The sequence below is a fragment of the Polypterus senegalus genome, chromosome 6 (assembly GCF_016835505.1).
Source record: "Polypterus senegalus isolate Bchr_013 chromosome 6, ASM1683550v1, whole genome shotgun sequence".
NCBI lineage: Eukaryota > Metazoa > Chordata > Cladistia > Polypteriformes > Polypteridae > Polypterus > Polypterus senegalus.
The window spans coordinates 115,397,668-115,541,846 of record NC_053159.1 but is presented as its reverse complement, the minus strand read 5'-3'; the positions used below and the strand labels follow the sequence as shown (position 1 = coordinate 115,541,846).

General features: G+C 38.4%; 3 protein-coding genes across 4 annotated transcripts; 1 reads left to right on the top strand and 2 right to left on the bottom strand.

The window, feature by feature from the left end:
- Positions 1-24,063: 24,063 nt before the first annotated feature.
- On the top strand, positions 24,064-25,083 carry LOC120530657 (C3a anaphylatoxin chemotactic receptor-like). Its single transcript, XM_039755080.1, has one exon. The coding sequence runs from the start codon at positions 24,064-24,066 to the stop codon at positions 25,081-25,083; it is 1,020 nt and encodes a 339-aa protein (XP_039611014.1).
- Positions 25,084-25,824: 741 nt separating this feature from the next.
- zgc:162816 (uncharacterized protein LOC571260 homolog) lies at positions 25,825-55,437 on the bottom strand. Of its 2 annotated transcripts, XM_039756851.1 has the most exons (9): positions 55,406-55,437; positions 54,925-55,082; positions 52,842-52,990; positions 49,137-49,417; positions 42,682-42,862; positions 40,878-40,999; positions 38,515-38,704; positions 35,355-35,460; positions 25,825-26,724 (listed from the first exon to the last, which is right to left on the bottom strand). In XM_039756851.1, exons 3-9 carry the CDS (start codon positions 52,982-52,984, stop codon positions 26,635-26,637), a joined length of 1,113 nt encoding a protein of 370 aa, XP_039612785.1. In that variant the 5' UTR covers positions 52,985-52,990; positions 54,925-55,082; positions 55,406-55,437; the 3' UTR covers positions 25,825-26,634. The 2 variants fall into 2 exon arrangements, with proteins under 2 accessions (XP_039612785.1, XP_039612786.1); XM_039756852.1 differs by lacking the exons at positions 25,825-26,724; positions 35,355-35,460; positions 38,515-38,704 and adding an exon at positions 39,542-39,907.
- Positions 55,438-74,372: 18,935 nt separating this feature from the next.
- LOC120531432 (aldehyde oxidase-like) lies at positions 74,373-143,114 on the bottom strand. The gene is made up of 35 exons (XM_039756850.1): positions 142,965-143,114; positions 140,567-140,624; positions 137,277-137,373; positions 133,405-133,513; positions 132,093-132,219; positions 131,204-131,265; positions 130,197-130,274; positions 129,956-130,036; positions 127,953-128,097; positions 125,503-125,595; positions 125,006-125,157; positions 123,759-123,852; positions 119,473-119,582; positions 112,058-112,242; positions 109,457-109,619; positions 106,846-106,935; positions 103,616-103,785; positions 102,617-102,743; positions 102,414-102,536; positions 99,972-100,068; positions 98,793-98,917; positions 98,513-98,646; positions 97,932-98,019; positions 94,387-94,473; positions 89,509-89,700; positions 88,650-88,877; positions 84,632-84,727; positions 84,418-84,546; positions 83,651-83,725; positions 82,724-82,776; positions 80,775-80,889; positions 80,445-80,510; positions 80,047-80,235; positions 76,583-76,750; positions 74,373-74,644 (listed from the first exon to the last, which is right to left on the bottom strand). Exons 1-35 carry the CDS (start codon positions 143,016-143,018, stop codon positions 74,594-74,596), a joined length of 4,011 nt encoding a protein of 1,336 aa, XP_039612784.1. The 5' UTR covers positions 143,019-143,114; the 3' UTR covers positions 74,373-74,593.
- Between the last annotated feature and the right edge of the window lie 1,065 nt (positions 143,115-144,179).

Genomic DNA, 144,179 nt, shown 5'->3' with positions numbered 1-144,179 from the left:
CATTTGATGAATGAGACAGTAACAGTAATCTTATATCCACTGGGTATGGCATAAATAATATACAACACAACAAATATAATAATATAAAGAAATAAAATATTTAAAAAATGACACAATTCATGGAGTTAATGATTTTCATTAACAAAAGACAAATATTTCTGTGGGGAGACATACTTTTTTTTTAGTATAAAAGGTCCCTTCTCAAAAGGATATTTAATTTATGCATCTGACCACTTTATGCATATAAACATATACTCTATAAGACAGCAACTAATTTTTATTTACCCCATTTAGAAAAGAAATGACAGCTCCACAACTCCTTGCTGTGCGTCTTTCCTCTGATCCTTTCTGTAAGTTCAGGATGTGCTTTTGGGTCTTTGTAATAAGCACAGGGTGGCCTGTTTAGAGTTACCAACTCGTCAACCATCTCTCTTTTTAAGAATGTTCCAGCATTGAGTTTGTATTCACGATCACACCATTGGAATTTCATTCATGTTCTCATAACTATATCCCCGCTGTCAAGTTCTAAGACTGTCTATCTGCCTGTGCTTGAACGGACATCCTATAAAGAATATCACGGAATGCTGCCTTCACTTCACCAGGGATTTGGATAGCTTCTGACTAATGGGAGAGATCTGAGGAATGCCCTGTACGTAAACTGCAGCATAGCCAATGTACATCTGACTGCATCTTGTCTGTAAGGAGGATTACATCATTTAATGTTGTGTCTTTGTGAGTTTCCTGACATTACTTTTTATTCTTAAGGATTTAGTGCATTTAAATTTTTAAGACTACATATTGTCTTTAAAACAAATGCCAGGATACAGGATGAAGACTGATGCCTTAAGAACTCAAGCTTCCTGCCGTGTGTACCGTGGTGTCATAGAACTAAAGTTATAAGAAATGCACAACAGTAACACAATCCAGAATCACCACTGTGAAGGTGGGTCAATCAAGGCACAGAATCGTCAAACCTGATCTGCGTTATTCTGGGCGTGGGGTCGAAAGAAGGTGACAGGTTATCAAATACTAGTGACACCTCTACAATGGAAGCTGAGGGTAGGAAAAGAAGCAGAAAGAATGAGTGTGTAAGCCTGATCAAAGCCAGCAAGCTGCACAGAATCACAAGACCATATGGGTCAGATCCCACAGAGGCCGCAATAATGGAAGCTTTGAGAAATTCTGTAACAATTGCCATGATTGTACTGGCGGGCTCAGCTGACTTGCTGTATCTCGTTTATCACTAGGTTATTGATTTCTGTTCCAGCATCGAATACTGGACTGAAGCAACCAAGAAGGAGTAACTGAAGTGAGCTGCGCCCAAGTGCTGAGCCAGCACAAATGGCACAGGCAATGTGCTGATGGATTTGGTAATGTAAATGTGCTGGCCATTTACATGTTTATAGACAGACACAAGGCTACCAAAGGGAAGTGTATAAGGCCAAAAAGAACAATGTGGTGAGGGGGACAATACATTTGAAATGTCTAGTTCAAGAAGGCCTCAGTCATACAGTCGAACAGGATTCTGAGAAATCAATACATGTATTTATTTCTAGTAGGATTGACTACTGCAATGCGGTGTTCACTGGATGTTCAAACTGTTCTTTATACAGCCTCCAGTTAATCAAAAATGGTGAATTATTACAAGAACAAGAAAATACGAACCCATAACTCCAGTTCTTAAATCCTTACACTGGCTCCCAGTTAAGTTTAGGGCAGATTTCAAAATCCTCCTTTTAACATACAGTATAAAGCCTTGAATAGCCAAGGTATGGCTCACTATATCTGAACTTACCATGACTTAAAAACCATTAAGATCTCATGATCCCGGTCTGCTTATGATTACAAGGATTAATAAAATAACAGTGAGAGGTCTAGCTTTTAGTTACAAGGCCCCTAAACTGTGGAATGGTCTGCCTGCTACTGCAACAGATGCCCCTTCAGTCTCAGCTTTCTAATTCCGGCTAAAGAATCACTACTTCAGTTTAGCATGTCCTGACTGTTGCTGCTGATTAACTGTACAGACTGCATCTTTGTTGTTGGTCATTAGCACTAAAACATAAATCATATGATAGTTATAATTTGTTAGTAACTCTGTTTCTCTTTTTGGTACTCAAATGTGGAACTTGGTGCCACTGCCCACCTGCCACGTTGTTCTGCCTGCCTAAGGTAAAGTCATCTATGATGGAGGATTGCAGGAATCATTGGGTAGGGATCCTTTCATATGATTGGCTGGCCTGCTGTCTCAGCTGTGGAATGGCCAATAGGGGAAGCAGCTTGATGGCTGAGGTCTCCAGGACTCTAAACAAATCCAAATTGTATTATGTGATTTCATCTACTGTTAAATTCTGCTCTGTACTCGTAATATTTTTATTTTACTATTATATTGTATTGAGGATTGCTTGTGTCCTCTTCTGTGTATTGTGTTGTATATTCCCCCTTCTTTTAGACACCTACTGCACGCCCAACCTACCTGGAAAGGGGTCTTTCTCTGAACTGCCTTTCCCAAGGTTTCTTCCTTTTTTTCCCTACTAGGGTTTTTTGGGACTTTTTCCTTGTCTTCTTAGAGAGTCAAGGCTGGGGGGCTGTCAAAAGGCAGGGCCAGTTAAAGCCCATTGCAGCACTTTTTGTGCGATTTTGGGCTATATAAAAATAAGTTGTATTGTATCGTATTGTATTATATTATATTGTATTGTATTATATCCTGCTTCATACCATTAATGCCTCAGGCATCCATGTTGTTGTGTGACAGCAAAGCTCTGCCAATAGTGGTTATCAAAACTCTTTGAGGTAAGCTGAAAAAAAACTTTTATTGTAAGACAGACATTTTAGAAATTTAACTTATTGGGCACAGCTTTGTGAACTACCCCACCATAACGTATCATTTATGGGGGAGGAGTGAAAGCTTTAGATTCGTCAAAAATTTTGAGCTCCAGTTTTCGACATTTTAGTGTCCCCGTGATATCTCGATGATGGATATGTGTCCGTGTGTCACAGTTTCTTGAGGATGGCCTAGAGCTAAAACAGTTGGATGGAAAAATACCAAACTTGAAACTATAAGCCTATTATGAGATGAAAAAGTGCAGATTCGTTCCTGAGCCAAATCGTGCAAGAGAAAGAGGAACCCTCAAATACCGTAATTCAGCAATTTACTATAAATTCTTCTATTCATTTCCGGGTTTAATAAAGTATCTATCTATCTATCTATCTATCTATTGTACTGAACTATTTTATGATCAGGAAGACCAGCATCAGAACGGTTAATACTTACTGAAGTGGTATAGCATAGTTTGGGTAATGTGGTTCCTATGGCGCAAAGCCTACTGACGCTCACGTCCAAATTTTTCTATTACAAAACATGTTTAAAAAGTCATGTTGAAAGTAGCAATAAATGAGTGACTCAATAATGATTCCTGTCTGAAGTCTAATAGTTCTTCCTGATTTATTGCATGTATGTGTTCTTTCAGACTAATGGACATGCTGTTAAGTTACATGTCAGCAATGTAGATGATTATTACAGCTCATAAATATTTAATCTGCTTGGCGTTTCAAGGCAGCACAGGGCTTAGCAGCTACAGGCACCCTGGTTCACTTTCTCTATGGAGCTGGCATGTTCTCCACATGTCTGCATGGATTATGGAGTGCTGCAGTTTTCCTTCACATCCCACAACATGTGCACTTTAGGTTGAATTAGCAACTCTGAGTTAGTCAGGAGTGAGTACACAAGTGTGAGCGCGCCATGTTTAATGCTGCTGGGATATCCTCTCTCTCCACAAGCCTGCATCTGCTAAAGTGAATCCAAGCAATGAATTAATAATCGCCACGTCCACCTCCAGTGCAAATTAAAACATTTTCTTTTCTTCTGCATCTTTTAAATACTAACCATTTCTAAGCAGTGGATAGCCCTGCGGCCTTGCAGACCAACGTTGAAACCAGGCTCAGGCACTCTCTGCATGGAGTTTGCATATTGTCTGTATCTCAGTTTCTTTATGTTGATTATGGATTCTAAACCGGACCTGTTCAAATGAGGATGCAAGCGGTTCTGAGCTGTGATAGGCTGTGCTGCTCCTACAGTTTCTAACTGCCAAGAGCATGACGACATAGGGATTGGCTCTGGCCTGCCGTGCCTCTAAAACGGAACTAAGCAGGTTCAGAAAAGGAAATGTCTAAGTTATTCAAAATTTCATAGGGTGAAGGTGAGGAGGCTGCAATTTCACAAAAGTTAAGCGGACATGCGAGGGAGGATACACCTGGAATCTGATCTCATTTAACATGCTCAAAAAATTCAGACATCAAGACAAGTAACATGTGGCATCTGCGTGCCAAGTGATTAAAGATCCCCATAGCTGTCTCTCACGGCTATGAATATGGACACATATGTACACACTTGGGCCTGCTTCACCACGCTTCACCTCTGGCAGCAGCGTAACAACATAGAAATACAATTCAGAAACTGTAATAGTGACAAAATGCCAGGCAACGAGACGCAAGAAGCCTGATTCATATGCACAGTATGTGACTGAGGACCCCTGGGAGACATTAGGAAAGAATGTTTATAATGCTAACATAAGCAGAAATGGATTTGGTTTTCTGACAGATGTCAGTGCACCACACATTAAGGCACTCTTAGGTTTGATAGGAATTGTGTGGTCAGCTCCATCATGAACTCTCTGTGACATTCTCGCCAGATTTTACTGGAATGAGCTGTCAAGAGGAACAGGAGCAGCAATGAAGACCTAGCATCTGCGGTACTCTCCTGAGGAGGATGAAGAATTCACTAAATTAGCTGGACACAATTATTGGGCTTTTGCTCGAACATTGCAATTAAATTTTTAACTAAGTAGTCGACACCCCATAACTTGTGAAGAATACATTCCAATGTGTGCCATGGATGCCACTTACATCCTGAACTACTTCTTGCCCTTAACTAAGCTTGGCATTCTGTTAATTGACTTGTTTGAACAATCCTTCACACTCTAAAGAGAGAAAAAATAAGCCAAAAGGATTTGTATTTTCCTTGTTGGTTTTAATCCACATGTGGCTCTACTCTTGGGCTGCTTGTGTCACTCTCTAGCAACTTGTCTTAGTGAGGGTGACAGACCAAGCAGGTCATACCAGGCTTTCCAATCTTCAGCAAAATTTGATGGCGGAGTGTATTTCAAACACTCAGGTGTATCCTCAGTGGATGTGCAAACCATCTTAGAAGGGAGATCTATTTTGGAGATTTCAAAAGATTGTGAAGTTCCTCACCAAGCAAAAGCCCAGCAACCCTGTTCTTTATCCTTATTTTGGTCACTTATGCCTACTGTCTCACTTCCAAAAGTCCATGATTACAAAGGAGTTGCAAACCCATAACATCAAAGAAGACTAACTTCCTGGTTCAGTAGCATTTTATGGCCATCACTGCACTAGCGTGTGTGTTACTCTCATAATCTCTTCTGCCTTTTCTTGTGAGCAAAACCACAAGGCACTGCATCACCTCAACGGGAGGAGCTGCAATCGTACTTTTTCTCCTTACCCTAATATCCAGAACCTGCAGCCTCACATTCAATGATGCAAATACAAATTGCCGTAAGCCCAAAGTACTCCGGGTTTGTTAGGGAAATTCCATTATAATCCATCACTTGAATTTCCATTTAGGTAGGCCAATACAATGAATTTTGTCACCCTGATATTTCCATCATTCTCCTGTGACAGTGCGGGTTAGCTCCACTCTCCCAGCTGCTCTAGGGAGCCTCTTGAACCCGCTACCACCAATAACGTACCTGAGGGATGAGCTAGCAGATGAGGACACTCACACAGAGTAAGGGGTAGGTGCATAAAAGTACAAAAGCGCTTTTATGAAAAACAGTCAAAAACTAGAGTGTCCAAATAAATAATGCAGTGTACATCTTCAATAAATAGATAAATGATCCATAAAATCAAATAAATAATCCTTTAAAAGCGAAGTTAAAAGCATAGCAGGAATATACCCTTTAAAAATGCAGTCCATGGTGCATCCCTTTGAAAACGTACGGCTCCTCAGCTAACCCCAAGCGGGTCATTGCAGCCGAGGAGACAACTAACTGGCAGTTCAGCCCACCTTTTGCACCTGCTCCTAGGCTCTGACCCCTGCAGCCTTCTGTGGATCCAGCAGGGCACTACGCCAAGCATCCAACTCCCGCTGCCATGCTCACGCCCTTGCATTGCATGGCTCCACTGCAGGATGCCTCACTGAGGCTTATGCAGCGAGTTGCTCCACCAGCTCACAGTATTCTCACAGAGCATTGGCTGCACAATTCCCAAAATGACTTCTATCAAGTTGCCTGCCTTCTCTCTCTCATTCACCCACACCAGCTTCCTCTGTCTCCTGCCTTCTTCTCTCGTTTCTTTAACCTCCTTTCTCCCAGTCACTCTCGCTTATATGCCTCCATAGGTGCAGCATCTCAGTCACACACCGCAGAAAGCCTATGAAGCAAATGACAGACCATACTCTCACGTGTAGGTGCGTCTTGCCTCCACTACTTCACCATTCTCTCCTAGCTGTGTGAGCACACCCACCCACAGAGATCGAGCCAGCCATTCAACTTATTTATTTAAAATTGGCCACCTTTTCCAGAGCCGTGGACCCTCTATACCACATCTCCATGTAAACACTGATATTCCCTGAAGGACTACCAAGTCAGGAAATGGGGGTCTTCTGAGCACTCAATTCGCTGTCTTTTACAAAGACAGAATACTGTGTATGATTGCTGGCGTACACAAGCTGCAAAGTTTTCCTCCTTTCAAATTGAAGTGGCAGTCAGATGTCGGAGCCTTTCACTGATATAAGCCCCAACAATGCAGCACCCACCCGAGGGCTTTTGAATATTCCCACACATGCTTGTGGCCTCACTCATGGAACTGAGAAGAGAAAAAGCCATTCTTGACCATTAGGTCCATTTCTAGAGCCACTGTACTGCAAAGAGGTGAATTGACCATCTATAGCAGGAGTTCCCAAACTTTTTTTTGCCGCAGATCCCTTTACCAAAAACTTTTAAAACCATCGACCCCCTAGTCACATGCAACGGTTTTTCATGTCCACACTTGCTTTGATAAGTTTGTTAAGACAATGCAGAGACATGTTTGTGCTACATGTCTTTTCATGCATTCTTACGTTTGACTCTTTTAATGACACATTTTACCTTTTCATTCACAAGTTTGGTATGTAATGTGTTTTTATCAAAAAAGTGTTTTTTTGAATTATTTTGCTTCATAATTAGGTACCTATTGGAATCATTGATATTTTGAAGTAACAAACAAATAGCAGTAGTAAGGGGGTCTATTTTTGCTGTCGTCGACCCCCAAATTTTTTTATTGAAACTATCGACCCCTAGAAAGTTCAAATCGACCCCAGGGGGTCAATATCGACCACTTTGAGAAGCCTTGATCTATAGCCTGTGTGTTTCAATATCCCACATGTGCCCTGGCTCCTTCTCTGAAAGAGAAGCTGCATTTCATGTCCCATGAGGCAGTTTTCATTTTCAAGGTGTAAGAAAGGGTTGGCAGCCCTACATTGCCCCCCTTGAAAGTATTCTGTGGAATCAACCATGAAAAAAATAGAGGAAGTGGGAAGATTTTAGAGATAACCTCAAAAGCGAAACAATGATGATGATGTTCAAATGGTCACTCTTTAACAGAAGTACAAAAACATGGAGATGGAAGGGAATGGATAAAAAGGCTGTGTTACTAGTGCAGATGGTTGGATAAAGGAAGAAAGTATAAGGAAGACTGCGGAAGAGCTGGCCTCTTCAATTTTGATCCGGTTCCTTCTATAGTTATAGGAGATTATAGGCAGGACTCACTCTATAAAGCACAACATCAGCTTTTAGGGCTGTGGTGTGCATAAAGCCAAAATGGGTTTCACTGAAGTCGCTGGCATCTGTAACCTCTAGGAGTTGTACTCGTTCTCTTCCTAATATTCAAGTCCAGTGGCTCTATTGTCATACTATCCATGTACCCAAGGACCACATTGCAACATCTACATCAATACAGGAGAAGTGCAAGAAAACAGGTAAAGAACTGAACTATACTATACATAAATAACAAGGAACAGGTAAGTGAACTGACAGTAATAATTTGAGATCTCTCTATTATATAAAACAATCTTGGGACGAGACGAAACTTTTAAGAGAGACGAGACGTGACTTTCTCAGAGAGACACTTTCACGTCCCGCGAGACAAAGAGTAGATGACAAAGTAGAACGTTGTAAAGAATTCAAAAACGTTGGAGCGATACACATGCAGAGCAGGTTAGATATAATGGAAGTACCAAAATTCGAAAGTCTCCAAAAAATGATAGTAAAGATCGTATTAGCAAAAACAAATGGAAATTATTACTCTGTGAAATAACGGAACAGCGAAGAGAGATTGAATATATTGTTTGGATTTAAAGTTTAAGACGGAGACTTGTAGATCGTCTAATTTGTGTTGCCATCAGGGAAAAGTAGTGTTTCTTCCCAATGAAGAGGCGTTAAGAATTAAAAGATTAGTTGTTTGGTGAAAGTAAAATCCACGTATGCTATCACGCTTGGGTCACAGAGTTGTGCAGATACCCAGGAGATTTTAGCGACAGAAACGTTATTCAAACACTTCAAACATAAGTCTCTTTCAGGGAGGAGTCGAGCTTCGTGTGTAGTCGGAGGGGACAGCTCCGTCTCTCAATGAAAAAAACAGAATATCTTACTCTTCATAGGGGCGTGCCTCGGGAGTGGGACCCCCAACAGGAGTAGAGGATGTCTGGGGGAGAAGAGAGACAAGGCTGTGAGACAAAAGGACAGCTGCTGTACAGGCGTATTAATGTTTGAAGTGCTGTGTGAGATGTAGATCACATGGCACGGCACAGCAGCAAGCCAGCAGCTGATCGAGCAAAGAGGAGGTAAAAATAAAACTATATTTGTTTCCCATTGTATCACCATTTAAGAGGGGGTTTTGGAGGAGCGACCTTGTCTCCTTGGGGTGCGTTCATCCGCCCTGATCACAACACGAGCGGCAGAGACGCGAAGTGGCGGGCGCTTACCGCATGCCAGTGGGTGAAGTACTGTGGCCTAGAAGACAGGAATATTAAATAAGGTCCTCCCCTGGAAGCATCGGCAGCATGATGGCATTGTAAACAAACAGGTCATTCTGACATCAGATCCAGCAGACTCCAAGGGAGATATCATATGTCTTCATTAAATAAAGAGTACTCAACGTCCACGGATGTGGAACTGAAGTGACTAGCAGTTGTGGTTAGTTGGACCACTTATAACTGTCAAGGGAGGAAGAAAAGGCGGTATAAGTGCTTCAATAAAAGCAGAACATCTGCAGAAAGAAACATCCCATCTGTGCTGAGGAGCTGCAAGCGAGCTGAAAAGAGTGGGACAAGCCATAGAGGAAAAACAAGATGGAAAGGTAAGAGGGGGCTGATTCCCTATTCGCCCAAAACATCCTACAGGCATGTGAAGCCCAAGGCTCACAGGTCACCTCGGCTAACGTTCAGAGACAGGAATTTCAGGAGAATGCATGAGAGACTGTTGAGTGCTCTTGATTTGGGCACCTCTTTCAGTTAGCTGTGGCACATTTCAGCCAAATTTGCTTTTAACATTACAGAAGGTATGCATGCTGTGGAGAGTAATACCATTAACAGAAAAGGGGCCAGGTCTCTTGGGTATGAGGAACAACGTCTTCAGTGGGGCGAGAAATGTGTGTGTGATTCATGAAAGGAGTTCAAGACAACCCAGCCAACCAAGGTGTTCATTTTGTATATGACCGTTCACAGCACACACCCTCACACTCGGTGCAGCAAAAAGAAGAAGTGTGTCACCAAACTGCAAAGCAAAAATAAGAATATCTTTCTTTTCATGGGGTAATCTTAATATTTCCATCTTTCCAACTCTTCATTTCCTTCTCTCTGAAATACTGTGTCTTTGTCGTGAGGGTGGTGACTGGCATTACCTTGGCTCAGCTAATTCTTGACCATTTTAATCATAAGGGCACAATGCCATTGAGGCAAGTAAGGATGGAGGGGAAAGAGTGCAAGTGGAGGAGGACAAATAATGTGGCTGTCCAACAAGTGTCAGGCAGAACCAGTGTCCATCCAAGCAGACTCTACTGTATACACAATAGTTAGCTGCTAATAGTGAGGTAAGAAGAAACAAACAAAACCAGAGAGAGCATGCCAGCACCAAAGGGAGGACATTTCAATCAGGAAGTGAACTGGGGCCCAAGTTTAGCCACTTGCCTATGCCACATTACTCTTTGGCTATGGGAGTCAAATTTTTATATATCAACGCATGTCATGAAATGTCTTCAGCATCATGTACTCTGGGTACCCACTAGTGGTCTCCTGCCTCTGGCTTTGGCTCATTTTCGCTTACCCACATTTTCGCTATCTTTCTCTTTCTGAACACAACTTCTTCCTCTGCAGCATTTAAAGAACTCAACAGCGAGCCTCGTAATGCTGCAGTGGTTAGTAATTATTTGTCTCAGTGAAATCGATGATTTCGTTATTGTTAAAGTTTATTAACGATAAACAAATGGTGCTGAAGAAGACTGTCTGAAGGAAGTAAGAGTAAATAATGAATTCATATTGCATATGGTAATTAACCTTCTGTATGATTAGATGAAAATGGTGAAGTGCTCCTGTGTCATCTATAGGTTACCTTACATTTATATAAGAATACTTTAATTTAAATGGTGCATCAGAAGGGCATAGTAGTTAGTAGCACTCTGGGAGATGGCATTTAAATGCCAGGTAAGGACAGTCGGTGCCATGTTTGCCTCGTGTGTTTTTCTCTTGCATCACAAAGGCATGTGTGCTAGGTGGATTGGCGGCATTAAATGACATCTTTCAATTATTTATGAATATCTTTGTTATTGACGATAGTGTTGATGCAAGGCTCTAACAGAGGCAAGATTTACTAGTATTGTGCTGTTCTGTTTGGTTTAAAGCTCTTCATTTGTGATGGTCAATTGTATAACATTGCTCAGTAACACTGTTTCCAAACAGTCCCTGAGCTGCTTTGTAAGTCTCTTTGGATAGAAGTGTCTGTTAAGTAAATAAATGTAAGTCTAGTATACAGTATGTGAGTGCGACAGCGCTCTGCAATGGACTGGCGCCCAGGCCGTGGGTAGTCCTTGACTTAATTATGAATAAATAGATGGAATCTGCCGAGATGTGCTGGAGCACACGAGACTAAAAAGTCGCACAAGTTAAGCAGGAGATGAGGTTTTCTGCTGAAAGGCTTGATTAGCTATAAAATGATGTGGCGGAAATTTAGCTACTATTGATTTGCAACCACTTAACTGATCCCAGCTACAATTTCAGCCTTGTTAAAAAATGTGGCAACAGCTTCACATCAGTGAATACACTTTAACGTTTATATAGCACATGTGTGCATCTACTTTATAAAGATAAAAGTCATGGAAATTAATGTTTGAGGAATCCATGCACAGAGAATCACCCTGGGAGATAAACATGACCACAATGGCCTCTAATGGCCACCTCCCTGCTGTTTTTTTTTTTCTTTTTAACAACACAATATTAAAACGTTTAGGATTTTTTAAACAGCAACTGGGCTGGCTACTTTGAGCAGTTGTTCAAAGCTGATTCTCCGGCTAGGACATTGGATATCTCTGGGTCCACGGTTCTTGCAGCTGATCCTCCACTTAGCTGTGAACCACCCAGTCTCACTGAGATTGCACAAGTGGTGAACCAGCTGAGGGTAGGGAAGGCTGCAGGGATCTGTGGCATCCGGGGTAAACTTCTTCAAGCTGGTAATAAGGCTGTCCTCCTGGCATTGCAAGCAGTCTTTACTTCCATTTGGGAGACTGGCATCGTCCCAACTGACTGGAAGATGGGACTTGTCGTCTCTATCTGGAAAAGGGTGATCGCCTGGATTGCAGCAACTACAGGGGGATAACACTGCTCTCGGTGCCAGGTAAGGTCCTTGGTAGGGTCGTCCTCAATAGGATTCGTAATCACTTGCTCACCTACCGGCAACCGGAACAGTCTGGTTTAATGCCTAAGAAGCCTACCATCGACCACATCCTGGCACCGAGGGTTCTCATGAAGCGCAAACGCGAATATCTGCAGAGTTTTTTTGCAGCCTTTGTTGAGTTTCGCATAGTGTTCGACTAAGTTGATCGAGCTGCCCTGTGGGACATCTAGAGGGTTCGCGGGATCCCCTCGAGGTTGCTGGATATCATGGCCGGCCTGTACACTGGTACTGTGAGTGCTGTGCAGAGTGAAGGCAGGACCTCTCGGTTTTTCCCAGTTGATTCTGGGATTCATCAGGGGTGTGTTTCTGCTCCTACTCTGTTCAATGCTTGTAAGGACTGGGTGTTGGGCAAGGTCGTGGGGTCCAGCAGCTGTGGGGCATATGTTGGTGAAGAAAGATTCACGGATCTTGACTTTGCTGATGATGCTGTGATTTTCGCGGAGTCAATGGAGGCTCTGATCGGGGCGCTCAAGCAAGGAGTCTGAGTGTCTGGGCTTACGAGGGTCCTGGATAAAAACCAAGATCCAGGTCTTTAATGACCTCTTGGGCACAGCCATCAGCAGTGTGTTTGTTTGCGGAGAGATTGTTGACCTTGTTGAGAGGTTTACTTACCTTGGCAGTGACATTCATGCCTCTGGTGACTCTTCCTATGAAGTCAGTAGATGGACTGAGAGAGCATGGGGTGTCATGAGGTTGCTGGAAAGGGGTGTGTGGCGCTCCCGCTATCTATGCAAAAGAACGAAGGTCCAAGTCTTTACAGTCCCGATGCTTCCTGTCTTGCTATATGGTTGCGAGACATGGACGCTATCCAGTGACCTAAGACGAAGACTGGACTCCTTTGGTACTGTGTCTCTCCAGAAAATCCTTGGGTACCGTTGGTTTGACTTTGTGTCGAAATAGCGGTTGCTCATGGAGTTCCAAATGAGGCACATTACCTGCATCGTGAGGGAGCGTCAGTTACGGCACTACGGCCATGTGGCGCATTTCCCAGAGGGTGATCTGGCTCGTAAAATCCTAATGGTTGGGGACCCATGTGGCTGGACCAGGCCAAGGGGTCTTCCACGTAACACCTGGCTGCAGCAGATAGAGGGTCATTTCCCGAGGGTGGGACTGGACCGTGTGTCTGCCTGGGGGGCTGCAAACCAGGATCCCAAGTTGGTTCGTCATGTAGTGGGTGCGGCAACGCACTGTACCAGTGCATGCTCCCCAACTTGAAACAAAGTCTAAAGTACCAAAGCATTATAACATCTGGCTCATTAAGAGAAAAACAAAGATCTGGATGACTGGTGTAGTGTTTGAAACTACCATGCCAAGAGGTCCTGATTGAATTGGATTACTGATGGCTACCATTTTTTTTGCCCTAATCCAATCTGGCTTTACATTATATTGTACTTTTCATAGCACTGTATCCAGCAGGGGGCACTAGTGCCCTTGTTGGAATGAGTTCTTTTGTAATTGCGGCATGTTACATAACCCGAAACTATATAGATATAATATAAAAAGGCGATACCCTTCCATTAGTGATATGACGGTAAGAAATCACAGAGGAGAAATAACTTAGCTTTCATTAATGACGGTCTACGTGGCATAACAGACGAGGAAGCCATGACAAGACCTTCGGGTAGTGGGAGCCCGATGTGAAGAGTCTGCCATTTTCGTTGTTGTGTTGGAAAGATTTTCTGGATCGGATGACGCTATCGCCCATCCATCCATTGGCTTCAAAGGTGTGCCAGGCAATGTTCCAAGGCTTTATACTCTTTCTTTATGTACTTAAAATGTGTGCCCAGCAGTTCTAATTGATGAGCCCCTGCGCTAAATGTGTCAACTGTGCATGTGAGTAGAAGATGACAGATTTATAAAATATATTTGCACAGAGCACAGTGACATATTAAACGTGTACACTTATTACAAGCACCCAAAAGGTTTTCACAAATCATTATTACTAAACAACACACACCACAACCCCAAAACAAACAGTGTGCCTTGTATCCTTCCATTCATCATTGAAACTGCATAATCAGGTGCCCAGTTTCGTATTCTGGGAATATCAGGCAGCAGGGAGGAAGCAGCACTGGAGGGGCCACCATAATTTATCCCTGTTAATCTGGTTGTAAAGGGGCAGGGAGATGGAGCAAATTCCAGGCATTGTACTGTGTGTAAGGTGCTGTAAAACAGAGTAAAAATAACTACACACTACACTATACATTGGAGGTGTACATCTTACTAAACGTTATACTCAGATAATTGTACTGATTAATGCAATCACAGAATTCTTCTTTCATTTCCCAGTTTCAAGCAGCAATGGTCTCAGATCAGAAACTCTCCTTGGACTTTGCAGCAATCTGTCTCTGGAAGTACTCAGTATGCCGGGCCAAAGCTGAATGAGCTCAAGGATCAAGCATGCTGATATCGAATCCCATGACCTGGTGTTTGCCCGTTTGCATGTTTTCCTTGTGAGTCTGTGCGCTAAGTCCCCTAAGACGTTTAAGTTAGTTTAAGTGGTAACTTTACAATAGCTCTGTGTTTGTGCGCACACGAGGCACCCCTTTAGTGAACCAGTGTTTTGTCCCGAGTGGTTTTCAGCTTTGTGCCCAATGTTTGCTACATCCCAGCAACGCTGAATTTGACAAAGTGGGCATGAAAATGTGATGAAAGGACACGTCACTGTGTTGTGGTAAGTAAACTAGGCTAGGCAGAAAATAAAACAACAATGCGGAAACTCAGAGAACACGCAAATTCCATGCTGGCAGTGAATGGGTCAAGAACAGAATAAAGTGCAAATAAAAAAAATGGAAAATGGATGGATGAAATTTTAATCATAACAGCATTCTCAGTTTACCCACTAATGCCACTGAACAGACGATCTGCCAGATGTCTAGGTGAAAGTCACTCTTTTTTCACACTTATGTCTATAACATTTTTTATAAAAATTGTCGGAAAAATACCCAAACTCTACTATTGGGTTAGTTAACAGTTACCAATCAAACAATCCTGCATGTCTTGGAGATAAAACAAGAACTGGAGAAACGAGAAGAAATCCAGTCAGTACAAAGGGAGGATGTGTAGACTCCATATACTGTATATATACCTGGGCTCCTTGTCACCATGCGGCCCTCAGAGCTATTTAGCTAAACTTTCTTCCCATGAACATCTGTCAGGCAAGTAAACCCTTTATCTGTAAAATGCTTTAGGACAATAATCATAGTGAAAGGTACTGTATAGCCACTGACTAATGGATTAAAATGCTGATTCTATCTCACTTGCCTCATGCACACATTTCATCAAGAGGAAACAACTCTATCTGCTCGAAGAATTCCACCAAGTTACAAAATAACACAAGTTGCTGTACTCATTGAAATTAAACCCTCACAAAAACAATATAAATTAACAAAATGTGGATGATTTAACCTGTTGCATAATAACAATTTAAAAATGCTGCTCATCTGACAAAATTGTAAGCAAGAATACAAAACCACCAGCTCAGTCCATCAAGCTGGTTTTGTTACCTAATGATCCGGAAAAATCTAGTAAAATAACAACATTCAATAAACCTCTTTAATTGAATTCAGTGTTGTGCGAAGGCAGAATCTAGCCCAGCAGGCATGGACAAGAGGGAGAGTCCATCTCATGCATACAGAGTCACCCACGAGGCCAGTTGAGAATTGCACATTAACCTAACCTGCAAATGTTTTTGGATGTGAGAAGAAAGTATAATCCGACACAGGGAGAACGTGCTGCCGATAATTGAAGGCAAAATTCTAATCCTGGATAAAGGATCCAAGTGGTGGCAATGCAACCCATGGCACCATCTCTGACAGAAATGCATTAAACAAAATTACCACTGTAATAGACATGGCACCAAGACTGTAATAGTGATGAGCAATGCTGCAGGACTGTGGCGCGAGAAAGCAAATTAAAAAAACAAAACACAACACACTTCATCTAATTCACTTCTTTCTATAATGTTAACAAATTTTAATAAAATCTGCCAAAGTGTCGTTGAGATTTTGGGGTAGTTTTTTATTATTGGGGTAGATGTTTACCCCTAAATATTGATACTATATATCCTTTCTCAGCATTAGCCTACTACCCTAAATGTACCACCAGCCAAATTTCACCTTTTTAACTAAATAGGGAATAGAGTTTTTGTTGAAGAGTGAGTGAGCGTGCCAATAAACTTTGCATTATATACAGGATGGATGGATGGCTGGAGAGACAGCATGCAGTCTCCCTCTAAGCAGTATGCCAGGTGGGGATTCAACCCCAGGTCTCTATAACTTTGAGGCAGCAGTACTAAATAGTGTGCCAATACTTCAGCTTCTTCTTACTGAGAGGACTGCATGACACAGTGAAAGGAAGCAGAGGAGAGAGATCTGCATTAGCCGTCTTTCAGATTTATGTTTTGCAGCAGCTGCTTTCAAAATGATAGGAGAACCACTCTGGAAAGTGAAATGAAAGCTTAACGTCAGACTTTAAATATACAGGTTTGCACAGTAGGAGCCACACAATTTTGTAACATGAGCATGACGGAACAATAAAAACACCAGCATCTGGATATCTCTGTCCATTAATCACATGGAAGGAAGAAAGTCCTAGAGCTAAGCTTTAGTTAAAGGATAGGTTTGGTATTGCTTAATTCAAATGATTTTATATAACAATTTACCACATAATATTGTGTTCTAAAGTGAAGCATTTTTATAAATAAAAAAAAATACATATCCTCTTCTTTTTGCTTAGCCTAGTGTACAGTGTAGCTTGAATTTTAACAAAGAAGCCCTTGGGCAGGGGTCAAAATGTAGTCCAAGAAAAGCCTTAGAGCATACTGAATACATCCACTTTGAAGCAGCAAAGGTTTCGACTTAAGAAAATGTACCTTTCCCGTGTCAACAAATGTAAACTTGAAGAATAAATGCTATCACAGGATTCCTGGCACCATTTCTCTGAGTAAGAACACGTTTCTTGTTCGCTGGTCTACTCATTGTGCCTGCTGTGGATGGAGTTTTGATATTTCTCCACAGCTACATCACCAATTGGTACTGGTTTTCCTCCTTTAGTCTGTTCAGCTGTTTCACGAATAGTTATGTTCTGCCATGGCTTGTAATAAGTGATGATATGCATAAAAATGGGCCAAGTGTCTAATATAACAGAAAAACAGCCAGCATGCCATGAAATCATTTGATTTCAGTACGCATTTGCTGTCACCTACTGCAACAGAAAATGACTCAAAATATGGTCATGCCCAGCAGCACGTCTACTCAAATCAGATTTTATTCATATGCCACATGTACTAAAATCATAACTTTTATATGCAATGCTGGAACACACATTGAATCACATATAGAAACAATAATTCAATGGGAAATGAGCACTCTGGTCTAAAGATTATTTCTCCTGAATGGAAACAGTCAAGTCCTACATTACATTGGTCATTTTGGCTACAGCATCGGCCTAACCTGAGATGCTTGCTGTGTATTGACTGTGGCAAGGGCCGATTTTCTTCTGTTACATTCTATACTATTTTACATAGCTGAATATGCAACATTCACACCAAATGGCACCGTGATGCCTACTTGTAAAGCATGCACAAAGTTTCTATTGTACTTTGAACAAAACAATAAACAATTTACTACACTACATTACATTTTTTATCCAATCCTTAAATTTGTGAAAAGCCAAAGTCACCTGTTATCGATACAAAGTTCACAATGCCAATCAACACTGTGCAAGTCTCTGTCAAGTAACTGTGCAACCCTGGGGAATGAAAAGTGAGATTCTGAAATAGAACTTAACCATGATGGAACAGACTGACGCACCACAAAACAGTGACCAAATTTTGTTGCGCATGGCGAGTTGCTTTTGCCGAGAATGTGGTAGTAAGGTAAAGCTGAAGATAACATTTTTGTGTGATTAAAAGTAATTGGTAACTTCGCTGTTTCTTCTTGGTGTACAAAACACTCTCGCCCATATCTCTGCAGTCCAAGACTGAAATAACTGGTCTTCCAGAATCGACTATGACCTTCTTTATCACATGCAATGAAAGACTGTGAGTTACTATAAGTGTTACATTTCATTGATGATTATTGCCTAGTTGTCTACAGAACGGAGACAGTAATATTGATGTGCTAAAGGATAAGCATCCCCCGGAACAGAAAGGTTGCTACAGAGGAAGACGAATAGTAAAGTGAAGAGCACAGCTGCTCTCTCCTTTTAAAATGGCTGAATCTAACAAAAATGTTTAGCTTTTTATTCTGTCTAAAACAAACCTACCGGGAGGAGGCCCCGGGGAAGACCCAGGACACGCTGGAGGGACTATGTCTCTCGGCTGGCCTGGGAACGCCTTGGGATTCTCCCGGAAGAGCTGGAAGAAGTGGCCAGGGAGAGGGAAGTCTGGGCCTCTCTGCTTAAGCTGCTACCCCTGCGACCCGACCCCGGATAAGCGGAAGAGGATGGATGGATGGATAAAACAAACATGAATATGATGTTTTACAATATGTATGCAATCTCACCATACAGATCAGTAAAGGATAACGGCCACAACTTAGAAAATTCACATATCTAAGGATGTTTGTTGTTTTTCAAGTTGAAGTTCTCTTCACAATCATTGTATATGTTCATTTGCCACATGAAATTACAATGTAAAGTGAAGTTTATTTTATACATTCAAAAAAAATAACTAGCCTACTCTTGTATTTCATAATGAAGCTTATGGGTCCCAGGGTCCCATCATAAGAAAAGCCTTAAAACTTACCAAGCATGTAAATTTTTCAAGCAAAAATATTAAGGGTATTGATCTGTGCTTTAATATTACACACACATTGTAAAAAAAAAGCATATTAATGTCATTTTAAGAAGTAAAAAAACCAAAACATTTTTGTGATATTAAGCCATTTTAAAAGAAGAATGGCTGGGGATTCCACTTTGTTGCTCATCTTCCTTTGCAGCACCCTTTGGGACCAGGGGCGTGGATTCACCTTGGAAAATCATCGACTAGGGAAAGTCTTTGCCTAGCACTGTCTCTGTTCTGTAAACAACTAGACAATAACAACTGAAAAAATAACACTATATTCTTTCGTTATATGGAAATTATTTTTTCACAATGATTTTCCCTACTGCTGCTGGACTGAAAAATGTATCATATCATAGCTTTAAAGAATATCGAGAACACATGTAGAACGCGATCAAGTAGCAAAAACTGAAGAGGCATTAAAGGAATCCTTCTAGCCATTCATCCTCCTTCCTAACCTGCCTACTAAGGGCAGGGATGTTGGGCTACTGCAGCCAATCCCATCAAGCATTGGATGTAAGGCAGGTACAGTCCCTGAAAACCGTACTAGTCCATTACAGGGTGAACATACAAACAGACACACACACACACAAGGGTCAATTTAGTAATACCAATTCATTTTAGTTGGCTCATGTTGAATTTTAGCAAGTTTAGAGCATGTGTTTTTAACACAGGCAGACTGGTAGTGCAGAGCTGTCATTCCTGCCTCATAGTGCTAGGATTTGCACATTCTCCCACTGTATTTATGGGATGATTGACAGTAAGTGTCAGCGAGTAATCGGTAATTGGTCAATCTACTCTACCTCAAACTATGCTTTGTTCATTCCAAGTTTTGTTTTTATCATGTGTGTACATAGTACACCATGAAAAGTGTGATAAGCAGGTGGCTTAGCTTTTTCAAAAATCTAAGGCTTTTATTAAAAGTACAATGGAGTGCAATCAGTTCATTTCAAATTTACTATTGTATGCATAAGGTACAATGAAACTCATATGTGCGTGTAACAGGTGAAATGTAGGTGCCATTTACAAAAAATCGGGAGTGGTTTCCCTTAGGCCGGGTTTATACTTCACGTGATGCGACACATGCTGCCGCGGACGCTCCTGTTTATACTTGCGCGTGTACTTTACGTAAGGGCTCGTTTATACTTCACGCTCAGAACGCGTATGCGCCCGCATCTGTGGTATAGTGGGTCCACAGCTCGTTTAGCAAAGGCCATTTTAAATAAATAATCACCGCTCTCGTGGCGGCTTAGCAAGGGGGCGTTGGGCCATAGCAAGCCACGGGGCGATCTGCGGTGTGGGCGTTTCTCACCGAGTGCACAGGTGAGGGACTGCCCACATCCGTGATTGCTCCCATGGCTAATATGCTACAGCTGCTATGGACCCTCGCATTATAAAAAAGAAGTGCGAGTCAGATGGAGGGGAGAAAGGAGAAACTGAAAACGAACAGAAAAGGAAAGAAAGAACGGAGGTTAAAGGGAGAGAGGAAGTAGGTCGGTGCAAGAGAGAGAGACACCCGGTGCGTGTGTGGGGAAAGCGAGCGAACGAGCGCTTGTGGGCAGCTGCGAGGGCCTGGGTATTAGGCCTACACCCAGGGGTTGGAGTTGTTGTTGCTCCCGCTGAGCGACCAGGTAGCGGGAGTAACCAGAGAAGGATGGCTGGCCGCGTAAGGCCAAGAAGGCTGCAGTAGTCGGGAGGCTTGGGCGGTAAACTCCCTGGCCTTTAGCGTCCTGGTTTTCAGGGAAGCCAAGTAACTGAGGCTGGGATGAGTGCCAGACCGAAGCCAGGGATCGGGAGATCTCGTTGCAGGAGTTGAAGAGGGAGGTCTCGTTGCAGAAGTTGAAGAGGGCAGCTGCAGAGAGCGTCTCGCCTGCCATCGGAATTTAGTGGGTGTTCCAGGCAATTCACAACACAGCAAAGGCGAACCTGTTCTCACTGTGATAATATCTTGCACTGCCACCTGGTGGATTCCTCCACATTTACGTAAAGTAAGCGCGCAAGTATAAACAGTACAACACTTGCGTAGCAGGAGCGTCCGCTGCAGCATGCGTCGCGTGAAGTATAAACCCGGCCTTAGGCTTTCTTGTATATTCAGACATGGGGATGGATATTTGAGGAGTAAACCGCAAGAAAATGATTTTTATACATTATGTACATTAAAGAACCATCAACAACAAATCAAATTAATAATATATTGAACAATTATAATGAAAGTAAAGTTGAATAAATCGGACTCTGCAGCTGCATGAATAAAAGGTAAACTACCATTTCTGGTTAACAGAAATTTCCCAAAAGTTGACAGAAATCTACATTTAATACCTAATACTTAAAATTTGGTTGACCTAAGTAAAAGCATACTCATGTCATCGTGTTTACATACACACACACACACACACACACACAATTCCAAAAATTGTATTTTCAGACTCGGGGAGGTCTAAAACGTTGATATTCATCAAAATCTCGAAATTGAATCTCGTAATGGACAATTACAATAGTTTCCCTATACTTCGCATACGAGAAAGTTAAAAAAATAATCATACCATTTGAACATTATCTGTCTGCGATTAACATGCCATGACAGAACATAACTGCTAAAGAAATAGAAGCAAAAGTAGGATAATAAAAACAAAATAGCATAGCAAAGGAGATGTGTGAATGCCACAACTCCACTCATGGCAATTACTTCAAACAGAGGAAAAAGTTCTTACCTTGAGAAAATAGGTAAGAAACACAGAAAATATGTATTCTTACATCAATGCTTTTCTTATAATGGGATCCCGTTACCCATAAGTTCAATTATAAAATGGAAATGCAGGCTAGTTATTTTTCAAACATTTATAAAATACAGTATATGCCAATTTAGAGTACAATTTTATGTGGCAAATTAATAGATACCATGATTCTGAAAAAATAACTTCAACTTAAAAAATGACTTATGTTTTAAGTCTTTTTTTTTAGTTTAAACCTCTGCCCCACAACTTCAATTTTAAAACAAAAAAAATAGGCATTTTTAGGTATTTATTTTTTTTAATTCATTTCATGTCTCAAATATTATATATATATATATATATATATATATATATATATATATATATATATATATATATATATATATATATATATATATATATATATATATATATATATACATGACTGTGAAGAAATAACTGTACTGAAAGACACCACACTGTTCCTTCAAGCATTTTTCTTTTTTTCTTTTTCTTTTTTTTTTTTACACACAAGGTATTGGGATCCAGCCCACCTTGAGGCCAAGTTCTGACCTTACAGGTCTAGTAGATCTTAAATATAAGAACATGACATTCTATATTTCTCATTTTCTGTTTACATCCAGGTTACAAATCTGGAGTACAATATGCAGCGATTCATAGTCTTATTAGGTAAATAACCTAAATGCTAATTTTACGAACATGTAATACCAATACTCCTCAATGTCGGGTCAGTTTTGCTTTCATGCAATCCCTCTCCACTGTGGAGACTGTGCTGCTGCATTACCGTAACTGGAGCCATGTTAAAGTATGACAAAAGCAGGCTCTCATAAATGAAGAGTGAAGTTACAGAACCTGCCTTTCCCTCAGCTTTACTTTTATTGGTTTTAATGAAACTGGCAGATTATTTAATTTGTTTTTTCAATTTTATACACCATTCATCCATTTTCAATCTAATGTGGTGCACCCAGAGCACATTCTGGTGGCACTAGGCATAAAACTGGAACCAATGTGCATATTATGTTACCTGGTGTCAGCCCAATATAACTGTGTGTATGTGACTATGTTGTATGATCAAGTGGCCTTCTCCTCAAACCTCTGCTGCCATGAAAGGCTCTGTAATCCCACTATAGCTACAGCTTGGCTCCTGACAAGTGTATAGTCCACCAGGCATGTTCAGAAAAATCATCAATGCAGTGTGCCATCCACAGACCAGACATGAAAGAGAAACACTATTTAGGCGTCCAAAAACTGCAAGAAATGATCAGAGTCGCCAGCTATAATAACACACTTGTGCAGTGTGTTGGATGGAGGTATAAATGTTCCTTTCATGGAATTCAGCCATGTTTCTTTGATTTGATGAAGGCTCGTTAAGGTGTGCTTATTTCTGATATCTTTGTGTTTGTTAATCTTTTGCGCATCATTTCACCTTTTGTTTTCATGCATGCTCCATAAATGCATGAATGCATCATTGCCTGTTCTGCTTTTTGCTCCTGAACATTGTAGTGGTTAAGTGTGCATTTTGAGGTTAAAAGGGAAATACTTCAATTTTAGTGGGATGCTCTGCATTTGAAAGATGACAGTAAAGTTTGCTGAAGAGGTGTTGAACACTTTCCAAAAAGAATTCAGTTTTATCTTCAAACAAAATTAATATAGGTATCAAGTTGTTTTAGCATTAAATGTAAATTTTTAAAGAGACCTCATGAAATAAAATTGAGCAATTATAACTGTACAAATGAAAATTTTAATTCTTTTTTTCCTCTCACTTTGCTTCTCCACTATTTTAAAATTGGGAGGAAGTTAAATTTTCACAAGTGGGGCTATGATAGGAAGTTCCCAGAGTAAAAATTCTGGGATGAAAGGAAACAAAATGAAGGTAATAACAACTGCAACCTCAGAAAGCAGACTTAACATAGCACTGTGAAGGAGCAAAAAGCAGAGCAAGCGGCTAAAAAGACACAACTGATGGGCAAGAAAGCATTTAGCACAGAGAAAACATGAAATCATGTTTGTGCACAAGCATGAAGAGATCATTGCAATGAGTATCCAAGAACTGTACCTACATCTTTGAAGGTCACTTTTTAGTTCTGTTAAGATGTTATAAGGATGTCTACATTCTTTGTAATTGATTGTTCTGCATCACAGATACAGAAAAGCCTGGTTTAAGGAACAGTCTGATAAAAAAAAAAATGGCTAACAGATGCCACCTAGTGGTGCAATGCTGCACAATCAGTACTCTAAATTGATACGTGTATAATTACACTGCAATGAGCTTTAATACACTTACTGGGCAGCCCAAGAACAGGAAACAAGCAGTAATTTGATAAATGGCACTCAACACCCGCTAAGAAATTCTAAAATACACCATTTGCAGTCACTTTTCTCCAAATTTTTGGACACATTGGCCAAGCAATAAGCATATTATTTAAAATGTTGGCTACTCTAGAAAAGCATTCATGAATGTTCTATATAGTGCCTTTCACTGGAAGCAAACACCTGTTTTGGTGAGACAGTAAAGACTAAATTTTATTTTTTGTCTCTTAGAGGAAATATGTCTGCCATGAACCTTTCAAGTGGAATGGATGTCTACATCAACTTCAGCGAAGCCAAAAATGGCAGTATGACATTGAAGGAGTTTGTACCATGGATGGATGTCTGCTTGAATTTAGCTTTTTTCATCCTGGGAAGCTTGGGAAATGGCTTGGTCATTTATGTGCTAGGATTCCGAATGAAGAAGAGTGGATTCCTTACTTATGTTCTCAACTTGGCAGTGGCAGACTTTGGGTTCTGTGCCCTTCTCCTACTTCAGATTCCTGTCAATTTGGCCAAATACCATTATATGTATGGCCTGGCAGTTTGTAAAATGGAGCAATACCTGACTCGTGTATTCTTTTATGCTGGCTCTTTATTCATTGCCGCCATTTGTTTGGAGCGCTGCTTGGCTATCCTCCACCCTATATGGCACAAGTGTAAGAGGCCTGCCCGTACCACTCCTCTTGCCTGCACACTGATATGGGCTTTGTCCTGCTTCATTGCTTTACCAAACCTCATCAAATCAGATATCATCAGTTTTGGCAAAAGAGGTGATCGTTGCTTTGTGAATGACATTAACACAATCATCCTTATCTCCACTTCTGAACTGGTCCTGATATTTTTGCTCCCCCTGGCTGTGATCTTAACTTGTTCTGCTGTCATAATTAATAAGTTGAGAAAAAGGGGAAAAGGTCAGAGTCAAGTTAATCGAACAGTATGCCTGGTGGCTTTCTTATTCCTGCTGTGCTGGACTCCGTTTCAGATTGGCCAGTATATGCACCTCATCCAAATGTTCTTTCTCAAAGACGATCTGCAGTTTCAAAGTGTAGCCAGTACAATGGGCTACTACTGCGGATTTCTCCTGTACTTAAATAGCTGCCTGAACCCAGCAATTTACGTACTTATGGGCAGAGATATTAAACAGAGGGTTGTGAATTCACTGTCCTCCCTTATGGCCATTTTTGAAAAAGCATTTAGTGAATCAGAGAATTCAACGATGCTTAGCAGCTTGAAAACATCATCTAGCACTGTTCACTAGATCAGCCACCAACAAGCTTGCTTTAGTTTAGCAAGGAGCCAGTATTAGCTCATCATTATTTATTCCTTGAGGCACTTACTTATTTGACGTATTTATGAATTCATATTGTCTAATCTTGCATACAGTTCAATTCAAAGCAGACACATCCTCATTTGAGCTTCAGTATAACTTGTATTTGATTTTATGTGCCAAGATATTTTAAATAGGTTTAAAATAGAAAAGACAAATGTTATCAAGACTGGGAACTAAAATAGTAGGTACAACCCAATATGAGTCATATGTCAGTACAGATAAACCCATTTACAATAAAGTAAAGTTTAGCATCAACAAAAAGTAAAACATAGTGGGTACAATGTAGCCAATAGCTCAGTGCAAGAAGTGTGACTGAACACCAAGATGTGGCTATTAAAAGTACAAGGAGGAGGAAACTCCAATTAAATATTTGTGCTCTATTGAAGACCTACCTCTTTGGTGTAAAACCCTGAAAAGCACAGTGCTTCATGGGTGTCACTCACCTTCACGTGTGAACGGGGCCCTGAAGCAAAAGTTTTCATGTTTTAAGGAAAACAAGAATGGTCTCCAAGTTATTAGCACTATATCATAATACCTACAGTTGATGTTCTCCTCATGAGAATAGGGAATACTTCTGATGGGTAGGACCGCATACTCAGGTCAAACAGCAGAAGACAAATTATGAAACACAATGCTATAAAGGCAATTAAGAGGTTTTGCCATCAGAAATAAAATTCACATATCGTCATTTAATATCATTGCAGTTCAAATATGATTGATTTCAAGACACATAGTTTCATTTTATTACTAGTAGCAAAACAAGGATATGACCTTACCTTCAGTTTTTATTCCAAAAAATTATCTACAGCACTAACTAATAACAGCAGCCTTAGCATTTGAATTGTGATAGCCGTCTTTCATTTGTAGACCTACTGATTTTCAATTATAAAGAGAATTTAATAACCACAAAGCAGAGGTACAACTTAAGGCAGACCACAGCAGAACATCAGAAATTATGATCTGTGAAAATGCAGTTGATATCAATCATTTCAGTTCATGAAACAAAACCTGTGTTACTCTGTCTTTTTATAGTTTAAACATGATTGTATTGTAACTTCCCAGGTGATGCTTGCTTGCTTGCTTGCCTTTAGAGAAAATAGAAGAAAAACAAATAAAATCTTCATACTGGTTAATAACTATTTTTTACAAAATTGGAATAAAATGTGTGAAGTATAGACGTGTGAAGTATACATTTCACTTGCATTAACTGATTAATATTAATTTGCCTATCAGATGATTTTCTAATCAATACATAATTAGAACAAAACAGACTGTATACATTAGTTTTTATATTGCAAGTAAAAATGAAAAGCTGTCTCATACAGATTAAATTTTTAACTGAACAATAAATATGATACTTGTTACTTGATTTCCAAGTACAACACATCTGGCTGTTTTCGGCAGTGTCATCAAAACTGGAAGGTAAAACAGTAGCTGTAGGACACTAAGGCAACTCTGAGGTGATTTTAATTATTTCCTCTACCAACCACGGACTGGTTTCCATGTGGCAACGACTTTACCCTCTGAATGGACAAAATAGGTGGGATGCATGGCTGCAGCGGCACAGGACTGAAAGACAAAAAGAAAGACAAACTATAAATTGAACATTTTCAGAAGCTTATTTGTGAAGTAGTTATTAGGAATTGGAATTAGGAATACACACCTTGGTGCACTGTATAATTTGCATAAACATGGGAGAAACTTGTCTTCATTAAGACAGGGAGAGGTTTTCGAGGGTAAACATGCATTTAGACTAGCTACAGTATGCATTTGTTCATTTATTGCATCTGACATTCCCAAAGGTGGCAGTGATATTACATGAAGCTGATGATGACAACTGATTTATATAACAACTGTCAGTTTTCTGTAACTGGACTGAGATTAACTGGAATCTCCCTTTTTTTTACAAAACATTAAACCAGAAATGCACAATATATTTTTTTACATTTTCAAATAAAATTTACACTATTTACAGAAATTACACAATTAAGCTGCTTTCTAAAATTTTTATCTAAAAATATGTTATCTTATTAAATCAATGTCCTCATTCTGAATATATGTAAAAAACATTATCATTGGCTTTTTAGGACAACATGGTATTTACATCAGTGTCTGCTCTTCCTTAACTGCAACTTTAAAGGGAAATAATGTAGAATAAAATAAGGAAGCAAATTGTTAAGACAAAAACATCGAAAAGAAGCATTGGATAAAAACTTAAGTGGAACAAATACAAGCATATTTACAAAATAAGAAGGGAACGGAATGTCTCAGGAAGAAATAAACTGGGCCCTACGTTAATCTTTCTGGAACTAGATTCTAACAGTCACTTCAGATACAAGAAGTACACAAGTATTTTTGTCATTAAAAATATGCTTTACCTTTATCTCATATAAAATAATTAAAAATACTACAACAAAAAACAAAACCACACAGTAAATACAAATGAGTATGCTCTAGAAATAAAGGTCACATTCTAATGTGATAGGTCAAGACAAAATTAACTTCTTTAATTTTAAACAAAGAATGGTACACAGGACACAATACACATGAATAAAATCATAAAGAACATTAATAAGGTTTATCTTGCAAAATTTGATCTTAGTATTTTGCGGTCATAACCTTGCCATGAACGTAAATTTATTGAACTTCCATGTCATTTTTATTTTTTGATTTATTTATTTATTCTTTTATTTTTACAATTTACTGATACCTCATTTTCGGTTTATAGCATATCATGTAATGCGTGCCCAGCGGAATATGTGGGGCAGACATCAAAAACACTTGCTACACCTACACAGGAACATCGCAATGCGGTCAGAAGAAAGGACCCACAGTCTCAGATTTACACACATACAAGTTCGACCAGACACACATTTAAAATGGGACTCAGTGCAAGTAAAATTCAAGGCTAATACCAAAAAAATTCCAGAGAACAGGTTGAAACATGGCTATCTGATGAAAATGCATGGACATGAACCCATCATATGCAGGCTTGAAAAGAAGAACATGCAAATAAAAAAAATATGAGTTTCTGACCAACACCCACCAAAACCCAACTAATCAATCCCCCTCCAATCAATTTCCTCTGATGATGATTCTTGGTAGGAATCGAAAACGTAGGAATAAAAAACTATTTTAAGATACATGATTAATTTGCTCTCTTTGTGGATTTTCAGCTACTTCATTTACTATACCATATCATTATAAGTCATGCACTGCCATTTTGGGCTACAAATTATCTCCAGTTTTGTAGTTCACATACAATTTTTTAATCTGCAGTGTGAGGTTTTTGTCCTAGGACCACAAGTATCTTGACATTGTCACACCATTTGTATTTTCTAAAGCTTTTTACTCTTAGTGCAGTGAAACAATCTTTACATTTGAAGGAAATATAGCTCTCTTTTCTGACTAAGATTTTTGCCATGTTATTTTTGAATTTCTGCCAGACTCATGCTTCTTTTTTGGCTATTATACTGGTTTGTCCTTTTGTTCAGCTATATTTCCTGGTTCATCCTACTATTTGGGTGGCATGTTCATTTAATCAGTATTCCTTTAAAATGACGTGCAAACCTGTTTAAATGATACAGTACATGTGAGACAGAAGCTGTTTGTCACATGTGAATCGATCTGTGTAGACATATATATATACAGTATATGAAATATTTAATGGAATGCTGAATATTTTTCTCACTCACAGACTCACAACTAAAAATGAAAACATTTAATATTCTTTGATCACTTAGCAATGTTACTTCTGTTTTTGGGTCCAAAATATGACTGGATTTTCAGTGGTCTAAATGGCTTATTTCATAATACATGGAACAAATCAACTAAAAATAATTGATGTGCTTCTGTTCTTGGGCATGGTGAAGGCACTTTACACATAAATTAATTTACTACTGAAAATACAGTAAGGCACATGAGGATTTATAGTATCAGTAAAAAATAAACACTCAAATTTTGAAAATCCTTACAGAGAAAGCTGCAAAAAAAAAATGAACAGTTTCATCAAAAGGCAAACATGAACAATTTTTTTTTCCAAATGAAGGTAATGTTTAAATTTTAACGTTTCCAAAAAGTAATTGCGCAAGGAAGAGAAAAAAAAAATCAAGACGCTATCCCCAGTTTGACTATGTTAATTAATTTCAGATTTATCATAATTTATATAAGTGATGTTATTTCTCTTATTGCAATATGTTTATTGTTTACAAAAAAAATTCGTAATTTGAAAGTTTGCAAAAATAAAATAGTTGCTTACCTTTTTTGTGAACTAATACTGGAGCATTGCCAAAGTTATCTTATTTTTAACTCACACTCATTCTTTTGTTATAATTGTATACCATACTTTTAATATAAATCACTTCTAAAACTTATCCCAAGTGACAGCATATGACAGAAAATTACTTTAATCTCCTTTCTACATTACTTCAACATAGCATTAATCAGTAGGATTTTTGGTATTCCAAAATAATCCTAATAATCCAATGTAAAGTTAATTTGTTTACAACTCCATTCAGAATAATTTGGGATAAAAACGAAGACAAAAACGTTACATAAATAAGTCTTTTCCTGAAAGATAGAAAAACAAGCCAATGTGAACTGTAGGGCGTATGAGAACATGAGGGCAACCATTAAGAAGCCTATAAAGGAGGATAAAAGACAGTTGGAGAGGAACAAAACAGAAAAGAAAAGACAAGAGATTCTTTCAGTACTTTAGCAGTAAAAGAACACTCAAGGAGGAGGTGAAGTGCATCAAGAATAGTACAGAGGAATTAAAAAATAGAGACAGTGAAACAGCTGATGCTCGAAAATAAGCATTTTTCTGAGGTCTTCACAAGTAAGGAAGCAGATAACCTCCCAGCGGTAAATGGGACTACCAAGGAGATACTGAGTGATTTGGAAACTGTAGAAGGAGAAGTACTGATCAGATTAAATAGTCTAAAATCAAACAAATCTCCAGGACCCGATAATATTTACCCTCGAGTTCTTAAGAACGTTAGTGAGTACATATATAAACACTTGTACATATTTTTAGGAAGTCACTGTGCATGTAGGAAATTCCAAAACACTGGAAAATGGCAAATATTATCCCATTATATAAAAATGGTGGCCAGGCATATCCAAACAACTATAGGCCAGTAAGGTTAATGTGCATAACAGGAAAATTAATGGAAGGAATTATTAAGGATAAAATTGAACAGCACATGGCAAGTACAGGAGTTTTTCTGAACAGTCAGCACAGTTTCAGAGGAGGGAGGTCATGTTTTACTAACATGCTGGAATTCTATGAGGAAGCAACACAAGGGTATGATCAAAGTGGATGAATAGGATATTATTTATCTTAACTTTCAGAAAGCATTTGATAAGGTGCCACATGAGAGGTTGGGCATTGAACTAAAAGAAGTGGGGGTTCAGGGCGAAGTTTGGTGCAGAACTGGCTCAGACACAGGAAGCAATGGGTAATGTTGCGTGGGACCTCACCAGAATTGGCGAATGTTAAGAGTGGTGTTCCACAGGAGTCAGTGCTGGGGCTGCTGGTATTTTTAATATATAAATGATTTAGATAGGAATATAGGTAACAAGCTGGTTAAGTTTGCAGATGATACCAAGATAGGTAGATTGGCAGATAATCCGGAGTCCATTAAATCATTACAGAGGGACTTGGACAGCATATAGGTTTGGGCAGATTTGTGGCAGGTGAAGTTTAATGTCAGTAAATGTAAAGTATTACACATAGTCCATGGAGGTTATGCTCAAACTTTATAAAGGCACTGGTGAGGCGTCATCTTGAGTACTGTGTGCAGTTTTGGTCTCCAAACTACAAAAAGGTCTTAGCAACACTAGAAAAGGTCCAGAGAAGAGTGACTAGGCTGATTCCAGGGCTACCATTATGAGGAAAGATTAAAAGGGCTGAGCCTTTTCAGTTTAAGCAAAAGAAGTTTAAGAGGTGACAAGATCGAAGTGTTTAAAATCATGAAGGGAATCAGTACATTGGATCGAGACTGTTAAAATGAATTCATCAAGAACACGGGGACTTGTTAGGGTACATTTGGCACAAAGTTTCCCTTTACACAGAGAACTATAGACACTTGGAATAAACTGCCAAGTAGCCTAAGACTTTAGGGACTTTCAAAACTAGACCATGTTTTTGGAAGAGTTAAGTGGATAGGACTAGCAAGCTTTGTTGGGCTAAATTGCCTGTTCTTGTTCAGATTATTCTAATGTTCTAAAAAAGCCAAAGTTAAAAGAAAAATTAAGTTTGATTGTGGTATCAGTGAACACATCTGCAACAAAGACAGCAGTCAACTTGCTAGCCAAAACTCCCTGTAAGCAAAGCTTTGGCTAAATTAAAAAGCAAGAAAAACATTCTGGAATGAAAATTCAGACTAACCTAACAAGGGAACGTTGTTATTCTGTATGTATTTCACTCAATTTTGGCCTGTGAATGAGGCTAGAGCAAAACTGATTCTAAATGTGCATTGTAAACCAATTTCATTTTGGATGGTTTAACTACACTAGTTTCCCACCAGTTACAGAATTATTTATAAAGCTCCACCAATTACTTACATACCTGGCAATAGGAACATCTATTGTTCATAATGTTTTCAAAACCTACAAGACATTTAAGATCTTCTGCCTCTCGTCTACTTGATCAGGTGTTCTCAACGTCGGTCCTGGGGACCCAATGTGGCTGCAGGTTTTTGTTCCAACCAGCTTCTGTTTCTAATTGGAATCCTGGACTAATTAAGTGAACTGTTACTGCCCAGATTCTGTGTTTTGGGAACAATATATATATTTTAAAATGTACTAATCAGTTATATGGGAATAATGTATTTTTTTTTTCTTTTTAACAATATTTTCATCTTGATATCATTCTGTTTTTCCAGGTGTTCTAATGGTTTAATTAATCCACCATTTTCTAATTAGTGGGTCTGATGCTAAAGTAGTTGCAGCCTTTCAAGATTCAGTTTGCCTGGTTATCTGCTTGTTTTTAATTGTCATTATTAAGATACAATGAAGGGAGCAAACTGCACAGAGAAAAGGCAAAACATAATGAAAGCAACAAAAGTGAGTTAAGCATTTAAATCTATAGCAAAAATGGAAATATTTCTAAATGTAAAAATCATGCCTCTGTGCTTTCTTAATGTAGCATATGAGAAGAGAAAAAAAACAGCTAATTAATTGAGATCAGTGTTATCAGTTGTCTCTAATTATGAATCTGGTTGAAGAAAAAACCTGAAGTCACAGTGGGCCCCAGGACCAACTTTGAGAACCCCGTACTAAATGACGTCAGGTTTTTCTAAAAAAAAAAACAAAAAAAAAACTTAAGTGAACAACCTTTCTGATTTCGGTTTTTGGTCAATCATTACATTTAAATCAAGGCTTTCTTTAACTCTTCTTTTGACAAAATCATTCTGAATTGGACTCTGTCTTGTTTGACAGTATTACAGATTCTCTATGTTGAATTGTTTCTACAATGTAACATTTTCTGTTTTGGACAGCATGTTCTTTACAATTTTTGTAGTGGCTGCCCAAACTTGATGCTTGTATTTTTCTTAACTGTGCTTTAATTTTATTTGCTGTTTGATGTGCTTTGTCATGGTCTGTACAGTGCATGGCACTACTATATATGAAATAAAGACTGATTGAGTGATGGAATTGAATTGTTCTAAGTTACTAAGAATATTTTTGAAATTACACAAACTGCTAAAGCACTGTGGGTTAAAGTGTATTCTTTGAAAATGTATAATTCCATAATAATGTATTCAATTAATGCAGAATTGTGTCTAAACTGTTGCACAGAGCACTGTATAAAACATCCATGAAAAAACAGAATAATATGGACCAAGATATGCTTATAATAGTTGCATTTGCAAAAGTTAAAATAATGTTTTTGGTTTTTTTTTACTGTTCATCCTATTGTACTATTGCTATGTTCAGTTTTCACATTTTCTCAAGAATGTCACTGTGCTAGTGCTGCTGCTTCACAGCTTCAGAGACTTGGGATTGAATCATGCCCCAGGCATGGTTTGTTTGAACATTACCTTGGGGTCCACGTAAGCATCTTCTGGGTTACCTCTATTAACCTAATGAGGTGTATGTTACATTGATTTCTAATTATAATTGGCCCAGCGTTGAGTGATGTAGACAGGTGTCCAAGTATTCCCTACTATTGACTGCCATGAACCTATAGTACTGTACTTATGGTAGGATAAGCTCCAGTTCCTAAAAGCCCTATAATAGACAAGGCTTTTCTTTTTGACTTGGGTTGGACCTGTCTCTTTTTGTATGATTTATGCTTTCACTCTATCTCTTGATCCTCGCTCTTTAATTTTACTCACTACTTAACTTTTTACTTTTCTCATTTCCTTTAGCTTTACCTGAGGGTATACATCAGGCCCTCCACTTACCTGACTTATTAATTACATAATGTCAATAGCAAGTTTAATTTTCTTGTGCAAGAAGAAGCCCTTTATGCCCCAATAATGTATATCCAGAATCTCAATTGAACATAAAATATGGGTGTGTATGTGGGGGTACAGGTGTAGTATGGGGAAAGAGTTTAACTTGTGATTGTGTGACAATTACTGTGTTGTTTAAGCCATATTGTTAAGTGAAATTCTACACTTCAATGTGAACTGCCATAACACACTAAAATCATGTTGCATCAAACAATCCACATAAATTAAAACAACAGCTCAACATATTTAACTATTTATTAACTATGTTGGATAAGGAGTTAAGCTATTCCATCCCTTAAAAGCTTTCTTCATTTTAATTGTTTATAAAGACTTATGTTGACATTGCTTTAAAAGCTGGTGAGACTTTGCAGATGGAAAATTAAATGATCAAATCTTAAAACAAGACAATTTCAGATAAAAAAAAAAATTCTCCTCCAGTGAGAACAGAATATGATGCAAATAATCATTTGCTATCAAACTAGAACTGAAGATCCACCCCTCCCTCTCACACTGGTCAAGAATCCTGTCTTCAATTGAAAAGTGTGAAAGACCTTCCTATCTGTGGACTACTTTCATTACTCTGAGGTAAAGTAGTACCTTGGTACACGTTCGCTTTGGAATAATTCCAACTTGGTATACGTACTGTCTGGATGCAAAAAATTTTGCATGGTATACGACTTTTGTTTGGAATATGACTTGCATGCTAGAACACGGCGCGCTACCCTTGTTTACCTCTCTCGAGACAAAGCCACGATTGCCCATGAGTGTCAGTACGCCAGTTGCTAGCATTCAGTGAACAACACGCAATATAACTCTATGTGAATTTTCACGTGATTTTGTGTTTTTTTGCGTAAATTTTAATTGATTGTTGAAAAATATGACGGTGGCTTGCGTATCCAGCATATGGCTGCTGCATACCGTATGCCGAGAACGACCGTACCTACGATTGTGAAAAACAAAGACGTTATTAAAAAGTAAAGTGAGGTTAAATTTTCATTTATTTCATCTAATTGCATTTGTATTTATGTATTTTAGTATTAAGCAGTGTTTAAATTATTTTATACAACCCCATCAATGTATAATATGCCAAAAACAACAGGATTATTTTTCATGGGAATGGATTAATCATTTTCCCTTTATTTCTTATGGGAAAAATTTGTTTGGTATATGTCCTGTTTGGTATAAGTCAAAAGATCTGGAACAGATTAAGGATGTATACCGAGGTACCACTGTATTTATTTAGAAATATTTTAGCAAAAAATACATACCTTTTACACATTGTGAGCATACAAATGAATGACATGACAAGAGGATTACGCAACATGAGTAATTCAAGTTTTTTTCATGGAAATTTGTATAATATTTATGTCCTTTTGTCCATCGTAAGTCAACCTTGGCTCCAGTTCTATCAGAAATATTACTATGTCCCCTTCTCCATAAAATCGTAAAATTAAAACATTTTTTGTCCACTACTTCAAATTGCATGGGGTAAGTATCATATTCAAAAAATATAATTTCTGAGTGGAATATTCCTTTAAGGATGATGCTCCATGTAGAGTAAGTACAAAGAAAAGAAAGCTTGGGACATAAATTGTGAGGCAAGGTCAATGAATTCTAAGCTTGTGCTAAAATAAAGAAAGCATCCATATCTCTTTAACTTTACTTCTCAAAAATCCACTTTGGTTACAAGATAATCATTCAAATATTATCTAGGATACACATAAAATGGTCACTTACATGGTATGGAATGATTGACAACAAGGATCCCAATGGAAATTTTGCGTAATCAAGTTGCCCCGAAACTGGTTCAATTATTCCATGTTCCTGTGTCATTCCGAGTAATCTACAGAAGAGAGTATCACATATCACACATAAAGCAGTGAGTGAAAGATTGCACAGTAGAGAACAATAACTTTCAATATATTAATTAGCTGATGTCTTTAACTAAAGCAAGTTCAAAAATGATATGGATATAACCCTAATCTTTTTAATATAGCACTTGTCCTTTTCAGGTCAAGCGACTTTCCCCAAAGTCACAGATTTACAGTCGGAACTGAACCGGTAAGCTTTTGGTTACAATTCAATATTTTACTTAGTTGTCCACACCGCCTACAAGATTAATGCAGATTTGCAACATTAAGCCCTGGGGCCTCATGTATAAACGGTGCGTACGCACAGAAATGTTGCGTAAGAACTTTTCCACGTTCAAATCGCGATGTATAAAACCTACACTTGACGTAAAGCCACGCACTTTTCCACGGTACCTCATGCCTTGTCGTACGCAAGTTCTCTGCTCGGTTTTGCAAACTGGCGGCACCCAGCATCAAAGCAATGGTACTGTTCTTGTGTGATTACTCATTATTTTCATGACGCGGCTTTATAAATACACAGAAACTAACCGCATATTGTTTATTAGTGTAATGCATCTGATTGTAATTAACTCGTAACAATATAATGGTCCAGGGAACAGCCATAGTATTCCAAATACCATAACTGCTTTAGCGTTGTTACTCTCACTTCTCCTTCTTCTTCTTCTTTCAGCTCTTCCCGTTAGGAGTTGCCACAGCGGATCATCTTTTTCCATATTTCTCTCACTGCACGACTCGGAGTATTTATATCACTGTATCCGAGTGTGAATCAGAGCAGCAGCTGATCGGAAAGAGAATTATCGGTATACAGCTTTAAGGACACGCTGTCTCAGCCACTGCAAAACGTTTTAAAGCCTTTCCTGTACAGACCTCGCGGCTCAGAAACAGTTTAATCCCAAGAACTTTAAAAGCACTCAATCAATTGCTCCTTGTAGAACGGTTTGTACTTATAAGTACAATCACCCCACTGTAAACTTGCACTACAGTTATAATATCTCACAACCTGGGCCACTTTATAAGGCGCGTATTTACATATGATGACGATATCATTTTTAAGGTGAAATGCAGCAAAATATGTTTGTTAAATTATACACATAAAACTTTAACTTCATTTAAATAATCTATATTCTTCACTGGGAGTGTCGTGAAGGATAGAATAATTAAACATGTACTACGAAGATATTTCAATGTTCTTTAAACGTTTTGAAGAATCGGCGCTAAGCTTACAGATGGCTTAACGTCTATTACAGAGCTGATTGTGTGGCGATTGGTTACTTGGGGAAAGAAAAGCAAGGACTCTTAGGGCGGCCACGCCAATATATATTGAATATAAAACAGAAAGAGAAAATAACAACACAGCTAAAAACGCAGCGACAAATTTCGACAAAAGATAAATGCTTATCATGAGCACGAGGCTGCTGTGCAGTGTCCGCAACGGACGTGGCCATCCACCGTGATAAGCTACCTTACTGACATTGGCCGAAAGGAGCCACCGATTCTTCCTCTGCCCAGTGCCACCACAAGCCTAGAGCCGCCCTGAGTACTGCTGCAATAAATTATTTCATCGAAGTGAAACACATGTTTAATTACGTGCTTTAACTCCTATCATCATGAAAATTACATCACGTATACGTCTCAGTATTTTAGTTATTCAGAGAGCTGTAATATCACGAATGTAATGGACTCTGTGTCCAGTTGGAGGAAGAGAGCCAGTTTAAGAAGCAAGTAGTGATTCACACACATAGAGCACATACGAGTAGAAGATCAAATACAAAACAAAGCATTTAACGTGCTACTTTAATTACGATGTGATTTGAGAAACTAACTTTTTGGTTAATTAAACGATTTTAAGATGAAGTTTATAATGTTCTACTAAATGACAAAATAAACTACGTGATTAAAGTGGAAATGTCGAGATTGAAGTTGACATTTCGTGCTTTTTCCCCACCGTGTGCCTTTTTTCTCTGTACCCTAATAAACTTTCATATGACACTCAGACAGTGGGCTTACAACTCTTCTTTTCACGGCAACTTTGAAATGTGACTTCTTTTTTATTTCCGGCACTGTGTGATTTTGTGAATGTGAGCTTTCAAATTTCTCCAACACGCTATGTCACTCGATCAACTTCATTTTGTTGATTATACCACGGTTTATTTGAACAAATAGTATGTTTTTCCTTTGCCTCCACTTGGTATTCGCTGAAATTCTTATATTTTCCCCGTGCTTTTCCCATTGTCTTTTCACAGAAGGCTGCGCTTAAGGGCGATTTATATTGATTTGCATATTCAAATAGGCGTAATTCTGGGAGGATTTGGGGCGTTACATAATGCGCGTGCACGAGCGTTAGTTTTCACGCTGATCGGGATTTATGTAACGGAAGAACGTGGAAGTTGGAGTACGCACAGATTCCTGCATCTGGATTTTTCTGTGCATAAACACATTTCGGCTTTTGTGCTTACGCCATGTTATAGTGCGAGTTCTACGCACGGCGTTATACATGAGGCCCCTGGTCTTTTTTGAAATCAAACTTATCCACTGCAGGCTGCCACAACTGACAAAGCAAGAAACAAAATATACCTTTTTTTTGGTAAATAATTTTAATTATTTAAACAGAGAAGAAAGGTGAACAACTGGATTAGAAAAGTGCCATATTAAAAAGAGAATAAAGTTCCCATCCCATTTGTGCCCCACCAAACCCAATGTAACTCACTCCATTCAAAGACGGCTGGGAGGAAAAAAAAAAAAAAAGTGCAAGCAGCATCACCTACACATCTTGATTATAACACAATAAGGAACAGAACATTTTTATACTTGTCTATCACCTGACTAAACGGGATTGTCACTCTAAAATAACTGATCTCATACACCGAGTGTCAAAGAAAAAAAGGTACAAAACACATGAAGCGAAGGCAAGAACAAAATATAACTCATATCAGTTAAAGCTGTCCCAGAATTATGTTCTGTTAGATGTGGCTGCAGGGAGTCTTTCTTTCCTATCATTTAGTTTACTTAAAATCAAAGAAACTTACTTCAAATCTGGATGCCCATCAATCATTGCAAATCCTGTCTGCAGATGGCCAAGGCTGTGAAGACTGAGAGCAGTCCAACCACAATCAACTAACAGCTGGTTACGGTGTGGACAGTGGCCAACAACTCTTGTAAGCACACGTACTGCAACATCTTCCATCTTACAGGAGCCTAATAAATACTGCTGCAAATCTAAAAAAAATAAATAGCATTTTAACTTGAAGCCTACTTCTCTCTTTCTGGTGTGGTTAATGCGGGATATAAATAGCATCAGTATAGCAGATCATGTATGTAATATTAATTAGACTTTATCACTTTATGACATTTGCTGTAAAAGTTGCAAAATAAAATTATGCAGTATTAATAAACTCTTTTGACTGATTAAATTAAGTCTTACTTCCAAATGAAATTCAAAACCATTATAAAATTGCAGTCTGAGTAAGACTTGGAAGTATTTATGTAATTACTGTTCTTAAGATTTAGAAAATCTAAAATTTAAAACAACACATATACAGCTATTCAATAATGAGACGCAACTGATTTTTGTTTTTAAAAGCATGACAGAGATTGGAGGATGTTTTACAAAATTAGCAGGCAAAGAAGTATAGAAACATATCTTACAAACTAACGATCATGCAGCAGGGAAAATAAGTATTGAACGCGTTAATGGTTATCTCAGTAAATATATTTCTAATGGAGCTATTAACATGAAATTAATACCAGATGTCTGTAACAACCCAAGTAATCCACACATACAAAAAACTCAAAACAAATAAGTCCATACATAAAGTTATGTGTAATAAAGTGGAATGACACAGGGAATAAGTATTGAATATGCTTACTGAAATTTATTTCACATATTACGCATAACTTAATTTATGGACTTATTTGCTTTGATTTCTTTGTAGGTGTGGATTACTTGTGTTGATACAGACCTCTGGTATAAATTTCATGTCAATAGCCCAATTAGAAATATATTTACTGAGATAACCATTAACACGTTCAATACTTATTTTCCCTGCTAGATATGCATATCTAACGCAGAAATGAGCCCAGTGCAAATCCAAACACAGGCAACACATGTATGCAGCTTAATAGATCTAAAGTTGTAATCCCAAAAATGCTGTTAGTAAATTGTGACATTGGTAACAAGGACTCCAATGGAAAAAAAAAAAATCACAAGGCTATGAAATCACATTTCATGTAAGTAGAGAACAGATGCTGTATTTTCTGTTGACTCTTCTTTTAGGGTGACACGCCAAATTATGCCGATGAGGAGGTGGGGTGAGGGTGTAGCTTCTCTGCTGATCACAATTACAATACACTTGCTCTTGCACTTCAAGGGTTGTGTAGGTAGATCCCAGGAATCTTTGTAGGTTTCCTGATTTTCTTGATCTTTTAAAAGGAGAGATGAGACTTAAGTGCAGTACTTGTTAGAAGTACCACACAAGAGACAGAAATACAGAGAAGTTTGTACAACTCTTATACATTATAGAAAAATCTGTGCGCTGAGAAATGTTAGTCATTTGCAACTATAATTTAGGATGGCAAAAGGGGGGCGCATTTCAAGTCTCCCGTGTGCATAGATAAAAAAGTGAGAAAAATATGAAAAAATATTAATTGGAATAACATGAAAAAACTTTACTGGAGGTGTATGAAGCAAGGTTATTGTTTAATAGTGTTGCTAAGGCATTGCACTGCAAAATACAAGGTTGCTAACAAAATTGCCATTGTTCTAAATTAAACAAATATTTATGAAAAAAGGGAAGAAAGACTTTGAGGCAATGCTACAACAATTCCCTACCAGGTGTACTTTAAAATTCAATAGATGGTATAAAAAAAAGACATTTTACAAATGGAACCGTTTACTGTAAATCAAACATGAGCTGCATTTTAAAAGTGTGCTTCAAAACAGCAGTAGTCAGAAATATTCTGTTGGTGAACAAGTGGCAATATAAGCCTGGAGGTGGTCAATAAGCATGACAATCTACTGAGTTACAGCATGATTAGCTAGGACTTTGTGTCAATCAGTTAATGTAAAAAGCTAATCTGGTGCTAAACAGAGAAAAGCATGAGAGGAAATGTCCTTTAAGGCTGCTTATTTATTAATTCTTTATTTTGTTGTTTTTAAAACGTTGAGTATGATGAATACAATACAGGCATTTACTGTAAAAGCATCCATATGCTGTTATAGTGCAGGAGGAATATCTCCATTATAAAAAAGAAACAACTAGATTGTGCTCTGTGACTTGTACAAACCATATTTTAAATCAGATTTATACAGTTAAACAACAATGAAACCTTATGGGTTTTAAAGTACTTTCTGAACTATTGCAAGATTGCAAATCTACAACAATACACTTACCATAAAAGATGTAATTGCCAGGGTGAACCTCATTAAGTAAACCCATGTCTTCAACTGGAAGACTGCATGAGGGGGTGGACCCAGTAGTGAATTTTGGGCATGAGATACCAGCACTTTTTAACCTGTTAAAAAACACTTATTACTTAGTTTAAATGCAAAACTACTTTATGTAAGTGATTTAAATATACAGAACATATTCCTCTAGCTCGATTTTGGTAGTATAATGTTAACTGCAGCCACATCACTGAATGTCCTTATTTACAACAGTCATTACTTAGCTAAAATAATTTTCTAGATTTCTATTTATGGACTATGTGATACTGAAGTTGGTGCACTTCTCAATTTTTCATATGCAAGTCTCATTACAGCACTTCTTTTCTGTCTGTAGATATACTGTCCCTCACACCTACCTTTTAATCCTTTTGATGTACTATTATTAGAACATGTCATTTAAAAACATTACATTTATGTTGATGACACTAAACTGTCTTTACCAATAAAATCAATTAATATAACTGAAGAAGTATTGTTTAATTGCTTTAGTGAGTACAATAAGTAGATGGATAAAATGTTTAAATTTGGAAAAAAAATCAGATTTTATTAATAGGGAGCAGTTTTCCATAAAGCAAAGTAATACTGAAAAGTCTTATTCAAAAAGACTAAAACTACAGACACTCATTTAACTTTTAGTTATTACATTTCTGTCATTTTAAAACTATTTTTCTAGTCTACACATATCAAACAATTGTGGTAGTTACTTTATATGCAGTAATTAGCCATGCCTGGTCACTCATTTATACTAAAAATGATTTAATACTGTCATAACTTACTGTTATCTTGTTAAAATTTATTTAGAGTAGGACTCAAATTAAAATGAGGGCAGCAGTGATCATAGCATGAAGTAACAAGTAAGACCATACAACCCGAGTTCTTAAATTACTTCAAAGACTTATAGTTAAATTTGTACATTAATTTGTAATCTTGCATTCTACACTGAAAATCATTAATGGCTAATCCCCTTGTTACCTTATAAAAAAAATGAATGGCCTTTTTCTTGAGCATATACTCTGCAATCACAAGGTGCAGATCTACTTAATACTTTCCAGAAAAATACTACAAATGTATATCAACATTCAAATTATTGTTGTTATAGCTGAACCTGAAACCATATTAATTAACGGTGAATTAACTAGATAACGATTTTGGTCTGAGTCACACAATACAGTAAGTGATTACACCTTAGACACAATGACAGTTGTGGAACGTGAGTGATTAGGTAAGAGGAAATATGTTATCTTTTTAATGTTCAATTCAATGTCCTCATCTTAACAGTGTCTCTGTCTTCAAAAGTGACAGTAAAATTGAAAATACATATACACCAGTATGTGTTTTATTGTGAAATTAACTTTTAAACCATATGTGCAGTTTGCCTCCTTTCATTATTGTTCCTAGATTAAAATCATACTAACCACAGAGCATTTCATAATTTGTATATTGTGCAAATAGGTTACATCATTGATCCATGTAAAAAAGCATAATTACATATATTTTTCCTATCTTGCAGGATAATAATGTGGCAGGGCAGTGCTGTTAATTTAAACTCACTGCAATGTGTAAGCTTTCATAGTTCACTTAGTTTACCACAAGTGAATATTAACTTGAGCGCCTTCATACCAAACATAAATCACTAAAAAATGAGCTAATACTGTGCAAGCAGACAGATTTGAAAACATTAACACAAGAAATCAGAAAAAAGACAGAAGAATATCAAGAACTGATAGCAATCTAGGCTTAACTTACGTACTTTTCTCCAAAACTCAAAACAGCACTGATAGTTCTCTGGGCAACAGCCTGGATCTCCTGTGCCCCAGAACATTTGTACGTATTCCCACAATGTGCGTACACTCCACTAAGTTCTATACCACTGCTCTCGGATATAGCTTTGGCCAAGTCCACTGCTGCAGCCTCTGTATGTAAAACTCCAGCTAAATGAAATAAAAAGATTAGACAATCAGTCTTAATTTGACATAGGAGCTTAATGACTCACTGTGGGCAGAGCGGTGGCTCTGAGGCTACGGATCTGCACTGGTAATCGGAAGGTTGCTGGTTCAAATCCCGTAAAAGCCAAAAATGACTCTACTTCCTTGGGCCCCTGAGCTCTGTCCTGAGTATGACGTTAATCTGCATCCATCCCTGCATGTAGGCTTTCTAACCTGCAGGGAAAAACCTGGGGGTTGGTGGCAAAATTGTCACTTAGGCCACCATAAAAAAACCTCACACTGGTTCCATTCCATCTGAACTTGTGTGGTGCTGACGTGGCACCCGTTGCATGGCTGCACTCGGGTCCTAATCTGGATCCTGAGTTGGTTTGTCATGTGGTGGGTGCGGCAATGCGCTGTATCAGAATTTGCTCCTAACCACTCTCTCTCTTTGTATAACTGGGTAGGAAATCATTTTTAATAGGAAAATGTTGCCCCCGCTGACTGAATTCCAGGAGTAATTTATAAACAAACTGGCCATTTAACAGAATATACAAAATAACATTTACCTTATCAGAATAGTAAAAGCAATTATTTGGTTTCATCAATACCAGAAAAAAAATACAAATTAAGCACAGTATAGAATCAGTTGTCTTTATTTTTTATAAAAAGAAAACAAATAATTGATCCAATCATAGGCAAACATGTTTATGTAAGCAAGATGTACAAACTGAGGACTAATTTGGTAAAGTTATAGGTAAAGCTGACAATCTATGCCCAAAGTCATTTGTTAGCACAATCCCACATTACAATTACCATTATTCATTTTATTTTATTAATTTTACTAAAATTCTAATCAATTGAGTGTCCATAAAGGCTGGACTGGAGAAGGACTGATTTTGAACCAGTGTTGACCAATAGGAAGAAAGAAAAGGGAAGCAAACAGAAAAAGAGCAGGAGGTAACAGCACTGAAGTGAACATAGTTTCTCTATTGTAAGGGCATTCAAGTTTGGCCCATGAGGGCTGTAATGGCTGCACGATTTTGTTCCAACTCATATGCTTAATTATCCCAGTCCTTGCCAAAAACTAAAGAGCTTGTCATTTGATTTTATGTCTTTCTAGTGTTTTCAATATGCCAAGTGAGGTCTTAGGGTGACTTTTAAATAATTGCTCTCAAGTTGCTTTGCAAAGGGTTTGTTCTGTGTGTGTTTATTATATATAAATATATACACACACACACACACGTTTACATGCATATCTGAGTATTCGGAGCTCCATGCTGCGATGTTTCACTCTCGGACTTCACTGGGCTCGTGAATTTCCACGCAGTTCATTTGTTACTTTGTCTATTAAAAAAAGCAATTAAAGATAAACTATTTTTGTGAAAAAAGGAAGCAAACTAAATGTATAAAAAGTGTATCACTCCTATCTAAATGCAATTCAACCATATATATAGTGTTGGGCGGCCACAGTCATTACCTGGCTGGTATGCCAGCTGGATGGAAGGACTGGGGAGAGAGCATCGGAAGGCCACTACCTTACCCAGGACACTTGAGAGCAAATCTCCTGGGCAGCTATGGCACCATGGATTCAGCGCACACTGGAAGTTGGAGTGTGGAACAGCCCTGATGGTTTCTGTGGGGGCTGCCAGGGGGAGCTGCAGAACCCTACAGGGGGCCTTCACCACTCCTGGGGGTGATTCCAAGTCTGATTAATGCGCCACTTGGAACACTTCCATAGTCTGCTTAAAAGGAGTCGCCTCAATCCATTCAGAGAGGAAGAGAGACAAAGCTTGCCAAGAGAAGGAGTGGAGGCAGACGACAAGGAGAGAAGAAGAAGGGACCGTACTATTTTGGTGTTTGTACTGTGCTGCTGTAGGGAGCGAGGGAAAAGCGTTTCCTCACCAAAACAAATGTGTGTTATGTGGCAAACTTGACCCAAACTTAACTGACCCATCTGAGCAATTTAAAAGTAATTTTGTTCTGATAACGGCCCCCTTGTGGATCACTGGACTCTAGTGGATCAGACATTGAGAAGCTCTGATAAAACTTTCCAACCTGGTTTGCTAATATAGCATTGTATTAATGTTAGTCAATCTGTTAGACAGCTAAATTAACCCATTCATAAACCATCAACAGAGAGGAAACATCACGAACTGTATACAATCATGTGATAACTGATCAATTTATGTTACTGCTGTGGGAGGAAAACTTACCATGCCCTGCAATAAATACAACGGAGGTATTTTATCAGCATGTATTTCTATTTTTTGTGCTAGCGATGGTGTTGTTGTCCTTTGTTTTTGAAGTAGGGTTGGCAGAAGCCAGATAAAGCAGTCCATTTTATGATTGAGAGCGGTAACATCAGGACCCATCAAACAGATTTGACGACAAGCACATTTTCAAAGAACAATTACTTTTTAGGCTGTGCCAGGCCCTGCTATAATCACTCTTAATCAAACTCACATTACATATATAGCCAGAACCTCACTGAAGAGAAATTTAAAATAAATAAATAAATAAATAAATTCCAAAGCATGGACTTCTGATTCAGTAGACCACTGAAAAAAATCTGCATATTTTTGTTATTACTCTAGATGCCATTTAGGCTACAAATATGCTAAAAAAAAAAACCTTGACTGGCACAGTGGTTGGTATCTTAGTGTTTGTATGAGTTTTTCACCATATACTTTGGAAGTTCTCTTAAAACCAAACAGCTGCGTATTAATTTCATCAGAATGTCAAATATAAATTAGTCCTATATAAATTATTTTGGATTTCAGGATGTTCCCTGACCAGGCCTGATTTCTTTCTAGTGCCCAAAACTGCCATTACTAAATTAGAAAATCTGCATGCTAAAATTGTTGGATTTTAGGCTAAGCTTATTAAAAGTAATTATGTGCTTCAACTCTAATAAATGTTCATGATCATCTATTCCATTATTAATATGTGATCATTCAATGTCTGTAGTGAAAGCACTATCATAGCCACCACTCTAATATTCAGATAGTACTGTTGGTCCACACTATGCACCCTAGAAGAAATAACATATTTGGTAACTAGCTTAGGCTGCATTTGTTTCTGCAAAATCTGGCAATGACACTGTAATAAAGTAAGCACACCCCATCTTTCAGTTATTTTGTTTTACATATCACAACATCCAGTAATTAACAACCATATTATCCTCACTAGGCCTAGGTAAAAATACTGGATTTTCTGATAAATTGTTATTTTCCATTTAAACAATTTGATATTGATTCTTAAAGTATCAAGATCGATCTTGTGAATCTCTAGCCCACTCAAGTAATACAGTACATCTAGATTTTTCCTCATCTTTGTTTTTGGCATCTGAATCACTAATGCACCTGCTAAGGCAGGGGTCCCCAACTCCGGTCCTGGAAGGCCCCAGTGGCTGCAGGTTTTCATTCTAATCCTGTTAGGAGCAAAAATAGGTCACTGCACTAATTAACTTCTTTTCAATTAATTTTATCTGACTTTCTCTCGAAGACTCCCTTAATTGTTCATTTTTCCTAAATTAAATTAAATAGCCAAACAGTAATGAGACACAAAATAAACCAAAATATGACCAGCAAACTGTGTTGATCTTACAATATCTGAAGATAAAGAAAGGTGAAGGTCTCAGGAATGCTGATCTGCTGAGGCCCCCAAAACATTTCAACAGTGGTCATAGAAAAGAGAAAATCAACAATTTTGGAAATGTATACCTTTGCACTATGAGGGCAGCAATAGGCCATGGAATTAAAGAAAGGGTTTAATTAACATCAAGACTCAATGCCTAATTAAGCAACTCATTGGAGTTTCAGGCCCTGACTTAGTTGGTCTTCTGTTGGTTCACTCACTTCACATTTCATTTCTGTTTGGGTGCCATTTAAGGAAAGAAATGAAACAGTTCATAGAAACGATAAAGAAATTCAGGGGAACAAATCTTAAAAAACTAGTCAATTAAAATGAAAGGAAAAATGAGTTAATTAGCAGCAAAAGCAGTTCACTAATTAAGAAAAGGGTTGAAGTGAAAACCAGTAGCCACTGGGGCCCTCCAGGACTGGAGTTGCTGACCCCTGTGCTAAGGCTTTCTACAGAAAAAAAGCACTTTACTACCTCACATAAAATGGTGTGTCCTCCTCAACTTAAATTAGCACCTATGCTTAAATCAGATGTGTGGACTTACAATGGATTCAAACAGTGCATTAGTAAAGCTTGATAAAAGCAAAGCTGTATGTAAGGTCTGGAACTCAGAAGTTAATTAAGTATTGTTGTCACACAAATTCGAGAAACCATTTATTCCAACATCACCCATAAACAATCTCATTTGACATCCAAACAATTAGAGCCCAAATCTATATTGAAGATGGTGTTTAGCTCCACACTTCCATTTAATTCACCTCATGCCCAAAAAAATAACAGAATATAAAGTCGTTTTTATCTGTAAAGATAAGGAAACTTACACCATTGTTAAAAACAAGGTCTTCCAACAAATGTTACAGGTTTTGAAACTGTGATATGCTTTACCAACCACAAAGGAAATGAGTGAAGTTATTGTACTTAGGGTTTATGAAGATCTTAAGCAAAGCATCGCCACATCTCTAATGTCACTACATGAAAAACAACTGGGCACCTGTGGCGGGTGTGTTGCAGGCAAGAGTGCTGAATATCCAGTAAGGTTGCTCCATAGCTGAATGCCTGTCACATTGGGAACAGCCTTGCTGCTGAGATGGCTGGCTGTGGGTTGAAAAACCTTTCTAGCATTTCTAATGCCCTGTTCCACAGCAGGGCCACATCAATCCCAAGTTTGTGTGTTGGCAAGTCCAATAAACATTGCTTCTCTTGAAGCATGTGGCTAGCTCTACTGCTACAGTGGAAAAAGTTTGGAACGTTCCTCACCCTGCGAGTGTTGTATACAAAGCAGACAACGTAAAGTAGCTCCATAAGCTGTACTGCAAGGATCATACTAGCAGTGTTGTCAGTCACAATGGCTGGTTCTATGTCTTTTATGTCTGAGGAGGAACTGTGAGGACTCATTTTCGAGATGGATCAAATGAAGATGTGTAACCTGAAGGATTACAGAAAGACACAAGTCCTCCCACTTTATCTTTAATTTGTACTAATTCAAGATTATTTTAAAATGTCCAATACGTGACTAAATTTGGCTAACAATTTATTTGAAGGCGGCACGGTGGTGTAGTGGGTAGTGCTGCTGCCTCGCAGTTAGCAGACCCAGGTTCACTTCCCGGGTCCTCCCAACGTGGAGTTTGCATGTTCTCCCCATGTCTGCGTGGGCTTCCTCCGGATGCTCCGGTTTCCTCCCACAGTCCAAAGACATGCAGGTTAGGTGCACTGGCGATTCTAAATTGTCCCTAGTGTGTGCTTGGTGTGTGGATGTGTGCACTGCGGTGGACTGGTGCCCTGCCCGGGGTTTGTTTCCTGCCTTGCACCCTGGGATTGTCTCCCGTGACCCTGTAGTTAGGATATAGCGGGTTGGATGATGGATGGATTTATTTGAAGGGTATCTATGTGTAGAATCATAAGACACGAATAGGTAACTCAATAACATATTTATTGTTTAAGAAAAGATGAGAAAAAAATTTAGAAAATGCATGTATTATATTAACTGGTAACAGCAAATTAGCCTGGTGTAAGTGATTGTATGTGTGTGCAGACCTGAATTGAACTGTGCCCAAAACTACCAAAATAACTTCAACAGAGTTATTAGAATTGTAAAATGGATGAATGATTAAGGGCGGCACGGTGGCGCAGTGGTAGCGCTGCTGCCTCGCAGTTAGGAGACCTGGGTTCGCTTCCCGGGTCCACCCTGCGTGGAGTTTGCATGTTCTCCCCGTGTCTGCGTGGGTTTCCTGGGCTCCGGTTTCCTCCCACAATCCAAAGACATGCAGGTTAGGTGGATTGGTGATTCTAAATTGGCCCTAGTGTGTGCTTGGTGTGTGGGTGTGTTTGTGTGTGTCCTGCAGTGGGTTGGCACACTGCTCAGGATTGGTTCCTGCCTTGTGCCCTGTGTTGGCTGGGTTTGGCTCCAGCAGACCCCCGTGACCCTGTATTCGGATTCAGCGGGTTAGAAAATGGATGGATGAATGATTAATACTGTCTAACTAATGATTTGCAAAGATAACATGCACACTAATTAGATCATGAGGCGTATAAGCAAAAAACACATGAAAAAGCATAGATACAAAATTCTAGTAAATCTACTGGTAAAATTAAAAATAATTTTCCGGGGTGCAGAGGATGAATCTGCGTTACTTACCACGTCCATTTTCACAGTCCAGTTTGAGCCACACCCTCCACAATTTGCCTTCTTTCAAAGGTTTCTTCTTGAGAGCTTCAAGTACAGTCATATTGTCAAAGAGCACATGAAACAGATCCAGGCGCTCTGAAAGCTCTGCACATTTATCAATCTTGTCCAGTGACAATGAAAAGGCATATAGAATGTCATCAAAACCATGGTTTGCAAAAAAGAATGCTTCAGCTAATGTAGATACCACAATGCATCGACGTGTCCCTCCTGTCATTATATGTCCACATTCTCTAAAGAAGGAAATGACACTGGGTTACCAAGAATTTCACCTGACAACTGCACACAGGCCCCGTGACCCTGTAGTTCGGATATAGAGGGTTGGATAATGAATGGAACTGCACATAGGAATTCTGCCACTTATATTACTTGTAGTTTTTTTTAATGTTTACCTCTTGTTTAGCCAGACTGTTTCGAGGGATGGGATGGTGAAAGTAGCCAATAGAATTTGAAACTGCAACTCCCAGCAATCCCCGCAGTGGCTCGGATTGGTCTTCTGCTGAGGGTGCTGGGGCTGTTGGGGTCAAAGGATGTCAGAACAGCTTTTAAAAAGGGGGCCGGTGACCAAAAGCAAAAAAAAAAGTTTTTGTAATTTTTGTTTCAAGTTCCTGTCTGCCTTCTGTTGGGTTACCTGTACTTACTCATTTTGTCCTGAATTGTTTCATGGTTGGCGTCTGGATTGTCTGCCATCTGCCTGTGTACATGAGGACTGTAAGTGGATTCATTGCTATCCTGTGAAGAAAGGAGCGATCCTGAACCCGTCTTCACCATTTCAGGAACTAGCAGTAGGACAATCTTTACATTCCCATTCAACTGCAGATCTCTGGACTATCTATTTTCATCATTACATTTCATCCATTGTTGGTTTTCATGATTTACTGTGTGTGTTTTGTTTGTGCTTTGTTGTATTTAATGTGTAATCGCCGTAAGGGGAACAGGGCTGGTATCGTAGTTTTCATTTATTTCATTTGTTTTCATTACAATCTTTATTTGCTGTTTGATTACAGGTTTGCTTTGTTTTTGTCTCGGTTTGTGAGTGTGTGTGGGTCGGGCCAAGGCTGGGGGCGTCCCTGGAATCTCCACCATAAAAATAAATAAATCACCATCTTCTCAACGGTGTGAATTTTAGCAGCACCGGACCGGTCCAGCGTTATTCATTTCTCCTTGCTGCTGACCGACTGTGATGCATCTCCAAGTGAGTGTTCTTGTGTTTTCCATTTTGTTCCTCTTAACCCGTAAACTGCTACAACCGGCTATAGTCATTTCCCAGTGCCATTTGCGAGCACACAGCAGCTAATCTGTCAGTGCCGTACATTCATTGAGCAGCCAGCTCATGACCACTGCCAGCCCCTTGTGAGCAGGGGGGCTGAACGCACTCCTAGAAGACATGGACACTCCTCAAAAAACTCCTCTTAAAAAATGCTGATAGACTACCTTCACATTGCTCTCTTACTTACTAGGCTTACATGCAGCTGCTCTGTTGCGTGATATGCTTCTCGCACGATGCTACGCTTACTTAAAAGCCTGAACAGTACCGGTCCTTTTTGGCTGATTGCTTTGTTTGTCTCTCCTCCCCCAGACATTCTCTGCTCCTGTTGAGGGTTGTGCTCCCCTATGAGTTTGTCTATCCTTTAATCGAGAACTAACTGCATACTGAGTTCCTTTTACTTCTGAAAGAGACATGTTTGAAGTATTTGAATAAAGTTCCTGCCTCTACAATCTCCTGTGTTTCTGTGCAATTCTGTGACCCAAGCGTGACACCCTGCAGCCTCACTGTCTCTGGGATTGAGCCGCTGCACTAGACTAGCCTGCCAGCATCAGTGCTTACCACTGTGTGCTTGTGTGCAGCCAGTTCAAGCACAGTTGGCTCAGTGATTTACTGAGTTTCATCCATGGCGTCAGTTGCACCTTGTACATATTGTTCCAGTAGTTTTTAAAATAGTTTTTACAGTTCATTGGCAGCATGTAAAATGATCAGTGTTGCCGTAATTGTGATGCTCTTTGCATGGAAAAAAAAATGTGTTCCATTAAAATTTCACTTTTTCTTTGTGAACTGTGACATTTACTTAAAGTGCAGCAAAAAAGTGTTTGGCGTCCAGGGATGCATTAACCCCCAAGTATATGGCAGTTTAAGGGTTAAAGCCCCAAGATGCCATCGAAATGCCCTGTACCTTCTAAGGCTTCTGGCAATGAAAACACGCTTGCATGAATTACAGTACATATAGCGGTAACATCGGTATTTTACATTCTAGCACTGCGGGAGACATAGCAGTACAGTATGCAGGTTTGCCTTTACATTCTTTATTTTTAAGTAATGTATTAAGCTGAGTTTGAAATTAAAGTGTTTTGGGGGCATACTATAAAAATAGGCATTTTGTTAACCACGTCCAAAATTTGCGGTTTTTCACAATTCGCGGGTGCTCTAGGAACGTAACCCCTGTGAATTTTGGGAGTGTATGTATTCATTGTTCCATTATTTTGATGAACATGCACAATAAATGAATAATGGAATGGCCATCTCCATGCTATGAAGAATTTATTTGTTTTTTTATTTATCACCGTCTTAGACATTTGCATTTCCTATTAAGAATGTGCCATGTACTTGTTATAAAACTGCTCATCATGTCTTTATATAATTGCTCGGGAAAATAACAACATAACACTGTACTGTCTACAGTGATATTGATGTTTTACCAAATAATCAGAATGAGAGAATTTAGTCTCCAGTTCAACCCAAGTGAACCCATGACTGTACTCATCCACAACTTTGATAAGGGTGTGCCTGGCAATCTTCATCTGATCTAAATAATATAATGTAAATATAATGTGAATTTAAAATGTGTACTGTCAATATTTTTTAATAACAAAAGCTGCTGTCACTGTGTAGTGACAGGAATAAAGCAGAAATTTTCAGAAATACTGGCAAATGTTTCATCAACAATTTTGTAACATGAAATTATATATGTGTAAAAAATGAATGAATGGAAATATGGCTACCAATGGCTTTGCAGTCAAATGACTTCACCACCAAAACACAATCTCTGTCAAAATATAGTTTGAATGTGCCATTACGATTTTTTATACTAATACTTTTCCAAGTTCTGAATTTTCACAATTTTCTACCCTGTATAGCACAAGTCAGCAGCTCTGCTTCATTTATCTTAGAATCACTGCATAACATTAACAGCAGGAGAAAGACAGAGAATAGGCACCAATGTGTGAATTTATTAATTCATACTGTATGCTTGAAAGAAATGAAAAATCATGTTTTATCTTTGACCTTTTCCGATTTCACACTCAACATGTTTCCCTTATCTGATGAGGGCAGAAGCTGACCTGAAAACAGGGTAGCCATCTGATTTCCTTTGACAAATCAGCAGAGATTTAGCTCACTGATAATATATGACAGGTTTCAAAGTTCACATGTCTGTTATATGAGGGGAAAAGGCTGAACTGTTAAGAAATTAAAATATGGACTCTGCACCTAAATGGATTAAGTGTGTAAATTCTCCAGTCAGCATTTCCCTGACTCGAGCCCTCTTTAACTCTGCTTTGCTTTGATATTCAGCTTCTGTACTCTGATTCAATTTCATCTAAAACACTAAACAACTTGAAATTTATTTTCAACAGAGAAAACAATAAACATGACAGACTTACATGGTTTTGTGCGTTTTCATGTGAGGACGAAGTTGAACACCAAGTTTCTTGAAACGATCAATCATAACATTTGCATTTCTCTGAACTTTCTGAAGATCAACAATAAATGCTGGAGTCAGAAGTTCCTCTATTGAATTTGCCATGTCTCACTAAGGCAAGAGGGTGAGGAGGAAAAAAAAACCAACAAAGTAGTAATTTTAAATCAAAACTACAATATTTAGTATTCAAAATATATACATACAGTACACATCCAGAATTTTTCATATGGAGTTAAGGGTGAACATTTTAAAGTGGTTATATTGGAGAGAGTTTGCAAACTGGTTTTAATCATTTTACACTTTGCACATCCAAAGTTCAAAGTCCAGAATGATCCTTTAAGCTCGGCTTTCTGTTACAAGCTCTGTGTCTTGTATTGGGATGTACAGCTTCCACTGCAGTCCCCTATATGTACTATGCATTCACCAATGAAAGGTACGATCTTTATATATACAGAAATCCGCTACCGTGGCTGTCTGTTTGTCCGTCCAGGATTTTAAATCACCTGTAGCTAGCAAAACTGTTTGAACTATTGACCTGAAATTTGGTACACATATACTACGTGACGTCTACTACCCGCTTGCGGGGTGATGATTGACCTCCAAGGTTATTCCTCTTTTTATTTTATTTCATTATAGAATCAACTCTCGACAGCAACCAGCAGGGCGGCCACGTGGTGCACACGTACGGGCACCGTTCTCATCCCTACCACCTTCGCTGTCACTTCCCCTACCTCTTTATATCTTAAATCATTCTTGAAGCAGATTGAAGACTTAAGTGAAAAAATTAAGGAAAACGCACTAAGTAATTGCAACAAAAGCACTGACTTAATCAGTTTTAATGTGAAAAGATGCCAACGAAAGAAGAAAAGAAGTGGGTCGCTAGGGTGGAGAAAAGAACAGCTGCTCAGCAAGCAGCAGGCACATCAACTTCTGAGTGAATGAATGCTAAACAGAGACAGAGAAAGAGGATGAAAACTATGAATGCGCAAGTCAAGTGTATTCACTGCACGTTATCATACAGTGTGCCGTTACTGGTATAACATAAGGACTAATCTCAGATTAACATTTTGTCTCTATTTTTAAAGAATCTGTTTTATAAAACTTGTGATATGACTGCATGCACACCTACAGTAAGACCATGGGTTCAATAGTATTACATGTACACAAGACACTGAGATACTTACAGTATTTACATGTGGTAATCAACAAGCCACCACTCTTCACTGCCATGAACAGGTCTTGGCTTGAAAAATTACCTAATTATTAAATCTCACCTTTCTACTGTAAAATGTGCAAAACACTAAAAGTACAAAGTCAGAAATGTAGAAAGTATAAAAATGATACAAATAATAATACCATATATACTGTCAAAATGTGTCACTTGTGTGGTATGTCTTGAAGCATGGTCAAGTATACAATCCAACCTCACAGACGGATGTTCTTTCCAGGCTGATCAGCTTTTGAACATGCGCGATTGACACGAGCGTCACTTTCGGATTCATCAGAATCACTTTAGATTTCACTGTTCGTTTCATTTTCAATGCCTGAAGACTGATTCACTTCAAAATCACTGCTTGTATCACTGTAAAGAGCGTGCAACACCTGGGCTGCTGAAAAACATTTCTTACAAGACACCATTATGAGGCTAGCACAAGACGTGTCTGCACCATTGCCCGGGTAACACTCGGGCCTGTCGCTTACACAAGACACACCTTGGCACGAACATTGCTGCCACTTTTACAGCCCGAGTAATCCTCGGGTCCAATGCTTACATGGGTTGCGTCTATACAGTTGCCCAAGTGATGCTCGGGATTACTGCTTTTAGCACTGTTTTTACAGCCTGAGTGGTGCTCAGGTCTAACGCTAAGGAGGTTAATATACAGTTATGTGACATTCTAAGGTTTTACATATCAAGACATAACAAAAATGATCTTGTCCTCAATAAGTCCTACAATTTGATAATTCAAACTCTAGATGTCAAACAGCTTAGTGTGTAAAAGATTTTGTCATTACAACAAAACTAAGCTAACTCAGTATAGCCTCACCTGGTTCAGTCTTCCGGATGCTTTATGAGTTACAACCTTGGTTAGCACAACTTCAGGTATCAAGAAACCAGCTATCTGTGCGATAAATGCAGGAATATCACCAACCGTCTTCAGTCCATTCACTTCGTCTGACACTACATTTATGCTTTCACAGAAATCTGTACAACAATAATAATAATACTGCATTAGATTTATATAGTGCCTTTCCCATGCTCTAGGCGCTGGGAAAATTGGGTACATATATTTCTGCATTAAACACTAAACAGATAAATAAAAAAGACACAAACCATTAAATAGAATAAAAAACAATAAACCAGACTAAAATGCTAAAATCAATACTAAAAGCAAAGCTGGAACAAGTAACAGCATAGAGTCTCTCATCAGGCACTGCATTACAGTGTGGTAATCTGGCTGCACCTCACAGAACTGGAAGACCCTCCAGCGTATCGTCAAAATAGCTCAAAGAATCACTGGCACTCACCTATGACCACTGGAAGATATCTTCACTCCCTGCTGCAACAGAAAAGCAAAGAACATTTGTAGGGATCCAACACACCCCAGCCATAACATTTCCACATCTCTGCCCTCTGGCAGGCACTTCAGAGCCCTGCATGCCCGCACTACCAGGCTGAAGAACAGCTTTCAGCCCAAAGCAATCTGCCTATTAAATGAGCAGCGATCACTGTCCCTTCCACCACTGATTGAACTGAATTTCTGCATCAGCCACATATTGTCACACACTTTTACATGACCCACGACCATTGCATTGACTGTAATCTTCATCTATTTGTGACTTTAATTATTATTTATCGATTTTCCTTACATGTCTAACTTTACTTTTACACTGGCTACATCTAGAACTGTTAATAGTAACTGTGCTGCTCGTAGTTTAATGTTTATTTAGTTTATTGTCTACTCTTACATACTTTAATCTAGCTTGCTGCAAACGATATTTCATTGTATTGTACAGAGACAATAAAGGAATCTTGCATTAAACACCATGAAGCAAATCTATCTGGAAAACTGGGAGACTTCTAACCAGTATAACAACTGGCACCTACTTAACTCCAAAAGACTTAAAAGTTGCTATTGCTGCAAATACTAGCTTTAAAAATACTAAAATTATTGGCACTGAAGAGCAATGAAAACAGCGTATTTTTAAAACCACATTTCTACTTGCACAAACATAAAAAATGCATGCACAAATAACTAATTTCAAGGTGCAGTACTTTGAAAATAACTAAACATAGTGTAAGAATTATTATTTAATAAAAGTAACTAATTAGTCAAGGGTCGGAATACGTCTGCAAAGCACGGTATACATTAAATATTTAAAAGTGTAACACAAGTTGTTTTGATATTTAACAACTCATATAAATATTTTTGTTTTTTTCTTTAATTACCGATGCAAAAATATACACGACTCGCGTCAAGTGCATAGGTGCTCGGCATAATAATTAAAAAAAATTATTATTTTGCTTCCATCCAGTAGTTTCAAAATGAATACTCGTATCAGCCTCGTGATATTTGATATGATATGCAATCATTACATTATCATTGCTTTACTATAGCCCTTAACATCTGCGTTTATTTTAATCTACAATAATGATCATTAACAACGCAGAAGTTTTAAAACTTAAGTCGAGAAGAAAACGGCAAATTTGCCAGATTTGCCATAGCATATGCCCATCACGAAAATGCTGCAGTCAGTAATAAACTTGCAAAACTGATAATTAGAACTTTCTTATTAAGTGAGAGCAAAACAATTCTTAAACGGTTTGTCATGAAAAGTCACACTCAAAACAAGTTTTGATGAAAAGAACGTGAAGTTGCCTACTTGCCTGAAACGACAAAGTACCCCAACAGTAGTAGCAAGCCCACGAAAGCGGGTGTTTTCCTCCAGAGATCTCGTCAGTGGCACTTAACACCGCCCACTGTTGTTCCGCTTTCCACTGATTGGCCGTTCATGCTTTGGTCTCACGTGCACTGACAACGTGCACATGCTAAACTAAGTAGGATTGAAAAAGTGAGCCCCTCCTCAAGTACGTCACGTAATTCTATTGGACAAGGGGCGTGGAAACATCGTGTCCTTGTAATTGGTCAGTCGTTGTATGCAGTTTCGCTGAACCCTGGCGAATAATACAGTATATAGTATATACTATATACTATATACCATAGACATATACTGTATAGGTGGACGCCGCATTCACTGTTTTGCCCAGTCGACACGATACGTCAGCGCGCCCGCCCTATTGCGAGTGGCAAAAGTCTCATTTAAACTAATACAGGTAGACGTGGAAACCGGGTTTTCTGATGAAAAAACAATAACGTTTAAAACAGTATCGTGTACATACAACAGATTTTGGCGAATCGTTTAAATGCAATTATTTATATCCATTTATACACTAAAAATGGCAATTATTAAATAATAATTATTATTATCATTATAATTAAATAATTTCACCCATAAAAGTAACATTTCTCGGACTGCCATCTTCCATCTCCGAAACATTTCTAGACGTTCTGTTCTTACGCAACATAGTACTGAAGTATTGGTTAATGCCCTAGTCACCTCACTATTACAGTAAAGCTATTCTATCTGGCATCCCACAAAAACATATCCATCGCTTACAACTTCTTCAAAATTCTGCTGCCAGGATAATAACCTGTTCTAAATCCACTGAACATATCCTACCTATTCTCTCTCAACTTCACTGGCTGCCTGTTAACTACCGAATACAATACTAAATACCGCTCTTAACATTTAAAGCTCTCCACGACCTCACTGATCTCCTACAGACTGACACACCTCTCGCTCACTCAGATTCTCATCTGCAACTGTACTTTCTGTACCGCACATCAAACTCTGTGCTATGGGAGCTCGAGCGTCTCTCATAGTGCTCCTCAACTCGGGAATTCTATTGTCCCTCATATACATCAGTTCGATTCAATAACACATTTTAAAACTACCCTCAAAACTTATCTTTTCAAACTGGCATACCAATTGTGAATTTTGCACTGTTACTGCCAGTTATCTTTGTTTACTTGCTAATTATTGCTGTTTGATTTATCATTCTCTTGTTTTAATTTTACTAATGTTAATTTTATTGTAAGGTGACCTTGAGTGCTAAGATTATAAAACAGGATTTTCTAATGGCCAAATATAACCAAAACAATTGTTCAGCCTTAAATATGAAATGTAATCCCCCAGGATCTGGTTTGGAGCGTACAGCGGTTTGTACAATCCCAAGCAGCACATTATTCATTGCTTCACTCCACAGGAGTGCCACTTGCAATATGGCGGCGACGTTGACGTACGATGCTGCTAGTCATTCGGTGTCTAGTAATTCTCACCGGCAGCATCGTACGTCAACGTCGCCGCCATATTGCGAGTGGCACTGCTGTGGAGTGAAGTAATGGATAAAGATGCCTCACGCATTTGCTGCTTGGGATTGTACAACCAGCTGTACACTCCAAACCAGATCCCGGGGGATTACATTTCATAGGTAAGGCTGAACAGTGTTTTTAATATTTGACCATTAGAAAATCCTATTTTATAATCTTAACTTTAGCTACGCCCGGCTAAGATAGACAAGCTATGCATTTATGTGCTCAAGTGAGCCTCCAAACAACGTTCTGGCTAAACGTATTTAGGCACAAACTATCTAGATTGTTGTTAGCTGTTAACATTTCTCAAACTTTGAAGGTTTCCCAAAGAAATCCACGTCAGGAAGCAGAGGGAAGTAGCCCTTAGACGGGATTTTGAGAAAGCTGCCCTGAGATGTGTGCCGTGCTAGTTTGGTAACAGATGCTGTACCGGCATCATATGATCAAAGCTACCACTTGCTCACATTAAACAACAAAGGAGGTTTGATGATTCCTTCTGAGGGTACAGTCAAGGTGGTTAAAGTAGCTGAGCGTGTTATCCGACAGTCGACATTAGGGCAAGCTGTCAGTGTATCTTTGATCAATCAGTTTGTTCAGGCAGAGATTGGTTCAGATGATGCCTTTTTTTCTCAAGGAGCTCATTGAGGAAACGCAGTTTGAAATTGACAACCATCATTTTATGTTTTGGAGTGTCACGTTTCTAAAACAACTCAACGCCTCGTGAAGGCAGCGCTGAAAGTAGGGGCGGTCATTTTGAACTGCAAGAGCAATGATGCTCTGATTAACCTGGTCCGAGAAACAGACAGCAAGCTTCTGTTTACGACGGACTGTCTACTGTCGAAAAGGCTCTGACAAAAAATAAAACAACCTATTATATATATAAACGTGTGTCGAGTGTGCAGAGAGTTACTTCACATTTAAAAAAAACTTTCTGTAACATCAGATTATAAATTGGTATTCGACGGCATCAATGGACGAATGGTAAATGCGAACAATATGCTATCGCAGGTGCTTTGTGCACTCTCTGTTGTTCAGCATTACGACGATAGTGTAGAAGTCAATGTAAGCTTGAAAGAATTGGAAGCAGTATTCATGAAAATATGAACAGCAAAATATGCATTTTAAAGAGAGCTGGTAACGAAGAGCCACAGGAGATGCAGACTTCAGTACTCAAAATACCCAAATCAACAAATCCGCCTAACAACACCAGTAAAGCATGGTTAAGGCTGCACAGTGTCCACCTTATTGACTGCACATCTAAACGAGTAACTAAAGGAAGGTAACATTACTGTCTAACTGGGAATGCAAACGTGCCCTGCCAGAATATAGCCACAGCATTTTAACACATAGTATATATCCATAAAACCATAATGCTTATCTAAACTCTATTTGCTGTTGTAATGCCTTACAGTGATGCGATAGTCAAAATGACAGAAAGATATCAATCATAGCACACAGAAGTACTTCTCAGACAAGGAAGCCAAGTAGCTGTAGTGGTCTGTGTGTGTCTGTCTTCTCTGTTGCAGTGCTCATTACAACATACAAATTAATTATTAAGCTTTAGATACCTTGTGCTACTGAGCTCCTGAATGGATAACATTTTAGCTTTTTATTTTATCTCAGTGTCAAATCTTTTCTTCGGTATCTTTTTCTTCCTCTGAAACCCAACGGCAGATTAAAATGCACAGACTGGAGAAACTGGGGGTGAATGTTTTAGGAAATTCTATTGTCCCTCATATACATCAGTTCGATTCAATAACACATTTTAAAACTACCCTCAAAACTTATCTTTTCAAACTGGCATACCAATTGTGAATTTTGCACTGTTACTGCCAGTTATCTTTGTTTGCTTGCTAATTATTGCTGTTTGATTTATCATTCTCTTGTTTTAATTTTACTAATGTTAATTTTATTGTAAGGTGACCTTGAGTGCTAAGATTATAAAACAGGATTTTCTAATGGCCAAATATAACCATAACAATTGTTCAGCCTTACATATGAAATGTAATCCCCCAGGATCTGGTTTGGAGTGTACAGCGGTTTGTACAATCCCAAGCAGCACATTATTCATTGCTTCACTCCACAGGAGTGCCACTTGCAATATGGCGGCGACGTTGACGTACGATGCTGCTAGTCATGGGGTGTCTAGTAATTCTATGTCTATGCATCTAATTATTCCCACCCAATTTTAAGCAAACTGCACTTGTGGTTGTCTCCAGCCGTATATACCATAGACATAGAATTACTAGACGCCGCATCACCGGCAGCATCGTACGTCAACGTCGCCCCATATTGCGAGTGGCACTGCTGTGGAGTGAAGTAATGGATACCTTGTGCTACTGAGCTCCTGAATGGATAACATTTTAGCTTTTTATTTTATCTCAGTGTCAAATCTTTTCTTCGGTATCTTTTTCTTCCTCTGAAACCCAACGGCAGATTAAAATGCACAGACTGGAGAAACTGCGGGTGAATGTTTTAGGAAGAAGCCCTGTGGGCGTAGCCTTTGCCACTATTCACTACACACTCTTTTAACAAGTTGTCCACAGATGTTTATTCTCATTTGAGAATCACATCTGGCTCTGCGAGACCATTGTCAAATAACCTTCATGCCTGGATAATTTGACTGATTGTGCTTTCTTCAGGCAAAGAATTCCTCATATCTTATCATTCTGTGTGATCTCCTGTACCATAAGTTATAACTTTGTCTTTATCAAAAATAAAATGCTGAGTAACAACCAGAGCAAAGAGCAGGAAAACAAAACATATGAGAGTGTGGTGAGGGTGGAGAAAGAGCACCGCACTGTACCCAGGAATCCATTCATTTAACGGTGTGGAAACTGCACGTTCTTCTGGTGGCAGGGTTAGTTTTTTTATGGGTTTTGGGTATCTGTCAGGTTTTGCAAGTATGGTTGTTCTGTGAGGAGTTTTCCAACATCCCATGTTGTCTGTACATGACATGCTGCAATATAATGGTGGAATAGCCAAGCTTGGAAAATAAAGAAAGTAGACAGTTACATTTACTGGAAATCCAAAATAGGACTTGTGAGAGACTGACCCCTAGGATTAACTGGTGCCCATCCAAACTTGGATTCTTCCTTGCGACCTAAAATGATCCAGTCCTCTGTCGCTCTGAATTGAACTTGAAATGTTTAAGAATGATATAAACATATTCTATGTAAATCAAATTATAAAACACAACAGCAAGAAGACAAACAACTGGGGAATAAACAGCAAAACAAAAATATATTATCAAGAATGTTAAAGTACAATCAAGGCAATTTATCACATGCTAAACAACTTAACAAGGAAGAAGGTTAATCTTTTGTACTGGCACAGCGGATGTCATCATAGCCCCCATGAGATGGTGGGTCCTACAAACCCAAAAGGCCCACTCAACTGGGATCACATTTATAAATTTCATGTATGCAACTTTCCACACAAACCTTGTGATTTATAAAAGAAAATTTGAAAGAAGAACATGTGTATATTTCCAAGTATATACTATATGTCTATCGTTCAGGGCCTCCAACCTGGAGCTCCAGGTAGGTGAAGTTGTCGAAATTGGGCTGGCTAGATAGGTGGATTTGACTTCAATGGGCACCAACAGAGTCTAACTGCAGTCCTCCAGAATTCTGCCCAGCTACGCTATGGTTAAGATTAGAGTAGTGGTGAGTTTATCTGACTCTAATATAGAAGTACTGATGCATCTGTACACGACTTTTTGAAGAGACTGGAAAATTGGCAACACCCTTGATTAAGCAGGAAAATGCAGCCAAACCAGGTAAATGATGAGTCACACACATAATAAATCACATCACCAAGCTGTTATTATAATGTGCATTGACATGACAAACCTATAACACCTCAAAAGTGATTATTAATATCTTAGTTCCCTTTAAAGAGGCCCAATTCTGCATATTTGCACTGAATATTTGCAACTCTCAGGACTACCCAAAAAAGACATAAATCACTTGCAACGAGTGCAGAATGCAGCTGCTAGAATCCTAACTGGGAAAAGAAAATCCAAACACATCTCTCCAGTTTTGATGTCACTACGCTGGTTGCCTGTGTCATTCAGCATTGACTTTAAAATACTGCTTATGGTTTATAAAGCCTTAAATAATCTCGCCCCATCTTATATATCGGAATGTCTGACACCTTATATTCCAAATCGTAACCTTAGATCCTCAAATGAGTGTCTCCTTACAATTCCAAAAGCTAAACTTAAAAGAAGTGGTGAGGCGGCCTTCTGCTGCTATGCACCTAAAATCTGGAATAGCCTGCCAATAGGAATTCGCCAGGCAAATACAGTAGAGCACTTTAAAACACTGCTGAAAACACATTACTTTAACATGGCCTTCTCATAATTTCACTTTAACTTAATACTGATACTCTGTATGTTCAATTCTTCATAATAACTATTCATGGTGGTTCTAAAATCCGTACTGACCCCAACTCTCTTTTCTGTTTCTTTTTCCAGTTTCTTTGTGGTGGCGACCACCACTTACTCAAAGCATCATGATGCTCCAACATTGATGGACTGAAAGCCAGAAGTCTACGTGACCATCATCATCAAGTCCTTCCATGACCACCCTTAAATACAAAGAGGACTGTTTGACTTATGTTAGGTAGATTGCCCAGAGGGGACTGGGCGGTCTCTTGGTCTAGAATCCCTACAGATTTTATTTTTTTTCTCCAGCTTTGGAGTTTTTTGTTTTTTCTGTCCACCCTGGCCATCGGACCTTACTTATTCTATGTTAATTAATGTTGACTTATGTTTATTTTTTATTGTGTCTTCTATTTTTCTATTAATTTTGTAAAGCACTTTGAGCTACATTTTTTTGTATGAATATGTGCTATATAAATAAATGTTGATTGATTGATTGAATACATTTTTGGATTTTTGTCAGTTAATATAGGCCACCTGTTGTCACTTCCCAGGCAAATGGCTGTCAGGTCAGTAATATCTTAGCCAAGCTTTGCTCCATTAAGTCCACTATGCTAGAATCCATTAACAGTGTTGGTGCATATACCTAATTTGCAGCAGTGTCCAGTTTTCCTAACATAATCCGAGCACTTTACTGCAATCATATTGGGATAAAGGCAACTAGCAAGAACAAAGCTGCTTTTGTTAACCGTAAGTAGTTATTTGCCATTAACACACAGGTCACCTGTGATGCCAAGATGAGACTGACAAACATTGTGGCTTGGTGACCAGGGTCAACCAGTGATTCATTTATTTGGAGGCAAACTATCTTTGGCAGATGACTTGTTGATGGTGACATATGTGATGGCTGGCTTGTTAGTAAGAAACCTGAATGAACACTCAGTTTTTAATTTAGCCTGCAATATACATTATAACAGCAATAATGTCATTATATATGCCAAGCGATAGCGGCTACCTGCCAAGACGCTGGCGCCTTATGCCTTTTCATCATCCAGAGTTTGAATTTAATATGAATATGTCAGATGAATTGAGTACTGCGGCAAGTGTGACAGAAAATACTTCTTCCACTTTTTTGCCCAGCTCTTCCATTCCATACAACCACAATCTTATTTATAATGATGTGCAGAGCAGAGTGACAGCAACAGACCCAGGTGGAATTAAGAAAATGTAGTATTTGAATAGAAATGAGCAAAAAAAAAAAAATAACACTGAGCTCTTAAAATGTTTCATTATCTACAGTATATACTGTATATAATTTACTAATGCAAGACACCCATGGAAAGGCAAGACACCCATGGAAAACGGCGTGGATTCACTAAGCTGCCAATAAGTAAGACACCTACGGCGCACGCAGGGAGGAGCCACGCCCACCAACTCCAAGAACATTGGATACGACGACAACTCGCAGAGCCACGCCCACGAATTCGGACGCGACAACACAGAAAGAACAGCGTTATTTATATTCGTCTGTCTTGGAGGCCTCATGTACTTCCGAGCCACCTTTACTGTTCATAGAGGCATGTTTCTCGCGGAGGTGAGTCGCCATATGGAGCATGTAAAACAGTTTGCGAGGGGTATCCCATGGGATCCTTAAAACAATCCTTTACAACTGAGGTTAAAACACAATGAAGTAAGCAGTCTTTAAAAACCGACTTTTCGGTTACGACGCAAGACCTCGTGCACCATAGCAAACTGTTTTACACGCTACATACAGCAATTCGCATCCGCGACAAACATGCGTCTTCTTCACTCACGTACAATTATATGTTGCTCTCTCCAGAGTTCCATCTTTTTCTGTTGTATCCTCAAACCCTCCCTTTTTAGACAACTGTGTCTTTCCAGAAGTGTTCAACCATCAATAAATAATTATGCAGCGTTTGTTTTGCCGCGGGTTCACTTATTGTGTTGTATTTTGCTCTCTCCAGAGTTCCATCTTTTCATTCGCTTACTGTTGTATTCTCACACCAACCTGTTTTAGACAACCGTGTCTTTCCAAAAGTGTTTAGCATTCAATAAATAATTATGCATGACATTGAGAGTGTGTCTAACCGGTGTGGGTAAGCCGTTGAACCCCATTCGGGCTGCAAACCGTGGAATTCCCACTAAGTGTGACTCGTACGCTCCCACTGGTTGCGTCCCAACCCTTTGTGCACACCCCCCTCCCACCTCGCTACTACCGTGGTCGGATGTCTTGGTGGATTATATTTAGAAAAGCAGCCAAAACCGCACAGAGCAATGAAAAGTCTACGTCAAGCAGACTAGCATGACGGACGGAGCTGAATGGACGTCCTTCTCCTCTCCTCCCGTTCCAGACTCCGCCAATATCCCTCTGTCTGGCAGGAGAAGGTGCGAGGACGGTCCGCCAGTTTTCAGTCACGGACGATTGTGTGTTGGTTCGTTCCGCGCATTGTTACAATGTTGCTTTTCTTGCTGATTTATTACATTATCGATTTTTCAAATGTTAATTTTCTCCCTGTGCTTAAAAATCATTAAAAAACCGGCCTGATTATGCGGCGTATGGTACGCCGCGGATTGGCTAGTTATATGTTAATGTTACAGCAGTCTTGCTCCGAGCCACCAACAAATTGGCCAGACACAATGCCAGCTTAATTTAGACACTAAACATTCATTGGAACAGTTGGCAGAGAGGCAAATGAATTTGAAACTCAGTAGAACACCCATGTAGTGTTTTTTAGAGACTCACAGGAAGAAAACAGTGTTAAATGCAGAAAGATTTCTTAGGATCTTGTTAGTACAGTTCTGAGTTCACTGTGTTCCTGTTTTCAGGGTTTTTTCAATAGTTACCTTTAGTTTTAAAGGTTATTGTCCAGTTTGAAGTGCTCTGATTTGGCCTGTCTAATCTGTTGAATGATTATTGTCATTTTGGTTGTTTGTGATTGTTATACCTTTTCATGAACACAACCATGCTGGTGATAGTAACTGTTGTTGTTATAAACCACCATGTACAATCTTGCATTTGAGATTTAAAACGATGAAAGGCTCCATTTACACTGCAGCTCAATTCTCAAGCTCTGATTTTTACAGAAGTATGAGAAGTAAAAAATGTCATGGAATTAATAGTTTATAGAAAGTATATACACTGCACTGCGGTGGGCTGGCGCCCTGCCTGGGGTTGGGGTTTGTTTCCAGCCTTGCACCCTGTGTTGGCTGAGATTGGCTTCAGCAGACCCCCGTGACCCTGTAGTTAGGATTGGAAAATGGATGAATGGATATACACTGCACTTGTAACTACTGTTTTACCATCCAAACCATCCACATCACCATCTCCAGTCCTGTCTTTTGGGGAACTTGCTTCTATGAACAGAACACTGGCACAGACATGGACGCTCAAACCAACAGATCAAGGGCCTCATGCATAACGCCGTGTGTAGAAGTCACACTATAACATGGTATAAGCACAAAAGCGGAAATGTGCTTACGCACAAAAAAATCCAGATGCATAAATCTGTGCGTTCGCCCACTTCCACGTTCTTCTGCTACATAAATCCCGGTCAGTGTGAAAAGAAACGCGCGTGCATGCGCCTGCTGTCCCGCCCCGTCTCCTCCCAGAATTACACCTCTTTGAATATGCCAATCAATATATATATATATATAGACCTTAAGCTCAGTGTTCTGTGAAAAGGCAATGGAAAAAGCATGGGGGGGAAATAGAAGAAGTTCAGCGAATACTGAGTGGAGGCAAGGAAAAACATACTATTTGTTAGTTTAAACAGTGGTATAAAAAAGAAAAAGAAGTTGATCGAGTGACAGAGTGTCGGAGAAACTCGAAAGGTCAAGTTCACAAAGTCGCACATAAATAAAAAAGAAGTTGTCAGATATCAAAGTCACCATGAAAAGGAAAGTCGTAGCCCACCGTCTGAGTTTCATATGAAAGCTTATTAGGGTACAGAGAAAAAAAAATAGGCACACAGTGGGGAAAAAAACACGAAATGTCAACTTTAATCTCGAAATTTCCATTGTAATCATGTAGTTTATTTTGTCATTAAAGTAGAACATCATAAACTTCATTTTAAAATCGTTTAATTTACAAGTTTCTCAAATCCCATCGTAACTAAAGTAGCACGTTAAATGCTTTATTTTACATTTAATCTTCTATGTGCTCTATGTTTTTGAATCACTACGTGCTTCGGGGCTTTCTCTTCCTCCGACAAGACACAGAATCCATTACAATTGTAATATTACAGCTCTCTGAATAATTTAAAATACTGAGATGTATACTTGATATCATTTTCATGATGATAGGAGTTAAAGCATGTTATTAAACATGGGAACACGGTGGCACAGTGATTTTGCACGACCTTCGATGAAATAATTTATTGCAGCAGTACTGTCTCTTTCAAACATACTAACCCCCAATTCCTGTCCTTCCTTTTCTTTCTCCAAATACCCAATCGCCACACAATCAGCTCTATAATAGACGTTAAGCCATCTGTAAGCTTAGAACGCCATTTCTTAAAAACTTTTAAGGAACATTGAAATATCTTTGTAGTACATGTTTAATTATTCTATCCTTCAAGTGTCACGCCAGTCCCAGCAAGCATACAGCGCGAGGCAGGAACTTTCTGTGAACTAGCGCAGCGACACCGTGTCCTCACATGTTTAATTATTAACAATATAGATTATTGAAATGAAGTTAAACTTTTATTTGTATAATATAATAAACGTTTTGCTGAATTTTATCTTAAAAATGATAACGTCATCATATGTAAATACGCGCTTTATAAAGTGGCGCAGGTTGTGCAATATTATAACTGTAGTGAAAGTTTACAGTGAGGTAATTGTACTAATAAGTACAAACAGTTCTACAAGGAGCACTTGATGGACTGATTGAGTGCATTTAGAGTTCTTGGTTCTGAACCGCGAGGTCCGTACCGGAAAGGTTTTGGAGCATTCGCCGTGTGAGAGCAGTATATACCAATAATTCTCTTTCCGATCAGCTGCTCCGACTGGTGCAGTGAAAGTAATATGGAAAAAAGTGATCCGCTGTGGCAACCCCTAACGGGAGCAACTGAAAGAAGAAAAAGAAGGTGCAGTGAGAGTAACAATGCTAAAGAATAGTTTGGCCATTCCGTGGACCATTATATTGGTACAGGTTAATTACAATCAGATGCATTAAACTAATAAACAATATGCAGTTAATTTCAGTGTATTTATAAAGCCGCGTCAGGGATGTGGATCTAAAAAAGAAAGGGTAACCACACATGGGCAGTAGCACTGCTTTGACGCTGGGTGCTGCCAGTCTGCAAAACCAAGCACATAACTTGCGTATGCAAAGGTATGAGCTACCATGGAAATGTGCATGGCTTTATGCCAAGTTTAGGTTTTATACATCGCGATTTGAAAGTGGAAACAGGCTTACACAACATTTTTGTGCGTATGCACCATTTATACATGAAGCCACTGGTCTTTCATTTCTTGATTCCCTTCCTTGCCATCATGCGCTGACAAGTTCATGAGTCCTGCACTAAAATGATGTTAAGTAGAGCAGCAACCAACACCTTTTAGTTTGCATCTGTTTGACAAAGTTGCTTTATTTATTTTATGAATGCGGGGCTAAGAACAGTCAAAGATTCCTGCAATACAACTTCCCAAACATTTGTTTCCATCCATTTTCCAGACTTGGTCATGCTGAGCAGGGTCGAAATGGAGCTAATTAGATCAATGCTATTCAACAGAGAGGAGAATGTAAAGAAGTGCCACCTAAATGCTAATCCTTCAAAACACCTTAACAGAGGACCAGCTAGATTTTTTACAATATTAACTAATTCTTGCCAAATTCAATCATTTCTAATTTTAAGCAAAATAAGTCTTTTTGGACTCCACTATGGATGGTTCATCCAGTTGAGATAAGATGAAACAGTAGGGTGTATTATAACAGTTTTTTTTTTCATGAAAGAATGTTGTTCTATCAGGTGCTATAATGCTGTTGGTGGACTTGGATTATTTTTAAATCCAAAACTACTTTATAAATAAGCAGATTTTCCCCCCAAATATAATAAGTGCAATTGTTCCAATGAGGCAAGCACATCATGAAATCATTCACAATTCAGGCCTTAATCAGGATGGATAAAGTTAGTCAAGATACAGCAGATTCAAAAAATATTTTAATCCCTTTACTTTCTGCACACTTTGTGTAGATTTATTTTTAAATGAATAAATTTGCCACTCAATCAGTACTCTGTAACCCATAATAACAAAGTGAACACATGTTTTCAGAAAGGTTTGTAAATTTATTAAAAAATCAAAACCTGCAAGTCAGGTGCATTGTGTTTGCTTTAATGATTGTTGAGATGTGTCCAAAACCTGATTGCAAACTGAACTGATTTACACATTTTTTTACACATTTGAATGCAAAATTGAAAAGAAATGTAACTATAGTTTAACAAATTGCACCATTTATTCATGTATACAATGTTTTTCTAAATGAATTTGACATGAAAATATTTAGTCAAATCTCATCGTTTTAAAAATACTGTAAATGTAAAGACAACCACAATACATATTCATCAACTTACATTTAATTTTTCTAGTTTTTGTCAGTACTTAATCTTCTTGATCCAAAACTTCACTTGCTAGCTAATGGTTGGTACACGTTTTCTGGTGCATCTCTAGGAACCATCCTGTAGTAGTTCTGGTACCTTCTTTCCATGTCCGTAATATCCTGCTAGAATCTTTCAAGCTGTTCTTCACACCCTGCTCCCAAGATTTTCCAGAAAAAACTTAAAATGCGAATCCAAAAGGGAATTTTGAGACTCATCTTGCAACCCAATTTCTTAACCTTTTTTTAATTTTATTGATTTTATTTGAAGAAAACAACAATGTTCTATACACTCAAGACAAACTTAACACACCAGAATTCAACTCCTGCCCAAGAGAAAGACAGGACGGCCAACAACAGAGCAAATCATTAAAAACAACAAAGAAAGCAGAATGCCCTTTTCCTTGATATAAATGCTTATTCTAAGATTTGATTAATTAGAGTTTGCCATACTTTGAACAGATCTTTTAAGTGAGAATCTTATTTTTTTCCCCAATTTCATATAGTAAATAACATTAGTTACCCACTGATTTAAAAGTGGTGGGGTTGTATTGTTCCAGTTGAGTAAGAGAAGTCTACATGCTAGTAGTGTGGTGAAGGCAATTACAGTTTGTTTGTCCCTCTCCACTTTAAGCCCATTTTGAAATACACCAAACACAGCTGTTAATAATTATTTCCTCATCGTACCCTGGAATCTTTGAAAGGAAGTAACTTTGAAATGTTTTTATAAATTGTGGAGATACTGTCGGAGTCTTCAAGACTGATCAGTATTGCCTCTGGAATAGAAATTAGGGGGTGAGGAAAATTGGGCAGGTTCCTTTTAGCAAAGTTTCTGATTTGAAAGTAGAGGAAGAATTGCGTTGATGTGTCAATGTGGATGCCTTGGCCCTGGACCTTAAACTTCTCTCCTCTGACCCTATCAGCTTCCTCTCTGTTGCTGACCTTGTGGATTTTTACAACCAGTCCCTGAGCAGTCTCCTGGACTTCCACGCCCCTTAACATCCAGGTCCGTCTCATTCTCAGCACCTTGGTACACCTGCGAACTGCAAAAAATGAAGGCGGCTGGGCGTGTCCTTGAGTGGCGGCTCAAGGCCTCTGGGCTGACTGTCCACAAACAGGCTTACAGGGAACACAAGGGGGCGTATGCAGAAGCTCTAAAGGTTGCACGGTCCAGGTTCTATTCCACTATCATCAGCAACAGCTCCAGAAACCCCAAAAAACTTTTTTCAACTATAAATCACCTTTTCAAACCTCCTTCACCTGCCCACTCTGAGGCCACGGATGAGAGGTGCAATATGCACATCAATTTCTTCAAATAAAAAGTTGATAACATCCACTTACACCTCTCCACCACGGATATTCTGCCCCAACTGTCGACCTACTGTCTGAGACTGTCCAGCCCCTTTGCTCCTTCCCTGTTGCCACACGGGAAGAGGTAAAGGACGTCAACAGGAAAATGAAACTGTCTACCAGTTCCCTGGACCCTTTCCCCTCAGCTTTGCTGAGGGCCAATGTCTCTGCCGTCTCTCCACTTATCACCAGGTTCATAAACAGGTTCATAAACCAGTCCCTCTTGGCTGGCCGTATTCCTTCTTCACTAAAAACTGCTGTCATCAGACCTCTACTGAAAAAACCCACCCTGGATCCTGAAGTTCTCTCCAATTATAGGCCCATCTCCAATCTTCCATTTCTCTCTAAAGTTCTGGAAAAAACAGTTGCAACACAACTTCATGATCACCTCAAACTGAATAATCTGTTTGAAAAGTTTTAGTCTGGTTTCCGCCCTGGCCATAGCACCGAAACAGCCCTGGTCAGGGTCACCAATGATCTTCTGATAACAGCAGATACTGCTTCTCCTTCTTTACTCATCCTCCTTGACCTGACAGCTGCTTTTGACACAATAGACCACAACATTCTCCTTCATTGCCTGAAATACACCATTGGACTCTCAGGAAATGTTCACAATTGGTTCACATCTTACCTGACCGGCAGAACTGAGCATGTCGCCCTGTGCAGCGCAAAAGCTCATACCCACAACGTCACCTGTGGTGTCCCACAGGGCTCTGTGCTAGGCCCCATCCTTTTCACCATCTACATGCTCCCTCTTGGTAATGTAATTAGCAGTCATGGTTTATCTTTTCATTGCTATGCTGATGACACTCAGCTATATCTCAGGACTACCCCCACCTCCTCTACTGCTCCTCTGCCAATATCTACTACCTGCCAGGAGGAGATAGAGGCATGGATGAGGTTCAATTTTCTTCAGCTATACAGATCCAAAACAGAAGCCATCTTAGTTTGCACATCACACCATCTCCGCTCTTCTACCATCACCAGTATCACTTTCGCTGGCCAAAACATTCCCCTTTCCACATCTGTCACCAATTTGGGTGTTAAAATGGACCCTCAACTCACCTTTGACACCCACATCAAACACCTCTGTAAGTCTTCTTTCTACCATCTCAAGAACATCGCTAAACTCCGCCCAACTCTCACCCTGGCAGATGCAGAGAAGCTCATTCATGCCTTTGTCTCCTCCAGGCTGGATTACTGTAATGCGCTCCTCATCAGGATTCCTGGCAAGAGTATTCAGAGACTCCAGTATATTCAGAATTGCGCTGCCAGGATCCTGATGAAAGCATGATCATATCACTCCAATCCTGAAAATCCTTCACTGGCTTCCTGTCCCACTCAGAATAGAATACAAGGTCATTCTCCTCACCCATTAGTGCATTTATGGACATGCCCCCCTTTACTTACAGGAACTCCTTACCCCTCATACCTCCTCATGCACCCTCCGCTCTGTACACACTAACACTCTCCAAGTCCCTAGAACCAAGCTTCGCAGTATGGGTGATAGGGCTTTTTCATCTGTGGCGCCGAGACTGTGGAACGCCCTCCCTGACTACCTGAGAGCCCCACAGTCGACTGATGTTTTTAAACGGAATCTAAAAACTTATCTTTTTAGAAAGATATTTTGTTAAAGTATAAATAGATTTTCTTGTTTTATTATTTTTATTTTTACTCTGTAGCACTTTGGGATTGCTAAAATATAAAGTGCAATATAAATAAAATTTATTATTATTATTATTATTGATGGGAAGGTAAATTTGAAGATAATTATTCATAAGATGCAAAATAATTATGTATATACAGTTCTGGAAGTGTTTTAATACTGGATGTTTTCAAAATGTTAAATACTGTTTATGTTTGAGAGGGTAGAAAAAGGTAGTTATCATGTAGAGAGGCAACAGATAAAAGCTTCTCTGTCTTACACTGCTTCCTGCATTGTTTCTATATTCTGAGTGACTGATGGCTAATTGGATTATTAGTATATTGACGATAATTAGAATTAACTGGGGCACAGAACAGGGCATAAAAAGAAGTACAGCAAGACTTTTCTATTGCAGACCAGGCTTATGTACTGCATATTCATCGATCTGTGTCAATGTCCAGGAGCCTCATGTATAAATGGTGCGTATGCACAAAAATATTGTGTACACCTGTTTCCACACTCACATGTAAAACTAACCTTGCGGTAATGCTCCACACATTTTTACAGCAGCCTCAGACCATGCATACGCAGGTTTCTGCTCGGTTTTGTAAACAGGCAGCACCCAGTGTCAAAGCAGTGCTAATGTTTCTGTGAGTTTGCTCTTTTTCATATTCGCATCCATGACGCAGGCTTTATCAAATACACCTAAATTAATTGTATATCATTTATAAGTTTAATGCACTTGATTGCAATCATTCTGTAACAATATAATGGTGCATGGAATGGCCAAACTATTCCAACTACCATGGCTGCTTTAGCATTGTTAGAAGACATCACAAATGGAAGAATCAGAAGAGCACATATTTACAGATCATAATGACTTCTTGTTCCATGGTGATGACTGGCTTCTAAGTCAATTTAGATTTCCAAGAGCTAATCCCTTGGAGCTGTATGCTGTTAGAATGCTAGAATATATACTTGATATCATTTATATGATGAAATTGATTTTGAATGTATATATATAACATTTTACACATAAATCATTAACTTCATTTAATGAATGTACACTGTTAATAATTAAATATGTGGAGGCATGGTGGTGTAGCAGAAACGCTGCTGCCTCACAATAAGGGGGGTCACGTCTTGGGTACACCATACCTGGAGTTTGTACATTTTCCTGGTGGGCTTCCTCTGCGTGCTTCTGTTTCCTTCCAAAAGTATGCAGTATGCAGTATGTATGCCATTGTTCTATTTGTAAACTAATCTAACATTCCATACTTCTAACTCTATGCTCCTCACTGAATAATTTACACATTCTGTTATTTACAGAAATAGCTAAGAAGGTTCTATTACATGTTAGGTTACAAGAGGTAAAATGTTATGCCATTATCTAAGTAATTATGTCAAACTGATACTCTATTCAAATTAAGAAAACACTTCTGTGAATTTTAACATTAAAATTCACTTTCTAAGATTGGCTCTTACAGTCCATTTGGGCACATCCTTCCTCCAATGCAAACAGAAAGTTTTATTTTTTTCTTTTAAAGTTCTCTTGATCTGCGGTGGACTGGCGCCTTGCCTGGGGTTTGTTTCCTGCCTTGCGCCCTGTGTTGGCTGGGATTGGCTCCAGCAGACACCTGTGACCCTGTAGTTAGGATATGGTGGGTTGGATAATGGATGGATGGATGGATGGAAGCTCTCTTGATAAGATGCATTTTTTAAAAAACCATTTTGAACCTAAATGCTATGCTTCTTTAAATAAAAGTGGCAAAGTTAAAATAAAACTCATCAGCTATTTTGAGGTCACTTATGTTTCTAAAGATTATGAAAAGAGAGGACATCTGAAGTTCAGCATCAACAAAACCAGTAAGAAACCAAAATGAAAAGAAAGTAGCAACAGCTGACAAGGCTGTTCATGCTGGGGATCCCCATATCAACCTTAGTGGATACTGAATGATGGATACCAGCTGGACTGACAAATCTATTAAATGAGCCACAAAAGGCCCACTATTAAAAGAAATAATAGTCTGCAGCTCAAGACATGGTAACCAAACATCTCATTTTGTATAATAGCTTTATTGTCTGTATTGGGAATATATCTCTGGATTTGAGCTACTGGCACAGGGAAATACAAAAGGCATGTGACATTTCCAAACTGTTTTAGTAAAGCACCACATAAGCCATTTGGTTGTTAATGGAAGGAAGTTCATATTTCAGTGATTATTTATAACACATGAAACTGAAAGATTAGATTCAAATTCAGCATTTGTAATTTTCTGACTCATACATTGATGGCCCAGGGAATGAAGCTTCCTGGCTCAGGAGTAGGAACCTACAAAAGATAACAATAGAATGCCAAGGATTAGGAAATATGAATTGTTTTCCTGTACAAACTTGTCTCCTGTTCTCTTACAAAATACATAGTTGTTTGTCCTTTTTGGAAATAAAGTTTGCTGCAGATCCTGTCGTAAGGCAATTAGCAGTATAATGGAATTTGTTAAAGATTTTAGCTCTTTTAATTTTAACTATAATCCTAATTACTAATAGTGTAGTCTCAGTTATTGAAACAAAGATATACATTTTAAGAGTACTTGCCGATGCCACATAAATCTGATACTAGCCTTCTCACTCACACAAAGCCTTTTGTCAAGGTTTCTTCCCTATGTACCCTGTGACATGGAGCCTTCACATTGAGTGTGCACTAGAACTGCTCATAATGCAAAGCTTGCACTTTTCTTTCCTCTAGGTTTCAAAACTGGATATCCTACCCAAAAAGGTCAACTGCCTATCAGGATGTGACTGCACCCATTAAAGGCTAGAAAACTCTAAATGTGCAGTACATTCTCATGCTAATTCCATATAGAAAAACATGGATTAGAAAGATATTTTTAGTTCAGTATGTGTAGGGATCAAAGCAGAGCCTTCGACTTTTCTATACAGGAGCATTATAGAATGAAGGCTGGGAACATATTCTTAAGGAACCAAGTGAGCCGAGATGTAGGGAAATCCTCACAAAAAACAGAGGCATACCATGTCCTTTCTAAAACCTGCAGAGACCTTTGCCAACAGAAAAGGCTCACGTGGATTCAGATATCTTAGGAAATGTTAATAGAGAATTTTTTTTTTTTTAACATAACAGGGATTGTATAAAACTTCTTCACAACTAACTTTTCTGGTTTATTGAGTGCCCCCTTCAAGAGAACTCTGTGTGCAAACCTCCATGTTCATTCATTTACATTTGCTTAATTCTCCCCTTAGGTCTGTCTGTGAGCTACAGTGAGTTACAGTTCAAGTCACACATAAAACTTCATTTTTTTACTTATATTTTAAATCTAATAATTCTGTATTATAATTGAGATTTGCGATTAGAGTAAATTGACTCAAATCTCAGGTAAAGTCTATTAATTCTTCTTGAAGGATCACTCACTTGTAAATTCAATCTGTTCTTTTACATTATAATTTACTATTAGAACATTTGAAGATCCTCTCTTTACCCCAAAGCTACTCTAAACTGAAAAAAATGACTAGATCTCATTTATTGTATGTACTGTATATTAGTGAAAGCATTGACAATGGTTCCAATTTAAAGAGGCACAAAATTATGTAGTACAATGTTTCTTCAGGACTATACTACTTTCGTGTGGTCTTTAAATCATAGCCCTACAAGGATTTGAAGGAAATTAGGAAAGAATATGTTCCTTTAACACCTCTGTATGTCTACTTTTTAAGCAAATCATTTGCTAAAAGCAGGGGCAGCATAGTAGAATAGTGGTTAGCACTGCTGGCTTACGAGTCCAATCCTGTAGATTTGAAACCTTTGCCGGAGAAATTTTCCCTTATTTGTCTGCTTGTTTTTGTTCCTCTGGAAACTACAGTTTTCCTCCCACATGCCAAAGACAGGCACAATAGGATATCTGGTGATTCTAAGTTGATTCAAAATTTGAGTCTGAAATTTCTACAGATGTAGTTTTACAGAACTAGAAAAACAATTTGTAATTTCTACTCTTGCATTTTTATATTTAATAGTAAAAAACAAGACTGTTATTTGTCTTTTTGCTGCTGTAGAAATGATTTAATTGAGATATTAAGGAGGCCATGTAACTCAGTGAATTTTGCCCTCATGACAAGGATTTGTTTTTAAGATTGAATTTTAAAAAGCAATTTTCTATTTAACTGGACTCAGTGTTCCATCCCTTTAAATTAGTATATTTCCTAATTCAGTATCCCTACCACCATTTAAAAAGCAATACACTTAATAAACACATCTCACCATCTGTGTGAACTGATCAGCACATGCAAGACGAATCTTCTCGGGAGTTGCAGGAGAGTTCAGGGCAAAATTGTCATGCAATCCCACATCCTTTCTTGCTGCAGCAATTGCTTGTTTAATGGCAAAAAACACAGTGCATCCAAAAAACACAGTGGGTTCTCCAATCCCCTATATCAAATTAAGACAGGTAACAAATGTTAGATTAGTAACACAATGGTGCAACATAAATCTACTAGTTTCACGCGCTGAGCCAGTGCACCATTATGGATTCTTCTGCTACATAAATCCCGGTCAGCGTGAAAATTAACGCACGTGCACGAGCCTGCTGTCCCACCCCAACTCCTCCCAGAATTACGCCTCTTTGAATATGCAAATCAATATAAATAGCCCTTAAGCTCAATGTTCTGTGAAAAGGCAATGGCAAAAGCACGAGGGAAAATAGAATTTCAGTGAATACCAAGTGGAGGCAAGGAAAAACGTACTGGTTTAAACAGTGGTATAAACAACAAAATTAAGTTGATCAAGTGACATAGAATGTCGGAGAAACTCGAAAGCTCAAGTTCACAAAGTTGCACAGTGCCCGAAATAAAAAAAGAAGTTGTTAGACATCAAAGTCGCCATGAAAAGGAGAGTTGCAGCCCACCGTCTGAAAGTCATATGAAAGCTTATTAGGGTACAGAGAAAAAAAAAGGCACACAGTTAGGAAAAAAGCATGAAATGTCAACTTTAATCTCGAAATTTCCACTTTAATCACGTAGTTTATTTTGTCATTAAAGTAGAACATCATAAACTAGTTTCTCAAATCCCATTGTAACTAAAGTAACATTTTAATTGCTTTGTTTTGTATTTGATCTTCTATGTGCTCTATGTGTGTGAATCACTATGTGTTTCCGGGTTTTCTCTTCCTCCAACAGGACACAGAATCCATTACATTCATAATATTACAGCTTTCTGAATAATTAAAATACTGAGATGTATACGTGATATCATTTTCATGACGATAGGAGTTAAAGCATGTTATTAAACATGGGAACACGGTGGCGCAGTGATTATGCGTGACCTTCGATGAAATAATTTATTGCAGCAGTACTGTCTCTTTCAAACATACTAACCCCCAATTCCTGTCCTTCCTTTTCTTTCTCCAAATACCCATTCGCCACACAATCAGCTCTATAATAGAAGTTAAGCCATCTGTAAGCTTAGAACGCCGATTCTTCAAAACTTTTATGGAACATTGAAATATCTTCGTAGTACATGTTTAATTATTCTATCCTGTTGGGTGTCACGCCAGTCCCAGCAAGCATACAGCGTTAGGCAGGAACAATCCGTGAACTAGCGCAGCGACACCGTGTGCTCACATGTTTAATTATTAACAATATAGATTATTTAAATGAAGTTAAAGTTTTATCTGTATAATATAATAAACATATTTTGCTACATTTCATCTTAAAAATATCATCATCATATGTAAATACGCTCTTTATAAAGTGGCTCAGGTTGTGCAATATTATAACTGTAGTGCAAGTTTACAGTGAGGTGATTGTACTAATAAGTACAAACAGTTCTACAAGGAGCACTTGATGGACTGATTGAGTGCGTTTCTAGTTCTTGAGATGAAACTGTTTCTGTACCGCGAGGTCCATACAGGAAAGGTTTTGAAGCGTTTGCCATGTGAGAGCAGTTCAAATAGGCAGCATGATAAGCTGTGGCAACCCTTAATGGGAGCAGCTGAAAGAAGAGAAAGAAAGTGCAGTGAGAGTAACAACGCTAAAGCAGTTATGGTATTTGGAATAGTTTGACCATTCTGTGGACCATTATATTGTTACAGGTTAAATCTAAAAAAGAAAAGTAACCACACAGGAACAGTAGCACTGCTTTGACGCTGGGTGCCGCCAGACTGCAAAACCGAGCGCAGAACTTGCGTACGCCAGGGCATGAGCTACTGCGGAAATGCGCATGGCTTTACGCCAAGTTTAGGTTTTATACATCACGATTTCAATGCGGAAACGTTCTTACGCAATATTTTTGTGCGTACACACCGTTTATACATGAGGCCCCTGAACTTTTTTCATTTCTGTAAACTAAGTTTAAAAATAGGTACATAATTTCTTTTATGCTGCATTCTTCACCTAGCAAGTAGGTACCAATGGCAAGTACACTACAGTGTAGGGCAAAGTCCTATAGCTGACTTTCAAGCAAGAGAAAGAACCATACTGGCAGTAAGAGAGCACTTCAAAATGTCAGTGTGAGAATTATTGAAAACGATGGAAGAGTAAATCTTGTCATGCATGGTGCCCCAGAAGTGAATTATCTAAGCTACAAAAAAAGATACAGCAACACCCAGAGAGACAGCTGGCAATTGAGGCGGGTAGACATGGGTCATGTGGCAGTAGACCGCTCATAGCTTGAACAGGTGTGACTTTGCTTGCCAGGAATAAAACGTGAATATCCAGCTCTTTAAAGATTATTGAGAACTCAAGGGTGCAGGGATACCAGAGCAGCTAGGGGGAGTTCTAGAATGGTACCCTTCAAGTAAAATCAAGTATCCTGTCTGAGAAGGAGAAGTTGCCTTTTCCCAAGAACAACAGTTCTGAAATGATCAGAAGACAAATAGGTTGGCAAAAAAAATGGACAAAAAGCAGGCCAGAGGTCATTACAAGACTTAAAGCTAAGTGCAAAAAAGCCAAAAGAAATAATATAAAGATCAAAGAAAAAAAAAGGCAAAAAAGAGTCACAAGTAGTCATAGACAAAAAAATCAAAGATGGGTGCTGACTAAATCACACTGCCAACATTTTATACTGGCAGTGTCATGGCATTAGGAGTTATGTGACATGAAAAATATGTCTGGCAACCATGAACACATTTGGCATCACCCAGAAAGAATTACAAAAACATGATGACATCTATAAAATAATCAAGACAGCATTGAGACAAATTTAAAATAATAATGAATTAATTAAATAAGCAAAAATAAACCAAAATATCCCGAAGGACCACACGAGTAGGGCTGTTCTTGGTCCTATGAACAATTTCAGGGTTTGCCAATAATGAGGATGGGATTTAATGCCTCCTTAAACCAAACGTTTCTTGAGTTTAAATTTGGATGGAAAGTTGTGCTGCTGGTTTACTGATGAAAGAAAGAGAAGCCAAGTGGAAGCAAGAGACACAGGAAAGGACAGAGAGAGTGTTCTGGTGTAGAACTTGAAAATTGGTCAAGTGTGTGAATCTATACACTTAATAGATCGGAGCATCTTCTAGAGAAAGATCCACTAGAGCAACAAAAATGTCTTTCTCTTCATGTGGAGACACACAAGAAAAGTCCTTTTATGGTTGTTCAAAACCTTATACAGTAGTAAAACAGCCACTTCTAAAAGGTTAATGACTACACTGTAAAAACAATTGACCTTATTTTTGTCCAATGTAAAAAAAAAAAACATGCTTAACACACACTACTGAGCCTTGCCTTAGATGAATAGATGGCATGTGGATTTGAAGCATTTTGCAGGAGGGAAGTATTAATTTGTTCCGGAATATCACAAATTGTTGGGATCTTGTATTGGGATGGGCCCCTAGTTATCAGGACTCCACTTGGAGAAAACTTGAGCTCTTCTATGGTGTAGAGTCCCAGGCCCTGGACAAAACCACCTTCAATCTGAAAGGTTAAAAATAGCAGTTTAGCTGTAGATGACATATCAAAGTAAATTATTTGTTTTCAGTGGTAGCATTAGACATTAACTAAGGCTTGTTTATGTGTTTTATGGTTGATGCTTGGTGTGGATAGTAAAGGACTATACAGAAGTATTGTTTAACAACTGATTCCAGGATTCCCAGTGATAACTAAACATAGCACTGTGCACTTGCCTGTCCAATATCCAAAGCTGGGTTTAGACTTTGACCAACATCCATCACAATGTCTGTTCTTATATTCTGAAATTTACAAACAAAATCATTATTTTAGTTGCCGTTTTGCTGTTGTGTTAGGCTTTTATTTTTCTTTAATATAATAAAATTATTGACAAGCTGTTTTTGTTATACAGAAAACATTATGGGAATCAAATTATTTCATTGTGTGGGGTCTGATTGCCAGGAACTCAAACAAAAAAAACCCTGTTATATCTTATAAAATAGACACAATCTTTTTTGTAATAAGGGCAACACCATTCTCTGACACAGGACAGATTACTCCTGTACCTTGTGATCTCCAGTTAAGCAGTCAACTTCTACTTCAGAACAGCACACCCCAAACGTGAAATAGTAATAAGCTTTCCCTTCACTTCTTTCCCAGTCAACATCAGTATTAGGGCCCCTGTTAAAGAAAATTAAATAACAGATTAAAAATTAACCAGAATTCCTCCAGAATAATAATCATTTGGCTTGAGCTGAATTTTAATTAAGTTGGCAGGATGGTAAATGAGTTTGCACTATGATGCTTAGATTCTGATTCAGTTCTTGAGCAGGTAGCATTCTATGCAAATTTTGCCTGTGCTTCTCTTGTTGGTGTGGTTTACTTGGAAGTCTCTGATTTCCTTAACAATTGTCTAAAGATATACTGTGATTTTCAATGCTGACTTTGAACTGGCAAAAGATGAGTGGGTGAGTAAATCGGTGAGTGTAGGTGGGTGTTTGTGATGGCTTTGCTGTGGATTAGCTCATCCAGGGTTGATTCCCATCTTACATTCCCTTCCACTAGGATAGATGATACTTTAATTCAGGTTCGGTTCTGAAATTTCTTTCCAGTATAATGTTTATCATTCAATTATAAATAATTAGACACTCTCATCGGTGATTACAAAAGGATATAAAACTCCCTTATGATTAAACTTTTAATGAAATCTCTCTATATATATTCCTGGAATGGAAAAGCAAGGCGACGATATGTGATCTTCTCGGAAGTTCTCAAAAGACATTTTAAAGACCTGTGAGACAAAAAAGACTGGCCATGGAGCGTCTCGCAGGGACCGTAAACATGAGACTTGGTGCCAAGAGATTGTCTCAGGGCAGTCTCGCGGGGACGTGGAACATAAGATTCTTGCAAGACACACCCTTCTTATCAAATAAAAGCAAGGACAGCCAGCAAAACATTCAGTCATGTAAAGTCACGTGGCACACAGATCCTGTGCTCTCAGCAAAGAAGAAAGAGCAGTGCGGAGAAAAGAGACCCAAGGCGCAATGCATATGCAGAGAAAGGTACAGAATATGAAAGCAGTAGCAGTCGAAAATATTGTAGCTTCCCAGCCAAGCTGAAGCCTTTTTTGTTTTAAGTGACTGTTAGGTCCGAGGGAGGACAAGGTGCAGCACGGAAGACTGATAGCTGGGATCTTATTGATGCGGTAAGGGGGAGGCGAGACCCGTGGGAGGAGGTGTTGGAGAGGATGCTGGAAAGTTGTGTTTGGGGTTACGCAGTCGGCGATTGTTAAAGTAGAACTTTTGTGACACTTTATTATGTCAGTCACTACAGTATCAAAAAAAAAAAGATAGAAAAGATCGCATTACCGCAAAACAAACGGAAATTAGTTTAAGTCAGAGAATTTCAAAAACGGGGTTTAACTCATGTGCATGTATTGGTTACTTTGCAAAAATAAAATGATTAACTGCTGATGATGTGGATCGTTTTGTCTGTGCTGAAATTCCAAACAGAGAAACCTATCCTAAATTATGGTACAAAGTCATTAAACACAAGTCTCATAGACCTCATTTAAAAGACTCAGCATATTGGGACAGGAAAGATTCCAAATATTGTTTTTACAGAAGTTCTGAAATAAAAGTGAAACTAAGGAAATAGCAACAATTCAAAGAAAATAAAATCTTATAAGTGTGTATCCGGAAAACCAAACACAGGGGTTGGCGAGCGAAGTGAGCAGGGAGCAAAGCCCCCTAGTATATATTTAAAAAAATGTTAAACTGCTTCACTCAGTTATATCTCTCTGGACACAACAAAGACCAGGCTTTTTAAAAAATCAAATAAGCTTCAAAGCTCCATGCTATTCTATGTGTCAACTGCCACATGACCACAGTGAGGATGAAGAGATGCCAATTTATACAATACGGAAAGATTAGAATTCAAAGCTTATCAGAAGAAATTTATAACTGAAACCTCCCAATGCCACTTGAACTTCTACCATTGGCATCTCTTTACTTACCTGAAAAAGCCAGTGGAGGATAAGCTGATCCTTTGTATATAAGCCTCTTTGACCTAGGAAGACAACAGACCCAATAAGAGGTTTAGTTATGTAAGGGAACTTGATTGTTCTTTATGGCAACATAGAAAGCACACTGGATGTTCATCTAAAAACTATAATTTGGTCAGGCAAAAAATCCAGAAAAGTATTTGTATGGGGAAGGGTGAAAGGCTGATTGTCCTGAAATGGAGCATATATACCGGTTTAGTATACAATGCTGTACATTATGTCAAAATGAACCTTGTTTAATAATAATGTGAACAGAAAAATGTCATAAAGTAAAAGAGCAGAAGCAGAAAAACACTAACGTAATTTTCACAAGAATCAAAAAGACTGAGTCATGAAAAACAAAACATTAATTCAAATTCATTGTCTACATTTTTTACCAAGTCAATACTAAATAAAACTGTACTGCCTCTTTTTTTCCCCAAAGACTAATGTGCAGGACAATTGCATGTCTTTCCTTTGTTTTGATGCAAACTTTGAATGCGAGTATTTGTACACCAGCATCTCTTGTAACTTCACTGTGATAATGTCATGTATGGAGTCACCATGAATTCATATGGTTAGCTAGGGCTGATTTTGCCATCAACAATATGGAAGCACCCAGGTAAACCAATGCAGGACATAGAGGTAACCTAAGGATAAACATTAAACATAATGGTAAGCCACAATATCATAAAAATGACGTTAACACTATATCTGGACACTATGTGTTAACAATGAAAAGTTTCTCTTTGTTGACTTTCAATTCATTATTATAAAAACCTATGCCACTACCTGCCCCCTGTCTATAACCTTATTACTGGGGGTTGTCATGACCTGCACAGATACAGATGTGTGCAGGCATCATCACCACTTCAGACAGCAGAAGCTCACAAAACGCACCCAATATTCCCAGGACATCTTGGGGTGTTGCTCCATGATGGGCTGAAGGCGGTTCATCATGTTTTCACAGGCATCCTGACAATAAAAAGACAAGCAGCTGTGAAATCTCATCCCAGACCCAAGAACAAGACAGAGCTCACATCGATGAGAGGGTTCCTTTATTAATATTTAATGGCCAGCTTTAGACACCTGAAGGCTTCATTTTGATTTCACAACTAGGAAAAGTCTTCCCCTCCGTTTTCTTACTCAGTTATTCACTTCAGGGTCATGGGGAGCCGACACCTATATGAGGGGTGACCAACTCTGGATAGGGCATCGGTCCATCACAGGACACATTCATTGTTACTGGGCCAGTTTAGACTACCCACTTAGTAAATTCTACATATCTTTGGAACAAAGGAGAAGAAATGGAATTTGCAAGGCAGCCATACTAAAGTATGTGCTGCCATGCTGCACATTAGGATAGGTAGGGATTGTAAGTTGGCCCACTGTTTGTGAATAAAGCTATGCGCATGATAAGCTGGCACTCTGTCCTCTGGAGATTTAATAAAAGAATGGCTTAATGGATTCTTGGTGCAGCGGGTTCATTCATCTTTCTATGTTTAGTTCTAAATTTTGATTGTGTAAGAGTTCAACATTCTCACTGTAGACGTGCGATATAAAGCATTAAGGTATGTTTAAAATTCAGGTATGTGTAAAATTCTCACTCCTTACAGTCTGAATTGAACAGGATTCTCTCTGTAATGGCACTAAAAAGAGGCACTCACCTTAACAGCCATGCCTACTGCATCACTGCCAAAGGAAGCAGCAGAAGGTGCTGCATTTGGTACACTGGCTGTGCTGGTCTCGACAATATAGATGGAGGATTGCGGGATTTTCAGGATTCGACTGGCAATCTTAGAAAGCAAAAGAACAATTAAACTTCACGACTCATTTAAAAGCATTGCTTGGAGTTAGGAAGAGCATGAGATAAGCTCCAACCTGTATCATTTTGGTGTTGATCCCTTGGCCCATCTCTGTGCCACTATGACTGAGCAATACTGATCCATCTTTGTAGACATTGATAAGTGCTGCTCCCTATAGAGAAAGAATTTGGTAGACATCATTAGGCAGCATTACAATTATTTTTTTCTTTGTAAGAAAGAGATAACACATAATTTGTGACCCTCTGAATAAAGGACATCTCCAAAGGACAGGAATGTTTTGATTGGGAGCCAGGGGGGAAACTATTAAGTTATATTAAAGTATAGGGACAGGCAATAAAATGACAAGGATAATGGTAGGTTATGACTCTTCAGAGATGTCTGTGATCTGCTCGAAAAAATGGAAAAGATCTATTCATTACAAGTTCATGTAAAGATCTAAATATCTGTCTGAATCTTTAACATTGAGATTCATTCTGTGATCTCTCAGTGTATTCTTGTATTAAAGGGTGATCTTTTGATGCTTAAGTTTGGGTTTGAATTCAGTCCAAAGCAGTAAAGCAAAGCAAATGCACGAACAAACAGTTGTTTGAGCATTGTCAGAGCTTGATAAAATAAGATGCCACATGCACAGTAATATTTTTAAAGGAATTTTTGTCATTTATTAAATTCATGTTTGTTTACACATTCAGTTAAGTCACTTGTGTTTTGCTGATATCACTGTTGTGCATAAAATAGAAGAAGTGTTGTCATGTGTTATAATGTGGACATGTTATGGTAGCCTATCTTGAGAACTTCAAGCAAATAAATAAACCCAAAAAGCACTAGAACTAGACAAAACACTAGCAAAACTCTTGAAAAAATACATAATATGACTTAAACATTGTGGTAAAGGCCTAAGTTTTGCATTATTCGTAATAAGATCATTATCTCGGTTAGTTAGTTTTATGGAAGTAGTGATAAATAACTAATAGATCTGTTACAGCTGCCATCAGAAAACCCTAACATTAAATAGTTTAGACAGCAGTAAACAATTTTTAAAACCATCACAATGTCCTGTACAATTCATTTTACAGTATTCTCTGTTCTTTTTAATTTAAAAATAATCAAATACTTTTTAGATCACCCTTGGAAGAAAAGTTTTTCAATTATTGTAACAAACCTCTGCCTCTTAACTATACTGTACATTGGATGTTGGCATACTATGCATAAGATTAAATGATTTGCCTATTGTTTACATTTAGAAATGAAGGAAGAAAATTATTAATATGTACTGAAATGTCAGCCTGCACTCATATTCTTACTCCTTACTTTGCATCTTAAGGATCAACAGCAGATCCCACATTTTGAAAGCATAAAAGAAACATATAAAGCAGAAGATGAAAGAGTTTTGCTTGGTGCTACATGGGTATTCGTTTCTTTTTAAAACCACTGACATTATAAAAAACATTTTTATGGAGATGCAATGCCACCATTTGCTAATAGAATTTTGTAGATCACTTAGGAAAGAAGAATTTTTGAGTTAAATTATTAAAAATCCTAGAAACAAATATAACAGTAAGTGTATAATAAAGATATGGATATAATAAGGTTTGATATAATAAAGATGGAGGTCTCCTTTAAAGCATTAACGGTAACACACTTTCCTTATTCTTCTTAAGAATTAAAATTCTTCTGTTATACCTTTTCTTTGTCTCTGTTTGTATAATGTAAAAAAAAAGCTCAACTACTTCAGCCTTACCTCATCTCTCACATCCTGCTGTTCCACAAAGTCTTCAGTAGACTTTCTCTAGTACCATGATGCACTTTTTATTGATGAAAACTAAACCTACACAGATTATTGATCCCAAAGGAAAACTGCAATGTTATAGCAGCCAGCTCAGAAAAGCTACACAGAATACACTTGACACAAATCAGTAAGATAAAGTAAATACATACTGTATGTCCAAAATCAAATTAAAATTAACATATTAAATGTCGCTGGAAAAGGGTGGAGTGCCCTCTAAGGGTTGGGAGGGAGATTGGCAGGCGGATCGGTGCGGCGTCCGCAGTGATGTGGGCTCTACATCGGTCTGTCGTGGTGAAAAAGGAGCTGAGCCGTAAGGCAAATCTCTCAGTTTACCAGTCGATCTACGTTCCTACCCTCACCTATGGTCATGAGCTATGGGTAGTGACCGAAAGAACGAGATCGCGAATGCAAACGGCTGAAATGAGTTTCCTCCGCAGGGTGTCTGGGCTTTCCCTTAAAGATAGGGTGAGAAGCTCGATCATCCGGGAGGGGCTCAGAGTAGAGCCGGTGCTCCTCCGCATCGAGAGGAGTCAGATGAGGTGGCTCGGGCATCTGATCAGGATGCCTCCTGGACGCCTCCCTGGTGAGGTGTTCCAGGCACGTCTAACTGGGAGGAGGCCCTGGGGAAGACCCAAGACACGCTGGAAGGACTATGTCCCCCGGCTGGCCTGTGAACGCCTCGGGATTCCCCCGGAAGGGCTAGAAGAAGCGGCCGGGGAGAGGGAAGTCTGGGCATCTATGCTCAAGCTGTTGCCCCCGCGACCCGATCTCGGATAAGCGGAAGAGGATGGATGGAAGGATGGATATTAAATGTCATAACAGGTTTTTTAAGGTTTTATCAACTAATGACAGCTGGTACAAAATATCTGTGACAGCACTCCCTGATGCATAGTGGGAGAGTAAGGAGCTCCGCAAGTGGGTTACGGTGTCAAGCATAGAGTGGAGGGCATTGTTCATTAAAGTCAGCAACTTGGCCAACATCCAACTCTCTGCTGTCCCCAGGAAGTCTCAGAACTGAGTAGTGTTAAATAGTTTAAGTATATTCTCTCTTGACTTAAGCACCACACTAAATCTGCACTAAGCAGCATTATTTTATCTTGTACTTTAATTTCAAAATCTTACATTGTGTGAATATATTTATAAGATTTTCAATTCTGAATAATGAACTTTGCATACATAAAACATCCTTTCCACATTGTATAAGCACATATGCAGGTCTGAATGATTAAAGAACCCCCAGTTACATCTCACAATTTATTGAATTTTGTGTGGTCTCGAAAGCATAACTAGTTTGTTATGTTTGTTGTTATATTTACATTATTTTATTTACATTAAACAGCAAAGATCCATCTTTTTATTGTATGACCACTCTTTCACCATTTCCAAACTAAAAGATGTGCAATCATTTACAGAACATGGATAAAGAAGGTGTTTCTCCAGAAAACGGTAATCATTTTTATTTTTGTATATGAAGAGGACCTTTATGTAATCCTTTTTAATCATTAGGGATACAAAGTTGCTCCTTGGTTCACAGTATAAATTTACATTTCCGCATTACAGCTTTGTCCCAATGAGATTGATAATACAGAGGTGTACATCTCTCAAACACAAAAATCTACTATAGCTCTGTTTTAGTGAGATTCTAAAGTCTGTTGTGTCATTGTTTGGTTGAGCAAACACAGTTTTCCTTCTCTTTGCACCCTGGGATTCTGTTGCTTGTGTTTTAGCAGTATATCTTGGCTTATCTTATTCAAACCATGCTGAACATGAAGGAACATAATGATTGTTTTAAGCTAGTAGATGATTTTTGGCTCCTGTATAAAATTAACAGATATTGCTGAACTATTATATTACTTGTATGAACACACATTGGCTGCCCCTCAACATGTAGAAAGTGGAAATCTGATTTTGCATCTTAGTTTTAACGATTGTCTCCATTATTTTGTAATTATTACAATGTAATTTTCCTGTCTTCACATCTGTTCAGTCTGCTAAATGTTTTATATATGGCCACAATACTCAAATGTCTCAAATCCTAAAAAAATCTTTGTAATAAAGTCTGAAAAACAATGTAAAAGGCAATAAAAATACTTGTTAATGTAATAACTGTAAGACATACAATACAAATATTCCAAAGATACTTTTCTCTGGTACAAAACGAATAATGTTTTGGCACAGTTACATGTTCACCTTCTGTCTACCAATGACATGGGAAACAGACAGAATTAAGCATTGAGGACCAAACCTGGACTATATTAAGGACTTTAGAAAACATCATTTACTAGACCTGGTTATAGAACCCTTTAGAGAAGCCGATGCCAAACTTGATAGGCACTGCTGATATGCCACGCTTCTTCCACCGGTTCTGTTTGTTGAACTCCTCAATATTTTGCCTTCTCTGGTGGTAGACTGCTTTCTCCAAACATTCATTCCAGCAGCGCACCATATTGCTGGCATCAAAGGATTGCCTGAAATGGGTGTGCGATTCATTTTTGTACATGTTGATCTCCCGTACCTGAAATATAGCAAAACAATCATGAAGCAGAATAAAGTCAATTTTTCTGTGTCTATTTTGGACCTTTGACCCATTCAAAGCTATAATTTAGCCTGTGCCAATTCCTTTTTTGAACTGGTCTCACCTTTGCATCTTTGTACTATTCCATTGATGTTACTGCTATATCTTTTCTGTGAATTATTGTATATTGCATTGTTTCTACTGTAATACTAATTTTAATAAAAAGCATTTAGTGATAGTGTGCAGTGTTAAAGATCCATTGAATGAATTTGCTTGGATTCTTAGAGGCCCAAAATCTATCTTGGCAGCATTAAGCACAAGGAAAGAACTAACTCTGGATAAGTCACCAGCATAATTATACATGCTCATACAGGCCAAGTTAGAGCTGCCAATTAGTATAACTTTGACATATGAGAAAAAAAACAATACTTTACATGGAGATTGTGAAGAACTTGCAAATTCCATATTCAAATTTGTTGGTTGGGAATTGAATCCAGGTTCCTTAATCTATAAATCATCACCATGTTGCTAAACTACTATGTGAAAGATCACCGAACATGCAGTCTTACAGCACTGTGGTTTCTCTGTACAGACTAACTTAGTTTTAATGTAGCAGGATTTCCATACCCACCTCTTCTGCTGGAAGGCCACACTTGGCAGCCACCTCATTTATGACACTTTCAATCACCATGAGACCCTGCGGAGCACCAAATCCCCGAAAGGCAGTGTAGGATGGCAAGTAGGTTTTACACATGATGCCACGGCCTCGAAGATTTGGAATTTTGTAACAATTGTCCAGGTGTAGCAATGCTTTTTCAATGATCTGTGGAACATTGTTTCATAAAAAAATGAAGTGATCATTAGCACAAAAAGCACAAAAATCTCAAATGAAACATGAATATCAAGAGCAAGCACAAGTAAGTAGGAATAGCTTGTTTATTTAAAAGGTTCATTAATACATGTATAAATGATAAAGTAGGTTGACGTTGTCTGTATTGATACCAATTAGACAAGGACAAAGATAATAAAAAGCATAGGAATACAAAGACCAATTTTAATGAAGAAATGGTGTGCAACAACTGTTTAGATTTCAAAAGGACTCTGTACTTACAAGCATTAGCTTAGATTATTGGTTCATTTATTTTTGCCATTTTTTATATTTTAATTTATATTTCCATTCTTTGACTCTCACATACCACAGATATCCTTTTAACTGGAATATGTAAATATTATGAACACTCTGTCAAATAGTAAGGTGTCGAGTGCATAGCATAGAGATCAGAAAGAAAATGACCATATGATAGAAGAAGCAGCAAAAATCATAGTCTAATAACAGGCAGGAGTCAGAAGACCAAAAGAGATGAGAAGAACTGATATCCAAAGCCAGAAACACTGCACAAAGTCAAAATATTGTTGACTGAATTGAAATAAGGCAGGACTATCTGAGGAAGGAATAAGCAATAAAAAAAAAAAGTTTAGAGGGCGAAATCTAAAAATAGTCATTAAGACAGACACAAGTCCAAAACTCCAACAAAAAAAAAAAAACAAAACATGAAAATAAGAGACAAGACTCAAAATGAGCAGAAAAAATGTCCCTAATTGTTCGTTGAGCAGAGTATGAATCTTTGTCCAGAAGCTTGCACATTGTGCATTTGTGTGCTGCCATCTTATACAGTACATGAAGTTATATGCAACACGTCTTCAGATCATTAGGCCCACAAATCAGCTTAATCCCGAAAACAAGGAGAAACCAAATGATGTCACGTTAAAAATGATAAACAATGACAATGACAAATGAAATTAAATAATTATCTGAAACATAGCAAAGAAAAATGCTCAGTGTTAGAAAATGTTCAAATCCATCCATTATCTAACCCGCTATATCCTAACTACAGGGTCACGGGGGTCTGCTGGAGCCAATCCTAGCAACATAGGGTGCAAGGCAGGAAACAAACCCTGGGCAGGGCGCCAGCCCACTGCAGGGTGCACACACACACCCACACACAAAGCACACACTAGGGACAATTTAGAGTCACCAATGCACCAGACCTTCATGTCTTTGGACTGTGGGAGGAAACCCATGCAGACACGGGGAGAACATGCAAACTCCACGCAGGGAGGACCCGGGAAGCGAACCCGGGCCTCCTAACTGCAAGGCAGCAGCGTTACCCACTGTGCCACCGTGCCGCCCAATGTACAAATCAAAACACTTATTTGTTTTAAATCGACAATAACTGACACTAATAAATAATTTTATTTTCAGTGCAAATGAAATTGCCACCTTGTATAGACAGGATGGTATGACATAATATATAACTCTAGCATCATGTAACCAGCAGTAGGTGTAGCAACTGTAAATATACAAGTATATGTAATATAGCCCTGGCTATCCAAATAATCAATACAACATGGCAGCGACCATACCAAAACAAGAAACAAAATGGTATTGCCAGAGTAATGATAAAAGTAACAAACAAGACGAAACATGTCTATATGTCCAAATGTGAAACCAACTGAATAATAGGACACCAAAGCCCAGATTAATTCCAACACACACATGGATGTGTACCATCATCAGCATCATTTTATTGTTAACCTAGTAACTTTTAATTTGAAATGATCCGAATTGACTAAGAGAAGCTGAAATTAGACATTTTGTTAGAGCATCTAAAACAACTAAAATAAAAAAATAAACTGTTTATTACTTAAGTTGCTGCTAAATGCTGCTTCAGATTTCACATTTGGATTTTATTCCAGTGTTTTATTGCTGGTAATACATTCAGAGCTGAATTTTCAAACACAAAAACTTTAATATTACATATTGAAAATCAGTTTTTTTTTTTTTAAATAAAACTAGGGGGCTTCGCCCCCTGCTCAATTCGCTCACCAACCCCTGTGTTTGGTTATTTGGATATACAATTTATATTTTTTTTTCTTTGAAATTGTTTCAATTTCATTATTTGCACTTTTACTTAAAAGCTTTATTGAAAACAATAATTTTTTGGAGACACATTGTGACAACGCAATGTATAACAGCCTGTGAGTGACTATTGTTTCTGTTTCTCTAATAAATAATCCAACTTTTTCTAAGGTTTGTCCCTGTGATTTATTGATTGTCATAGCAAAATCTATTCTCACGGTACTCTGTAAACATTTTAATACGAATGGCATACCACGATTTCCTTTGGTGTGTAATGTTATTTGCGGAATATATACATTGCCTTTCTTTTTGCCTGTTAAAATTTGCATCGCTTCTCCATGATCATAAATATACATCTGACTGAATTGTGTATTCTTTGAAATTCAACTTGTCGTTGCTTTAACTGTTCCAGGACCACAGATTCTCATAGCGTATGGTCCATTATTGTGTAAATCCACGTTTTGTGCATTGAATGATGCGAATGCGAAAAGACTTTGTTGTCTACTCTTTGTCTTTTATTTCTGACCTCGATTTGTCCTGCTATTTTTTCAATTACACCTGGTTCTGATGATTAATCACCTTTTGTTTTGCAATCTTTTCTATCTTTTCTTTGATACTGTAGCGACTGACATGATAAAGTGTCACAGAAGTTTTACTTGAATAATTGCTGATTTCGTAAATGCAAACACAATTTTCTAGCACCCGCTCCAACCCCTCATCCCCCGCGTCTCACCCCCCCTTACCGCATCAATCAGTACCCCGCTATCAGTCTTCCGTGCTGTACTCCACCCTCCCTCAATCGGACCGAACAGTCACTTAAAACCAAAAAGGCCTTAACCTGGCTGGGACGCTACAATACTTTCGAATTTTACTACTTTCATATTCTGTACCTTTCTCTGCATGTGTATCACGCCATCATTTGTTTGAGCCTTTCGAATTCGACTGCTTTCATAATCTCTTATCTGCCTCTTTTTCTCTCCAATGCCTTTGGGTCTCTATTCTCTGTATTGTCCTTATACGCTTTATATGTGTGGAGAGCACAGGATCTGTGTGTACTATGTGCTTTTACTGCAACTGATTGTTTTTTGATGGGTGTGCTCTTATATGATATCTTTGGTAAGTAGGGTGTGTCTTTCAAGAATCTCATGTTCCACTTCCCTGCAAGACGGCCCTGGGACAATCTCTTGGCACCAAGTCTCAAGTTTACAGTCCCCGCGAGACGCTCTGTGGCAAGTCTCTTTTGTCTCACGGGTCTTTTAAATGCCTACCGAGAATTTCCGAGAAGATCACGTATCATCGCCTTGCTTTTGCTTTCCAGAATTTCTTTTTATAATAGAGAGATGTTATGAATGGAGTTTGAATCTGTGCCATTTCTGACATGTTTATACTCAAGAAATTGAATTATGTGGTTATTTTCTTGATTTACAACTTTGTTTAGGAGCTGACTTTATTTCAATGTCTTTATGAACGCCATTTTGTTTTAACAAAGGGTGCTGCCATTTTGTGGATTCAGTTATTAGGCAAGTACTGGATTCTAGGGGAGCGACATCTAGGGTAACAACATCATGGCCAATTGGCGAAGGGTTAAAAGCTTGCCTCGATGATGATTCTGTATTTGAGATTGCACAAAACTTAGCTACTGGCTATTCTTTTGATATTTTGTTACTGGTTCTAGAAATGAGTTCTGCTTTTTTACTTTGCTTTTTGATTTCTAGTTTGGCTTGGACATATCTCTTATATTCTTTTCTGACCTTGACCTTTGCTCTTCCCTTTACTCTGTTCTTCATCCTGATCTTCACTCTAAATTTTTGGAACTGTCTGCCTTTTCTGCAGTCAGTACAAAAGCAAAATAAAATAACTTGTTTTTACTATTTCTCCAACTTTCCAATCAGTTGGAGCAACATGTACATATTGTATTATTCCAAACAAAAACAAAAAAAATACACAATTTATCCAATTCCTATTTAATCCATGATTACATTAAGATGGTGGTCAATATGAAGGCTGATATTTAAATAAGATATTAATTTCAGGGTTAACCTGCTATGATCTACAAAGTACTATGTGTTTCTAATATCCAAGTTCCTGAGCTGATCAATTAAGTCATAATATTCCAGACTACAAATTCCATAATGCTTCCTACAGTCAACACATGTCTCAAGTTAAAATTATGAATGACATCTTTGCCACCACAGCAAAAATCTTTAAAAATCTGTCTAGCCATGGAGGTTTCAGTTGATTTATTAAGATCAGTAATTTGCTTGTAATTCAGTAATTTACACTCTTCTGATGATTAACAGGGTTAGGAGTTTGCTTTCCAAAGCTGAAATAACTTGCTACATTTTGTGATCTGTAATCAGTTATACTGAACTTAACCTACTTTGAGACTGGTGTATTTATGTGGCCTATCTGACAAAGTATCAAAGATCAGCATAAATCAGAACTGATCAACTCAGAAACTCAAAGGGCATAGGTCAGATTAGATCAGGTTAGATCCCAGTCCCCATATATCAGGTATCACCCGGGCACAATGTGTTATAATGAATGAAATTCAACTAAAGAAACAAAAGTGCTTGTTATTGTACTTACAAACTGGGACTCATCCAAGGTGTTGCCTGCATTACTGTAGTATGTCATATCAGCTGAAATTATTGTGCCATCATTCATAAACCCAACCTGACAAAAAAAAAAATTTTGGTTGTGAGCATCAGTAGGCTTTGTACCCTATGAACCAAGTTACCCAAACTATTCTGTAACATTTCAGTATTTATTTACCACTCTGATGCTGATCGTTCTGATTGTAAAATAGGTCATTACAATAGCAATTGACGAGAAGAATTCATAATTAATTGCAGAATTACGGTTTTTGAGGGTTCCTCTGGAGTGCCTCTTTCTCTTGTACAATTTGGCTCAAAAACTACTCGGTACATTTTCATCTCATAAAAGGCTTGAGTTTTGTATTTTTCGGTCCGGCCATTTTACATCTAGACCGTCCTCAACAAACTGACACATATACAGTACACACAGACATACACACATCAATCATCGAGATATTGATGTTTTCAGTATCAGGGGGACCCTAAAACATCAAGATCCATCGAAAACCAGAGATCGAAATTCTTGATGAATCTAAAGCTTTAACTCCTCCCCGAGGAATGGTAGGTTATGGCAGCATAGGGCACAAAGTAAAAATTGAGAATCTGTGTAATGCTTTCAGCAGGAGATTAAAATGAAAAAGTCTGTAACAATTTTGTCATTACAATCAAGGAAAACAGAAGATGTAAATTTACAAGTAATACTATGGGTGGCAAATCACTGACTGCTTCAAGGTGTTTGGTTCTTAACTCACAGCAGTAACCTGTGCTATCAGCTGAGCCTCCAGAACAAAATGCAACTTTTCACAGCAGAACATGAAAGTCAAATGAAGAGCTGTATAAGATACATCTCTCACAGTAGTGATCCAGCTAGAACTGTAAGCCAACTTTAACTTGGCGTGCACCTGCCCTTTTTGGAAGATGGTGAGTCTGGTTGCAGTCAGACAAGTATTGTGGGGTAATGTCAAGTGACATAGGAATATTTGGTGCAGACTGAAAAGACCATGTGATATGCTTACAACGTTTCATAATTTTTCAGTAAGTCATTGAAATACCAATTACTGCCAGTACTTAGAAGAAAGACTTTTTGGAAATGCTATAGCAGTCACGGTTTGAAATTCGGATTTGTTCTGCAAATGTTTTGTGAGCTAACTTTTCTGACCTTTACATCTTTTACAGTCCATACAGTGTGTTCTTATTGCCTTTTTAAATAAAATAAATCTACGTTTCCAAGGCTTTTTCTTATTAAACTGTTTGAGCCTAGTGACATTTATTTGTTTTTTCTTTCTAATTTCACTGCATTGCCATTTTGTTTTTAACTGGCGCCACCATTTTGAACACACTTTGCTATGAGACAGCAGTGGGTTGCTAAAGGATGTGTCACAGAAGTTGCATTACATGATGCCATTGGCACAAGAGTATTTTTTGCAATTTATGCAATTCTTCCAAGTTTATTGAAGCTCCTATAAACCCTTTTGCTAATGCTGTTTTTTAAATTTTCTGGTTAATGACTCTTTGGTTTTTATCTGATTTTTTTATTTTTTAGGGTGCACTGTTATTTGTATTCTTGGTTCTGAGCCTTGCTTTATTTAACAATACTTCATTTTCCGATCCATTCTTTTCTTGCAGTCTTACTAAGTCCTCGGTCTGCGTCAGTCCAATATTTTCATGCCGCTATTTAAATAAGTTTTCATTGTTGTAGTCAAATTATTCATAGCAACAATATCTTTTGATTGTCATGTATGACACAGGCATAGCTAGATATGACATCTTTGGGTTAACACTGTCTAAGATAGTGGCATGCTACAACTGACATCCAAATTTTGGATTACAAAAAGACCTTTTCTTGATTTTGTTAGCTTTATTTTCAGGTTTGAGGAAAGAACATATAGATTGAGAACATTAGCTTTGACTTTTTACCACATATTGTGCGTTGTTACTGATTTTGATAATTGATGATTAAAATTTATTTTGTTTAATGACTTGTCCTTGACTGCTTGACTGTTCATCTCTTGATCATACATTTCCAAGTTATGTCTTTTAGGACTGCCAATTTTTAGATCAGGTCGTAACATAAGCAGACCTGACACATGGAAGGCTCCTGTAAGTGATAATTTAACAAGCAATTAAGAATGAGTGAGCCTTCCATACTGAAACAAACTGAACAGCTATTGAGCAGGCTGCCCAGAAACAGAATTTACACTAACAAATATCTCAGAATTAAAACAAAGATAATTAGACAGATGACACAGTTTATGTGGCCTATTCGTTGTTACCATAAAAGTGGACCAAAAAGGTAAGCATATTTACCAGACTGAGGCAGAGGTCTCTTACAGGTAAACCAAGAAAAAGTGAATAGAGGACAGGACTGATTCACAAAAAAAATCTACAAAATCAGCAACTTAAACAAATGGACTAAATAAAAATGAAATAGAATTGAAAACAAACTCAAAAACAACCTTGAAAAAGAAATCTCTAGTGAAGCTAGTTTTCTCCAAATAAATAAAAAGTTTTCTCCCATGAGCACTTAGATAGAAGCAGGTGCTCACTGCTGTTATGGAGTCCAGAAAGTCCAGGAGACAGAAGAAAAAGGTTTTAGGAGAAAATACAGTCATGGTCAGGAAACAGATTAGGGTTGAAATAACCAAAATAAACCATCTGAACATTACAGGAAAACACAAAGTAAGGGAATAATAGTCATAATTATCACAAAGGTCCTAATGCTAGATTAGTTTCTTTAATCTTCCTGTCTTTTCCCTTTCTATGCCAAACAACCACCCAGTTGCTTCTGGGCATCCTAATAACATGTGACAGTTACTCATTATTTGGAACGATGCACTTGGAAGATCTGATGTAGTGTTTATCATCAAGAGTTGTAGCATCCACATATACTGATATACATGCTGCTGGGCACTGCCATCTTATATAGGCAGAATATAATGACACAGCATATAATGTGATCTTTATGTCACATAATTGGCAACTGACATAACAGGTATAAGAAATATGAAAATGGCCATGCAAAGATAGATACACAGTGACAGCAACCTTACAAAGAACAAGACATACAATGCCATTCCCAGAATAACTACATAGTATATGAATGCACAAAAATAAATATATAAAAAATGGCTTAACTAGACACAGAGATGTCACCCAACAGTATTTCCTTTTTTCAAAGAAAGTTCAGACAAGAAGAAAGCTTATGGAACAGCCTTAAAAGATGGCCGCCATGACATCATACACATACACATTTGCAGGCATACTCTCGCCAAAATGTGGAAGTGGTGACATCATTCATATGGACGACTAGAAGGAGGAAGAGTAAAAAAATACTTAAATTTTTTTTTTTTTTATTATTAAAATGTGACTGATATTCACTCAAGGGAGGAAGGCAAGTGGATGATGCAGGACCTAAGACATTTATAAAAGTCAACAGAGCGTGCTAAATGGAGTAATAGTCAGTTTGAAGTACTGCAGTAATATTAAGCTGAATGTGTGATGACAAACTATAATTTTAGGCAGTGATATTCTACTTACCTTGTATTTACCCAAAAATGGATGTCTGCCACTGGTTATCAGCATGTCTTCTCCTCTCTCAAGCACACACCTCACAGAGCGGCCAGTTCTGCAAGGAAACAAACTTTGTATGAGGTGACATCACAGCGGCTGACAACAGAACAGAGAAAGCTCCTCATTCAGAGGCGTGTGTCTACCCAGTTTAGGCTAAATTCCTATAAGAATTAAACCTCTCTGCTTGTAACAATCAATGACTCTTTGGGGCTGCCACAATAAATAACTACGGTCTTGTTATCCTGGAAATTTCATTACAATCTGAAAAAATTCTCATCTCTTTGGCAGTATGCATATGATTTCCTGAAATAATAAATAAGCTGAAGATTGTGTAGGTGTCCATGCCACCCAGTAAAACATCCCCTGATTCTGAGTTAAAGTGAAGAGGTTTGAGCATGAGAATTTTCTTATTATTCTTCTCTTCTATTTAGCAGTGTCAACAAAGCTCTTCTTCCTGATGCTGATGTTTTTAGAGGTGTGTGATGTGTCCACTGAAAAAAGAATTCAAGTCAAACAAGCATAAAATAAACTAAACAGGCAGCACTTACCTATAGGCAGCAACAGCTACTGCTGCTGAAATGTCTGCAATTTTCATGACCTTTCCTCCAAACCCACCACCAAGCCGCTTCACATGGCAGGTAATTTTATTGGATGAAACCCCTAATGCATTAGCAACCACCTCCTAGTTAAATAAAGGCAGGGACAGCATAGTTTATACTTGGGGGGAAAAAAAATCCTTTGTACAGTATTGTGTTTGTGAAGATTTTTCAAGGAGCAGGGCAATGCTTGTAGGTTCAGGTACTTCATTTCAGACTTGGAACCCTTTACCTGTGCAAAGGCAGCATGTTGTGTTGCAATAAACAAGTCAGTTTCTCCACTTTCACCTTTTGGTACAGCAATAACTCCCTGTGTTTCCATGTAAAAATGTTCTTGACCTCCCATATAAATTTCTCCTACAGAATGAAAAAATAAAACAGAATAAGATCAGTACAGTGGAGGACACTTCTGCCTTATAGCTTGAATAGACTGGGTCTGATATACTGCAGGTTTGAATAGTAAAAGGTTTGTTTTCAGGGTTCTGTCTATATGATGTTTTTTTTTTTTTCTTCTCCTCATGTTTGTGTCATTTTTATCCTCTGGTTCTCCTCTTTCATTTAAAGATGTACAGTACACATTAGAAAATTAGCAATTGTGTAAGACAGCATGGGCACGCGAGTGAACCTACTTTATGATAAACTGGCGTCCTGTTCCTACCTTTTATTCGATACAACCCACAACTTCACTTGCCCCTAGAATTGTAGCCATTTTTTCCCAGTGTCACCTTCTCACACAGCATTATCTATTGTCATTTTTTTGCTTCTCTGGGTTTTGGTGCATGCTGCACTTTGAAGACATATGCAACTTTATGTGTAAAAGCTGTTCATTAAGGTCTACGCAAGTCCTGCTTACTTCCTTCCATTGATTTTCAGATACTGTAGTTGCCAATATTGATAAAACTCCATGTAGCTATTCTCCCTAGTAATTTTCATTTTGCTAATTAGTTTTAAATCTTCCCTTATATGAGGAATGAATCCAAATGTTGAGGTTCATCTTCTGGAAGTATTTCGTTCTGATAACCATTTTTTTCAATTAACACAACACCTCTTAAATGCAGTTAATTAAATTTGAGATGATTGGAGCAGAGCCAATCCTGGCATCATCAGATACTGGATAAATAATAACCATCAACAGGGCATCATTCCATTGCATACTCCACTCATGACACACCCTCTCCCACACTTACACTCGGAGTTGCTTTGAGCTTCACAAGAAACAATTCTGCCTCAAAACACAATGTATTGTTGTGTGAGATACTATGTCCTCTTTGTTGCATCTCTTTACACAATGTATAGTGTGTAATTCTGCTATGCTTGTCAAACGCAACTCCTTTTAATAAACTGAATGGTTCTCACCTTTCCTGTTGTGACTTTACCCAACCCAAATAAGAAAGAGGGGTCCAAGACTCACCTTCTAGTATCTGATCAGCTGTTTCAAAGCCTGCATCCACATCACCCCTCTCTAGCTTCCTCTGAGGACTGAAGAAGGACTGGTGATTAATGGCTTCCTTAAAATGAGAAAACATTTGTATTCATAAGTAGCAGCATAACACTGCAAAAAGAAAACTCTGAAATAACAATTTCACTCACAGTGTGCTGGTACATGTTTATTAACCTTAGGATTACCTTCTAGGCTATTAGGTCTTAATAGTTAAAAGTGTACAAGTTTGCTAGGTGGGGATTCATCCTTCATGTATGAGCTGCTGTACATACGACTGATAGCTTCAGCTACAATTAGTAACATGTCTCCCTATTTATAGTGCCATACCTATCCAGATATTAATTATCTGCTTTATCAATCAAAAAGCACAGATTATTCAGCCAAGAAATCCTCAAAGTAATGTTTTTTATTCTGAACGAAGTAAGTGCAAACAGAGTTGAAGTGCCTTTTCTTTAGCCCAGGTGGTGCAATCCTAGATATGCAATGGCTTGAATTGAAGCTGTGGTCAGAGCCAAATTTGTTGTAATTTTACCACCAGGTAGAATATTAAAAAATGATAACTAAAAGAGATGCTTCAAATCAAGTTTTGACAGACCCATCATTCTACTAACAAAGGTCTCATTTTAGTTTTTCTGTACATATTATTATACTACAGGGTGGGCCATTTATATGGATACACCTTAATAAAATGGGAATGGTTGGTGATGTTAACTTCCTGTTTGTGGCACATTAGTATATGTGAGGGGGGAAACGTTTCAAGATGGGTGGTGACCATGGTGGCAATTTGGAAGTCGGCCATTTTGGATCCAACTTGTGTTTTTCCAATAGAAAGAGGGTCATGTGACACATCAAACTTATTGGGAATTTCACAAGAAAAACAATGGTGTGCTTGTGTCACCAACCATTCCCATTTTATTAAGGTGTATCCATATAAATGGCCCACCCTGTAGATTAATATGCATTACTAGTCAGGGAAAACTATGGAATAGAAGGCCAATTTCTAAAGTGATACAATATATTCAACTGCTGACACATGGTTTATTCGCGTACAATTTGAAATATCCATAGAGAATGTTAACAGAATGTTAATGATTGTTTGGGATTTTTGCTATTTATAAAATAAGTTTCTAGTCTAGTCATCCCTTTCAGAGTCAGAGATGGGAACTGGTGGGAATTACTATTATTTAGAGAAAAAGAATGACAAAAGGTAAGAGAAAACATATAATTAAAGAAATTAAACAAGTAAAGGAGAAAATTCCAGAACAAAAATATAAAAGAGAACCTAGGTACAATGTTAACAAACACTCAATTCAAAATCAAAAGGTGCAAAATTTGGAACACAAAAAGAACTAAATTAAACAAACAAAGAATAAAATAAAAAAAAAACACAATTTGATATCCAAAAGCTAAAAATTGTAAAAAAACAAAACCTATATGTTCATAAGAGAACTGAACTTAACGAACAAGAAGAGAGCAGAAGAACGTTAAATAAGGTTAATGCCATCACATCTAGGCAGTGGAGCAGGACCCTTAAATGTGAGGTGCTGTCATGTGGCCGATTACAGCACCTGGGGCTCGCACCCATTAGGTATCTCACAACACCCCCATTGAAAACACAAAAAACTCACGACATAATTAACAGAACTACCAAAAAAAACGTTATAAAAGAAGTTGAAATAGATATAAAAATTCTAAGTCAAAAATAACCAAGAGGAACCTTTTCTGAGCCCTATACTGTAACCTAATAAAACAGAAAAGCATATTTTTAGGCATATTGTGTCTTTAGTATCAAAAAAGCCAAAATATTGATCAATACATTTTGATTATATCAAATTCAGATTCACAAAGCCAGTTTAGGATGAGAAGAATACCTTTGCCACATGTGCCAAGTCAGCCAGTACCACATAAAAGATGACTGAATTACTGCTGCTGATTACACTTCTTAAATACACTGTTAATTACAGATGTATGTGGTTAGCTCCTTTTCTCATGCCTTCCCAAGTTACTGATAAATGGACCATCAGAGTCAGAATTCTGCTACACTAGATTATACTTGTTCTTATATGAATACTTAATGTTGCAGAGAAGTAGCAGCAGGACTGGATCATAGATCAACAGGCTTAAATTAAAATGCCTTCTAAGAGTAAAGACAAAAGCTAACAGTTAATAAAAATATACTGAAAGTCATTCAATATAATTAATATTATACTTAACATTAAAAATCAATTTACTACTACCAGTGATTAAGGATTTATTATATTTAAATTTAATGATTTATAATGTTTAAATTTACCTGCTGTAAGAAGCTGTTATTTCCTTTTTATTTTTTTTAAATAAAGTGAACAATTTTAACTGTGATATATAGAAAAGTCATGACCTCTGAACAGCATGCCATAGCTTCATTGTACTCACCTCAATTGTGAAAAAGACGGGTTCCAGGTCCTGATAGGAAACATACACTTTTTGTGCTGCTCGTCTTGCTTGTTCCCTTGTTTCTGCAACAATGGCACCAATCATCTGCCCTACACACATAACCTGAAAGCAGTACAGGACAATATTTTGTGACAAATTGTTAGCCACTTCAACCTTTAGCTGCTGTTTTATGGCTGCAATACCTCCTCCTCTATGAAGAGCTGAACCACATCATGAAACCATCGTCTCTTGTTGTTTCCAGGGACATCCTTGGCTGACAGGAAAGTCACCACGCCAGGCATGCTGAGAGCTTCAGCAGTATCTATTGAACTGGTCAATGAAAAAAGAAAAAAAAAATTGTAAAAGTTCACTGGATTTGATTTGTTTCTTGGATCTTTTCCTCATCTTAGTGTATTGCCAACTGCAATTTCAATACATTCATTATTTAGTCAATAAAAATGGAAAAATATATTAACTATTAAACTGCACAGCAAACTACCTTATAAAATCAAATATTTTTTAATGACATTAAGAAAATTAACTTGAGCACTATAAATATCAAGCTGCTGCGTGCACCAAGTGACAAAGTTTTTAGGAATAGATTCATCAAATGTAATTTGACAGAACAAATATGATCAACTTCGTTGACATTAATATCTAGAATCTTTTCCATATTTCCACAGGAAATATTAAGAATAGTCATAGAAAGAAAGGGCAGGTCAAAAAGTTTCCATAATTGAATGAAAGGATTGATCATTTTAGTACTGAATTTTCCAATAATGTAACACTGATAAGATTTATGTTTCATAACTCACAAGAGTAAATGGTGAAACTTGGAAAACTAGCCTGAGACAGAGAATCCTGTTTCCACAATTAGTAATGGCTAGCCACTAATAATCCTTGCCATTTTACTTCAATTTCCAGTATGTCTAACCTGTAGTAACTGTGACCCTCTATTGTTGTTTCTGTTATTTTGCTTTATCATTATTTGTCTACATGTAGACACTCCTTATCTATATTCATCCATTATCCAACCCGCTATATCCAAACTACAGGGTCATGGGGGTCTGCTGGAGCCAATCCCAGCCAACACAGGGCGCAAGGCAGGAAACAAACCCCAGGCAGGGAACCAGCCCACCACAGCTCCTTATCTATATATTTTATTAAATTATCGAGAATGTGATATGGAAACCTGTCCTTACATTATCTTGGCATGTGGTCTTGTACTGGTAACAAACACCAAAAACAGCTCCCCATCAATGCTGGGAATATCATCATAGTAGATAGCTTCTCCTGTGGAGTGTTTGAAGCCTGACTGGTGCACATTAGGTCTTCCAACTGGATCTTCCAAAGGCTGTGAAACTGAAACAGCCTACACAAACAAACATTCATATTAGTATATATATATTCACATACTGTATATATTAGTTACAATAAAAATAAATCTTAATGTTCTCTCTCCATCTGCATTCTAATCTCCTTATTCATTTTATAGTAATAGGGGTTAACACTCATCCTGGTTGGTTCAGGTACAAAGCATGAGCCAGTCCATCATATGGCACACTCATGTTCGATAACCTAACACATCTGGTCTCTGGGTTGGGTAGGGAAGGTGCACCCAAGGGGAAAAAAACACACAAATATAGTTCAAGCATGAAAACTCCACACAGTGTGAACTGGCAGGAATTTAAATTCAGGACTGTGGAGCTCTTAAGCAGCAGTGCAGACTACTGCCAAAATGTCACCTGGGTCTAACACTAAAGACTAGAAATGTAAAAGTATTTTTCCTTCAAATTGGTTTTATAATCTGATGCTGAATAAAATCAAATACTTTGAATTGTTAGGAGTACAGATCACAGAAAGGAACTGAAACAATAGTTTACTACCTCTTAAGCTGTTCCTTAATGAGCGTAAGCTCCACGTTAACACTAAGTAAGTCATGGAATTGTATTATAGTTTACAAAGATGCAAGTTAGTCAGCCTGATTTATACTATTGAAACTGCATTAACTCTACAACCAATTACTTCTATCAGATTGGTATAAAAGAGCTTTAAGACCACAGGATAAACTGAAAACATTTCTTTATTCACCATTTAATATTAACCTAATATTAACTCAAAATTGTCAAAAAGTAGAAAATAAAATGGGTGGTTTGAAATTGTGGTGCTGGAGATGATTATTGTACACCCGTGGGAATTTAAAATGGACACATCAGTGGATACCAGATCATTGCATGCTACAATCATGTATTATTAAGCAGAAGTTAAAATATTACTTTAACATGACAAATCATTGAAAGTCAATGATAAAAAAAGCAAAGAAAAAGTTGGTAAAGACCTGGAAGATCTCATTGTTCAAAGTAATAAAGTTAAAGGTATTGACAAAAAAGCCCAGGGAGGTGTTAACCAGTGGCCAAGAGTGGACAAAACACAATTAAAACTTAAGTGCAGGATAGTTAATACTCCAGGGATCTCATGAATTCACACTAAAACATGGCGTTTGGACAAAAGTGGAAATGTGCGTACGCACGAAAAAATCCAGATGCATAATTCTGTGTGAACACCAACTTCCACATTCTTCCGCTCCATAAATCCCGGTCAGTGTGAAAAGTAACGCACGTACACGCACCTGCTGCCCCACCCCAATTCCTCCCAGAATTACGCCTCTTTGAATATGCAAATCAATATAAATAGCCCTTAAGCTCAGCATTCTGTGTAAAGGCAATGGCAAAAGCATGGGGGGAAATAGAAGAATTTCAGCGAATACCAAGTGGAGGCAGGGAAAAATGTACTGGTTTAAACAGTGGTATAAACAACAAAAGGAAATTGATTGAGTGACAGAGTGTTGGAGAAACTCGAAAGCTCACGTTCACAAAGTCGCACAGTGCCCGAAATAAAAAAAGAAGTTGTCAGATATCAAATTCGCCCTGAAAATGTGAGCTGTAGCCCATCATCTGAGTATTCATATGAAAGCTTATTAGGGTACAGAGAAAAGAAAAAAAAATAGGGACAAAGTGAGAAAAAAAGCTTGAAATGTCAACTTTAATCTCGAAATTTCCATTTTAATCATGTAGTTTATGTTGTCATTAAAGTAGAACATCATAAACTTCATCTTTAAATCAATTAATTTACTAGTTTCTCAAATACCATCTTAACTAAAGTAGCTCGTTAAATGTTTATTTTTGTATGTGTTCTTCTATGTGCTCTAAGTCTGTGAATCACTATGTGCTTCTTTAACGAACATTGAAATATCTTTGTAGTACATGTTTAATTATTCCATTCATCTATCCTAACCTTCCAGTGTCGCGCCAACCCCAGCAAGAATGCATACAGCGCGTGGCAGGAACAATCACTGAACAAGCTAGCACTGCAACACCATGTCTTCATATGTTTAATTAACAACAATACAGATTATTTAAATGGAGTTAACATTTTATCTGTATAATGTAATAAACATATTTTGCTGCATTTCATCTTAAGAATGATATTGTCATCATATGTATGTGGCTCAGGTTGTGCAATATTATAACTGTAGTGCAAGTTTACACTGAGGTGATTGTACTAATAAGTACAAACAGTTCTACAAGGAGTACTCGATGGACTGATTTGGTGCGTTTATAGTCCTTGGGAACTATTTCTGAACCGCGATGTCCCTACAGGAAAGGCTCTGAAGCGTTTGCCGTATGGGAGGAGTTCAATAGACAGTGCGCATGGCTGAGGCAGCGTGTGCTTGATGCTGTATACTGATAATTCTCTTTCCAATCAGCTGCTGTAGAGCTGTGAGTCCCCACTCATATACAGTGGGATAAATACTCTGAGTGGTGCATAGAGAGGAACAACGCTAAAGCAGCTATGGTATTTGAAATAGTTTGGCCATTCCGTGGACCATTATATTGTTACAGGTTAATTACAATCAGATGCCTTAAACTAAAACAATATGCGCTTAATTTCAGTGTATTTGATAAAGCCCCGTCAGGGATGTGGATCTAAAAAACAAAAGGAAACTACACAGGAACAAAAGCACTGCTTTGACACTAGGTGCCGCCAGTTTGCAAAACCAAGCGGAGAACTAGCGTAGGCCAAGCATTTAGCTGGCATGAAAATGTGTGTAACTTTATGCCAAGTTTAGGTTTTATACATCTCAATTTAAGCGTGGAAATGGGAGTATGCAACATTTTTGTGTGTACGCACCATTTATACATGAGGCCCCTGGTCCGTTTCTGTTGATTTAGACATGAGTGTGTCTCCAGCGGGTGATATTTTTTTTTCATTAGTATTACTCACCCTTGAATGCTAAGAGAAATTGACTACAGACACTGTTCAATTCACAAAGTTGCATAATCAAATCAGAGCATATGTTTAACATGTAAAAATATTAAGGTTAAATCAGTTTTTAGGTATTTTTAGATTGCATGACCGTGCTAGTACCAACCTGATAAGAAAGTTGACCCTGGGGTAGCTTGCTCTGCAAAGGTGTCAGTGCACTCATATACTCAGGAGGCACAGCAGCAACATTCAAGCCCTGTAAGGATGACAATGAATACTATTGTATGTTCAAGCAGTTTACAATCACTTTTTCTAAAACCGCAGCACTGTTGCTGTTTCAAGTAAAAAGAAGTGGCCATTATTGACCTGCGGCCATTTTAATACTGTGGATAACCCTGATAAAATGAGATCAAGTTTTCTTCCACAAAATATCTAGAAATTAGAGAGCACTACAAAACTTGAAAAAGTAGAAAAGTGCAAAGTGCTACACATGGTCAAAAGAAACTTATAAATACAAGATGGGAGACACTGGCATACAGGAAGGAACCTCTGAAAAGGATTTAAGGGTATATGTTGACAAAACATTTTCATCAGCTAAGCAATGTACCAGAAAAGGCAAATATAATGTTAGGTTATATCATAAAAAACTGTTGAATATAATTCAAGTTGATGCTATGCTCAAACTGTTTAAGGTACTAATAAGACTGTATCTGGAGTATTGTGTGGAGTTCCGGTCATCACGGTATATAAAAGACATAGCAGCACTTGAAGCTGTGCAGAAAAGAGCAATCAAGTGCATCTCAGGACTTAAGGACATATCCTACTCTGACTGACTCAAAAAGAAACCTGTTCAGTCTCAAGCAAAAGACTGCATGGGGACCTAATCCAGATATTCAAAATCCTCAAAGGCATTGATAAAGACGATCCAACAAAATTCTTTCAGCTTAATGATGAATCACATGCTTGAGGACAGTAGTGAAAATTTAAGATTAAAACCAGGAACACTTCTTTACGCAAAGAGCTGTTTGACTCTGGAACAAATTACTGAGACATGTAGTTGAAACAGAAACCTTGACAACCTTTAAGAAGAGTCTGGATGAGATATTGGGACAGCTTAGATATTGGTTAAATAAAAGGGCTTCATGGTCTGAATGGTCTCCTCTCATGTGTCAGATTTCTTGTGTAACAAGTTTGTGTTGTAACAGTGAAAGCAATCTGCTTCTTTCAACTTGTTGGGCTACAAATCACCAAGGATGTGGGCTGTACCTGCAAACCTGAGGTCTCATGATATCAGATGCAAAAGTGCATTTATTTTGTGATGCTCCAAGGACATGTGGTAGGATAAAGTAACATCACAGCTTCAGAGACCTTCTCCAGTGCTGCCATAATTAGAGTTGGACCATATAACAGGATGTCATGGAAACACTACCTTCTGGCAGGTAATGCCACAAATATTGAAACTCAAAAACCATATGCTATACTTTTTCATTACTTTTGCTGAGAACCATTTTAATCTATTTTATATTGCGTTATTTTGTAAATTACAAGGGAGGCACAGATGCACATGTTGTTTTGACCAACAGACCATAGTATTATAGCCAAAAAGACAGAAAGATACAGTTGAAACAATAAACTGTGGGGACCAAACAAAAACCTGTGATGAATTTATGCTTTTGATTAGCTTTAGTGTGAGTAAAGAATTTTAGCATTCATCTTAAAGAAATAACATAAAGGGTTAACAAATGCCGGAAACCTGTTCAGACATATCAGGAAACCAGATAAAGGTCAAGCGAACAACAAAGACAAAGATGTAATATAAAAAATGAACTAAAGATGACTAAGATCAGCAGATGTACTGTAGAAACAAGACTGGACAGTTGTCACAGACAGACGTTTCAAGGATAATTGCTAAACCTAAAGATATAGGAGGAATAGGAGTATAACAAAAATATAATTTTGTTTCCTAATTTATCTCATGTGTAAACTAACAAACCAAAGAGAGTAAATGTATGTATTTACTGACACTATATTTAAATTCAGTTCAAAATGAACCTCCACACTTTGTGTTTTGATCATTCTGACCGTGCTGTAACAGACTGCTGTGATGGATGCTCCCCCTAAAGCATTTTGAGGAGTAATTAAACGAGGAAATGTACAGCTTTTCTCCTGCATGATTGTGGACTCAAAAAGATTTTATCATACTTGTCCCGGTTGAGGATAAATTCCTTTCTTTAATTAAGATATCGATTTCTACCACATTAGTCAGGCTTTTTTTAATTTTTGGAATAATTGTATGCTAATTTTTTCTTGATTATTTGTTTATTCGTTACTCTTGTGACATCATTTTGTGTTTTGATTTTTATGGTTGCTAATATTTTGTAACTTCCTTTACACACTTACAGCAAAGTGGTTTACGGTTGCTATACATGTAGCATGGAAGTTATGTAACACATTACACTATCAAATTCAACCTTTTGAAGATGGTGGTGATCAATATTTTGTTATAAGGATTCCTGGATTCTCTAGAAAAACTAACAGACTTTGTAATGCTAGGACTGGCGTCCTGCCCGGGGTTTGTTTCCTGCCTTGCGCACTGTGTTGGCTGAGGTTGACTCCAGCAGACCCCCGTGACCCTGTAGGTAGGATATAGTGGGTTGGATAATGGATGGATGGGTGTTCGGCACAGAGCCTCACTGTATGATATTATTAATAATATGTCTGTGTTCTATCTGGCACCCTAAAGGAAAAACAGAGACACTTATTTTGTAAAGAGTTACCATTGCCTTCAGTTTCTGCAGGATGTGAAGGTAGAACTTGAAGAAGAAGCTGAGAATTAGAGTCTTCTTGTACTCCACCATTCCTCCATAAGCTGTGTCAGGAAGGTGGATCTCACTGAGGACCAACTTACAGGCATCTGTCAACAGGTTGTCATTCCATTTTCTACAAATAATAAAAGCTATGGAGTAACTCGTGATAGACTCTGATAATAAGCACTCAACAGTCATATTTTATAAAATTATATTCAAGCCTCTAAACCCCCACAATAAAATAACAAGCTGACAAGCTGTTATGTCTCATCCAAAGCTAGTTGCTAAGTCCTACCTATGGAGAAAAACCGACAGATTAACAGGGATGCCACAATGTTAACTAAGCAGCATTATAGGAGTCACAGAAAGTAACACAATGTTCACTATTTTACTCATAAGAAAAATGTGGCAGACATGTTAATAAAGGGCCAGAAGGTGAAACATAGTCAATTATTGGGCCAAAAGTCAAAGCCAGGAAGACAATCAACCAATTCATGGAAACCAAGCACATTTGTAGTTGTGAAACAGAAAGCAAGAAGACCCAGATAACAAAATAAAACAGTTTTGTAGAGAGTATCCACAATCTTTTGAATGGAAGTGCAGTGCACTCCCAGCAATCCCAGCAGGGTAAGGATGTAATCACTGCAAATGCATGGACCATATAATGGTTACACCCACAGCAAAAAAAAAAAGTGTAAAGCACAATGAAAAATATAAATAAATGACAGAACCACTTTCAGCATCAAATAAAACCCCCAATCAATAACAAGACACCTGAAAAATTGCAACAAAAAATGGAAGGAAAATTCTGAATGGGGCACAACTGCAGAATTTCTGTACTTTATATAGTCATATCCAATTATTATTTGGCTTGTCTCTGTATATAATTGTTGTATATTAATAGGTCCATTAAAATATAGGTTTTATAGAAAATATAAATCAAAAATAGATAAAGAATTAGCCATTCTTTATCCTTTTGTCCTCTCTCCAGTCTTTTGTCAGGCCACATCAACCTCCCTGCATCAGCAGACCTTAACAGGCTATCATTTTTAGCCAATGGAAAGTTAAACTAAAGCAAACATTTAAGAATTATTTTCACATTAAGACGTTCAAGCTAATAAAGTAAATTACAAGACCCACTAAAAGATTTGGCTCTGTTGGCTGGTACTTTGAAGCTCCTATGTTACTCTTCTCAACATAGTAGTGCTTACAATATGTATGTTGCCTGTTATATATTTTTTCTGTTTGTGTATTTGTATGCGTTGTCAGCTGTTCTGAGGAGACATGCAAGTAAGAATTTCATTGGACTATATACATTATGTATTTTGTACACATGAAAATAAACTTGAACATATACAGATGACCAACCAACTATCAAAAAGTCTGATCTGCAACTGTGCTGTTTTCAAGAACATCTGTTTTCATGCAAAATAGCCTCGCAGATCTTTTAATTTACTTCTACAATTCTTGGCTTCCAGCAGTGTAAGATCTATACACTGTAATGAATGGACGGCTTCATATTCTGGCCCTCACCCCCAGGCCGCCAGGAGGAGCGCTCCCGACAGCATGGATGGGCCCCAAATTCCAGCAGGGCCTCATGGACTATGTAGTTTTAACGCACGGCCCTGCTGGATACCTTGGGGACCACTAGGAGTCGCTGTTGGGAGGCCAGTGGACTCATATATGCCCTATAACCCGGAAGTGCGTCATAATCCCGTGACAGGAAGAAACGACCGAAGTAAAGATGCTTCCGAGGTAAAGATAAGGACTATTTACCCTGACCCGGAAGGAATAAGGACTTGTGGACTGTTGGGCAGGAACACCTCCGGGTCAGGGAGTATAAAGGACTGTGGGAGCTCCCAGACGGGGAGCTGAGCTGGGTGGTAGGAAGGCAACGCGTCTGGGAGCTGAAGGATTGGATTATTGATTGTGATTATTGTTGATTTATGAATATAGTGGAGGAGAGGGTGCTTTGTGCACTGTATTGTTAAAATAAAAATAACATTTGGACTTTTACTTGGTGTTTGAAGTGGTACCTGAGGGTTCAAGGAAGCGTTAGCGCCCCCCTACTGCTACAACACATAACATCACATACTCAAACCGGTTAAATCCGATTTAGGGGCAAGGAACACAACAGCAGTTAACTCAAGGCAGGAAACAGACCTGGACATTGCAAAACTCACTCAAACACACACTACACTTGTACTCACAAAAGATGAATTTGGAATCACCAACTGAAATAACCAGCATGCGACTGTGGATGTGGGTCGAATGCTGGTGTGCCCAGAGGAAACATGTAAACTCCACATGGATGAAAACTAACTGTAAGGTACTAACTTAGATAACTGGATCCTTGAGGCATGGGTGCTAACCACAAAATGTACATGATTCAAAAATGGAACTGCTCAGCCATTGGTTATTTTTACCAGTCTGGAGCATCTTCTGCTGCTATTAGACTAGGTTTAACAGACACTGCACTTTATTTTGTGAGTGCCCCGAAAACAAAAGTTATACAAGTACAGAACTCTGTAGTAGAGGTACCCAATCTACAAGGTGATTAAAACTTCTTACCTGCCAACTAGCTGTTGGGAGGCATTTCTAGTGCTGACCAAAGTGGGTCCTGCACCTCCATAGAATATCTTTAGATCTTTAACCACGTTTGTTCCTTCAAAGAAGATGACCTTCATTCCACAGTTAATAATAGAAAAGGCAAACTGTCGGCACTGTGCCTGCCGAAAAGCCGACATGAACTCCCACTGTAGAGACAAAACAAAGTATCATTATATCTTTGAGCTCTCAGTCCCTTTAGACTTTGTCACACAAAGTGCAGCACAAATAAGAAGATGCAGAGGATGATCAACAGCAACATCTCTGCAGGATATTGTTCTGGCAAAAAAACACTTCTTTTTGAAAAGACTCAAATTCATGTTCATAAAGGCCTATCCTAACAGCACTGGGTGCAAGAAGGGAACCAATCTTGCATGGGATACCTCAGAAGGTACACTTATCCAAATACCAATGCTTGCCACTTAAGGTGAATTTAAAATGAACAATCTAATACATTTTTCTTTGCAGGATGTGGGAGCAAAAGGTGTATTACATAAAAAGCACAGAGATGCAATATGAAACTTCCAGACAGACAGTACCTTGGTCTGGTTTCAATTTCAGGACTCTGGATCTATAAGGGAGGTAAACACTGGGACACCTCTGCACCATTGCATGAAACAGAAATAAAACTAACCAATCTGTGAGCTGATTCATCATGGGATTGCTCTCATCACATGTATCGGCAACATTTTCCTCTTTTACCTCAGCCTCATCTGATAAAGAGTTTTCAAAAGTGCTAAAGTTAAAAAGCAATTGTAACTACAAAGGACCAAGCCATAGTATGTGTACGCACTGATGTCAAAGTATAAATATTACAGTGGTTCATTTTTGAAATTGACTTTATGAACTTTTGTATAAACCAAAAAGGAAATAGTTTAAATCAGCAAAACAAAGGCCAGCTCACTTCCAACTAGCTTTCTGGATTCTCTGGATCAAATGATGTAGATCCGTAAGTCAGAAGTTAAGCGTGTGCTAATGTAATATTGTATCCTGTAGTGCGTGCTATTGAGCTGTCTCCATCCTCGGAGAAGATAGAGGAAAGCCAGTAATATATAAAAAATCAAGAAGGACTTTACTAAAGGGAAGATTAAACATAACAGGGACAACACAAAGTATGACAAAAGGGTAACATAATAAAGTTATGTTCTACTGGCCTATCTACAATACACAAATAAAAGACCGTTGTGGACCAATGGGAGAGGTGTTCATATTTTTGCTTGCTTTAATTCTTCTCAAAACCTGTGTTGCTTAGTCTGCTCTTGGATTTAAAGTTTTAAAGACAATGAAAAATTGACCACAAAAAAAAACCAAAGACACCAACCACCATGAGGAATGGCTGGTTTATTTATCCACAATATCGCACTAATAGTCCCTGTTCATCTTACACCAATAGCCCGTTCTCTACACACTGGCCACTATTTCCTTTCACTGTTAAGCCCTTCTAAAATGTTTGTCTCGCAGCTCTAGGCTCCACAGCCACAAGGGATTTATGAGGGCTCCACATGTCTCCTGGGAATTACTTCTGGTGTGCTGGATGTCATGTAGCAACTCCTTCTAGTGGTCATAGGTGCTTCTGCAATTCTGCATCATTGCCATAGAAACATAGTGATGAGCCCCAAATTGGTTGTACTTCCCAGTATGCTGGAGAAGTCCACTCACTATGCATAGCTTCCATAGCTCCCTATATACTACTGGAGTTTCCTCATTGTTTTCCCTTAATTAATATCTTTTCCTACCTTCTTCATTTCCGCTAATGTCCACTGTTGATATCACTACCTAAACTCCACTCGCAACAACTTATTCCTGATAGAAATGAATAAAAAGAATTAAGATTTTTCTCCATAAAATTGTCACTTTGATTGTTAATAGTAATTGATCATAAGAAGCATTATTAATGTGACACTTGAAATGCAGCGTCAAATTAAATACAGTGACTGGAGGACAGATGAACTCTAGATAAGCTTAAGGATCTGGGATCATATGTTAAGAGGTTCAGCTGAAAGCCAAACATCCATTTTTTCAGAAGCCTTTCTTTCTATAACAGGTTTTGAGGAAGGCAGGGTAAAGCAGGAAGCTACTCTGGATAAGCTGCCAGGTTGTTGCAGGCCCAGTCATACTAACTTACTCATGTTAGTTTAAAGATAACAATTTAATGGCAGTAGTAGTAGTAAAGCACAAAGAATAAACTGTAAATAAGCAAATTTATAAAATTGAAAAAAATAACTAGATACTTGCAATTCATCCATACATTTTCTAATGATGCTTTCCCCACTCCATGCTCACAGGGGATAGTTGGAGTTTCAGATGTAAAACATAAACCATGTCATGACTAAATGTCACTCCAACACAGGATGCATTCAATCACATTGGACCAGTTCAAAGTCTCCATTTAACTGTCCACATGCAGAAGAAACTAGTGTGCCCAGAGAAAACTATTCCTAACAGAGAGAAAGTCTGATAATCAGAATGTGAACTCTGGTCTCTAGAACAGTAAGACAATAACCAGTGGACTGTTGTGCTGCACTGCAGGCCACAGATTATAAATTCAATTCTATTTATTTTTGTGTTGCACCCTTCTTACCAAACCAACTCAGAGTAATGCAACATCCATATGTGCCTGTTCTGTACTCTCCCTCAGTTTATGGCAAGCTTGTCATCCCAATTACCATCCTACCTTTTTTTTTTTTTAAATATTTTTAATTTTATCGTAATCATTCCATACAAATCGATTAATTTTTACAAAAATTAGGATTGAAATTGAAAAACAAGTCGACCCCCACCCCTGAGAGAGAGAGAGCATGGCCAACGGGGTAAAATTTAAGGCTCGTAAACATACCTAAATTGGTGAGTTTAATAGACGAATAGAGATGAATGAAAAATAAATGAGGAGATAATTGCTTCTTCTGTGCTTTAAGAGCTTATTCTAAAATATTACTGATTAGATCCTGCCAGGTTTTGAAAAAATTCTGTACAGATCCTCTAACTGAATATTTGATTTTTTCTAATTTCAAATAGTATAAAACATCGGTTTCCCACTGACTTAAAAAAGGAGAGTTAGGATTCTTCCAGTTTAGCAAAATAAGTCTGTGTGCCAAAAGTGTAGTGAATGCAATCACAGTTTGTTTGTTCTTCTCCACTTTAAGCCCATCTGGAAGAACCCCAAACACAGGTGTTAATGGGTTAGGAGTGATTGTGACACCAAGGCTGTCTGAAAGGCACTTAAAAATTTGATCCAAAATGATGTTAATTTGGTGCAGGCCCAAAACATGTAACCCAATGAGGCTTGTACTTGACTGCAGCGTTCACAGGTTGGATCATGCCCTGGAAACATTTTGGAGTGTTTTAGGTGAGACAGATGTGCTCGATATATAATTTTGAGTTGAATAATTGTATGCTTTACGCATATGGAGCTCGAGTGAAGTCTCTGCATTGCTACTTTCCACTCCTTTTCTGATATATTGATTAAGATAAATTTTTCCCATTTTCCTCTTGGATCTTTGAAAGGGAGGGACTGTAAAATAATTTTATATATTGCAGAGATGGTGTCCTTGAAATTGAGCAATATTTTTTCCAGCATGGATGAGGGTGTAAGATGAGGAAAATCGGGCAGGTTCTGTTTAACAAAGTTCCTAATTTGAAGATAGTGAAAGAAATGTGTAGCTGGAAAGTTACATTTGGAATGTAATTGTTCATATGATGCAAAGATGTTGTCTATATAAAGATCTCTTAGCAATTTAATCCCAAATCTTTTCCAGATATTAACAAATGCATATGTTTATGACGGTTGAAAGAGGTGGTTCTCTTGCAGAGGTGCAACAGATAAAAGCTTCTCCATCTCTCCATCTTAAAGTGCTTCCTACATTGGTTCCATATTCTGAGTGAGTGAAGCACAATTGGGTTATTAGTATATTACCGATAACTTGCATTTATTGGGGAACAAAGCAGGGAATATAAAGAAGTACTGCAGGATTTTACTTCTATTTACTTTTACTTATCTATTTGTGTGCAGGTTTTTATAGCTTGTATGTTTGCTGCCCAGTAATAAAACTGAAAGTTGGGTAGAGCCATGCCACCTTCTGCCTTAGGTCTTTGTAGGGTCACTCTTTGGATATGTGGATGTTTTCAGTTCCAAATAAATTAGGTTATTGTTGAATCTAATTGCTTAAAAAATGATTTATTGATGTATATTGGAATGTTTTGAAATAAAAAAGAAGCTTAGGAAGAATATTCATCTTAACAACATTAATTCTTCCAGCTAGAGTGAGATGAAGGGTTGACCATCTATGCAAGTCTTGCTTAATTTTTTCCATACAGACGGCGAAATTTTATTGATAAAGAGCTTTGTGTTTACCTCGAAGGTATTTAAACTGTTCTGCAATGATAAAAGGTAGGGTGTCTAATCTAATATTATATGCTTGAGAATTCACTGGAAAGAGTACACTTTTATTCAGATTCTGTAAGTGCTGTTAAGACTGCAGGCACAGAATTTTGTGGGTCTGATATATACAGTACCATATCATCTGCATATAGAGAAATTTTCTGTTCCAGCCCTTCTCTGAAAATCCCCTTTATTTGATAAGAAATTTGACAGTGAACTACCAGTGGTTTAATGGCGATTGCAAATAGCAGTGGTGACAAGGGGCATCCTTGTCTGGTACCACGTTCTAGTTTAAAGTAGTCTGAACAAATGTTGTTAATACAAACAGAAGCTTCTGAATTGGTATACAGTAATTTGATCCATGGACAAATGTTCGGGCCAAACGCAAATTTCTCTAATGTAGTGAAAAGGTATTTCCATTCAATCATGCCAAATGCTTTTTCTGCATCCAATGATAATAATATTTCTGGGGTGTTTGACTTTCTTGGTGAGTATATTACATTAAACAGACGTCGAAGATTGGAAGATAAGTGGCGACCCTTGATAAATCCAGTTTGATCTTATGATATTACCAAAGGCAGCACTTTCTCCATCCTTCTAGCTATGATTTTTGAGAGTATCTTAACATCATTATTCAGAAGTGAAATTGGTCTGTATAATGCACATTGTAATAAGTCTTTATTTTGTTTAGGAAAGACGGTGGTAATGCTTGGCGAAAAGTTTGAGGAAGAATTTGATTGTCTCTAGCTTCTGTAAATGTTGCTAATAGGAGGGGAGCTAGCTGAGCGGAAAATTTCTTATAAAATTCTGCAGAGTAGCCATCATGGCCTGCTGCTTTCCCCGCCTTGAAATGACTTTATAGCATCTAGTAATTCTGATATCACCAAAGGTTTATCCAATTCCGCACTAAAAGTATCTATTTGTGGTATCTGTAATGTATTCAGAAATACATTAGATTGTAGTGGTGGTTCTCTTGCAGAGGTGCCACAGATAGAAGCTTCTCCGTCTTAAAATGCTTTCTACATTGGTTCCAGATTCTAAGTGAGTGGAGAACAATTGGGTTATTTGTATATTGCCGATAACGTGTGTTTATTGGAGCACAGAGCAAGGAATACAAAGAAGTACTGCAGGATTTTACTTCTATTGCGGACCAAGTCTGTGTATGTTCTTCTATTTGTGTCCAGGTTCTTATCGCCTGTATATTTGCTGCCCAGTAATAAAACTGGAAGTTAGGTAGAGCCATGCCGCCTTCTGCCTTTTGTCTTTGTAGGGTCGCTCTTTTGATGCGTGGATGTTTTGAATTCCAAATAAATGAGGTTATTGTTGAATCTAATTGTCTAAAGAATGATTTATTAATGTATATTGGAATGTTTTAAAATAAAAAAGGAGCTTAGGAAGAATATTCACCTTAACAGTGTTAATTCTTCCAGCTAGTGTGAGATGAAGGGTTGACCATCTATGCAAGTCTTGTTTAATTTTTTCCATGCAGACGGCGAAATTTTATTGATATAGAGCTTTATGTTCACTTGTGATGTTTACCCCTAGGTATTTAAACTGTTCTGGAATGATAAAAGGTAGGGTATCTAATCTAATAAAATTAGATTAGAAAATTAACTTTTTATTGGCGATTGTCCATAGATTGTGTCGTCACGACTTTATTTATGGGCAGTCCCTCAGGTGCGCCGTGAAAGAAAATTTTTGGACTTAGTACAGCGCAACTCGAAAAAGGTTGCCTTTCACTGCACTAAAACATGATATGGGAGTGCCGAGTGCCTGCAGGTGAGCTGACGCTCTAAAACATTATATGCAAGTGCATGCTGTTTAGCACCCGATGACGTGTTCCGGCCAGCCAATCACATGTGGTGCTCGTTCGAGTAGCGACCTGCTCCGAGCATAGCGATGCTCGAGCTGAACACTGATACTTTCTTGGTTTATAATTTATTCCTGTGGGAGAGATATTAAATAATCTGTCCTCTTAAGAAGGCCTTTAGAGTTTCCCAGAGTATTCCTGCAGAAACCTCTGAGGATGTACTGTATTTGTCTCTAGGAAGAAACTGATTTATTTGGAAATAAATTCTGTACAGTTCTCGTCTGCTAATAGAAGTGGGTTAAGACGCCATCTGTGAGGTGAGTGTGTAGGGCATAATGACTTTAGCTCCAAGATCAGAGGTGCATGGTCAGAAATAACAATAGCATCGTACAACGTACTTGCAAGATTTAATCGTAGGCTAGAAATTATTATCTATAAAGAAATAATTTATTCTTGAGTAGCAATGATTTACTGGTGAGTAGAAAAAATATGTTCTTGAGTTTGGGTTTAGAAATCTGCAGGCATCCGATAGGTTGTGGTCAGTTAAAAACTCTGTAATTGTCTTTGCAGTGTTAGATGTCATCCCCCCTGTGACAGGAGTCCTATCTAAGAGTGGATTTAAAACACAATTAAAGTCCCCAGCCATTATAATTTTATGAGTGTTCACATTGGGAATGGATGCAAATACATTTTGTATAAATTCCTTATCATCGATATTAGGTGCATAAACATTTATTAAAATCATTTTACAGTTAAATATACAGTTGCCCATGACCATCACATATCTCCCTTCAGGATCAGATACTACATCTGATGCTAGAAACGAGACTGTTCTATGTATGAGGATTCCCATACCTCTAGTTTTCTTTGTAAAGCTAGAATGGAACATTTGGCCAGTCCAGTCCTTTTGCAGCCGGAACTGATCCTTGCTTAGTAAGTGGGTCTCCTGTAAAAATACTAATTTAGCATTTAAACCTGTTAAGTGAGACAGTACTTTATTTCTCTTTAATTCATGATTCAGGCCTTTAACATTCCAGCTCACAAAGTTAACTGTCCCATCATGGAGACACTGATTCTGAATTTTTGATGTCATTTTATAGTCTTGACTGGAAGTGAAACAGCTTTAACCTTAATTTCCTATTTCCCCAAGAGTTATTGCCATGCAGCCTATTGTTACGTTGGCCATCCTACCTTTTTGGTGTAGGGAATGTACACTGAAAGCATAACCTCCTCTGGTTTCAGAGCAGTCTTTCCAACCGCAGTAAAGAATCCTTCAGTTAAGTCGAGCTTCCGTGAGCCATCTAATTGTCAAAAGAAAAGAAAATAATTGTAAAATATGCCCCTTACTGCATTTCAATACATAGAGCAGGTATCCCACAGTCCAGTTTATATTTTTGCCGCATAGGTTACATACAGGCATGAAAGAGGAGATGAGCAAAAAATATCAGCCAAGATCATCTGGGTCCAGAGGGCAAATAAGGACTACCTGTGCTGGCTGTGAGCTACAAGAAATAGGGCAAATTGAGAATTACTTGTAGAGCATCTCATGAGAAGTGATCAAAACCTTGTGCTTTCATTTTACTGAATAACAGTTTTCATGGGTGAAAACTAACCTGATATGCACATTCCTGTACAGTTGTTTTGTGTTTCCGTACTGACCCCTACTCTCTCTTCTGTTTCTTTTTCCGGTTTCTTTGTGGTGATGGCCTGCGCCACCTCCACCTACTCAAAGCATCATGATGCTCCAACAATGATGGATGGATTAAAAGCCAGAAGTCTACGTGACCATCATCATCAAGTCCTTCCGTGATAACCCTAAATCCAAAGAGGAGTTTTTTTGTTTTTTCTGTCCCCCCTGGCCATTGAACCTTACTCTTATTTGATGTTAATTAATGTTGACTTATTTTGTTTTCTTATTGTGTCTTTTATTTTTCTATTCTTTATTATGTAAAGCACTTTGAGCTACTGTTTGTATGAAAATGTGCTATATAAATAAATGTTGTTGTTGTTTTGTTTGATCACCATTTGTGGATTCAATCAGCCTCAGGGCAAAATAGAGACAAAGAGAGATGAATCAGGTATGGTATTCAAGAGCACAGTTTGGTTGATCTGAACAGTGTTGACTATAAGAGATGGTCCAATTAAGTCTAAGATGGAGTGCTTGTTGTTATAGCTGAGCTACCCACTGCCCTGAGGGCAAATACTTACATTAGGCAAAGGTTAGCAGAAGAAAAACTCAAAGCAAACTATCTGCTGCCTTGTAGGTTAAGCATTTTTCAGATTAAATGCTAGCTGAATACTTTGCCTACACAAAACCATCAGCTTGTCTTGTAGGGTTTGCCTTTTTGGGCAAAGAATAGGCCCACCATTTAAAACTAAGGTTAGCACAGCAAGGGCATACAGCTGTAAAACAAACTAAAGCTTTATTATGGAGGAGTTAATAATGAGTAAAGTCGATCCAATCAGTGCTAGGGTATATTCTGGAGACATGTGCACAAATACAGATATTTCTTAGAATGAGGGATTAAAAAGATATTTCACTAAACAATGGCATCAGTTAAAAGTAAGAATGATGCACCAATTGTGAAAATGGCCGAAATAAACACCAGCAGCCAGAGAGGCCCCTGGAACTAAATTTGGGATATATTTATCAGATTAGTGTAGAAACTCTCACTATCTGCATGGAAATATAAGAAAGTGAGAATGCTGGATATGGGATATAAACTGTTCTACCAGGATTTCATAGATATAATTCTACATCAAAAACTGGAAGAGGCTACTTGTGCAAGTGAAAAAGAGGACAGCTATTTGTGAAGCAAGAATATGAGAAGATGTAAAAAGAATAGAATTGTGGGATTACATCAGAGTTTATCATTTAGCCCTTCATTGTTTATACTAATATTACATCAGATCAGCAAGAAGGTGAAGAAGGAGCCTCTGCAGTCGATGCTTTTTGTTATATAAAAGGTACACGGGAGATACAGGAAATTGAATTAAAGAGATGCTCCAGAGGGGGTATGTGATGAAGACAAGTAGATCAAATCTCAATACATGTTATGAAACTACAGCATTGAGGGAAGGAATGGAAAAATGAAATAGATGAGTCAGAAGAAGTGAATTCCTGTCAGTACTTCAAAACAGTGATTTAAAATGGAGCTGATTAAAAGATCACAAGGATGAAACGTGGCATAAAATGACAAACAAGTCACATTCTAGTCATGAGCACCAGTTGTATAAAGCATATTAAATTTGTATTTAAATCAATTTTGTGAAGGTTTAAACTTTAAAATGCATTTATTTAGAACTATACTCTACACATACAGGTTTCGAGATGTCTTGGAAAGCAAGGAGTAGTTTATAGAAATGACAGCCATGTTTGTTGAGGGTGAGAGAGAATGCTTAAGCATGAGGAGACAAATTCCTTTTTTTAGGATTGTGTGGAATTCTTAGGGGAGTCACAGTGTCTGGATGGGACTCCCCTACTCATATCATTCCCCTCTAGTCTGTTTCACTTCCTCAACAAGTAACTTAAACACCTTCCATATTTTTCTTGTCCTTAAAGTGAAGAAAAAAATGTACAGTCAACCCTCGTTTATCGCGGTTAATCCGTTCCAGACTCTGCCGCGATAAATGAATTTCCGCGAAGTAGAAACCATATGTTTGTATGGTTATTTTTATATATTTTAAACCCTTATAAACTCTCCCACACTGTTAACATTATTAGAGCCCTCTAGACATGAAATAACACCCTTTAGTCAAACGTTTAAACTGTGCTTCATTACAAGACAAAGATGGCAGTTCTTTCTCACAATTTAAAAGAAAGCAAACATATCTTATCTTCAAAGGAGCACCGTGAAGAGCAGATAATGTCAGAGAGAGCGCTCGCTAAGAAAAGCAAACAATCAAAAAAATCAATGCGTACTTTTAAGTATACGGAAGCACCACGATAAAGCGGCATTTTGTGGAGGAGCGTCCTATCTTCTAGGCAAACAGCCACTGTGTAAACAACCCCCTCTTCTCACACCCCCTCCGTCAGGCAGAGAGAAGCAAACAAAACAAGCGCAACGCGGGAAGCATATCTTTTAGCATTGAGGCGTTTTAGTTAATATGTAATACATGCTCTGATTGGGTAGCTTCTAAACCATCCGCCAATAGCATTCCTTGTATGAAATCAACTGGGCAGTCAAACTGAGGAAGCATGTAACCTAAATTAAAAGACCCATTGTCCGCAGAAAGCGGCGAAACAGCGAAAAATCCGTGATATATATTTAGATGTGCTTACATTTAAAATCCGCGATAGAGTGAAGCCGCGAAAGTCGAAGCGCGATATAGCGAGGGATTACTGTATAACTGTTTTTCACATTAAGATAGAAAAACACAAGCCTTTATTAACATGACAATTAATTCACATAGAACTGTCATTCCTAAGTTTATTATTATTTACCCATTCACTCATCCATTTTCTAACTCACATATGCAATTTAGGGACACAGCAGGAAGATGCAGCATATGGGAACAGGGCAAGAACCCATCTTGAATGGGTAACCAGTTCCCCAGAAGGGATAATTTTATTTTTCTCTTTGGTTTTCAAGCTCACAGTTGAGAGGAGGGAAGACTGGGGGCAAAGAAGATTATGTTTTGAATATTGTGACGTTGGTAATATCCCATTACATTTTAGTATGTCTAGAAGTGTCATGTTCTCAGTAGACTTACTGAACAACGCATTTTTGTTGTGGAGTGACTGCACATTTCCAGACTGAAACACAAAGTCAATAAGATCTCAGACCCACTACACCATGCTGTCCCTCTGATAACTCTCCTTCCTGTCATTTTATTGTAGGTTTGTACTTATGTGTTATCTGTATGAACATCAGCAAATGAGACTCCATACAACTGATATTTTTATGAAAACAATGTAAAGTTAAAATGAGGTAGCAGCACTGCTGTCTTTTAATGTGTAGCCGATACAGATTACATTGGTTCTGCCATTATTTTAACAGGAGTATAACTTGCAATTTAAAATTTCAGTTGGGTTTGACTCCTTGTTAATATGTCTATTAAACAGAATGACACTTTGAGATGCTATATTGGTCAAATTAGGGAATTGCTAGGTACTGACATCACTTGGAATCCTGGTATACGGCATATTATGAATTAAGGGAATTCATAAACCAATTAGGTGTTCTAATTACACTCAGTTAGTATGTATATAATGTTGATTGACTGTTGTAAACATCAATGTGCTCCTGAACAACTTTAGTTACTAAAAGGAGCTAATCTATTTAAACACAGTTCATGGCAGCTATTGAACCGATGTGCAATTCTGAACAGATCTTCCTTACTGATCTTTGAAACTGGCATTAGCAGCTTGTCTTTGATGTTTGTCCTATCCATACAGACAATTGTAAGATGTAACAGTATACAACAGCTAAAAAACTAAAAAAAAAAAAAAAAAAAGCAGAGGGTTCAGAACTTACCCTTAGAGAGGATGGTGAGAGAACAGCCCAGTGCTGCCAGAACACTGCACAGGTCAAATTTGGGATTTGAACTCAGAATGTTTCCACCTAGAGACTGATGAAAATGTAAATATAAAGAACAAGATGAGTCATTTTAAAAGAAAAATATTAACAATATTAAAATGGTCAAGGGCTTACGAGACAGAGATTTTTCATTTGCATAGAAAAAGAACTCCAAACTAAATTAAATGTGCCTGATCTGCTTAAGGTGTCTGTTAGTCAGCAAAATTAATGTTTTAAATCAGGGGTGCCCAACTCCAGTCCTGGAGGGCCGCAGTGGCTGCAGGTTTTTATTCTAACCTTTTTTTTTTAACTTCTTTTGAATTCATTTTAATTGACTTGCTCTTGAAGACTCAGACCCCTCAGCTGTTTTTTTTTTCTCCTTAATTAGCAGCCAAACAATCATGAGATACAAAATGAGCCAAAACAGGACCAGCAAACTGTGACCAGCATACAATATCTGAAAATAAAGAAAGGTGAAGATCTCAGGAATGTTGATCTGCTCTTAGAAAAGAGAAAATCCACAATTTCGGAACTGTCTGCTATTGCACAATGAGAGCAGCAACGAGCCATGGAATTGAAGAACGAGTTTAATTAACGACAAGGCTCGGCGCCTGATTAAGTAACTGGTTGGAGTGAAATTGCTTGGAGTTTGAGGCCCTGACTTAGTTGATCTTCTGTTGGCTCCCTCACTTCACGTTTCATTTCTGTTTGGGTGCCATTTAAGGAAAGAAATGAAGAAATTCAGGGAAAACATTTCTTAAAAACCAAGTCAATTAAAATTAATTCAAAAGAAGTTAATTAGCAGCAAAAAAAGGTAATTCATTAAGAAAAGGGTTAGAATGAAAACCTGCAGCCACTGCGGCCCTCCAGGACTGGAGTTGGACACCCCTGTTTTAAATAATTTAAGATTATGGAGAACCCTGCACAGGAAATTTCTGTGCATTACTAATGGGATTTCAGACTATTACAGGAAGCAATCCTGAATCTATGGAGAACCTGCATGGACTATACTTGAAAATGAAATTTCTCACAAATAACTAAAGAATATAAATCTATTTTTAATACAGTGCCTTTAAGATTCTAACCGGTGGACACCCCACACTCCCAGAATGGCAGCTTATGTCACCTAACATTAGAGCCTAATTTTCTACAGTTCACATGGTCAGTGGTTCCTGGTGCTGTGTTTGTCCTTAGCGGATACGTACTGCCACATTCCTGATCTGCCTTGATGCAACCTTGCCAAGTGTCTCAAGAAGGGCCTGTAGCCCTTCGCTTTTCTCTTCAGGCAACATCTTCACAGCTTCCTCCAGCTTTTCCTTTATGGCAGTTAGAGTGCATGCAGCACTCAGAGTTATTCCTTCAAGTCAAAGACAGAAAATAATAAGCAGTGACTGAGAGGTCAAGCTTAGTTTGGGGGAAAACAGAGGCTAGAAATGTTTCAAAAATTGTCCCCATGAATTTTCACTGATAATACTGTCTTACTTATTTGCATTGTTGTTCATGGTAACACTTGAAATGCATCATGAAATTAGGACCCCTTATCCTTCTGAGTGGATCTCGAAGATGAGGCTGTATGCAAACATAACTAACCTCCCCCTGTTCTGCTGTTGGTCCCTCATACTCACCCTGCAATGTGGTAATCCGAATAAGCCATTCCCTAAATTAACCCTATAAAGAGTAGGCAGCAAAAGCAACCATATACCATCTTCACATTCCTTGATTTCACGGAGCTCCTGAATCCTTCCTATGTTGAGAAGTACAGGGTGGAGGATTCCTTTAAATTTCATATCTGGCCCTGTTGAAAAGAATTTTTTTTTAGTGTTAACATCACAGAGCCCCTTTCACAGTTAGCAGCATCTCCGAAATACAATGAAGGCAGAACCTTTAGACAGGCACAAACATCCTGTCTGCATCAGGCAGCAGTGCAGGAAATAACTTTAGCAGGACGCACTCCCTAATGCCAGGTCAGTTCATTGCAGTCAAATAGCTGAACATGCACATTTGGTGGGAGATGGAAGGAGGCAATGTGACGGTGCAGGTCCGGCTCCATGCTCCCTCTTCACATTTGGGAGCCTCTTGAACCAGACACCGTCAATAGCAATGAAGAGCTGTACAAATGACACCACATCAAGCAAGGGGAAGGTGCAAAAGAGTTCAGTGCTTTTATTTAAAAAAACAAAAACCAGTGTCCAAAGTGCTGCTCTCCACCTGTGAAATAATCCATAACATGAACTGCGGAGGTTAAAGTCAATAAATAGAAAAATCAATTAAAAACAAGCTTAAAACAACACAGTGCAGGAAACCCATTTTAAAATCCAACAAGCCCTGGTGCCTTCCTTTAAACTTGATGTCTCTCCGGCCTATCCTTTCCAGACCTCGCAGCCTGGAGAGACGTCGACCCGCCGATCCCAGTGTCCTCGGGCAACCCCTAGCCCTGCTCTACCCGAACCACAGCTAATCCAGGCTCCACCCAGCGCTGGTGAGCTGTACTTCACACCTGCCAATGGCTCCACCCGGTGAAAGTACCCCTGAGCATGATCATGATGGTCGCTCCTGCTCCCAAAGCGCTCAACAGGAGCCAGTGGCGCGGACCATCACTAGGAGCCACCCACAGCTCCTTCCTGAGCGATGGTCACTCGCACCTCCTTGGAGCTCAATTCCCGTCCACCTGCTTCCCTTCTGTTCACCGGCTTGTTTGTTTGTTTGTAACCTCCGTTCTCTCTTTTTCTTTTCTTTCTCAATCTTCCTCCGCGGACTCGCGCGTCCCATTTTTAAATGAGGTTGTGTCACAGCTGTGTCGATGAACAGCTCCCAGCGCCATTTAGTGTCACGGACGATTCCCCCACCTGTGCACTTAGTGTAGGGACATCCGCTCCCGCCAAGCCACCACGCAACCTCCTACCAAGACGCGAGTGCGGCGATTATTTATTGAAAAAGGTGCCAGTCAGCCGCGGACCTCACTTTACCACAGGCAAGAGGCTCAAGTGGACATACTCTGGATATACCGACATCAGAGCAGTTAAGTCAAATTAGACGTAAAGAGAAGAAATAAACACTGCACAGATAGTGAGCAGACTGGAGATGTGATTTGGGAACACACAAGGTATGAGTTTGCTGTTTTGTTTGGGGAACATTATAAGTCTGTGGTGCGATTTAAACCCCTAATACTTTATACATTAGGCAGCTCAGTCTGTAAGTACAGTACTGAATGTGCAAAGAAAATTATATAATTATGATTCTACTTAGAACGTATGGCAGCATGAGACCACATAAAAATACTGCAGATTTCCTAGAACTGTTAAATACTGTACACTGATATCCTTACCATTGTTATACATGATAAGCTGGATAAGCACACGGCTCCCACTGTCTAGACATGCACAGCGTGGATGGATTTACTTATTCAATACTTTATGAGCGGGCAGTATGTGGCACTGCCACCACACAATTCGTGAGTACTTGAAGCTCCCTATACAGTACTTTTCTGTAAGTGTTTTCCCTGAAACTCCTAATTTAATTCCAAAACACAGAGTAACTGTGTCCTCTGGTGCACAATGGGAGATTTAAACTGCTCTAATCATTTGGCACATTACAAGCTTTCATCAGTAATAATTTTGTGTAAAAACTGTTGATCTGTTGGGGGCACAACCTCCTTGCACCACAATACACCATTTGCCAATATGTGACACATGCATTTTACAGTGCAGAATTGCTTTAGGTATATTTATGTCTGCTCCTGGCCTTTAGGCATTTATTTGTTGACTTTGGGTATGAATGAGATGGTGTAGGAGCAGTATTTTAATTAGGTAATACAGTATATACTGTAGCTTTCTAGTGCCTTTCAGGAATGGCTCCAAGTTGTTTATTTAGAACTTGATTAGCTGAATTAGCACCATAGTGGTAAGTGCAGTTGACTCACAGCTCAAGACATAGGGATTTGGCAGCTTTGCAGACAGGCTGAAGGATATATGAGAGCTTTGACAGGAAGGAAATGAGAGATAAAGGAAAGTGATAAACAATGAAAGGGAGTTCTTGACCAGTAGAATCAGTGCTCAGCTCATATAACATGAAAGAGCAGTGGTTTTCATGCTCCATACAGAAAATCAGGCTTAGATTTTGGCTTGTAAAATTCATGGACATTCAGAAACTCACCCACAGTTGTGTTTCCAGCCACTAGAGGAGCTTGTGGATACTGAGACTTCAGCTCTAGAAGATCCTCAAGGTCAGCAGGAGTGATCCACTTAATGCGGTCTCCTTGGAACACCATCCTCTGGTGTGACTGCTTCTGGGCCACTATCTGCACAGAGAAGCAAGGCAATCCCAGGCCTTTAGCTACATTTGGCTCAGGGGGGCTTTACACTGATGCTGGCTTCCAATTAAAATACACAATAGAACATCACAAAGCCCGGACTTTACCAGCAATATCAGTACTTCACACAAAGTCTAAATTCCAACTGCCACAAATCCCTTTACAATAACCGGTTTGGCAGTTTGAGAAATAAGGTTAATTTTAAAAACATGGTGCAGAACTCAATAAAGGAGAAAATATTACTGCTATTTGGAGAGAACATGGAGAACTCCAGATGCCTCAGCCCATCTACCTTACGCCCCAGTACGCAATCAGGAAGCTACAAACAAGAACATAGTGCAGAGGGGGCAAAATAAGTCCAAAATCCTAAGGAGGCAAAGATGACCCAAAGAAGGTAATATGAGGATTACCTTTCATGGCTACACACCAACATTGCATTAAAAATTAGACTAGCCATTTGGAAGGAAAGTTGGATCTAAAACAGAAAATAATTCCACTTAAAAGGCTGCCGTGCCACTGCTAGAGGTGAATTGGAGCTTTATGTACTCGTCTAGGCCTTCTTATTTAAGTGTTTCTTTAGCACAGATAGAGGGAAATTAGTGATAAAATAAAATTAACCAGTATTGATGAAGTTCTGCATTTGCCCTGGTAGTCCACCTTTACTTTGATGAGAACTTCCTACAGTCACTACATATGCTGTATACTGCAACAGCTATTTACTTACAGGTGGCACTATCCCTCCTGCTTGTTGAAGGTGTTTTAACACATTTCTACTTCACGCAGATAGGTGGAAGTATCTAGACTCATACTGTTATTTGTACCACTCTACTATCCATTGTAATGTAAAGGTGACCTGACAGTAGTCTGGCCCTAAAACTGGAGATTGTGACCACAGACACACCAGGGGCCACTTAATTGAGTTCTAAATGGATGGCTCCCGAGATTGGTCTGGACTCTGGGTTTACAGCCTGAAGATATCTGGAATTACAGTACTTCTGGGCTAGGACTTTAAATTTCTTTACTACCATCAAGGTTGCCAAGTACAGAGCCTGGAGGACTGATATTGGCAAATACTTGACTAGAAGAAGGAAAACAAGGAGTCATTGGGGAGAACAACCTAACTGGAGTCTCTCTGACCCTGTATTTACATACTTTCACACAATGTTAAGGGCTCCAGAATTTATTTTTTGGGCTTACCAGGAAGTAGCTGAGTTGAGCTTAGAGCCACTTAAAGAGGTAGTTAGCAAAGTAAGAACTTGCCTGGCAGGAATACGAGTGGCCAGTCTAGTTTTAGATGAAGGGGACAGAAATAAAGGGAGTGTTGGTGAGCTGTTTGTGGGGGAAACTGGAACAGTAGTAGATAGGGTCAATGCTGTTTAGGCAGATCTAGAAAGGTATAGGTTTTGTTCTTTTATATAACTTTGTTGTCAACTACTTTACTTTCTTGTAAATTATCTATTGTACTGAATGACCTCTATGCATGTTTTGTGTTATAACAAACTGCCCCTCTTTGCTTACCTAGGGCTCCCTGGAATTTTCCAACCCTAGCACCCCTAGACAAAGATTGATAGAGGGACCTCTGTTGTAAGAAAATTCAAATTTGAAGGTGCAAGGTAGGGCTCAAATAAAACATGCTTATCTTTAAAATGTCAGAAGAAACGGGACTACCCAGAGAAAAATCACACAGTCGGGGCAGCAACTAAACTCGACACAGTGTTTGAAAAATATCTTGAACCCAGATAATTGGAGTCTCAGCACAAACTACTGTGCCAACATCCAACCCACTGTGAAGAGGTTATACTCAGAAATGTCTCTGCTCTTAGCATGAACACTGGCGCTGCAATACCATGAGTTCTGGTGGAAAGATGAAGTCTTGAGTCGGGTCCGCCAGCCGGAAGTCATCAGCTTGGAATGTATCATCAGATCCCTGCAGAATGGAAGTGGAATCATTGGTCTGATAGAATGAACTGACAAGTTTAAAAACTAATTTATTGTTTGACTCTTGGTGTGAGAGCTGCTGCAGCAATTTCTTGACTTTGGTGGTACGTAAGATGTCCTCTACATATGTAGCAGAAGCATTAGCTTACCATTTCACATGGACCTTCTTCCTTTCGTCCCTGCCTTGCAAAAATGTCTTTGCTTCTCTTTTGACAACAGTCTTTTCTCTGTAGATTAAAAGGGGCAACAATCTGAAAAATTTGGCGCAGTAATCTGCTTTAAATACCATTTATATACACAAGGACTGGTCACAAATGAACCAAGTGCTGATATGCATGTTTGCCATTTCCAAGTGTGGTGTCTAGCAACCTTTTGTTCACCTGGCAACTGCTCTCTGAGTGGTCATTTATCACTCTAATAAACAAGAAGAGCCTTTCTCATTACTGGCTCACTCTGACTTTCCTGGTGGAAGTACCCAAAGAGTAAGCCCTTGGCAGAGGCAACATACTGTAAATGGTTGGCTCAAATACCATGCATTTTAGGAAGGTGCAATGACATAATAAAAAGGACAGCCAGGACATCTGATAGCAGCAAGTAAGCAATCCTTTCTCCAAAGGCACAGCATATTCATTTTGACAGCGAAATGCTGAGAGAGTGCTCTAAACAATATTGTTCATTAGCCGTGCATAGGGACTCATAGTGTGAAGCAGTATAGAACAGGGGCATATAAAATGCATACTGATTATTTCTTCCTTTTGTTGCAGTGCTTATTATCAGAGGGTCAGTATTTCTGCTAATCAGCCTGGCTCCTGTAGTACTGCGTTCCATTAGATTTTACTCTGTCACTCTAATTTGGTCTAGGTATCACAGAGTATTGCCAGCTGACTTCTGCATTACTGGCATCAGTGCTACTGCATTTATCTGGTATGGCCTATGTGGCACTTTTTTAAACTGGCCTGGTTTCTGTGGCATTAATTAACATCAGTTTCCCATCTTGGGATATGTTTTTATCAGCCTGGTGTCTGGTGCATTGGTTTTTAGTCTCAAATTCTGTTTTGCCAGGTTTTTAGATTTAACATTCATTTTATATTTTTAAGGGAACAGGAGTTTTCACAATATTTGTAATAGAAAATGAAAATATATGTATGGCGCTCACCTGACAAAAGGTTTTAAATCCATCAACAATAGGTCTGTATCCAGTACAGCGGCACAGGTTTCCTGCATGAGAATAGATAAGGATTGGTACTTATAAAAAAAAAATTAAATGTTGTGTTTTACTGTGTTTTATTAAATTAAAATTGGGAGAGGTGCTCCTCCAAATATGTTACATCTACTTTAGGCTACCTTTTAAATGAGAAGAAGCTGTTGATAATGTGTAGCACACAGAGGTGCCAGGCCAGCAGCCTCTCCTTTAATATCATTACATTATAGACTTCAGGAAGCAATGGGCAGACCATACTCCCTCCTAGACCAGTGTAGATGCTGTGGAAAGGGTGAGCAACTTTACATTTTATTTTGGTGACCACCAATAGGCACAATATATCTCATTCATTATCAAGACTTACCAACACTTTTACTTTGTCAGATATCTAAGGAAAGCCTTGATGCTTCTATTCTTTATTCATTAACTACAGTAGAGTCGCTGACTGCATTATGTCCTAGTATGGGTCCTGTTCATCTCACAACAATAAAGCACGGGAGAGGTGGTAAAGGTGGCTCAGAATTTTACTGGTACATGACTGTCTTTTGTTCAGAAAATCTATAACACACTCTGCTTTAAAAGGCAAGCATTGTTATTAAAAACCTGAGCCATCATGGCTAGTAAAGGACCTTAACTATACACACTAGTAAATTAACAAATGCAAGTAGCAATTACCCTGTATAATGCCTACATGGCAATGAGTTAGAATTTGAAAATAAACCTGGCCTTAAAACAAGTAGCTTTACACATTAGATTAAAGACAAGCTCCTTCTCACTTGCCCCAGGACACTCCTTAATGCAGTCACATAGTTGTATCTACAGGGTTCCCCAAGGGTTCACTCACCAAGAAGGGCCTCCTGGATGTCCTCCATGCTGGGCTCTGGGGAGTTTCTCAACAAAGTGTACATGGACATCACCATGCCAGGAGAGCAGAATCCACACTGGGTGCCATGTGCAGCAGCAATGCGCTCCTTCAGCAAAGAAAGCAGTCACAAAGTTGTAGGCGTAACACAGCCAATGTGCTGTCATGGTGCGCAGACCCAACCAAAGGTGCATCCATGAACAGGTTTGCTGACACCTGGCAGCAGTTAGTGCTTAATCACTCACACACAAAGAGTAACACATAGAAAGGAAATACAAGAAGCAAATGTCCTTCCAAATGGGCACATACATGTCTTGTATGTTTAGGACACACAGTGCACACCGCAAGAACACACAACAGACATGAACACACATATAGTTCTAGATGACTTCACTAGTCGTTTGTCAGCAGAAGAAGCCAATAAGGATATCAACTACCCTGCTTTCATCGCTTCTTGCTGCAGTACCAGCAATTAGTCCATGGACCTCATTTGGCAACCTTTCTCTATATCAAACATTATTTAGTAAAACATGGACAAGTGGTTCCCAAGCTTGGTCCTGAAGACCCCATGTGCTGGCAGATTTGGTTGGTTTATTCCAACCAGATTCACAACCATTGAAAATAACTGATCTCATTTAATTAGCTGGTCTTTTTTTCTCTTCTCTTATTCTGCATACAGAAAAGCACAGCAGTATTATTTTACATTCATAAGACACTTAGAAATATTTCTGTTTCGCTATTGCTTTAAATTCTTTGGTTGTTTTCCTATAATTTTGTCCCTTTTCTATGTAGTTTGTTCCCTTAAGTGTTTCCTAATGATGACAATTAAAAACAAGCAGAGCAGACACCCAGGCAAACAACACTGAATGATGAAAGGCTGCAAATACTCCAGTGTTAGACCCACTAATTAGTAAATGATGATAAAGCAGAATGAAAATCGGGGAAGAAATGATTATTTATACAGAAAAAACTACATTATCCTCATAACTGCTTAGTATATTGTAATAATAAGTTACCAAACATTGTTTTGTAATTTCTACATTGACTTCAAAACACAAACTCTGGGAAATAACCGATGAATTAATTAGGCTTGGAGTCCAATTTAAAACAGAAATTGGCTGGAACAAAAACCTGCAGCCACAGGGTGTCCCCAAGACAGAAGCCGAGAACCACTGACACAGAATTTGAAAACAGCCAGAAATTAAGTTAGTTCAATTAATGTTTGAAGGGCCCTTGGATTTGGAAAGTCAGAGCTGTCACTTTACAGTATGAGAACACTGGCATGAGTACCCACCTGTACTGGGTGCATCTTGGTTTTTGTGCTTCCAATCCCTTCAACAGTAGTAACGGCAGCTCCGTGCAAGGAACAGATAGGAAAAAGACAGGCATTCACAGAGAAGTGGCTTATAGATGTAGGTCAAGGAATAAACATTTTTAATCTGTGCAGGTCCAATAAGCCCCTGGCATGGGAACCACTTTCTACAGTCCTCTGGCACAGGTTTATTCTGTCTGAGCAGAGCCTGCCCTACTATTTAGGAGAACAAGACAGACACCTATAGCGGCAAAACTTAGGGGCAGCATTGTTTTAAACAATATAGACCTACAAACCCTTGGACTCAATATGACTGTCCTATTATATTGTTTTATATTATTTTTGCATAACGTCTGATGATATAAAGATGTTAATAATAACATGAACAACAACAACAGCAATGGTGACATAAAAATAATGATAATCCTCATTACCATAGCAAGAGCCACAACAACATTTATTTATATAGCGCAAAGTGCTTTACAAGATGAAATGAAAAGGAAGTTGATATAAAACATAAACAAGATTAGGTAATAAGATTATACAGTATGTAACAAAGGTAAATGTAAGGCTTGATGGCCAGGAGGAGAGAAAAAACAAAAAATGCTAGTTAGGCTGCAGAAAAAACGAAATCTGCAGGGGTTACAAGGCCAAAAGACAGCCCAGCCCCCATTGGGCATAATATAGATGTTCTAAATCAATCCTCATGGTTTTCAGGCTTCACATGGAAGAATTTGACGATGATGGTCATTTGGACATCTGGGACAACCGCCATTCAATATATTAAATCGGGGGCAGCACACCTTTATCAAGTGGTGGCCACCACAGAAGAACTGGAAAATACAGCAGATAATAGTACAAATTAGTACAGAACTGCAGAAACCAGAAGAAAATGAGAATTCAATATCCATATTGACTAATAGGGATACAACTAAGATACAGCTATGAAAAAGCCATTTAAAATAATGGGATTTTAGAAGTTTTTGAAATTGTTCTACAAAATTTCTATTGGTAAAATACTCTAAATTCAGGAAGCCAAAATCTGGAAGAGGTGGACAAAGTTTGCCTGGAGAGTAGTGGAGGCGGAGAAAAGAGAGAAGAAAGGAACAAGACTGTACTTTGCTCTTGAGGACATTGTGCTTTTTTGGGGATGGAAGAAAGTGCTTCCCCACCTGTAAGTAAAGGTGTGCTGTGTGGCAATTTGTCTCCTGTCTGTCTGTGTGAGGGTTAGGGTGGCTGTACGTGATCCAGTGGTCCACAGAAAGTTACTGCTCATCCATTCGGAAATACAAGACACATGATCAGAAAACTAAGACCGTCAAGATCATCAGGCACTACTGACAAAATAAAACTGTGTGTTTTCTGCATAGCTGTGGCAACTCACCTTGTGCTTTGAGATAATCTGACCTAATGGAGGCATGTAGATCAAGAAGAGCAGTGGACTCAGAATATATCCTTGTGGTACACCATATAAAATATCATGGCTATCCAAAGTATAATAACCAGAACTAACAAAGAATTTTCTACCTGTTAAGCAAGACTGGAAGAGGCACACCCATTGACTAAGGCAATTTATAAGAATACTGTAATCAGTGTGTCAAATGCTGCACTCAAGTCTAAAGGAACAAGAACAGATATATATGGCCTCCGTTCACATTAACCCACAACTTATTTACTATTTTAACCAGTGCAGTTTCTGTTTCTATTTAGTCCCCCTGGCAAAATAAAATTAAACGATCAAAACGGCAAAAATACTGCAGCTCTTTAATGCCTACTAAAGGCTGATATAATTCAAACTATTATTAAATATTAACAATTATGAACAGAATCAGTGATAAAGAGCAGACCTGTTGAAGTCCCAATGTATCTGAATTACTGCTTGCAATGCAAACCAAGCTTTTCCTCTAGTTGTATAGGGGCTAAATAGATCACAACAGCAGGTCTAGGACCCCATACTCAAAAAGCAATCCCATAACTGGATAATTATATTGTATTGTTTGCATATCTGAAGATACAGTAAATAGGAATCATGAACAAAGATTTTTGTGATTATATTAAATTTGTCAATTTATTTATTGATCTAAAGGGCATATACTGTATATGTTATGGAGCTGCCTTGGTAAGATTATAACTAGAGCGACACCATCATCATGAAATACATGATTGTCTGGAGGTTTAAACAGAGAAGGTAAAATTGAACTTGAAGTGATAATATGATTGTGTGAAAAAATGTTTTTTTTTTACTTTAGGGAAATGTAAAATGCAATCAATCAATAAATATATAAATAAAGCCTGCTAATACATCACAATTCCTACATGTTTTCTGAAAAGACACCTCTCAAGATCATATCCTTCTGGGAAAGCCTTCTAAACAGACATTGCTGTAAGTAATCAACTGCCCCCTCAGTATTCTCAAATTGTAAGTCCATCTGTGACTTCAGCCCTGATTCCTCTCTCCTGTCTCCAGGTTTTAATATACAAGTCTGGCAGTATGGACTCCACTCAAAGCAAAGACAGTGGTGAGGCATCGTTTACAACTTTGCCTAGGGTGGCAAAAATGCTAGGATCAGCTCTGTGTTTCAGAATGTCCACATGTCCATTTTTCAATCCATTTCAGTGTTGTGGAGATACTGAGCTTAATTGAATTGTGTAAGATGCAAAGCAGGAACCAAACATGGGCATATGTTACAGGACACACTGCCATACGAACACACAGTCTTCCAGTGAATCAGTCAGTGATTTTCCAACCCGCTATATCCTAACAAAGGGTCACGGGGGTCTGCTGGAGCCAGCACAGGACACAAGGCAGGAACAAATCCCAGGCAGGGCACCAGCCCATCTCAGGGCACACACACACACACACATACACCCACACACCAAGCACAATTTAGGATCGCCAATGCACCTAACCTGCATGTCTTTGGACTGTGGGAGGAAACCGGAGCACCTGGAGGAAACCCACGCAGAACATGCAAACTCCACGCAGGGAGGACCCGGGAAGCGAACCCAGGTCTCCCACTGCACCACCGTGCCGCCCACAATTTTCCATACCAGGTTAATTATATAAAATGGGCATATTTGTTTTATGGAAGGAAATCAAACTAGGATCAAAAAATGAATCCTGTTCTCTGGAGCTGTAAAGCAAAAGCAGTAAAAAAAACTGTGATCCAAGATGCCCTGTCTAACAATATTTCTGAAAAAGGTGTAAATAATTAATCACAGTGCATTTTCTGGATTAATAAGTAATTTTATGTCAGCCATTATGATAAATTGTGAATTGCAGTTAAAATTTTAACTAAAGTAAACAGTATCTGCACATAGTTTGGCATGAATATACCCACTGGAAAAGCTCTCTGAAAATGATCTTTACAGTAGTCTCTGCTTCCTGCTTTATAGCTGGGAAGAAGAGGAGATTGAAAGTAAGGGTGGGTGAAGTAGGCAAGAGGAAGGTACTTAAGTGTTGAGTAGGGGAGAGCAGTATAATGGAAGGAAAGGTAGGGTATGGTAATGGAGGGAATGGTAGGGGAGTACAAGTTAAAGTACAGGACGAGAAGAAAGAGGAGTATAGTGTAAAGGAATATTTAGTAAAAGGGAGGGGAAGGTAGAGGAAATTAGAGTTGGAGAAAGTTTAGGGAATATAGGGTACAGTAGAGGAGAATGGCAGGTAGGTTAGGGAAATTTAGGGAAGGGCAGAGTAAGATAAGGTAAGATAGGAGAGGGGAGTGTAAGCTAGAGTTTTTCCAAGTCAAATGAAATAATTATTTTAATACATAAATGAGAGATCCAAATGATTTTACCATAGACAGTGTATTTCATCACTCAAAGAATGTGTTTCATTAGCAGATAAAGGATACACAACCTTCTTGCAGAGAGGGTCATATTGAGATAACATCACCGTGCAGGCTCCACAGCCACCTCCTCCACAGCCATATTTTGTTCCTGTGAGCCTAACTAGACATGAAGAGATTCAGAGCTGGTTAGTTGCACAGCAGACACCCAAGAGTGCTAATTTTGACATGAATATTCATTTTCAAGAGATTAATAGTCCTTTTGATTTATTTTACATGTTTACACCAATAAATACTGATTCAGTTCAGAGCATAATTATCCAAAGGTCATAATTTAGTGAATATAAGGAAATACAACAGAGATTAATTTTAAATAGTGAGCCAATGAGAATACATTTAGCAAGTAGAGAGCCAATTCTTTTTAAATTGATTATGAGCCAATGGTGATTCATTTAAAAGAGAGATACTAGTTCAGCATTATAGGTGACTAGCAAAATACCCGCGCTTCACAGCGGAGAAGTAGTGTGTTAAAGAAGTTATGAAAAAGAAAAGGAAACATTTTAAAAATAACGTAACATGATTGTCAATGTAATTGTTTTGTCACTGTTGTGAGTGATGAGTGTTGCTGTCATATATATATATATATTTACACACACACACATAAACATATATATATACATATCCATACATATATACATATACACATATATATATACACACACACACACACATATACATACATACCGTTCATCTAATGAATACACTGAGTATGGCTTTACCAAAACAATCATTGATGGCGAATAAAGTATCCATTATTCATAAAGCTTCAATTGGTGATCTGTCTTTCTGCATTAACCGCATATTTTTTCATACGTCCCAAACCAAGGAGATGCGAGGGTAAAATGAATCGGGAAGCGCGCATACATACTCAGTGCACCCCCTCTCGGGAATCGAACCTCGGACATCGGCACTAGAGGCAAAGCCATTGCGCCATGGCTTGTGGTTTGTCTATTTGAGAGTATGTAGATCGGGATATATATACCCGCGCTTCGCAGTGGAGAAGTAGTGTGTTAAAGAAGTTATGAAAAAGAAAAGGGAACATTTTAAAAATAATGTAACATGATTGTCAATATACAGTAATTGTTTTGTGAGTGTTATGAGTGTTGCTGTCATCAAGGATTTCATTATCATTATTTCTTTCAATCCAGTTCATATTTGTAGGATGTGTTGTGTTCAAGTTACATTCCGTGTTTGTCAATCGTTGTAAAGATGACAGGTTTCATTCATCGATTCGTTTCTTACTGCATCAATAAACAGCTCGTCTTCCTCTTTATCTGAGACGTGATACACTGCATGCACAGGTTTTTTTTTTTACACTGTCTTCCTTTAGCGGGACATTGACTTTTTCCACCGTGTGCTTTGTTTCCGCAGTAGCTGCACTAATGAATATGTTTGTATGTGTCAGACGCTTCATATTTTTTTTCTGCCTTCTCAATTGTATAATTCGGTTTTTGTTCAGCACTCTTTGGAACTGTTGCTTTTTGTCTGTGCATTGCGTCAGTTCATGTGAGCCGCTCGGTGTACATGCATCAAAGCTTCCCAGCTGTGCTGGTGCCATCTCGTGCGATGTCCACGGCTGTGTTTAATGTTAGCTAAGACCCGGCACTTAAAAGTTTCTCTCAAAGTTTCCCCGAGTTTGTGCCAAACACCACCCTGACCATCTCATCTTCGTCTGCATAAGCACAGTCCTTCACCCGTGAATATTTAGCAGCAGTGTTTCTATTGGATTGCTGCTGACGGACGGCCTTATATGGGCAGGCACTAAATTACGTGGGAGGCGTAACTCCGCCTCCCATGGGCATCGAGCAGAAGTCTATTATAGTATATGGACGAAAAAATAGGTTCAAGTTATGACCATTACGTGTAGAATTTTGAAATGAAACATACCCAACTTTTGTAAGTAAGCTGTAAGGAATGAGCCTTCCAAATTTCAGCCTTCTACCTACACGGGAAGTTGGAGAATTAGTGATGAGTCAGTGAGTCAGTCAGTCAGTGAGGGCTTTGCCTTTTATTAGTATAGATGATTTACTTGATAAGAATAATGTCTGTAGCAGGAAATGTAACAGTCACCTAAAAATAAGGATGATACTAAAATAAAAGCCAAGATTGATTAGATTGATTGTTTGGTTTAGTTAAATGGTTGCAGGACCTAATAAAATTATTTGGGAAAAGAGAGAGAGATCAAACCCATATTTCAGCAATTTTCTTCAATGCCAGTTGAAGAAAATGCACAGTAAAATGGAGAGAGCTAATAGCCATTTGGTGAACAAAATAGCACCTACAACACTTAATCACTAAAATCTGGTTACATATGGAGAGGAATGAAGGTCAGTAGGCACAAGACAGAATACATGTGTGTAAATGAGAGGGAGGTCAGTGGAATGGTGAGGATGCAGGGAGTGAAGTGGCGAAGGTGGATGAGTTTATGAGTTTAAATACTTGGGATCAACAGTACAGAGTAACGGGGATTGTGGAAGAGAGGTGAAAAAGAGAGTGCAGGCAGGGTGGAATGGGTGGAGTACAGTGTCAGGAGTAATTTGTGACAGACGGTTATCAGCAAGAGTGAAAGAGAAGGCTACAGGACGGTAGTGAGACCAGCTGTTATATGAGTTGGAGAAGGTAGCACTGACCGAAAAACAGGAAACACAGCTGGAGGTAGCAGAGTTAAAGATGCTAAGATTTCCATTGGGTGTGACGAGGATGGACAGGATTAGAAATGAGTACATTAGAGGGTCAGCTCAGGTTATATAGTTTGGAGACAAAGTCAATGTGGTGAGATTACGTTGGTTTGGACATGTGCAGAGGAGAGATGCTGAGTATATTGGGAGAAGGGTGCTAAGGATAGAGCTGCCAGGCAAGAGGAAAAGAGGAAGACCTAAGAGAAGGTTTATGGATGTGGTGAGAGAGCACATGCAGGTGATGGTGTAACAGAACAAGATTCAGAGGACGGAAAGATATGGAAGAAGATGATCCGCTGTGGCGACCCTTAATGTGAGCAGCCGAAAGAAGAAGAGGAAGATTAAGAGCTTGCATACCTTCTATATTTCCAAGATTTCAGACAATAATATTGATGCTCATGTAGACAGTCAAAAAAAGGAAAAGTGAGTGATACCAGGTTCTTGTCAACCAAATGCTTTTGGTGTACATTAAGTGACATAGCTGAGCTAAAGATCCCCAGACATTGAACAGTTCCTCACTGATATCTGAAGGAAAACATTTCTCCAAGTACTGCCTTTCTTAGAGCTCACATTTTGTCTTAAAGTACTGTAGTTGAAATCAGAAAATAAGCTCAATACCTTTTCTCCTTAGAAAGTCAAGTAGCATGACTTCAGGATCTGCATTCTTCTCAACAATCTGAAAATGTGAAAGTGAGGAAAAATTGCCTTGATGAACTTGAAATGCATGAACATGGTAAACAAAAGGAGTGACTACCCTTAAAGGTAACCACTTTACAAAATGTTATTTCCAAAAAAGTAAAAGAAAAAAAAATGGAGTCACTTACAAATAGGCAGTGGGTTTGAAGCAAACCCTTACAGTATCTCTGTCCATGTGACTTTATGCTGTATCTGTTTTACACCCAGAGAGTGACACAAAGCACATGGAGACCAAATAGTTTCATATGGCTTCAAGATGGATATGTGTACATGTTGTGATATTGGGTCCCAGGTCACTGCAGAGAATATGCCACTTTAAATACTATCCCTAAGGGAATGAAGTGTGTACAGGGAATTCTTAATGTATTCATATTTTACTGGTAAAACTGAAATGACTTTATCAGGTGACTGAAGTGTGTAATTAAGATTGGTTGGACTTTGCTATCCTCCTCCACAACACAGTATTGGTTCTTTAAGGAATGAGCTGCTTGAGATCCTGACTTGGCAGATATTTCTTTCGACAGAAGATGTAAGACTGAATCAGTAAAGTCTGAGTAGTTTAAACTCATCTGGCTTAGCTTTCCAGGGAGTGATGAACAATAGAAAAATGAAAAGTTCTCAATATCCATCCAGCAGACCCTTTTCCTGCTTAACCAACTCAAGGATCTGTGGAGATGTAGCCCAGTTACCAATTTCTACATTATTTTTATTTTACCCCTGCTTGCTTTGCTTGACAGACCATCACCCGCTGAATGCTCCTTACGAAACCCCTCTTAAACGGTGATACAATGGGAAACAAATACTATTTTTTTTTTCCTCCTCTTTGCTCAATCAGCTGCTGGCTTGCTGCTGCTGCCATGCTGTGTGATCTGCATCTCGTGCAGCGCTTGAAACGTTTAAAAGCCTGTACAGTAGCTATCATTTTGTCTCATTGCCTTGTCTCTCTTCTTTCCCAGACATCCTCAAACACTATTCAATCTCTTTCCACTGTTCCGTTATTTCATCTAGTAACATTTTTTGTTTGTTTGTGGTAATGCATTCTTTACTATAATTTTTTTGAGACTTTCGAATCTTCCTACTTCCATTATCTCTAACCTGCTCTTCATGTGTATTGTGCCAACGTTTTTGAATTCATTCTGCTTTGTCATCTACTCGTTGTCTTTATCTGGCCCCGGACGTGGTTAAATCTCTTGGCACAAAGTCTCGTCTTGTGAGACATGAAAGTGTCTCTCTAAGAAGGTCACGTCTCGTCTCCCTGAACAGGTCTCGTCTTGTCCCAAGTTTTTCTTTATATAATAGAGAGATATTCAAATGGTGTTACATGTATTTGGTGCCCCAATGTGTCCCTTCTAAAGACACCACTTATTATAAGGAGAATATTGTAAATGTAAACAAAAAGAGACAAAACCTAACAAAACAGAATTCATGTTATGTTTAAGAAATTCAAACTTTAATTAGCTGCAGACCCTACATGATTAACAACTAACAATAATGCCATTTTTATTCCAATTGAATTGGAATCTGCTGTTTCTAAAAGCTTTTAAGTGACCACAAACCTACCTTGGCTACATTTTTAACTATATGACGTTGTAAAATGCTGTTAAAAAGCATGTATTTAATGCAGTCTACTAACATATATAATTGAATTATATTCTATTGTTTATATTATGACTCACTGTTACAAATATAACTAAAAAAGAAAAATGCTCCAACTTTCGATAGTTAACTAAGTTTCTGAATGCAATTGAAACTATGCCATGCTTACATTTTCTAAGCAAAGTGAATGAGCCAGTATTTGAAGCCAGGATTCTGGAGCAGTGAGAAAACAGTTACCTCTGTGTAAACTGGACACCCTTCAAACTAACACTGGAACCCAAGAATTCCAACAAAGAATTAGCTTCTGCTCTGCATCTTTTATTTTTAATCATTTAGCCAATGCCTTTTCTGAATTAACTTTTACTGCAGCATTGCATGATTGCAAGGCTATTGGAAGCATCAAGTGCAGGGGACAAACTCACCCTGGATGGGATGCCAGTCCAGTTATTTGCACTGCCAGCTGTCCTAACCTACACACTTTTGACATGTGGTAGTAAACTAAACTACCAGAATGACACTGTTGCCTCACAGCTACAATGAACCAGGTACAACTCCTGTGCGGCTTTTAAAGATTTGCTACACATCTGCATGAGTTTTCTGCAGTTTCTTTCAGTACTGAAAGCCAATGAACCACACTGCTCCAAGTAGTTACTGATGATGAAAAACATTTTAAGAAAAAAAAAAACATAATGAAATTATATAAGAAAACATGCAAAATGCTAACCTTTCTTCCATTGATGTAGAAGACGAGCTCGCTGGATAACTCCTTGCTGGACATCTTCCTCGCTGTGTCTGCAGAGGGCCAAACAGAAACCACTTAGACAGGAATCTCAACAGCAATGATTTGTTAGAAGCAGCCTGATATCTGACTAAAACAGGGGAAGATCAGACTGTGACACAGTTAAAGGTAATTTGCTTTTCAGGTCACATGCAGAGTACCCATCCAGTCTGACAAATCATTTTCACAGGAGTCCATGTCATTGGACAGAGATGCCCCCCTGTTCTTGATCTGCATAACTAAAAGGCGTGGAATAAAGGACCCTGAGTGGCTCTGTTGAGCAATAGAAAGTGCGTAGCATAGACAATGGGAGTCAGCTCTCTGTTTCTAGACATGTTTCCAGTACTTTGGCCGTGTCACATGTTCATTTACAAGGGTACTGCTTGCTTGATGAAATATTCACTCTGCAAATAAAGTGGACAGAGCCAGTAGCAACATTTCTAGCACAGTGAGACAGTAGAAAGATCCATATCAGCTTTATTATGATTTACTTTTATTTTATGTTTAAATACAACATTTTACAGCAAGATAGTTTAAAAGTTCAGGGATTTCTAAATATACTGATTTTTTACAGCAAAGGCACATACAGGTTGAGTGAGGGTGACACAGGCGGGAGCTGAAATGGCATCAGTCCATTTCCTTATCGTCTATGTGATAGTTCAGGCCCTCGATGTTATAAAATATACACAATGAGTAAATAACATGCACAACGGGGTGGAACAAACTATTGGCCTAGATCTCTATGTGTGCCTTATTGGGTGTCTCGATAAAAAAGAAGTACAGTTGGGCTTTATGGCCAGATAACAGGTGACCCCTGCCACAATTGACTGCCCCTTTCCTTCCGCAACCTCTACTTGCTTGTCCACACAAGAAACAGCTGAAACACTGACTTGAAGGAACATTCCAAGCCACAAGGTTGACTAATATCAAGTTAACACATTTTCACTGGATAAAATTCCATTTTTCACTAGGCAGTGGTCCTCAGCCCTTTGGACCTGTCATGTGTGCCCACATACATCCCATAGGTACTGACACCTTTAGCAAGCTGCTACTCCTGGACTAAGAATTAGACTTGAAACTTTGGCATTAATGGTAACAGACAAAGCAGCAGACTGTAACATGACTATACTTCCAGGAATGTGCCAGACAGCTTTGCAGGAT

What these genes read in the sequence shown, in the direction of transcription:
- LOC120530657 (XM_039755080.1), top strand. Translation starts at nt 24,064, where the DNA reads ATGTCTGCCATGAACCTTTCAAGTGGAATGGATGTCTACATCAACTTC.
- LOC120531432 (XM_039756850.1), bottom strand. Translation starts at nt 143,018, where the DNA reads ATGTCCAGCAAGGAGTTATCCAGCGAGCTCGTCTTCTACATCAATGGA. An exon ending in AACATGCTGCCTTTGCACAG is followed by an intron (nt 98,647 to 98,792) that starts GTAAAGGGTTCC and finishes TTATTTAACTAG; the next exon opens with GAGGTGGTTGCTAATGCATT. An exon ending in GTGGCCTTCCAGCAGAAGAG is followed by an intron (nt 88,878 to 89,508) that starts GTGGGTATGGAA and finishes GCTATATTTCAG; the next exon opens with GTACGGGAGATCAACATGTA.
- zgc:162816 (XM_039756851.1), bottom strand. Translation starts at nt 52,984, where the DNA reads ATGGCAAATTCAATAGAGGAACTTCTGACTCCAGCATTTATTGTTGAT. An exon ending in ATGAAAACGCACAAAACCAT is followed by an intron (nt 49,418 to 52,841) that starts GTAAGTCTGTCA and finishes TTCCTTCTTTAG; the next exon opens with AGAATGTGGACATATAATGA. An exon ending in GTTTTGAGTTTTGGAGAAAA is followed by an intron (nt 41,000 to 42,681) that starts GTACGTAAGTTA and finishes GTTTTTTAACAG; the next exon opens with GTTAAAAAGTGCTGGTATCT.